This window comes from Netta rufina (assembly GCF_964035555.1).
Source record: "Netta rufina genome assembly, chromosome: 2".
Classification (NCBI taxonomy): domain Eukaryota; kingdom Metazoa; phylum Chordata; class Aves; order Anseriformes; family Anatidae; genus Netta; species Netta rufina.
The window spans coordinates 108,341,404-108,485,582 of record NC_140124.1 but is presented as its reverse complement, the minus strand read 5'-3'; the positions used below and the strand labels follow the sequence as shown (position 1 = coordinate 108,485,582).

The 144,179-nt window shown below is 38.2% G+C and overlaps 3 protein-coding genes across 3 annotated transcripts; 2 read left to right on the top strand and 1 right to left on the bottom strand.

Annotated features, from left to right (window-relative positions):
- Positions 1-18,503: 18,503 nt before the first annotated feature.
- METTL4 (methyltransferase 4, N6-adenosine) lies at positions 18,504-34,220 on the bottom strand. Its single transcript, XM_084281906.1, has 8 exons — positions 33,771-34,220; positions 32,772-32,834; positions 30,882-31,248; positions 28,199-28,268; positions 26,055-26,229; positions 25,733-25,839; positions 25,069-25,157; positions 18,504-18,687 (listed from the first exon to the last, which is right to left on the bottom strand). Exons 1-8 carry the CDS (start codon positions 34,188-34,190, stop codon positions 18,524-18,526), a joined length of 1,455 nt encoding a protein of 484 aa, XP_084138032.1. The 5' UTR covers positions 34,191-34,220; the 3' UTR covers positions 18,504-18,523.
- A 1,891-nt stretch (positions 34,221-36,111) lies between these two features.
- On the top strand, positions 36,112-50,723 carry NDC80 (NDC80 kinetochore complex component; the record flags this gene model as incomplete). The annotated part of the gene is made up of 16 exons (XM_084306620.1): positions 36,112-36,212; positions 36,862-36,948; positions 38,016-38,139; positions 38,273-38,445; positions 40,202-40,304; positions 41,117-41,206; positions 42,435-42,528; positions 43,400-43,506; positions 44,292-44,436; positions 44,721-44,926; positions 45,945-46,097; positions 46,366-46,455; positions 47,619-47,711; positions 48,990-49,120; positions 50,145-50,247; positions 50,601-50,723. The coding sequence occupies 16 exons, from the start codon at positions 36,112-36,114 to the stop codon at positions 50,721-50,723; spliced, it is 1,923 nt and encodes a 640-aa protein (XP_084162746.1).
- A 12,587-nt stretch (positions 50,724-63,310) lies between these two features.
- SMCHD1 (structural maintenance of chromosomes flexible hinge domain containing 1) lies at positions 63,311-142,101 on the top strand (the record flags this gene model as incomplete). The annotated part of the gene is made up of 48 exons (XM_084281659.1): positions 63,311-63,544; positions 76,408-76,483; positions 76,954-77,115; positions 81,953-82,035; positions 82,131-82,243; positions 84,093-84,207; positions 84,332-84,451; positions 85,765-85,931; positions 87,950-88,043; positions 88,260-88,470; positions 89,252-89,372; positions 89,478-89,661; positions 90,119-90,316; positions 90,454-90,567; positions 91,022-91,128; positions 91,409-91,491; positions 91,655-91,768; positions 93,480-93,557; positions 93,638-93,757; positions 96,721-96,865; positions 97,173-97,269; positions 98,692-98,764; positions 100,347-100,486; positions 101,551-101,685; positions 102,482-102,709; positions 103,400-103,548; positions 106,136-106,224; positions 107,467-107,585; positions 108,289-108,456; positions 109,672-109,797; positions 113,334-113,413; positions 116,121-116,278; positions 119,728-119,843; positions 120,352-120,413; positions 123,464-123,551; positions 123,955-124,086; positions 127,628-127,777; positions 131,386-131,512; positions 131,677-131,796; positions 132,785-132,870; positions 133,911-134,033; positions 134,301-134,491; positions 135,294-135,403; positions 136,703-136,773; positions 138,045-138,216; positions 139,949-140,107; positions 140,831-140,948; positions 141,702-142,101. 48 exons carry the CDS (start codon positions 63,311-63,313, stop codon positions 141,808-141,810), a joined length of 6,135 nt encoding a protein of 2,044 aa, XP_084137785.1. The 3' UTR covers positions 141,811-142,101.
- Between the last annotated feature and the right edge of the window lie 2,078 nt (positions 142,102-144,179).

The window sequence follows — 144,179 nt, the reverse complement described above, 5'->3', positions numbered from 1 at the left end:
AAGTGCTTCCTCCTCTAATGAACCAGATAATAAAGGAGTCCAGCTCCTGCTCCCATTAACTTGCCATCCTGGCTGCAGTGTTTCTGCCATCCTGACCTGTCTGCCCAAAACCCTTCCTAAAAAGTCTTACTTTCATCCTTCCATCTGCACAAAAGAGCCAAGCAACCAAGCGCTGCTACAGGTCTGGCAAGTATATTTGTTTTCAGCATCTCTGCAGTGACTCAGTGAGACAGATGTACTCTTCGGGGCTAGTGAAGTTGCATTACCTTTTTATGAATAGCTGAGGTATTCGAAACTGCAAAACAACTTCCCAGAGGAGACAAGTGAGCCTCAGCCTGAGATTGCTCAGACCCTTCTGGAAGACTCACTGCCTGGAAATGTTAGAAGGTAAGAAATGGCAACAGCCACTGTAAATGTCAAAGAAAACTTTCTAGTCACCGGTGATACATTAAAGATCCCCATCCAGGGGGAGAACTCCATGATATTAAGCTCTCCCCAGGCATCAAGCTGCATTAAGTTGAGCGAGAGTATTTCTAACTGAAGTAGATAAATGCTTCAGCTGCTTTTAGAAAGGATCCTGAAATATTTTGTGTTTTTCAATCTAAACAGATTTATATCACAACATGAACAAGTTAAATGAGGACGGGTAGATAAAAGGGAATGTCTGCTGGTAAAGGTGTTACTGTAAAAGACAGAGCATAGCTTCAACATGCTGCATGACTTAGATGCAAGCGTTGCTAGATACTTAGCTCAGTATTTCTAACCCAGTAGTTTGTGATGTTTGTAAGGGTCAATAAAAGATATAAAAGATGCTGAAAATGTTAAATAGAAACAGCAGCTATAGTTCATTTCTGCAGGAGGTGGTTTAGAAAAGCAAATTTTAAAGCCAGGCTACGACGTTCACAAGGCAAACACCCTTAACTGCCAGCAGCAGCTCAGCTCCTTTAAGGCAAAGGATTAAGCATAAACACATGCAGCCTGTAATTGTGGCTTGATTAGATGCCCCTGCCATACATGGTAGGAACTACTTCTGATGCAGAGAGCAAAAAGACTAGGGTCACATAACAAAAGATTTGAGTCAAAAAATAGTCATTGATGGTTTACTACGCCTGCCTTATAGGGATCTGCCTGTTTTCTACAGCCTGAACATGCTGAGAAATTCATAGAAGGGCTCAACGGTGATAGGAAAAGTGGACACCAGTAACTGCCAGGGAAAGGACTATGGTTTTCCTTATGTAAAGCAGCACAGCTTCACTAACTTCAGTGAAACTTCCAAAGTTCACACCAGACGTGGACTGTCACATGTACCTCCAGGACCCTCTATGCATAAAGGTGAGAAAGAATAAAGGTTTGGCAAAAATTAAGTCTTTATCTACAGTACCCATGGGGAGAAATAAAACTAAGTACCCAACACTTCAAACTTGTAACTCTTACTCATATACCCCCTTCTCTCACAAACATGAATACAGAAAGTATGCAAAAGGATGAACACCGTTTGCTAATCCCTGGATACTGCAAAGAAATATAAGTAATCCTCTGTAATCAGATCTGTATGAGGCTTCCATTTTTTCATAATAAAACATTCATGTTACAGATGCCCTGACAGATTTTACCATCTCACCATTTTATTGATTCTTAAATAGGAAAGCTATCATACTTCTGACTGCTTCTCATGAGGAGACTAATTAGATTATTTCATCATCTGGTTCATCAAAGCAGGAAATACTTAAGTGCCACAGCTGGTCTCAGACTAAATATCTAGTACCAAGATTTTAAATGAAAACTATTACATCTTCACTGGGTAGGCATTTCATAAATGGCTAGACAGTAAAAAATGATGAAGACAACAGGTATCATCTCACATCTCAAGGCTGCAAGGGGAGCCTTAAGTCTACTAGTGCATCTGGATTTATTTGCACTTGCTTTTGCTACTACTGTCATGAAAAAAGGCTTTGCATAATGATCAGATCTGGAAAACGGGGAGCTATTTAGATTTCCAGTGAAAATTTATGACTGAGAATTTAAAACTTAGAAGTAAGTTCATTTTAAGTGAATCCCTTGTTCTTGATGCAACCTTTCCAAACAGAATGCTCACCATTGCAGAGGGATCAACTGCGAGGAAGTGCATCCCCCCAGAGAGGACCAATCCCATTGTCTGGTCCACTCACTGCCCATCCTTTCCCTCTGGATTGCTGGGATATCTTGTTCTTTTGCACACACAGCTGTGCACAAAAAGCAAATCCTCCTGAAAGGAAACATATTTGCCAAAGGCAGACATATGCTCTTACTGTACTTCACCCTCTCATACTTGTGTGTAGGGGACAAGAACAGAGAAGCTGCTCCTTTAAAAGGAGAGTTTGTTCTCCATGGCAATTTGGAGTAAAAATGCTAACTATAACCAGCAGGCAGTTAGCAAAAAGCCTAGGCTTTTGAGGTCTACTTAGGACCACAAAAACAGCAGCGTGATAATGGATAAATCATTTCCTTTAAATAGCATTTTCATGAAAATTATATGTAAAAGCAGAGTCTTAGTATTAGTACAATGCCAATAGCTCGGTAACTTTGTTATGGAATAATATAATCCTGTTTCTCTTACAGACCTATAATGTTATTATGTAAATGGCTATACAAAGCCATGATTATATCAACAAAATGAAATTGTTGGGTAAGACAGTTCCCAGTCTCTGTAAACGTGGCTTTTCAGCACTATAAAAACAGAAAGTTTCCTCCTGTAATGGTAGGTCTTAATACCATTGATTCGTCCTGAATTTTTGACTTTGAGGAATATCACAATGAACCTTGAAGATCACCGGACCAAAAAAAATAATATGTGTGTAAGTTGCATCACAGAGTGAAAATTCTAACAATATTTACATTCCTCTTATGTTCTGCACTTTCTTGACCTTATTAGAAATTTAGAAATCATTGCAACTCTGGCTGCCCATTAGCTGGTCAAAAATTGTTCTTTGTAATGTAAAACCTTTTGTTGTTTTTTTTTTTTAATGAGTTAGGCTGCGGGCCTCATAAAATTTTTGATGTATACTTTGATGTGGGGAAACATAATTTTTATGTCAGAACTGTCTCTTTGAAGTTACATGAACCAATAGATGAACCATGAACCTTGGAAAAGGACACATGCTTTCTTTCTGAATTCAGCCTAACTTCTGGAGTGCACAAAGTAATGAAATACACAAAGGCCACATAGTTAAAAAGACACACTGAACAAGTTGAGGGCAGTAACAGTGTTGTAAAAATATTTTCAATAAGCTGTCTCCTGAATTAATAGTGTATAACTGTTATAAAACAATACCGTTAAGTAAAACACTAAAATATAGCTACAAACTTCAGTTAACGGTCCTGTAAAAATCATGACCTGCATTGCTGATTTTTAACATATTACTTTATTACCAATTCTTTCCGTTTCTAGTATGAGTATAATAATGTCTCCTTCCTTTAAGCATTTGAAAAAAAAAATGTAATTTTTCTCTGTATATATTTTTCTCTTGCAATCTGCATGAATAACACAACAGTCTATGTGGATCCTCCTTTAAAAAAAATAGGGTGGTGGCTTTTTTTGTTTTGTTTTGTTTTGTTCTGTTTTGTTAAAAAAAAAAAAAAAACATGATAGGGGAAAAAGGTCAGAAATCAAATTCAGATTTCTGTACATTCTGCAACTGACCTTTAACCAGCAGCATGCAACATCTAATGTGCTAACGATGCTGGCCACAGGAACTGCGCTCACACTTTCATGTTGAAAAACGATGCCATCTCCAAATAGGCTGAAAGCTGGATTTTTACAGCTTGTAAAGACTTGGGCTTCTTTATGAATTGGTCAACAACAGTGGCTTATAGAAACAGGCATTGCAGTGGTAGTAGCTGTGGATTAGAATATGAAATTATAAAATTAACTGTTTATTATTCCACTGCATTTTGGGCATCACTTTCCACTTTGTCTGTTATTACATTCCCTCATTTTCTTATGCATAAACTGGTAAAGAAATGCTCTTTCAGGAGGGAAAGAGAATGGAAAAGGAAGCAGGTCTAAGACAGGCCCAGGTGAGGAATATCCCAGCAGCCCTGGGTGCTTACCAGACTGTTAGCTCCACAAGGTTCAATCTGAAGCAAATAGAGGCAATGTTACTGGCACAATGAGAATGTCTGCCTTCCCTCTCCCTCAGCAGATGTTGTTTGTTTTTCACAAACAAGAAGGAAAACTGAATAAGGGTGACCAAGATTCCAGTTAGTGATAAGCAATGTTATTATTTTATTTTTACATAATTTACTTATTGGCAGGGGAAATAAGATGACATAGGACTGTATATTTAATGTAAGGAGGAAAAAAAAATCTTACTTAAATATTTGCTTTCAGAGCATTTTATTAGTAGTATGTTAAACATTTCTATCTCCCTGGCTGATCTGATATAAGTCACCTATATTCAGATGCACAGCTATCATTTCCTTCAGGGTCACTAAATGAGGCCTTACTCTTTTCTTCTGCCATCAAACACACAGTACAAAAAAAAAAAAAAAAAAAAAAAAAAAAAAAAAAAAGATAAATAAAATTCCAGTTATGGCAAATAATCTTTCTATGATACTATTATTGTGTTTATATCATTTGCTGCTAGTTATTTTCTGTCCTCATCCCTACAAATTAGGCAACAAAAGAATTAACAGAGAAGTCACAGCTTTCCCTCAAGTATCTGTCATATTTTGATGTCCTTGTGACAGCAGACAACTTCGCTATTACAACAATTTCAAGTCCTCAATTCAAAGTGTGGCCACATGGTACTTCAGATGCCCTAGGTAATTCAGATGCCTCAGACAGGCTGCCATTCGACATGCAGTGATGCTGTTGCTTGTGTTTACTAAGCAGATTCTCTTTCTTTCCTCGCCTCCAACTTGTTTCCAGCCACATACTACACTCTGGTACATAGAGTTGTTTGTGCAGACAGGTGTGAAATCAACTTAAAAAAAATGATTTGGCTGAAATATTACCTACTGAAAAGGTTTATTAGCAAGAGGCACAAGGCAGCTTCAGCTCACACAGCTGCTGAAAAGAAGTGTATGTAGAGCTACAGCTTAAGAGCCTGTGCCCAGAGGAATTCACACTATAAGGCACTAAGCCTGCAAATGCATGCACACGTTTAACTACACTGCCATGAATTATCACACGCGCAGGCTCAAATCTCTAACAACACTGGGTATTCTGGAAATAAGCTTTTGAGGGCCATGGACAATTCATCCTTTGAAATTCTGTACTTCAATAAATAAACTTCATAAAACTTTCCTAGGGTCTATGTATGCAGAGAAATATATAGATAAAAATACGCCTTTTTTTTCCTTTTTTTTTTTTTCCTAAAATGCATAACTTTATGGCCAAGCCTTCTCAACAGTTGCACAAAATCCAAGGTGTCGTGGTTTAACCCGACCGGCAGCTAAACACCACGCAGCCGTTCGCTCACCCTCCCCCCTCCCTCTCTGGGACGGGGGAGAGAAATGGAAAGTGAAGCCCGTGAGTTGAGATAAAGACAGTTTAATAAGACAGGAAAAAAAAAAAAATAACAAAAATAATAATAACAATAATAATAATGATGATACAATGGGGATAATACGAAAGTAATAATAGTATGTACAAACAAGTGATGCACAATGCAATTGCTCACCACCCGCTGACCGATGCCCAGCCTAACCCCGAGCAGTCCGGCCCCCTCCCCCCGGCTAGCCACCCCTATATATTGTTTAGCATGACGTCAGATGGTATGGAATACCCCTTTGGCTAGTTTGGGTCACCTGTCCTGGGTCTGTCCCCTCCCAGCTCTTACTGCACCCCCCAGCCTGCCCGTTGGCAGGACAGAGCAAAGGCTGAGATGTCCTTGGCTTAGTATAAGCACTGCTCTGCAACAATTAAAGCATCGGGGTGTTATCAGCACTCTTCTCATTCTAAGCCAAAACACAGCATTCCACCAGCTACTAGGAAGAAAATTAATTCTGTGCTAACTGAAACCAGGACATCTATCCACCCCTTATTCCATACCATTTATGTCATGCTCAGGTTACACTCTTTTCCATACATTCTAATTAGTCACCTATAGTAATCATGGTAGTGATAACATACAGTATAATATACTATTTAACATGGTGCAATTCAGTTCATGGGCTATTCTCACCCAGTATTAAATCTCCTTGAGGTACACACCGGACCTCTCCGTTCTTTTGCATCACCCACCAAGTATATCCAGGTCCCTGAGCGAAAACAATTCCACGAATAGGTTTGCCTTTTCCTGAGGCAGGAGTAGCCCAGACTGTTTTACCCAGCATATTTTTTACATGCACTACAGGAACTTTATCCCCATCTACAGTACGTAACAGGTTTGATTGGGCAGGTCCAGCTCGGTTGGTAGATCCCCTAGTATTGACTAACCAGGTGGCCTTTGCCAAATGCGTATCCCAGTTTTTGAACGTCCCAGCGCCCATTGCTTTCAAGGTAGTCTTTAACAGGCCATTGTATCGTTCAACTTTCCCGGAGGCTGGTGCATGATAGGGGATGTGATACACCCATTCAATACCATGTTCTTTGGCCCAAGTGTCTATAAGGTTGTTTCGGAAGTGAGTCCCATTATCTGATTCTATTCTTTCTGGGGTGCCATGTCGCCATAGGACTTGCTTTTCAAGGCCCAGGATGGTGTTCCGGGCGGTAGCATGAGGCACAGGATATGTTTCCAGCCATCCGGTGGTTGCTTCCACCATTGTAAGTACGTGGCGCTTGCCATTGCGAGTTTGAGGGAGTGTGATGTAATCAATCTGCCAGGCCTCTCCATATTTATATTTCAGCCATCGTCCTCCATACCAAAGAGGCTTTGACCGTTTGGCTTGCTTGATTGCAGCACATGTTTCACAGTCATGAATAACCTGTGCTATAGCGTCCATGGTCAAGTCCACCCCTCGATCACGAGCCCATCTGTATGTTGCATCTCTACCTTGATGGCCTGAGGTGTCATGGGCCCATCGGGCTATAAATAATTCACCTTTATGCTGCCAATCCAGGTCCACCTGAGCTACTTCAATCTTAGCAGCCTGATCCACCTGCTGGTTGTTTTGATGTTCTTCAGTAGCCCGATTCTTGGGCACATGAGCATCTACGTGGCGTACTTTCACAGCCAGGTTCTCTACCCGAGCAGCAATATCTTGCCACAATGCAGCAGCCCAGATAGGTTTGCCCCTACGCTGCCAGTTGTTTTGCTTCCATTGCTGTAACCATCCCCACAGGGCATTTGCTACCATCCATGAATCGGTGTAGAGATAGAGAACTGGCCATTTTTCTCGTTCAGCAATGTCTAAAGCCAGCTGAATGGCTTTCACTTCTGCAAACTGACTCGATTCACCTTCTCCCTCAGCAGCTTCTGCAACTCGTCGCGTAGGACTCCATACAGCAGCCTTCCATCTCCGATGCTTCCCCACAATACGACAGGACCCATCAGTGAACAGGGCATATTTCTTTTCATTCTCTGGCAACTGGTTGTACAGTGGGGCTTCTTCAGCACGACCCACCTCCTCCTCTGATGATATCCCAAAGTATTTGCCTTCTGGCCAGTCCATGATCACTTCCAATATTCCTGGGCGACTGGGGTTTCCTATTCGAGCCCGCTGAGTAATCAGTGCAACCCACTTGCTCCATGTAGCATCAGTTGCATGATGCGTAGAGGGGACCCTTCCCTTGAACATCCAGCCTAGTACCGGTAATCGGGGTGCTAGGAGGAGCTGCGCTTCAGTACCGACCACCTCCGAAGCAGATCGAACTCCTTCATATGCTGCCAATATCTCCTTTTCAGTTGGAGTATAGCGGGCCTCAGATCCTCTGTATCCCCGACTCCAAAACCCCAGAGGTCGACCTCGAGTTTCCCCAGGTTCTTTCTGCCAGAGGCTCCAGGTGGGGCCGTTCTCCCCGGCTGCAGTGTAGAGCACATTCTTTACATCTGGTCCTGTTCGAACTGGCCCAAGGGCTACTGCATGGACTATTTCCTGCTTGATTTGTTCAAAGGCTTGTCGTTGTTCAGGGCCCCATTCAAACTCATTCTTCTTGCGAGTTACTTGGTAGAGTGGGTTTACAATCAGACTGTAATTTGGGATGTGCATTCTCCAAAACCCCACAACACCTAGGAAAGTCTGTGTTTCTTTTTTGTTAGTTGGTGGAGACATAGCTGTTATTTTGTTGATCACATCCATTGGGATTTGACGACGTCCATCTTGCCATTTTATTCCTAAAAACTGGATCTCCCGTGCAGGTCCTTTGACTTTATTTTGTTTTATGGCAAAACCGGCTTTCAGAAGGATTTGGACTATTTTCTTCCCTTTCTCGAAAACTTCCTCTGCTGTGTCACCCCACACAATAATGTCATCGATGTACTGCAGGTGTTCAGGAGCTTCCCCCTGCTCTAGTGCAGACTGGATCAGCCCATGGCAAATGGTAGGGCTGTGTTTCCACCCCTGGGGCAGCCTATTCCAAGTATATTGGACTCCCCTCCAAGTGAAGGCAAATTGTGGCCTGCACTCTGCTGCTAGAGGGATGGAGAAAAATGCATTAGCGATATCAATTGTGGCGTACCACTTGGCTGCCTTCGATTCAAGTTCATACTGAAGTTCCAGCATGTCCGGCACTGCAGCACTCAGTGGTGGCGTGACTTCGTTCAAGCCGCGATAGTCCACTGTTAGTCTCCACTCGCCATTAGACTTTCGCACTGGCCATATGGGACTATTGAAAGGTGAATGAGTCTTGCTGATCACTCCTTGGCTCTCCAATTGACGAATTAGCTTATGGATGGGAATCAGGGAGTCTCGGTTGGTGCGATATTGCCGCCGGTGCACAGTTGTGGTAGCAATTGGCACTTGCTGTTCTTCGACCCTCAGCAACCCCACAACAGAGGGGTCCTCTGAGAGACCAGGCAAGGTAGATAATTGTTTAATGCCCTCTGTCTCTAAGGCAGCAATACCAAAAGCCCACCGGAACCCTTTTGGGTCCTTGCAGTATCCTCTTCTAAGATAGTCTATGCCAAGGATACATGGAGCATCCGGACCAGTCACAATGCGGTGCTTTTCCCACTCATTCCCAGTCAGACTCACTTCAGCCTCCAATACAGTCAACTGCTGAGATCCCCCTGTCACTCCACAAATATAGATGGGCTCTGGTCCTTTATAGCTCGATGGCATTATAGTACATTGTGCACCGGTGTCTACTAAAGCCTTATACTTCTGTGCGCGTGATGTGCCAGGCCATCGAATCCACACAGTCCAATAAACTCGATTGTCCCTTTCCTCCCCCTGGCTGGAGGCAGGGCCCCCCTAATCCTGGTCAGAATCTTCCTCGTTTCTGTGTTTGAAGGACTGTCTGCTGGAAGTTGGAGCAGCAAACTTTTCGGAGAATCCCTTTTTCCTGATTGTTTTCTTTTGCAACTCACGTACCCGTGCCTCTAGGGTCGCGGTAGATTTTCCATCCCACTTTCTCATGTCCTCTCCATGGTCTCGTAAGTAAAACCACAGGGTGGCACGGGGTGAGTACCCACCATATCGTCTTCCTTGTGTGGGTGAACGCCTACCCCTGACAGCTGAGACACTGCTTTGTACAGGTGCGAAGGAGAATAATCTCTCTTCAAGTTGGTGAACCTTTTCAGAAAGTTTCTCCCAAGTGTTCTCCTTTGGTCGGTGGGCACTGGTTGGTTCAGGTGGGGAGGACAATAGATTCTCTTCAAGTTGGTGAACCTTTTCAGAAAGTTTCTCCACAGCTGAGACGCAGGCCTGTAAGGAAGAGGAGAGACTTTCTTCGTACTGCCGGAGTTGTTTAGCCGCTTCACCCACTGTGGGTTCCTCATCCTCTTTCCAGGCCATTATTGCCAATGAGCTGGCATATGATGATGGTGCACTCCGTACAAACTTCCGCCACATGGGTCGTGTACACTTGACTTCATCTGGATCTGTGGATGTTTGATTGAGGTCTGGATCCTCATAAATCACTTCCCGTACGGCTAATTCCCTCAGGTACTGGATTCCCTTCTCCATAGTGGTCCACTTGCCTGGTAGACATAAAATATCTTCCTTGAAGGGATACCTTTCCCTCACAGCTGAGAGGAGACGCCTCCAGAGGCTGGTGGGTCGTGCTCCATCTGCAATTGCTTTGTCAATGCCGGCGTCTCGAGCAAGGGATCCCAGCCGCTTGGCTTCCCTGCCGTCTAATTCCACACAATTGGCTCCAGAGTCCCAGCACCGGAGCAGCCAGGTGACAAGCTGCTCACCTATACAGCGACCAAAATCTTTTCGCACATCTCGTAGCTCGCGCTCGTTTAGGCTTCGGGTAGTTACTGTTGCTCTTTCGGCATCCTCATCTTCCTCCTCCTGAATCCTTGACGGCCCAGCGTCGTCATCATCTTCGTCATCTCTATACTTAGTTTTGGCAGAAGCCTTACCTGGATTGGCAGAAGACTCTCTGCGTTCTAAACGACTTGAATTTCTGTACCATATTTTCACCTTCTCTACAGGGGCAGCTTGCACTGCTACTGCTCGTTTCTCTGACTTTGTTACAGGGTCTGCCACAGGGGTTGGAATGCCCTCTGCAGGGTCAACTTGCACTGCTACAGCTCGTTTCTCTGACACGGCCACAGGAGCTGGAGCGGCTACAGGAGCTGGAGCAGTTGCAGGAACCGGAGCTGTAGCGGCTACAGGAGCTGGAGCTGGAGCTGGAGCAGTTGCAGGAGCTGGGACTGGAGCAGCAGTAGGAGCTGGAGCTGGAGCGGCTTCAGGAGCTGGAGCTGGAGCGGCTTCAGAAGCTGGGACTGGAGCAGTTGCAGGAACTGGGACTGGAGTAGCGGCCGGAGCTGGAACTGGAGCGACTGCAGGAACTGGGACTGGAGCAGCTGCAGGAGCTGGAGCTGGAGCGGCTTCAGGAGCTGGAGCTGGAGCAGTTGCAGGAACTGGGACTGGAGTAGCGGCCGGAGCTGGAACTGGAGCGACTGCAGGAACTGGGACTGGAGCAGCTGCAGGAGCTGGGACTGGAGCGGCTGCAGGAGCTGGGACTGGAGCGGCTGCAGGAGCTGGAGCTGGAGCGGCTGCAGGAGCTGGGACTGGAGCGGCTGCAGGAGCTGGGACTGGAGCGGCTGCAGGAGCTGGGACTGGAGCGGCTGCAGGAGCTGGAACTGGAGCGGCTGCAGAATCCACCGTAGGGGTCACAGTGGCCGTTGGATCTGTCACAGGGTTTGGAGTGGCCGCAGGGTCTGTCACTAAGTTGACAGCAGTATCAATGGCAGCTCGATAGGCATGAGCCAGGCCCCAGCACGTTACAATGATTTGTGTTACTTTGGAACTGCCAGAATCATTACACCTTTTTTTCAAGCATTCTGCCAGTTTTTGAGGATTTTGCCATTGTTCAGGGGTGAATTTCCAACACACTGGGGGTGCCAACTGCTCTAGATGCCTGCCCATATCCACCCATACTCCCTGCCACCCACAACTATACTGCCTCCGGGCAGATCTCCGGATGAGCTTCATAAGTAGTTGTTTAACTTTAAGCAGAATCTGAAGTGCATTCATGAGGCAGAACAACAAGACTATGGTATTCTGAGTATTCCAGAAATATTCAATATCTTGGAGAGCTATTGTAACAAGCTCAGGGGATAAGAGGGTGGTGAAGGAGGAAGGCAGAGTGACCCAGGAGGATACAGGGGTGGTGAAGGAGAAAGGGAGAGTAAGCAAGTAAGGAAAAATATCCTCCCCTTTCCCCTCCACAGATTGACTCTCTAATGGAGAAAAACAATAGGTATAATTGCTAATAGTTCCCAAGATGCTGTTTCCAAAGTACAGAGTCCACGATGTTACTGAGTATAAATACCAAGTTAGAGTCATGACCAGATATCTTATCGTCTCATAAGCCATTGCTATAACACTTAGTACCATAATGGTCTGAAACCAGGGCCCGGAGAGGAGAAACAACACTACAGAGAGCAAATACGGAAAATAATGTACTATAATACTCAATTTGGAAAACAGGCGCAGCAGAGTTGTGATTAAAGCAATCAGCATCATGACAAGTGACTATTAAGCAGGTCTAATCCTTACACCAATTTTAGTTTAACACACTCTGATCAGATCTGCCGTTATCTCAACCTTTCGGGCCCCACGTTGGGCGCCAAAAAGACTGTCGTGGTTTAACCCGACCGGCAGCTAAACACCACGCAGCCGTTCGCTCACCCTCCCCCCTCCCTCTCTGGGACGGGGGAGAGAAATGGAAAGTGAAGCCCGTGAGTTGAGATAAAGACAGTTTAATAAGACAGGAAAAAAAAAAAAATAACAAAAATAATAATAACAATAATAATAATGATGATACAATGGGGATAATACGAAAGTAATAATAGTATGTACAAACAAGTGATGCACAATGCAATTGCTCACCACCCGCTGACCGATGCCCAGCCTAACCCCGAGCAGTCCGGCCCCCTCCCCCCGGCTAGCCACCCCTATATATTGTTTAGCATGACGTCAGATGGTATGGAATACCCCTTTGGCTAGTTTGGGTCACCTGTCCTGGGTCTGTCCCCTCCCAGCTCTTACTGCACCCCCCAGCCTGCCCGTTGGCAGGACAGAGCAAAGGCTGAGATGTCCTTGGCTTAGTATAAGCACTGCTCTGCAACAATTAAAGCATCGGGGTGTTATCAGCACTCTTCTCATTCTAAGCCAAAACACAGCATTCCACCAGCTACTAGGAAGAAAATTAATTCTGTGCTAACTGAAACCAGGACACAAGGACAGTCCAATAACACCAATGAAACATTGATGTAGCAAAACAAAGCTATTGATGTGAATACAGATGCTTGATCGAAGCCAATCGTTTGAGAAACAGAAAATGAAAAGGGAGAAAAGAAGAGTGAAACAATAATAACCAGAGCTTACAGAAAGTCCAGCTTATTTTTACTGAAGTTGATGGCAAACTACTAACCAAAATTTTTAAATGTTCTGAAATGAGTTATAGAAATTTCTAATTTTCTTATCACACAGAAAAGATAAAAAAATGCCATGTTTCTTAAAAAATAAACAACATTGGGATTCCCACGCTAAGGTCCCAGCATCAACCACTTAGATAACAAAGTGTTTCCATGTGAAAACTATTTTTTTTTAGAAAATTTCCAATTCTTCCCCCCCAAAAAACAGTCATGATGAGGTGACGACAGCCTTACCTCATTTATACCAGCAATGAAGATTCCCATGGTTAGGCCCAGCAAGGTGTCCCTTTCAGATCAGTGCCTAGTTAGGCAGCTGTTACAGCATTTTAGTGATGCTAAGGCAAATTAAAGCTGTCCGAGGACCGGTGATATCAACTGCCCAACTCTCTGTGTGCTTCCTGCACTGCGGGAATGTGGCCAGGGACGTGAGAACCCACTTTGGCAGCTGCACAGCTGTGTGCCTATCATAGTTTTAAATGTTTGGGCTTTGCAAAAATACCAAGTGAAAATATATTTCCTTCATACTGTTCACTGAGAAGCTCCTCTCCCTCCTTGGGGATAACCCGTCAAGCCCAATTTAGGAGGGCTGTCTTGCAGGATCATTGTCTCCCAAAGGTCTCTGGATAAACTGCTCCATGCAAGTTGCCTCTGACAACTGAGATCCCCACTCAACTCTCCCAGCATGGTCATTTTCAACTGTTTGTTTAACATCTGCAGGCTTGAGCTTTGTTAACACCACAAGGCAGATTTCTGTCCATATGCAAGACTCGTTATAGGTAGTGGTTAGAGAGCAGATCACTCATTTCACACTACATCACAGCACGCACCTCTTCTGCCTACATCAGCCCTGGCCTAAGTACCACAGGCTTCCTCCTGATCCCTGGCTTCCTTCCCATGGGCTCAGTGTGTCACCAGGGCACATGGCTAGACCAGAGAGCATGGAACAGCAATGTGGTGCTGCTGAGCTGGGACCATCCCAAACATACATGTCAAACATGTTACTGTGGCAAGGTGCCCAAGTCCAACAAGCTCCACCAGACCGTCAGACCGTGAACGAAACATCTGCCAAGTGGGATGTCGCAAGACTTCTTTCAGCACCTTAGGCAAACTTGATGCCTTGGAAATTCTCCAGCTACCTCCCATTCACCTAACCTGATCTTCAATACAAGACAAGTACAAGTAGGTCTTTAACATTATGTTGAGATTAATTAATATGACTCTTAAGGCCTAGTATCATTTTCCTCCTGTTACTTCATAATTGTCTACGTAGTTTAGAAATCAATTTTCAAAGTCAACTCTTTACTGCCACTGACACCTACCTGAGATGAATGTTATAAAGAAGAGAAACTCAGTTACTTACTTCACTTTTTAATAATGTTTGGTCTTGCAAAAGAAACTTTCCTGTTTCCACGGGACTTCACACCTAGCAATCACTATTCCAAAAACATACCTTACCCGTATAATTCTTTTTACTTCTTAGAAGTTTAAAAATACAAGTAAAGGTCATATGCTAATTTGGTATTTCAAAATCATACTCAGACCTGAAGCTTCATGAAAGTAAGTTTGATTATGACACTTGATGTACTCTACATATAGGACTAGCTTAAAATTACTTGTTATTGGTTTATGAACTAAGTGGGTTTTTTTTTGTTTTTGTTTTGCAGTAAGACATAATTTTAAGAAGCCCTGAGTAGTAGAAAACAAAGATTTTGCTTTGATTTTTGCCAAAGATTTTTTTTTTATCATTGTCTTGCTAAAATAACAGCAGATGTAACAAATAAAGTACTTTTTGAAAATTCTTGAGCAAACACAGTTCCCATTTCACCAAACTGCCATAACAAAAATAATGTAGAACTGCAATAAAATTTCTTTTTATCTATCTTCTGTTAGTCAAATGCATAATACTTCACCTATTTTTCCTTGGAATGTGTGAATTTTTCAATACCAATATGGAAAAGCAGATATTATTTAAAAAAAAAAAAAAGAAAAGAAAAAAAAAGAAAAAGGGGTGTCCTATAATTTCTGAGGAGCATTGAAGATGTGCATAATACTTAGACTGCTATTTCCCATATTCATTTCACCATTTTATCACTCTCCTGTATTCCTTCATCCTTATCTTCACTCTTGTTCTTGCATCATTTTTACCAAGTTTGTAACCTCTTCAGAGCAGGCTGATTTTTTATGCAATGCTTGACACAATAGAGAGCAGCTTTCCGCCACAAAGCAATATAAACCAATTTATATCTATAATAGTATTCTTTTATAAAAGAAAATCACTTAGGTCTTAAATTGTCCTTTTATATTAGCAAACTTTCCTCTTCACTGATTTGGCTCAGAGGAACAGCTAGAAAAAAGTGACTATTTAAGTTACGAATTAAGCATACCAGATCGATAGTTATGTTTAAAGGATGATCCTAAAACCATCAGCTGTTAATATACCATGATATTTCTGAGTTGGTGACAAACTGAGAAGATACACTGAACTCCTGAGAGTTCCTCCTGAGAAAATCCAAGTGTTTTAGGGTGGCTGCAGCTGTAGTAGATCATCACTTCTGTCATATTCACAAGATTTTCTTTATAGCCAGAGCTGCTATAGAAAAGTGGCAGAGCAAGGAGTTGTACAGTGCAGTGTTCTGTAACTACGTAAAACACAATTAGGTATTATTTAGATCTAATTCTTCAGCTTTGGATTTCCAGTCTGAGAAGCTTGCATGCTGCCCGCATGGGCCCTTCTGACTAGATAGCTTGTACATTTTAATCAAACCACATTCAAGCACCTGGATTCCCAGTAGCTGGAATTAGCTGCTCAGCTACTGTGTACTGCAGCTCAGGAGACGGCAAAAAGGGCTGGAAGCCTGCAACTTGCAAAGGGATTCCACGTCAAGGACAGGCTAAATAGGCCATCAATTCTTCAAGAGCTTGAAGGTCATTCCTTTAGAAGGGTTCTGCTGCTTAGTTCACAGGGGGAGAAAGGTAGCTTACTCATCTCTAAGACAGCTCATCCGGTGTCTTTATTTGCGATTAAAAGGTAATCTAGAGCCATTCATAAACGTGGCTGTAGAACAGACAATATTGTCATTTCTTGTGCTGTTTTAGAGAACAAATGGAAAACAAAATACGAACAAACAAGATTTGTTCCATATTTAAGGGTCACACATTCATTTAATTATGGATGGGATCAGCAATATTTAACATCTTTGTCAGTGACATGGACGGTTCAATTGAGTGCACCCTCAGCAAGTTTGCTGATGACACCAAGCTGTGTGGTGCAGTTGACACACGGGAGGGCAGGGATGCCATCCAGAGGGAGCTGGACAGGCTTGAGAGGTGGGCCTGTGTGAATTTCATGAGGTTCATCAAGGCCAAGTGCAAGGTCCTGCATCTGGGCCAGAGCAATTCCAAGTGCAAATACAGGCTGGGTGAAGAATGGATGGAGAGCAGCCCTGAGGAGAAGGACCTGGGGGTGGTGGCGGATGAGAAGCTCAACACGAGCCAGCAATGTGTTCTTACAGCCCAAAAGGCCAACCATATCCTGGGCTGCATCAAAAGAAGCATGGCCCATCAGGTTGAGGGAGGTGATTCTGCCCCTCTGCTCTCATGAGATCCCACCCAGAACACTGCTTGCAGCTCTGGGGTCCCCAGCACAAGAAGGACATGGAAGTATTAGAGTAAGTCCAGGGAAGGGCCACAAGGATGATCAAGGGGCTGGAGCACCTCTCCTATGAAGACAGGCTGAGGGAACTGGGGTTGTTCAGCCTGGAGAAGAGAATGTTCAGGGGAGACCTTATAGCAGCCTTCTAGCACTTAAAGAGGGCCTACAGGAAAGCTGGGTAGGGACACCGCCACGTAGTGTAGTGATAGGACAAGGGGTAGTGACTTCAAAATAAATAGGAGGTTTAGATTAGGTATAAGGAGGAAATTCTTCACTCAGAGGGTGGTGAGGCAGTGGCACAGGTTGCCCAGAGAAGCTGTGGATGCCCCATCCCTGGGCTGGATGTGGCTTTGGGCAACCTGGTCTAGTGGGCGATGTCCCTGCCCAAACCAGTCTATGATACTATGGATGAGACCTTCATGGTGTGGGAAGGAAATTATTCCTGCCTGAAGCTTCTGAGTTCCCATTGTAATGTCTGGTAAAACTGCAAGCAAATAAAGGAACTTCTTACCCCTTATAGTTGAAGGTGAGGTTACTTATATTACTGACAATTTAAAGCATAGGATCAATAAAATCATGCAGCAAGGAGCGCTTTGCCTGGTATGTTTACATTGTTATGTTGTTTACTTAAACATATGCTCAATTAGACATAACTACTGTAAAAAAAATAAAAAAGGTTATTTTCCTTGTTTTGTCAATTTTACTACTACAATAAGCTAAACATGAAACTAAATGGTAATGCAGAAACTGAGCCTGCAAATAAGACACTGACAAGTTTTTATTTTACTTTTTATTACAAAACCATAAAAAAGGTCAGTTAACATTAAAAGATTTAAATTAAAACTTCACCAGCACATCAGACTACCGAAAGCGAAATAAAAGTAAAAAGAAAATGCATGCAATGCATTTTGTTCCCCATTATGAGCAGTCAGAACACAGGAATTTGCCATCATGAAAAACACTGTCCAGCCATTCTGCCTCTACAGCTGCAAATGAGCAAGAGGCAGAGCTTCAATAAGTCTCTAATTTTTCCTTTTCAAAGCAAGTCTAAGTGCAGCAAAAGACACAAAATGCACTATTCTTATAAGACAATTTTTAGGTAAGCTGAAAAATACAGCTCACTGTGAGGGCTTTTTTCTGCTTCACGAATATAAGAGAAGAGAATGTATAAAATATCTAAAGTCTATTAAAATTTCAGTTAAATCAGTTAAGCTTTTAGATTTAACTGAAAAAATATGCAGATATTGTAAGGTGATTGAGACTTTGATGAATTATCATACACAGAAAGATGGAATTGATGACTTTTTAAAGTCTAATTTTTTCATAGAATACACTTGATCAACAATTCATTTGCCAATTAACACAAGCATTGCCCCCTGTATTTCTTCGGAGGTTGACAGACAGATACAAATATGCAGGAGAATACTTTGCCTTCGTAATTATTTTAGTTCAAAATCCACTGTTTTGCAAAGATCAATCTACTTTCAGGAAACATTTGTAATGCTGAACTATTTATGCTGATTGCCACTCTTTAAAAATTACACTCTAAAAGAACACATTATGTGTGTAATGCTGTAGCACTTATGATGCTTAGATTTATGATAGTTGGAAATAAAAATACTCAAAAATATCTTCCTTTTCCTGAGGTTAAAAAAAAAAGTAAATAAAAAAAAACAGGGATGGAGGTACACTAACATAAGTATTTAACTATTCCAGGACCCTCAAAATACGGGAACAGCTCGTACAAATCTTAAGATACTATTAACCAGATATTCTGTCACAGCAAGAATTAACTGAAGTGCAGTCAGTTTCATTTCTGTTACCTTCTGAGTGCACTACCTATAAGAAAAGCAAGTTCTTGAGGCTGCTAGGAAGGAGTGGAATTCCAGAATTAAGCTACAAGACCCAGTCGGTTTTCATTCTGCAAAACAGTGAAATAATCAATGTGCTGAAACTTCAGAACCTCATTTCCCCAGCTGGTCCAGCCAGGCTGCAGGTTGCGAGCAAACAACTCCAAGCACTCCACATCTGGTTTGACAAACTCTGCCAGAACTGCTGTGCAAGATAAGAAGAAAAAAAAAGTTGAGGATAACAATGACAAAGGTACAAACAGCAAGAGTAATCATAAATATAAAAATAAATAAAATCTCCCCTGTGCTGTTAGCAGATGAAAAACGGAATGTTTCATTAAAAAAGGGGAGAGACAGCAAATTAATTTTAGAGTTTTGATTAAACAGCTGGACTATTTGTAGTGAGAAAGTCATTTAAAATAAGTGCCCTTGAGATTCTGCACAATGTGGTCAAGGCCTTCAATAGTCTTGATTTATTGGTTTTCATTTAAAGAAAGGCAATGAGGATTTATTTCATCATCTACATGGGTGAGTTCTAAATTTCTCACAAATGTCAACAAAACACCTCCTAAAGGCTCAATTAGCTCCTATAACACAAGGGCAACATTTCTATAAATAGACAGGCTCCTTCCTTGATTAAGATTGCACTCTTTTCTGCTGCATCTTAAAAGGGGATAAAAACTTTTTTTTTTTTTGATGAAAAAATAGTTGAAAAGTAAAAAAAAAAAAAAAAAAAAAACACCAGTTTAAATAAACATTATTTAAATGTTTATTGTTTAAATGTTTATTTAAACAATAAGCATTAAAAGGATTATAAAAATGCAAGGGCTTTTTTTTCCCCCCACAATAGCAACTTGGCAACTAAAGAAGTATCTATGTAACTCTGTTCTTTCATTCGGTAACAAATCTCAAATTTCTTCTACAGTTGGACATTTTTATTGTTTAAAACTCAATAAATAGATGCCTATCACACATCAAGTGTGATTATGATTATTCTTGGAGTGATAGAAGAAGACCTTGGTTATAACATTTCACCCAAGAAGTACTACTGCAAACACCTTACTGTTAAATGTGTTACCTGCCACACAGAGACATTTATTTGGTGGCTGGGTCAAAGAAACTCTTAACCAGGTTTCAGGAAATAAGATACAAATTCATTACCTATAAAAACATCCATGGGAAAAGCAAAGGTTTAAGGAATATCCTTCAATACAAAGGGGGAAGAAAGACTGAAAAACATATTTATACTAAAAATTATGTCCTAAGCTTTTATTTTTGTGACTGAGGACAAAATAACAAAAGCTAAGAAATTATTTCCTTATTTAAAGTATATTTAAAGCATATCAGGTTCAGTTCTGTTCAAATTTCTCTGAAGTCTCTGAATTTCTGTAGCTTAAAAGTACAGTTCAGAAATCCTATAGTTTGACATATCTCTTCAGATATGATTATATCAGAAAGCAAAACCACATCTAATCAGCATATATTAAAGCATGAGAGGGAATGCTTTTTTGGGGTTCAATCCAAGTTCTGACTTTTTGCACCGAGTTTGCCAGACACAGACTGCCCATGTGAGACAGCTGCTCTTGTCATGGACTGCTCTTGCTGCAGAAAAATAAGCATCCACTTCACATGCTAATGAGTGTTAATGAACCCCAGATGCATTCCCCACCTAAATGATTGCTTCCTTCAAAACTTATTTAAATATTTTGTAATGGGCATTTTCCAACATTCCTCTATTTTGGTACAGCATATAAATCCATTTTCCTTCTCCCACTCTTTAACAAATGTCAAAAGAATGTCTCAGATGGGTTATCATCAAAAGACTGCTACCAGCAGGAGCCTTATTCTAAAAACCTGCTCCTTTCAGAGGCAAGCTAAAATATTTAAACAAATTTAACATTTGCAGAGGAGAGCTTTACAGGAGAGTGTACATCCTGACAGAAAACTTGCTCACCGAATATTGCTATTCAGTGTCAGTGAAGTTCATCTAAATTGATACCACTTCTGAGAAGCTGCTTTTGTACTATTTTGCAAACCCACCATATTCGAAGAAAAATAAGGCGGTAAAGTTTATTGTTCCTTTTCCAGGCTCTATTTAATTAAGGATTTCTTGTGCACTATTTGCTGCCAACATTTTAACAAAGGTCTTCCAAAACTCTACTCTCCTGATCATCTAAGAAAGCCCGTATTGCAGGAGGATGGACTTTTTCCACAGAAGAGAAGGGAGGCTGTGGAATGCAAAGCTCCAAAGCTTTTGGTAAGCTCCCTGAGAGCAGACCCTGACAGCTGTAGGACATTGCATGATCTTACACCCATTAGGGTCAAAACAGCGTACTGCGGAGTACAGGCATTACATGATTTTTTCCTCCTCAGTATCAAAATAAGACAGAACCATTTTAATACTTCAGCAGAAGAAGCAATTATTAGGTGACAACATTTCATTAGTAGCACATGAGGAGCATTGACATTTGTTCCTGAAACGTATAGATTACAAGTATCATCACAGCACTACGTCCAGCAATCAGAAGCAGCTACTACTATGCACCAAAAACTTCCATCCCTAAGAGAAAAAAAAGTTTGAAAACATACTTGGTTGATTTAACCACACACCTAATGGATTGGTTTGCCAAAAAGCAAAAGAAGGGATAGCCAAAAATGGTCAGCTCATCATTGTGCCAGAAGACTGGCCCAATCTTTCAATCAAATTGGTCATAAAATTAAAAAAGGAAGTCCCAAGAATCTTCCTCTCTCACACTCTTAGAGAAAAGGCCTTTCTATATAAAGCTATTCTGAAAAAAACAGAGACAGATTACATATAATTCAAGATCACATTATAGTCTGATTTTTCATTGCTTGGATATGGTATTTACATAATCACATCAGGCAGTAACCTTCGCTGCAAGGGAAATTAGCATATCAAGAGGGCAATAACGTGGCTCCATTTTGTTGGCATAAAATCTCATTACACTGGTTTCCTTGAACACCAACTTTTCCTATTTTAAGTTATAAACTACAGCCTCTTTGTTAGGCTTCTATGGCCTTTATATTACCAGAGGCTACCTTAAGAAACATGGATCTAACTTGCAGCCCTTAAAGAAATTCTGGAGTTTTTCCCCTGACAACAGGTTAGAGGATAGTAGAAATACCAAATATTCATTTTTCTACAATAGCAATAGATTTAAATATATATGTATGTATATTTCTATATGCTTACAGAGACCATTGACAATAAACAGCTTAAAAGAGACTAAAGAGATTCTTCTTCATCATTTGCAGGTGTCAAACACTACAGCAGCAACTCAGGCATCTGTACCTGGGAATCTAATGCCCACAAAGCTAGCAAAAATCTGGCTGGTAGATGTAATACCAGTCTTCTCAAAAATCCATCTCCTTGTAAAGCACAATCCTGAGGTCAGGCATGATACCTGTCAAACCTCCTTACTCTTGATCTCAAACAGGTTATCTAAGATGCATGCTGTTAAAAATGTTTAAATGAGCAAAAGGAGGAACCATTACTGAAACCAGCAGAAGTCTCCCCTTCTCTTTTAGGTAATGTTTCATTACCTGAACAATAAATTCTGCACAGCAAATTGGATATGTAATGTGTAAACAATTTTACTGTCTTTTTACTGTCTGATTTGTGAGCCATACAAAGCACAGCCCTCATGTGATTGAACTCATTTCATAGTAACCCTTCAGAAGATTTTGCAATATAGAGGCCCTTATTGCCTGGTTTGTCTAATCCTTGACCAGAACAGGACCAGAAAAAAACATGAGAAACTGAGAACAAAGATGGCCTTATACTTCTGTATCTTTCCTGAGCTTCAGGAAACCCAGATTTTAATGTACCTACCAATTAGTCTAACACAAGGGCTCACAAGGTACATAAGGAAATGAGAAGCATTTACTTCTTTTTACTTCCAAGATCACATTCATGACAGTCTAACAAGCCATAGACTGCTGCAGAAGTGACTTCCTAGGACTTTCCATTGCATACTTCTGCTGGAGATCTGCAGAGCAGCTAGAACATAGCCAAGAACTAATACCAATGTTTTTAGGCATAATCCTATATGGCAATATTGTTTTCTAGTAATAAGTGTATATGCTAGAATACTGAAGGAGAAACGCCTATAACAAGAAGAATCTATAAAAAAGAAAAAGGTGTTTGAAGTTCAACATTGCTTTACAATGTCTGTGTAGCAGAATACCTTCTATGTCTTCTAAGAGCAACAGCGAATTGAATTAGGAAGAAAACCTGCTGTTACTTGAATCAAAACCAGACGTGATAAAATTTCATTTTAATGCATTTGCATAAAGCAGTTTAAGTACATTTACAATGACATATTAGGGCTCTAAGCATTGAACACAGCACATGCATCACCAAAAACCCCTACAGTCGCAATTTCATAGTTAAATGCACTGCAGGAACCCAAACATCTCTTTTTGATGGCTTACTTTAATTTACATCTTCCTCTTCCCCCAGAGAGATAAACTGTTATAATAAGTCATTAAGTGGCTATGTATGTACCAACATACAGCCTTTACAGTAGCAACTAGAAATAAAGTGCCAGACAGCATCAGTAAATACTAATATTTTTGGCTTTGTTACTACTTAAACAAAGCATAAAGAATGTGTGTGACTCATCAAGTGTCCTTCTCCCCCATTGCCAAATCTCTGCTTCTGTTCACATTTCCTCTGAACCACTCTAGGATGTAGCTCAGCTGCTCTCTACTGGCCACTTGAGAATATTGTCCGATCGTGAAAGCAATCCCCTTTCATAATACCGAAATCAAATCATCAGCAATTAGTTTTTGTCTTACAGTCTACCTTTTCATTCCACAACCCTGTTCTGAATGAAGCTGCCAGTACTGTAGATGCATATGGATTTCTTATAAAAACTGTTAGCCACTGATACTGCTCGATAGCAAATTCATTCTTCAAGCAGAAACATAAATGCTGCACAGTGGTATCAAATCTCTCAAGTAAAGACTTGAAATGTCTAAGTAAAGACTTAAGAAATTATTACAGACAAGTTATTTCAAAACCCATTCAAGATCATTATTTTAAAAGTTTCATCGATACAGTTTCTAGATTCTGCCCCACAGAGAGGAAGTGTTCTGAGGACCATGCTGGCACTAGAGTTCTCTCTAATACGTACAAACTGCTGATTTGCACCCCTGGATACCTCACAGGTTTCCTGTTTGTGTACAAGTGTGCTGCTAAAGTATTGGTTTTCTGAAAAGGCCCTAGGTGGCTGCCTCACAAATCAGTGCTCTGCCACTCATCAGCTTAAATCAACACACATACGTCCTGCTGTAGCCATCATTCTTAAAGACGTAGCTTCAGAGCTGGAAACAGATCTTCCCAGAATAGCTCTTTTTTTTTTAACCTAACCAAAGCATGTGTCAACTACTAGTTTTTGAACAGATATATATATGCATGTTAATTTAATAACAAATAGAAGCCTCAAACACAAATTTGGAAGCCTCCCTGAAGAGTAACACCGGTTCAGATTAGCTCCTTAACTGAAGTCGTTCTGTTCCTTGGGCACAAAAAGAGGAAAGCATGTCAGCACAATGAAGGGAACATTGCCTGTGATGCCTCTCCTCTCCAATAGCAGCCTGCATTTCTTCTACCTGCCTTTTGTGATGCGATTACACAGCACCATGTGCACCAGGAATATTTATAGATCCATCATGAGTTCTCCCCTTGGGGGAGGATGACATCATTTTTGTGATAAACATATTTAATACCTCTTACCACATCACTATAAGGCACTCAGGTGCTACAGCGATGAAAGAAGGATGACTATGTATTGATAAAAGCAGTCAAGTTAGGCTTTCTCCAGAATAACACGCAAAAGGTAACACATCACACATAAGTCTTTAAATCCTTTGGACTAAACTCTGAAAAGTTGGAATTATTCATGCCCTTTCTACCTGATTAGTTGAATTTACTACACCAATTTCAGTAAATTAAATATTGCTCATAAGAAATAAACAGGATGTGGCTTCTTTGTTGCCTATTGTTAACAGTTTGTAAAGGATTAAGATTTTGGATTTAAAGGCAGAACTGTACTGCAGGCATACAAACAACTCACACAGAAATAAAAACATTTTTTTCAGGATGATATGTTAAAGAGGTTTCTGCTTCTATTAGCTAACTAGGAGATATTTCATTTTATATATTCCCAAAGCTCCCCACCACCACCAAAGGAACTTTACGTCCTTTGGAACAACTTAATATAAACAGTATTTGTAATCTGTTCCTGAAGGATTTTGAAATAAATGAAGAAAAGTCTTTTTAAATAGAAAATTTAAAAATAATTTAAAAAAAAATTCTACCCCAAATATTCACACAACAATGAAGTTTTACTCTTCATACTCATTTTTAGGGACTAAAACTTAGATGCCTTGAAAGAATTTTTTAGAAACATTGACTCAACAGGACCTATGATTCCTCAAATTATTTGGCATATGGGAAATTAAAATACATCACTTATAAAGATATCTAATTCTAGGTACACCACCTCCGATATCCGAGTCAAATGCTGTACAGAACCACCACAAATCAACAAAAACATACCAGTGAGAGGGGGTTTATGTGAATGCAGGCTGCAGGGTATGCTGACAATTAATTTATGTTCTGGAATTGGACGTATGTCTTCAGATTTCCTGTTGTATAAACCAGAAGAAGAAAAGAAGCATGAGAATGTATACCACCAAATGGGGTGCACATAGCTCTCACAGAGCTACCTCTGATAACAAACTGTGGTCATTCACCATCAAATTTCAGGTAGGTGTAAGGGCAGTTAAATGTTGCTCACTCATATTATGTAAAAGGAGTTTCTGAAATCCACAGAGGCTTTAGCCAAAACGTTGTTAACAATGGCCATGCAAAGCCATCAAGGAGAAGCACTACAGTCCTGTATGTTTTCATGTATAGAAAAACACCAGCAACCCAAAAATGGCTTCAGCTTGTGCTAAGGACTCATGCTCAAATGGAACTTGTCAGCAAAGCAAGCCCACACAACTTTTATTTGAGTCAGTTCCCCAGCAAAGACAGACGTAAGGAACAGGCAAAGCATTCTGTCCATTAATCTCACTAAAGAACTCCCTCACCCCAAAGCCATCCAAAAGATGACGTCAAAAGGAGATTTGGGGACATAATACTGTATTATGAACAAGTGACACACAAGTAGTGACATACAGCAGCCTCAAAAAGAGACGTGTACCATTGTCTGGCATACCTTTGGGCTTCCTTCACGCTTCCTTGAACTCTCCCCAGTATAAGAACTTCGTATGGCTTTTTGTGGAAAGAATCCAAGGGTAAAACAAATTCTCCAGATCTAGTAATCTGACACAAAGGAGTTAAAGATACACAGTGGAAAATTTTCATATCTGATTCTCCCAACAAGACACCTCTTTTAATAAAAAGGAAGACATTGACAACACCACACCTTTCAATAGAAAAGCACCTGGTAATAAATGGACAATTTATTAAACTATGAAGTATCACAGTGCAAGCCCTCTCAGTCTCCAAGAAAGAAAGAAAGCAAACTGAGAACTTACTTTTACCCAGTGCCACTCAGCAAGCATTTTCACGGACCAATGAGGATAAAGTTCATCCTTAACAAAACGCAAGTGCTTCTGTCTGTTAGTCACCCACGTGACGATAAGACAATCTGGCGCAGCCAGTGCTGCTACAGGAATCTGCTTGATTTGCCATGAAGACAAGTGGCTGTATCTATACACCAATACAGTGAGAAAGCAAGTTAGCACCCACCAAAAATAAAAATTGCAAAGCAACAAAAACGGATAAGGAAATTACACTGCCAAGATGCTTTAAGAAATATCTTCCGACAGCAGAGGAATTCATAAACAATAGGTCAAGAGTGACACCCAGTGGCCAAATCTGTTGGATTCTGATATAAAATCATTACTTAAAGTTTTACTGAGCAGAACCTATAACTACCTATTTCTTCTATTCCCCCAATTTAACTATTATGATATTAGCTCTTTGCTCTAGTCAACGTTACTCACTTTTCATACTAAGCTATCTATCCTCTGAATGAAAATGAGGAGTGAGTCATTTACAAGTGCAAGGGCAACACTTCTTTGACTGGCAAGTTAAATGGTCACAAAAGAGTAATCATTTGTTGGATATTAGGAAGAACTTCTTTACCGAAAGGGTTGTGAGGCATTGGAATGGGTGCCCAGGGAAGTGGCAGAGTCACCACCCCTGGAGGTCTTTAAAAGACGTTTAGATGTAGAGCTTAATGATATGGTTTAGTGGAGGACTTGTTAGTGTTAGGTCAAAGATTGGACTAAATGATCTTGAGGTCTCTTCCAACCTAGACAATTCTGTGATTCTGTGATTTCTCCAACTATGTAAAAGTTATCAATGATTTTAAGTTTCTGTGGGTTGTTATTCAGAGGAACAGTTCTGCATGTTTTTGAGTGAACTGTCTTCTACATTGGTGAATACAAGTATGTATTCCCAGATTCTGTCCTGTTCTACCATTTTTCTTGTAATGTTATTCTACATTTTTAGACAGTTGCAATTTGTGAAACCTACACATTACAGCATCACAAACATTGGCACACTGCTTACTGGAATCCATAGCCACTGTCTGGGCACCTGGGATCCCTATACAACACAACAGCAAGAACACGAGAACCAGGTAACAAGGATGAAATCCAAAATACCTTCTAGACTATATCACTCAGAGAAAACAGGATTCACAACCCAGATGTGAAACGCTTAAAGATTATCCATCAATAAGGTAACTAACAGCAGTGACAAAGCCACCTTCTGGCTTTATTTTGTAAGGGAGAGAGGGTCTAGATGGCTAATTCATCTCTGTGAATTTATAAAATTTTCCTTTGAGTAATTTGTATAGGTAAGAAATACACTTGAATGACTTTCACTAAGTTCCTAGAGGTTTCTGTAGGGCTTTTAATGTAAAACCTACTAGTCAATCTGTGCATTTGAAATTACATCTTCATAGCACGTTTAAAAAGTTACTGCAGGTATTATTCTGGAAAGTTACAAGGCTGTATTTTCCCCTTGTCCTTCTTTTTCACATGGATGCAGTTCTATGGTAATCAAGGGAGCTCCACTGGCATAAACTTGATGTTACTCAGTAGAAAAAGAGGCCCATAAAGTTCTAAGTTAATGACTTCATAAAGCACATTACTCTGAAAGTTCCTATTGCGCTTGAGGATTTTACTGCTGCATTATCACTTTCTCTTCTCCTCAGACTGAAGCTCAAATTAAAAAGAAATTAAAAAAATAAACAACTAGGACTTCTGAAGTGGACCTCAGTCCTAGAAATATTTGAAATATTTATCTAGCTTTATGTCCTCTAAAGTAACTCTAAGAATTTCAAATGAGTATCTGCATGACCTAGACCTTAAAAAACAGTAGACTCCAGGCCTTCCTTAGCAGTCTAGTGAGCTACTGTTCTTTCACCAGTTAGGTAGTTTAAGATTTACTCCTGAAAATATTTTGTAGGGGAAGTATTCAAGCCATTTCAGTAAAATCCCTGAGACGATTATTTGTCTTGAAGGTAGGTAAATGTCGAAATGCCTACTAGCAAAACTTTGCTAGTTTAAGCTACAATCTCACGGTTACATTTGTCTGCACTACATTAACATGTCAATTATCCATTATAAGCAGAAATGACAATGTCTGATTTTACAGTAAAACTTACCTGTTACTCCTTTTAACAGATTTGTTCTCCCATGGTGGATCAATCACTATTACATCATATTTTTTCTTGTCTGGGAAGCAAAATTACAAAAAAAAAAAAAAAAAATCAAAGAAACCAGTAAGTTAAGTTTTAAAATAAACATACTAGTTAAAATTGATAAAGGTTTATATACCAACATCCAAAATACCAACAACACTAGGCAACAAAGATGCAAACTTTCTTTTCTTTCATTATTTGGAATAAAAAAGTTTAAAGACTTCTAGCACGCTTGTTTTAATTCAGATAATCATATACTTCTCATAGTTCTAAGCTGAGGAAAGAAAGTTTGTGTGAGTTGGGTGAGATTCCTCCAAGAAATGCTGAACCTCATGGGGAATTTCAAATAAAAATCTGAAGTACAATTCCCCAAGACATGAAAGGTTTTGCAGATTTCCTGAAGAAGCGATGTAATAAGGCATCCAGCTGAGTAAAACGTTGCAGCACAGAACACAAGTTTCCTGTGCTGTCTGATCTTTCAGCAGGCCAATTTGGACATGCAGAGCTCCAAACCAGCCCTGAAAAACAGCATGTTTTATGCTACTTGAGGTTCAGAGACAGTGTGGGAAATTGAAGATAGTGGACAATAGAAAGAGAAATCTTGGGGAAAAAAAAAATCTGAAGTCAAAGCATTATATTAATACTCACTGTTGGTTACTTAAAAAGCATTTTCTAAAATTTCTTAGACTGCTGTCTGATCTTCAGGAGAAGCCAAACCTGCTACGTGCACAATTGTGACTCAGAAGACAGTTATTTCTTCCCCCAAAAAAGCCCACTGGCTAAAATTTGGACTTGAGACATAGAATTGTTACTCCAATAACAGGATACCACCTCCCACCTGCCTTATTAATTTAAAATATATATATGAAACAGTAATCATCTAAGTTTAGTATTAGACTGGAGGAAGCAAATATTGCTCACAAATCCAAAATTACTGGTTAGAGGATAGAGAGGTAATCCCTAGCTCCTACTCACAGGCAACATCTTTCCTAAAAGACTGCTTGATGAAGCTCAGCTGCAGGTAAAAATAATAATAATAATACATAATTTATCAGTAGTAGTAGTCAAACTGAAAGCAAATGAAATGATTAGCCCCCAGAGAAGGGCTATGAAGCTGGTGAAGGCCTGGAAGTCCTGTGAGGAGCAGATGAGGGAACTGGGAGTGTTTAGTCTGGAGAAGAGGAGGCTCAGGGGAAACCTTGTTGCTCTCTACAGCTACCTGAAAGGAAGGGGTGGGGAGCTGGGGGTCAGCCTCTTTAAGCAGATAACTAGCAATAGGACAAGAAGAAATGGCCTCAAGTTGTTCCAGGGTCAGTTCAGGTTGGAAATGAGGAGACATTTCTTCTCAGAGTGGTTAAGCATTGGAACGGGTTGCCCAGGCAGGTGGTGGCATCACCATCCCTGGGGGTGTTCAAGGAAAGGTTGGACGTGGTGCTTGGGGACATGGTTTAGTGGGTGATAATGGTAGTAGAGGGATGGTTGGATCAGATGATCTTGGAGGTCTTTTCCAACCTTAATGATTCTATGATTCAGTTTGGTGAAGACTGCTGCATGTTGTCAGGTTAAAGCTTTTTGCTTGACCCATCAAGTCTGGGGACCACTGGCTTGGATAGCTTTCAAATTACTTGTACAGAGGAGGTATTAATTCTAAAATCCCACCATTTCCCTGTCACTAGCTTAAGCCAATACTCTTGGCCGTGAAATATATCAGCTGAGAAGTCAGCTCATGTTTGGTACTCCTGTTCCTGCTACAGTGGTTTTCACCTCCAGTTGGGTGCAGCAGCCTTTGGAACTGTTGTCATCTCAGTGGGACACTGGACTTGGTTTCACAGTCGAGTTAATGCCAGTCTATATAAACACTGCCGCCGTACAGGAGGAAGCTGAAAGGGAATGCTTGCTTTAAACTGCATAATCCCAGGCCTGTCTCATGTCTAATCCATCTGAAGACCAAGACAGCAGGAACAGCCTTCCAGCAGCAGCATGCTTTTACCTATGTTAAAGCCCCATCCCAAGAGATAGGACTCATGAGCAGAGACATCAAAGTGTGTGGTGTTGTCAGAAGGCTGGAGGGCCGGGATGCCATCCAGAGGGAGCTGCACAGGCTGGAGAGGTGGGGCTGTGCAAACCTCGTGAGGATCAACAAGGCCAAGTGCAAGGTCCTGCACCTGGGCCAGGGCAATCCCAGCACAAACACAGGCTGGGTGGAGAATGGAGAGCAGCCCTGAGGAGAAGGACCTGGGGATGATGGTTGATGAGAAGCTCAATATGATCTGACAGTGTGTGCTTGCAGCCAAGAAAACCAACTGTATGCTGCGCTGCATCGAAAGAAACGTGGCCGAGGGAGGTGACTCACTGCCTCTACTCCACTCTGAGACTGCCACCTGGAGCACTGCGTTCAGCTCTGGGGCCCCCAGCACAAAAAGGATGTGGATCTGGTAGAGCAGGTCCAGAGGAGGGCCACAAAGATGATCAAGGGGCTGGAGCACCTCTCCTGTGAGGCCAGGCTGAAAGAGTTGGGGTCGTTCAGCATGGAGAAGAATAGGCTTGGGGGAAACCTTGGGGGAAACAGTTCCTTAGTTATCTTGACAATAACCCGCCTTCTCAGGCAGGGGACAAGCGATACATTCTAATGACTAAAGGTACTTACAGTTCAACAGGGGCTGTAAACGTGAAATATCAGATAAAAGGAAACTGCTTTTTGGTGGCACAAGGTACTTCTGCCCCATTAACACAACAATCTTTGCACAGTTTGAGTTGTTCTCTGTAACACACGAAAGCAGGTCCTGCTCTGGACTGGAGGTTTCATCGTCTAGCACATGCACAGCTGGATGGTCACTGTCATTTACAGCTGGAAACTGCTTTGCCATTTCACATAATTCAGCCAACCCACAGTCAATGTGCCCAGGAACAACATTCTTCCCGCAACTGAGTTCTGTAGTAGCATGGTGAAGAAAACCACTTTTGAGTCCTTCTTGGACTAAATGCAAAGTGCCTTCCCAAATGAGCTTCCTGATCTGTATGGTCATAGAGAAAAAAAAATCTTTTGAGTATGTGTGGTATCATCAGGGAAATGAAACAGAAATCAAAACATTTTCAATTTGCAAAACGGGAGAAGAATTCTTGCCAAAAACTTAGATCATTGACTGAAAAGCTATGTGTGCATGCTAATAGGGGCATGCTAACTTCTGTTTTTTGATTGTTTGTTTTGGCAAAGTGGCAATAGTTGGAAGTCTGAAGAAAGATACCGAGGCTGATGAATAAAACATTTTACAGACAGAGGTGGAATACTATTGTTCTAAACAAGCACGAATGCATAAATTAAAGTTCTAATCTAATTTCACGCTACTGTCCACAAACATAACTTCCATTGAAATGTGTACTTGGCTCTAAAACCAGTAATTTCCAGGTTTTAAATCACTTTGAAAAGCTTAGATGTCTAATTACCAACTTAGATGTCTTATTATAGAGACAAAGTATGTCTTCAAGTTTAGGCTTCGAACAAAAGACAAATAAGACAATAAGACAAAAACCTCCTAATTCCTTCCCTTATTCTTATTGTTAAAGGGCTTTGTCTTAACTTGAAGGTTTACAATCATAAACCTATGTTTGATGTTGAACTTCAAAATTCTCTCATTTAAGGCAATTCTTTACAACCATAGCTTATTCACAGCAATACTTACAGGACATCTGCATCATAACATAGCAAACTACACATTCACTACAAAATCATTGTCATGTAAAAGAAAAAAATTGTTTTTTAAATATAGTCTAGGAAGAATTGAACAAAAAGCCTAATATGATTACCACATTCAATAAAGAAAGGCAAGTAAGTGTAGGTCCCTGTTTAGATTCACATCACTACTTAGGAAAGCACAAGTAAACTTAATCTGTGGATAATGTTTGATGTATTCAAGATTTACTATGATGTTTGAGTGATAGTAGTTTCAGCAGTGCATCACTGACACAAGCCTCAATAGAGGTTTGAATTCCAATTCATTCACGATGCTTTAGTATGATTATGAAAATGTAAAATGTTTGAGAAAATAATTATTTTCTCATTAGCAGAAACAAGATGCCTTGGAGCACTTCTGGTCAGAGAAGCTTCAAATAACTTCAGCACTGTCCTGATACATTAAAAATGAGTCAATCTTCAGCACAGGTTATGCTGCTTATTTCAAATCAGTTACTCCCTGTTCAACCAATATTCAACTCACCGGTGCATAAAGTTCAGTAATCCATAAACAAAAATATTCTGTGAATACAGATTCCAGCCCTTTGAAATTTCTGAGCTACAGTTTGATGTCTAGTTTGTTTTTACATATATCTACCCAGCAGATATTCTCAGTATGCACTTAATGCATTTACGGACTGGAGAGATGACCTTTCTATTAATGGAGCAAGCTATAAAAATAGAATTTATTTGCAACAATGTCTTGCACTCCGTATATAGCCCAAAATCAAGTATCACATACTTGCAAAATATACTCATATTTTTATACAAGTACATATTTTTATATTTTTTATACTTCAAACTTACCTTTGTATGATATTCTAAGGCATCCAGTTCACCTTGGTTGAATACACATTTCCTTTTACGTTTCTGCAGAATGAGCAATGAAAAAGAAAAAACATATTACTTCATAATGAAAAAATAAATAATCAAACGTATATGAATAACAAATCAACTCTTTTAAACTGGAAGAAGCTTTCCATCTTTTGCCTATCACAAGTATAAATCCAGTAAGCAAAATTAACATCTCAAAATGCCTAGCCTACTGCAGGCATTCTCATGACAGAAAGGCTTAACAAAGCTATTGCATTATTTGTGGCATTAGTGCATGCCACAGGTCACGTTCAGGCCTCCTTTGGGCTCACACTAGAAGATATTTGTTCAGCTGCCAAGTTTACCAGTAACAGAACATTAAACAGGTCTTCCCAGTTACATTTGTTGGTTTAGACCTGTGACACTTTGGGGCTTTTTTGGTCCACAAAGAACAGTACTGAACAATCTACATCTTGAAAGTAAATTCGTACCGTCTTTCCCACCTTGTTAATCTGGACAATCATGACAACTACCACAGTTTAGCTTGAGTCCATGATCACAATAACCATCAGAAGATTTCATGAGCAATTGACAGCTTTTGAGTCACAAGTGGCACATCCAGAGGGTGGTTGGGCACTGGGCCAGGCTCCCCAGGGCAGTGGTCACGGCACTGAGCCTTCCGGAGTTCAAGAAGCGTTTGGACAATGCTCTCAGACATATGGTCTGATTTTCTGGGTAGTCCTCTGGGGAATGGAGGAGTTAGACTTGACGATCCACATGGGTCCCTTCCAACTCAGATATTCTATGATTACTGACACAAGGAACCCAAGAATACCCTTATGACTGCTAAGATTTTCCATGCATCTTGAAATCTATTGTGGAAAAGCTCTTGATCTCCTCTGTAACTTCAGGAAACAGAAATTTGCAAGACAATGTTAACATAGGTCAGTTACCTGGGGATTTGTGTAGGTTACTGTATTACGGAGAACATACCTTCCTAGCACCAGCAACAGAATCTTCACCACCACTCTTGGCTCCTTCTTGGGGTTCCTCTGCACTGCTGCTGGCCTTTATTTCTGCGAGACTCACCTCTGGATCTCCCTGCAACAGCTGTTGCTCAGGAGCTGCAGCTATGTGGGGCTTAGAAATGTCAAAGAATTCTTCTCGAAACACATATCTTGTTTTAGCTGTTTTACCTTCTGTTTCTTCTACAGCATCTCCAAGACCCGGACCATCTCTCGAGGAGGTGGCAGGAAACGTAGAAGTAGCATGATATTCGGAAGAAGTGACAGAAGGACGGAGGGTGACACCACCAGGGTTTGCAACAGAGTCACAGATCTCATAGCCACACTGGTTGATGAAAGACAGATGATCCAGGAGCCATCCCGCTCTCAGACGATGTACCACAGACATCACCACTCCCCCCTTCAGGGAGAAAAATCAATTTCCTGAAACCGTAGCAAGCGATCACACACAATTCCTGGCGAAAAGTCCTCCTGTGGAAATATTTTTTTATTTGTTTATTTTTAAAGAGTTCACTTTTCAGAATTATTATTGTTTAACAGAGTAACACCTACCTCGTGATGGACGTCTCCATGTGCCCCAAAGAAAATCTACAGAAACTTCTTCTGCTTTCCCTGTTAAAGCCTGTCTGATCCTTAGTGCACTCTTTTACAGTATGTTTGCGTTTTACTATATAATCTTCTATAAATTAGTGTGGTGTATAATTATTTACTTTAAGATCCTTCTTTTCACTAGTTCGAAAATGGCATTTTGCCATATAAAGTTAACACTTTATACCACAGCGCTCAGCCATAAGAACACACATATGCTTTACACCCTTGAAGAAAACCATCATATCTTGATGTATAGTTAAAAAAAAAAATAAGATATGGTTAAAAACACAAGTACGTTTTACACGCTCTTGAAGAAAACCGTCGTCTTTTATTGCATCTCTGGACCCTGCGCAAGTTTTCACAGAGAGAAAATGAGTTGATCAGTATGAGTTTTATGGAGTAAATGGAGCTGTGAGAGCCTTAAAGCCTTTTGATGACGTTTGACTTTTCATTTTTCTGCCCTATTACTTTAAAAAAAAAAAAGCTTTTTTTTTTCTTTTTTTTTTTTTTCTGTCTCTTATAAAACGGGATGGGTTGTAGTGCTTTGTTTTTATTTTTATTTTTTTTCCAAACAATCAGCCCATGGAGGACACGCGTCCCTCCTCCTACCCCCAGGCAGGAGGGGGTCACCCCCCCCCCCAACGCCGTACGGCACCAGCGCCGCGCCCCACCGCCTCACTCACCCTGCGCGCCGCCATCTTGTTGTACGGCAGCAGCGGCGGCGCTGGCCGGAACGGCGGCGAGCTTCGCCCTGCCTTTTCCTGTGTGACGTCACGCGGCGGGCGGATTTGAAAACGGGGAAGAAGGAGGCGGCGGCGCCGTTAGCGGTAACGGGCGGGCGGCGGCTGTGCCCGGGCCCTGCCCGGGGTGGGGGGCGCGGGGATGGGGGCCGCCATTTTCTCCGGTGGTAACGCGGCGGGGCCGGGTGCCAGCCGTTGGCCGGGCTCGCTGGGTGTGAGGGGGGAGGATGAGGCGGCCGCCCCCGGGAGATGAGGGCCGCGGCCCAACGTCTGCCCTGTTCGTGGCGTGTCGCGATTTATCGCGCCCTCGCGATCTCTTCTGGTGATATCTGAAGCGTAGGGGGCTGGGTAGGGGCTGCTCTGAGCCCCCTCTGTAAATAATATACGCCCTCTACGGAGGGCAGAAGGTAACGCCTTTCACTAGCTTACTTTATCTATATTTTCCATCTAACACCCCTGTGGAGACAGTTCAGGGCTTCCAGTTTGACCTTTATCAATCTTACATATGTAGCCTGAAGACCTGTAACATTGCGTGGCCTTTCCAGTTACTGCACTCTCCGACAGATCATTTGCAGGACGCTGCTGCAGCTTTCCTTCTAGCTGACTGCACTGAGGAACTTGTGCAGCTCTTCTGCTTTTGGAGCTTGCAGCTGAAAATGGCCAGATATAAATAAAGGCAAAATAGCGGGTTTGGAACAAAATAGCGGGTTTTGTCGCTAAAATAATCATAAAAGGCTGTGGCTGCTGCTACGTGGCATCAGGTGTGCCTCGCTGCTTTTAATTCTTTAACTGTATTTTTAAAAGAAGCTAATGTGTCTAGAAATGGTTTTCCTGTTGCAAGTTTGTTGGTCCAACATACAGTTCCACTTGCATATTCTGACCCCCTTAAAAAGTCATTGTGGTGTCTGCAAAAACGCAAGTATTCTCAGAGCCGAGACTCTCCACTACTGACAGATTGTGATTTACAGCTCATTCACAATGAGACGGAGCTCAAGTATTGCGGGGAGTAGTAGTCGGCAATCTACGATGGTACTGAGAGTGCAGGACAACAACAAGATGGGTCTTCAAACACCTCAGATGTAAGTGTTGATCATGTTGCTAAGAATGTGTATGTGAAGCCTAAGTCCCTGAAGATTTGCTGCTGTTTGAGTGTGTGAGTAGACACTGGAAGATTGAAGCAGGGAGAAGAAAGCTACCTGCAGCCAAGGATATCTGCAGAAGTACTCTGGTTGTTCAAAAAACCTCTTGCTTAACTCCATACATATGCCTCCTACTGCTGGAGTGATTATGAGTTTAAAACTCTCTAGTTCTGAAAAACACTTTTCTTGTTTTGTTTTGTTTTATCTTTGGTTGGGGTTTTGTTTTCTTTGTTTTAAAGATCTACAGACATAGAACTAGTGTCATATGTGCATATGTGGTATGGTCAGCATATAACTTAAGATAAAACTTTGATCTACCTGTATGTCTGTGGTATGTTTCATGTTATAATGCTTTTCCTTGCATACTTGTTAGAAGGTGCTTGGGTGTATGTATAAAATGTGTGCTTATAAACTTCTTGCAAAAGTAGCTTTAATAACGGACAAATAATGCATTAAAATCAGTTGATGTTTCTAAGGCACTGCTACACGATGAGTGTCCTTAGACTTAAATGAATGTACTTGCAGTTTTGTGTGAGCAAAAGATGAAATGGTAGAAATAGTCACTTTGATTCTTCTCCTTATCCCTCAGGAAAGACAGAGGAACGTTTGGGAAGCTAAGCATGAGCAAACCGATGTCTGGAGCTTCGGAAAGAAAAGTTAGCTTTTTTGGGAAGAGGTATTGACAGCTTTAGTTCTTTGTGCTGTAAATTAAAACAATAACAATCCCTCGGCATCTTTTCTTCCTTGTCAGATTTTCACTACAGGCAATAGTGGATCTGAGACCTTTCTGCACTCTGATCACTAAATAACAATATTGTGGAGGAGGAACTGATTTGAAATTTCTTCTTTCTCTTGGTATTTTGAGGGGAGAAGTATGCAATCCAGAACTTAAAAGCTGCTCGAGACATTAGCCTGTTTAAGGAAGAACAATCTACCTCAAAGCAGCCCTGGGACATGTTTTTATTAGCAGATTTTGGTTCACAGAATCATATAGGTTGGAAAAGACCTCCAAGATCACCTAGTCCAACCTCTGACCTAACACTAACAAGTCTGCCACTAAACCATATCACTAAACTCTACATCTAAACATGGTTTTAAAGACCTCCAAGGATGGTGACTCAACCACTTCCCTGGGCAGCCCACTCTGATCAGTCTTACAGTAGCATTCTGACTATCTAGCTTTATTCTGTCTCTTCAGTTCAGGAAAACAATGTCTTCTGCAGAAGGATTTAAAAAAAAAAAACAAAAATGCTAAGCCAAGATTAAGTGAGGTACTCATCTTGCAAAATGAGAATCATATCAGTCTTAGTTTCTTTACTCTGAGAGACAAACCTTCCAAAATCCTATCGCCTTTCATCTTAGTTCATGGCTTTCTGTGTTCTGATGTCAATGAGTATTCCCTTTCACTGGATCCCACTGTTCCAGGGAACCTTTTAAATACTCCTTGAATATTTTAGTTTTTATTTTCAGCCACCTACATTTTGTTTCTTCACCTTCTAGTTTATTTTTCTGCTTTGTAAAACACTTCTGTTTAATAAACTGAAGAAAATATTAATCTAGGAAGTAGTAATCCTTCTGTATGTGGGCAGCGTGGCTTCCAGGTTGATGTTTTGTCATCTTAGTTGTATTCCTTTGTACAACAAATGTAAAAGAAACATTAAAATATGTATATATAGTAATGACTTACTGAAGAACTGTTTCTGTTTATTGTCACAAGAAGTGTAAATATTTTTTTGTTCTTAGGACTAGTGGGGCTGGAGGTTCACGCAACAGTCAGTATGGTGTGTTTGGAACAGAAAAGATCAAGGATCCCAGGCCAGTTAATGACAAGGCATTCATCCAACAATCTATCAAACAGCTTTGTGAGGTAACTTGTTTAATTATTTTAAAAATTTGTTATTAGGCATAAAAAATAACTAATAAAGATATATTGTTTTCATGGTTTTGACTTCAGATTTTATTTTTGACTAATATGTTACTTTACATATCTTTTTTCTCAGTTTCTTGTTGACAATGGTTATGCTCATAACATCTCCATGAAAACCCTACAGTCTCCATCTGCAAAGGACTTCTTAAAAATCTTCACTTTTATCTATGGATTTCTCTGCCCTTCTTATGAGCTGCCTGACTCGAAATTTGAAGAGGAAATTCCTAGAGTTTTTAAAGAGCTTGGGTAAGATTCTTATTGTTACTGTGCTAAACAGATATGGCAATGCTAGAAGTTAATCCCAAGGATTCTGAACTACACCTGTAAAGAATGGATAGGCTTCTTTATTCAGATTCAACTATGAAACTACAATGTTGTGATTATTTTGCTTCACTTTTTTTGTATAGCTCTAAGTTTACTCACTCGTTTCAAGATTGTACATTTTCTATTTGAAGTTGCAAAGCTACTTCTGCTCTTGGAAGCTTGCTTTGTAAATTAAAATGTAATTCATGACCTTTATTAGTATTGGATTTTGAAAGACCACTTTCTTGAATGAAAACTGCAGGCTTCGTCTTAATTGGTAGCTTATGACAGACTTTTCAGACACATTCTGATCAAATCCAAGCACTGAAAACAATTTCAGATTGTTGGCTCCTTTTCATTTAGTTAAGTCATTTTTTCCTGTAAGTTCTTTCATTGTGCATTTCAAGCAGGGGACAGAATTAATAAAAATGCTGCTGAGGTTAAAACACCACCAAATAGCTGGGTATTTTATTTTGAATATGATTTGATACAGTAAGTGTTTGGTATCATGAATGCACCAACACTTTCCAAGAAGAAAAATCCACTGCACATAGTTAATGTTTAATTTTCAGTCTCAGAAAAGTCAACTGCTTTCAGCTTCTGTAGACTTGAATCCATGATGGTGTGCCAGGATTCCGTAGGTGTATTCATGTCTGTTCTGTTTACTTCTCAGTATTTTAATAAAGCTTTGTTTTAATCTGTAACATATGAAATTGCTGCCCTAGCTGAAATATTGAAAAGGAAGTGCTCTCAAGAGGCCTTATTCTGCTGCACCAGGAGCATAATCCCTGATTAAAAGTTATTATGAAAACTCACTTTAAAAAGTCTTTTGAGAGCTAGAAAATTGATGTAAATAATTCATTTTTAAAAGGTCTTCAAGTTGAGAGGTTCACGAGCATTTATTTGGAACTGTCACTATATCAGTGGCTTCTTGTCCTATGCCCTTACAATGACTTGCATCAGAATCCTTGATTCATGATGTTGGTTGAAAGATGGAATGACATTGGTACTTCTACAAATCAATGAACAGAAGACTTTGAGAGGATGCCTGTAGTTAGTAGTATTGCCTTTGTGTGTCCCGTATTTATGGGTAATATTCATACTTTGATATTAAGCCGTCCTGAAATTGTTTTTTCTGTTATTGTGTGGCCCAAAGCTCATTGTCAGGTGCTCTTCTGTTTTCAAAGTGCATTTGACCCAAGAGGTAAGGATCTTGCTTTATAAGAATAGGACTCATGCATCTCAGTTCTTGTTCTCATGTGCTAGGAACTCCAGGCTTGAACATCCAGTGGACTAAGCATCCACCAAACTATTATTCCCTCTTTTGTGCTTGTTGTCTTCCATTTCGAGGTCTTTGAGAAACACAATCTGATCTAAGGCACTTGCTACCAAGACCCAAGGCAACATAGTAAACTCTGTAGGAAAAGACTAAGAAGCTAATAGTGCACGCTTCTTTGTATGAGGCCCTAATTGTTCCTTTTCTCTGCCTATGAAAAAGAAAAAGCATTTAATTCCATTACAGAATGAGAAACCCATGATAATGGAATAACATACTGTGATATAAGACCTCTTGATGTACAGTATAAAGTACAATTGAGTTTGTTCTTCCTTGTGTGGCTTGATCTAAATGTAGAAACGTGCTGGTTTTAGTTACTTGTTTTCAACAGCTATTAAAAATGTTTTTTTTTTTCCCCTGTAGGTACCCTTTTGCTTTGTCAAAGAGCTCCATGTACACAGTGGGAGCTCCACACACATGGCCTCAGATCATGATAGCTTTGGTTTGGTTAACCGACTGTGTCAAGGTAGCACCTGAGTTCTTAAGCAAAATATTTCCACTTTTCAGGCTGGAATGTTGGTTTCAATCCTGATGTCTTAATGGTGTTCTAAAAACTTTCTTTTTTTTATATATGTGAAAAAAAAAAATAGGTATTCTTACTTGCCATTCAGTCCTTATTTTTAGTAAACTGAAGAAACTGAAGTTTTTAATATAATATTATGATTTAAAATTTTGTTTTTGTGACTTTGTGCACTGGATATATTTGTGTGAGGAAAAATAGCTTTTTACATTTCTATATATTTACATATATAGAAATGTGATAAGTTTATAAGTATAATCAAGCGTCTTTTGTGCTGAACTTAATATGATAGCTACCATCTTCTGCTAAATTTGAAGTTTAAGGATGGAATTTTCAATAGCAATTATTCCAGTGTCATGTGATTGTTTGCACAGAGTGTTCTTGTATGCTTATGTTTTTTAATAGTGGCAATGCACTGTTGTTTCCAGCTCAGGTCTGAACCAAGTTTGGAGTCTTTGACAGAGTTTCAACACTGCTAAATTGTATACACTTGAAAATCCCATCAATTATTTGCTGAAAGTATACATTTAGCTTACCAAGGCAATTTGGCAGTGTTGATAGTCCAGTTAATGCCTTTTCACTGGTGCTTTCAGCTAACAAAACATAGGGCATGTTACTCTGGTGTGATTGGCAGCACCCTTACACATTGCTTGCTGAAATCCTAAGCTGATGTTACTATGACTTTTATGAATATAAACCTAATATGACAACTAATGGAGATATTCAAAATTCTTTGTATCTCAACATGTGCCTTTCAGTTATATTCTGCCATGAGGGAAAATTCATCGTCATTTGATGATGGACAGAACTGGGGAGGAGAGACAGATGACGGAATTGTACATAACAAGGTACTGTGAAAAATGTAAATGATTAGCAGAATTGTTCAACTGAATTTTGCCATATGCTGTAACACAACAATTCAAGTATGATAGAATAGTCTGAACTGAACTGTATTTGTATGTTCTTTTCCATTTTATATTCAGAGCTCTCTAGGAAGTGTAATAGCATTATATAAAAAGCCTGTTCAACTTGCTTCCTGAGCAGGCATCCTGGCCAGTCAAGACTGGGTATTAAACTGAAATGTCTTATGCTGAGTTGCTATGAATCTGTTTCCCTTGTGGAGAAAGGGAGTCAATATGCTGTTTGTTGTCTTAATTGGATCTCAGGTATATCTCTCTTTAGCACTCAGGTCTTCTGTGGTTAACAGCAGTATGGTGTGAGGATAGTTACTTAACTGTAAATGTGGCTCCTGTTGATATCTATTCAGATTACCGTTTAAAAACTTGTAGTAATGTTTAGCTACAAAATAAGTGGCAATGTAACTCAGGCACTTAAATCCAGCAGCTTGCAAGCTTTGTTTTATCACATTTTACTGGTACTATTCAGTTTTAACTCTGTCAACTCACAGCTGAAGTTTTGGAAAGGGATGTTATGATGTGTCAGATTTAATTAAGAAAATTGAAAGAAGGGGGGGGGTCAGAATTTGGGATTTTGGATCAAGGTTACAAACCTGACAGTAGACATGGAAAAATGCTGTTAAACTGAATGCATTTATGCACTCATACATATGCACATAAAACACATATTAAAACAAAATTTAGAGTACCAGTATAGTTGCTGAAAGAAAGTCTCCAGCAAATTATTGTTGGGTAACCTTCCTCTAATTCTAGGAGTAATTCTCTACCATCTGCACATCTAAAGTATAATTTATAAAGTATAAAGTATACTTTATAAAGTATATTTACCTACAAGGTGCGTTAAACAGAGCTACAGTTTCTATTACCTAGCTTCAGAGAATGATATACTCCAAGATCATGAATTACTTACCTACTACTCTTGTTAAGTATCCCTGAGAAATGTGTGAAGTGTTTCCAAATACCTTCTGTCTAGATGTAGTCTTACGATTTTATGATTAAAGGGGGAAAAAAGGTATTTTTCTACAGAAAGAAGTGCAGTCAACCATTGGAAGATATTTTTATCATCAGCTGTTTAATTCCACTAGTCGAATAGATTGAGACTACCTAGCTATTTTACAATCCTTTGAATCTTCATGAAAACTTTTAAAATTGTTCTCAGCTTTTCATGGAGTACGTTGTGAAGTGTTATGATCACTTCATGAAAGGAGGAGATACGTTTGAAGAATTGGATGCAGAAGTGCAGTCAAAATTAAGTAAGTTTTCATGTTTTAATAAAGTATTTTATTTTGTTGTTTTTCTCCTAACGTGAGCTTTGCTTAGTTTACAAGTAAAAATGATCTGATGTGAAGGAATGTAGAATTCCCAAGTACCTCAGTTGCACCGCCTTGATTTTCTTCTTTTCATGCGTTGTTATCAGTAAAGATATACAGGATGTGTTCTGCTCTCAGATGTACACATGTAACCCTAATGTTTTCAATGGCTTTCTAATAGAAAAGCCATATGCTGTTCCTCAGATGCAAATCCCATCTGTGCAAATACTCTGGTTTCTATCTGACAGAATTTTTATTTAAAGAAAAAGCCATAGACTGCACATTTGATGAGAAAGAAAGTTCAGCTTCTTCTAAAAGCTCTGAAAACAATGAGTTCTAAACTGTTGCAAAGATTCCCATATATGATTCATGTATGATATCTGGTAACATATCAGTAGGAAAAATTAATCAAGTCATTTTTTGGCAAAGACTGAGGGGAGTAAAGGAAGTCTCAAGATGCAAGGAAGCACGTGGATGAGAAAGGAGTATACAAATATGCTTAACTTGTAAAACTGGAACAGAGGAAACTTGTCTAACCACCACTGTCCTATCACGTGGGTTTTATGGGAGTTTGGAAACTGACATCCCAGGAGTGATTTGTAATCTTATAAGCGCAAAAAACTGTTTGGCTTGTTCTGTTGCCTGTTTGTAGTAAAATCTTTTTTATAGTTTTTCTTATTTTTCTATTTAAAATAGTTGTTCAGGTAACATATTCACTGTGCTGAGGCAAAGACAATTGCTCAGATATTCTGAATAGATGGTGATATTCAGTGAGACTAATTTATAACCCCACTTTCTTCTCACCCCACTGCAGAGGATTTATTTAATATAGATGAATTCCAGATAGAAGGCTTAGCAGCAGAAAACAAAAGACTTCATGAAGAAATTGCAAGACTAGAAAAAGAAAGAGAAAGTGAGCCGGTTAGTAAACTGTCTGTCCTTGTGTACGTGGGGGGCTTGACTTTTCAATTACTGAACCTTTTTGTCATTATTCTGTAGAAAGAGTCTGGTTATACATCATAAAAATGGAAAATTATTTTCAATGCTTTATAAGATACCAATTAGACTTGGTTATTATGTATTCTATACTATTCTAGTAGAACAGAATCTAGTGTCTTTGCCAAAAATGTTGGTATGAGAACTTTAGTGGATGAAAGCACAAGATTCAGCGGTAGCAATTAGTAAAAATATATTCTAGGGGAAATACTTTGTTAGAAAAAGTGGCTTCTGGTCTTAATACATCCTGAGACTAAAAATAGTTTAGCAGCTGTGCAGCTGGCAAACAGACTCCTGTCTTCCTGTCTGCTGTGCAAAATTTACATGTCTTCCCACTTTCCTTGCCCTTTTATCTGCCTTTTGTGTATTATTTTATACCTAAGTTGTGAATTTCCTGCAGTAAGAACTTTCTTTATGCGACTTTCTTAATGCCTAATGCAATTTTTAGTGCCTAATGCAAATCAAAGCTTTAAATGCTGAAATAAAAGATTTAAGGTACTTAGGCTTTTCAGCCTCTCTTGCTATTATTCTTATATAGTCTATAAGACTGTAACTTGAGTCAGCTGTCACAAATAAAAAAAATAATAATAAAAGTTCTTCAATTTCATACTATTAAAATTGATTGTAATTGTTCTACCATCTTGACTGGAAAGTAAGATGATTATTTTAGGCTAATTTTAGTCTTTGTTCTTTCCATCTGTTTTTACTAGGACCGGTTAGTATCACTACGAAAGCTGAGATCTTCTTTTCAAGCAGATGTTCAGAAATACCAGGCTTATCTGGCTAATCTGGAATCTCATACAAACATCCTTGATCAGAAAATGAAAGGTGTTAATGAGGAAGTTGAGGCAGCAGGTAAGTTGACTGTGGTCATAAATGATTAGTGAAGCAACAAATAAGTTTAAAAAAATAGTTTCAAAACAGCTTCAGGCAAGAGTGTGATATTTATTGTGTATGCCAATGCTACAAATAAACTTTGCAAAATTTATTGTTAATTAAAGAGAATTTGGGCTTACGGTTGTTGGCAAGCTAGAGAAATGAAATACAGGTAGTATTTACTCATAAAAATACAGGGATAAGGCTTAACTATATAGTCTAATATTTTTACACTGATGTAAACAAATGGTTTATGAACTTAGAAATGGAAGTAGAAGCAATGAAGCAGGAGAATGCCCGGCTCCAGCACATCTTTGATAACCAGAAGTACTCAGTTGCGGATATCGAGAGAATAAATCATGAGAGAAATGAGTTACAGCAAACCATTAACAAGCTGACTAAGGAGCTGGAAGAAGAACAACATCAACTGTGGAATGAAGAGCTAAAATATGCTAGAAGTAAAGAGGCGGTATGTGAAACCCCTGCCGTAATGGGAGATGACTATCAGTATTCATGATGTGAGCTTAAGCCTGGGACTTGAGCTATTGCTAACTTTGCTAAATGATTTTAGAACAGAATAGATATGTCTTAACTGAAGAGCTTTGGTAACATTAGCCTGAAATAGATTCTGTTAAGACTTCACAACAAGGACTGCAAAACTAGTGCTTTGAATCAGTATCTGCGTGTGTCTACGGACAGACTGGCACCTTATGTGGAAATTCTAATAGAAGGACTTTAAGGGCTGAATTTATTCCCTTTTACCCAGAATGAAGAGAGGCAGCCCTGTAAGTGGCGAGAGTTTAAAACTGCTGCTTCGCTACGTAGAAAAATAAGATAAAATAAAACCCACATTTGTTTCAAATATCTTTTGCATTTGGCAGGTTGTGCTTTCTCAAGCACTTGGTATTAAACTCCTCATATTGTACAACTATGAAACACATAAAACTGGAAAAAATACTTGTGTTACTTAACACTTGATATAAATGGCAGAAAATCAGAAATGTAAGCATTTAATAACCTTGTCTGTAGATACGCTGAAGTTAAAGTATGTTAGGTTATATGGCTATGTAACATCCTGGCAAAACCAACGAGAGAAAGCATATCAACATGATGACTGATAATTGGTTTAGCAATTTGTATTATTTCTAAGCACTTTTCTCCTTTCCTATCAACTAATCCTCAAAAGGTTGAAGCAGAAAAAATACGGAAGTAGGGAAAACCATAGGTGAAACCATACAGTCTTGCCCATACACACTGAGAAATCTTGTAGGATAAGTTCAGAAAGAATCCTAAAGCAGCTCTTACTCCAAAGAGTGTGAACTGCTGGAATGCTAATACATACAGCTCTTTTGTACTGTGGCATGCCTTGGAATTCTATTAGTGTAGAGCAACTTAGAAACCTGTTTAAAATACCATGCAAATACTTTTTGCAAAGCTTTTCTATTTGTCTTTCTTCTATGATTTTTTCACTTTTCACTTCTGAACAGATTGAAACACAGCTGGCAGAGTATCATAAACTGGCTCGAAAGCTGAAATTAATTCCAAGAAGTGCTGAGAATTCCGAAGGCCATGACTTCAAGATTCACTTTAATCCTGAGGCAGGATCAAGTTGCCTAGACACTTATAGAACTCAGATTAAGGTAAGTAGAGGCAACACTGAATACCTCTGTTACCGCTCACGAGGAAATGCTAGTGTTTCTTTGGAAAAGTAGGGAAAGTCTCTCTTAAACTCCCCATGAAATTGCAGTGAAAAGCTTCTGTGATGAATTGTCATAGCTACCTTCTGGTATAGGAAGAAAATTTAGTATTGGAGGGTACAGCAGCCTAAGTTTAAAAACTGGAGAAAGAAATAACTTAGTTTAAACTAGCAAATTGCATTAGCTAGATTTTCTTGTGTGTGTATTACAGGCTCCCCTTCTGAAGATCATAAGACAGACTGAAGAAGAAATTAAGAAAGCTACTGATAAGAAAATGAGTTTGGAGGATGCTTTGGTACAGGTATATATTGATTAATGAAAAGTAGTACCAAGATACCATAATGTTGTCTGCTGGTCCCTTTTGACCTCTTGCATGGGTGAACTGTGTGATTTTTGGGAAGCTGTGAGAAAACTGCTTTAGCTATGTTAATTGTTTTTTGTTATTGAAAGCTTTTATGAGAATTAGGGTCTCCCTATGTTGGTTGAAATAGTTGCGCTCCCTATGCTGAAAGTAATGCAGCTACACATTTGATCATAAAAATTTTGAAAGAGCTGTTCTTAGTAAAGTATCAATTCTATTCTATTGTGTGGCTTATCACTGGCATGTTGTAAATAGGAAGATTTTTAGCAATACTGGATTCAGTATGGATTGGAAGGAGGATAATTTCTGGTCATCTAGTGTGCTGTCACATGAAAAACTTCATGCACCAATTGTTTGACAATGCCAAGCAAACCAAACAAAACCCCCTGTTACTAGCACAAAAATTAGATCATTAAATATTTGCTAAACATTGTATAGAGATTTCCAAAAACCTTTGTTAATGTTCAAGATTATGGGTTACTCTTTCAGAACATATGAAGCCCCAATTTTATTTACTTTTCTTTTTTTTTGCTCAGAGTCAGTAAGGTTTTGTTGAAATCAACTGAAGTATTAAAAGTATATTAGTATTTTTCTAAACCATACATAGCTGACATTGAAAACTTGCAGCTATGTATTCAAAACCTACTCTTCTAGAAGAACTTTCATTTCTAGCCCAACATATTTTCAGATGTAATGCAAATAAACTTTTATTAGCATTGTATGCACCAAAGATAGTGTGTTTATTTTTTCATCCCCCTCTCTCTGTGAAATTAGTATTCTGTGGCAAAAGATATGATTGTATAGATACCAAATGTCACTTACAGTTCTTTGCATTAGCACTTGGGGTGTGGGTTGACCCTTGGCAATAGCCAAGTTGCGCAAGTGGTGCTGAGCAATATCAAATACATCAGTGTTACCAATGCCACTTTAGCCATTTATCCAAAACAAAACACCATACAGCCTGCTATCATGAAAGTTATTTCTGTTTTGACCAGACCTAATTTAACAGTGTTTTCATGGCTAATGTGTTGTCTACAACAGCATAGAGATATAGGTAGGAATTCATTTTGCATTATATTTTCTTAGTTGCATTTTCATTCTAGATGAATGCAATGGTAGTGGAAAAGAAAAGTAGTGTGAAAGCACTGAAAGAAGAAGCAGAAAAGCTGGATGATCTTTACCATCAGAAGCTAAAGGTAAAACTTTTCTGTATATTGATAACAATTTATGACTAATGATATTTTTATCCTTAATCCTTGTATTTATATGTAAGATTTTGTTTTGCTTTCCTGTTTGTTTTGAACTTCTGACCACACCTCTTGCAGATGATACAATGTTCTCTTATTCTTTTCAGAACTAATGTGGGATTATCTGAAGAGTTAGTTTCCACTTTCTCCTAAGATCATGGCATACTTTGGCAAAGCCAAAATAAATCATAAGCTACTACAACCAGTAATAAAACAGCTATGTCCATCCCCTGACCTTAAGATGTCTCAAAACTTGCTTTAAACTCACTTTAGAGTTAATAGGATCTACCTTTTTTAAGCTTTGTATATAGCAAATAAGCTTATAGTTTGTAGTAAACCTGTAACCACATTAAATATTGAAGAAAACATATGCTTAATGTTCTTTTAGCCAAATATTAAATGATAAAATATTTTTTTTTGTATTTGTTCTTCCCGCCAGCAGTTACGCTGCTTAGGTGGGTGGAAGCAATTGGTTTAGTTTATAGCTTTCAAAAACTCCTGAAATTTAGCTTTTGAACCATGTCACTACATGCACCTTTCTTTTAAGACAAACTCATAAAATACTCAATAACATCTGGATGGCTATAATAGAACATAGTCATGTAATTTCTCTTGTAATTTTTAATATACTATCCATAAAACTTCAGTATTAGTGTTTTTGAAGTATTATGTTTCAGTAATTTACCAGAATTAAATGTTTTAATGATGGGGGAATTGGGTTTGGTTTTGTGCATTTGATTGTACTAATATATGGTCAAAAGTGTCAGTCTCCTTGGATAGATGATTACTTATGTTTCCTACATACCTTTTGGAGGCAAAAGGGAAAAGTCTTTTTTGTAGTCAAAACCTAAAAACAGTTGTCTGCAAGTTCTATTTCTAAGCTATTTAGGGAGAAAATACATATCTTTTCGAAATGATTTTTGAAGGGAAGACAGCAGCAACACACGTTGAAATTTTGTTAGAAAAATAAGGGGAAGGTTAAGTTGGCTTTGAATGGCAGAAGATACAGAAAATACCTGAAACATTAGGGTTGAGTAGGGGGTGAGAGGGAGTTGTTCTTGGGTTGTTTTTTTGGTTTGTGATTGCTTTTGGGTTTTTTTGAGTTCTGAGTGTGAAGTTCCAAGTGTCATGAATTCCTAATTCAACTATCAGGATGAATAATATACAGTGGAAAAAAAATCCTAATTTTTCCTAAAATATGTGATTTTTTTTTATTAATACTTACAGGAGGCAGAAGAAGAGGAGCGAAAATGTGCAAATGAACTGGAATTATTAGAGAAGCATAAACAACTACTTGAAAGTGGTATCAATGAAGGTCTCAGTGAAGCCACAAATGAACTGCATGATATTCAACGACAGTAAGGCCTTTGACTTCTAGTTATTTGTGTGGATTATGTGGGGGAGTGGATAAAGACATTCTCTCAAGTCCTAATGAAGAATTCTTTGAGTGGATATCCATCTTGGTATATTAGTTTGACAAATTCACAGTTAAAATACCTTTCTTCTCGACACTTATTTTTGCAAGCATATTTTCATCAGCACTCCTGATTTCCATGTGCTTTTTCCATATGATGCAGCCAGGTTCTTTTCAATGGTGCCCAGTGACAGGGCACGAGGCAATGGGCACAAACTGGAACTCAAGTCTCCCTCTGAACACCAGGCAGCACCTCTGTGCTGTGTGGGTGGCAGAGTACTGGCACAGGCTTCCCAGACAGGTTGTGGAGTCTCCTTCTTGAACATCTTGAAAAGATGCCTGGATGTGGTACTGGGCAACCTACCCTGTATGGTCCTGCTTGAGCAGGGAGATTGGACAAAACGACCTCCAGAGGTCGCTTCCAACCTCTGTGACTCGTGGTTGTAGTAAAGATAAGAGTTAGTTTACCAATATATTACACTAATATATTTACCAATATCACAGAATCACAGAATTTTCTAGGTTGGAAGAGACCTCAAGATCATCGAGTCCAACCTCTGACCCAACGCCAACATTCCCCACTAAACCATCTCCCCAAGCTCTACAACTATATATATAGTTGTATATATACAACTATATATATATAGTTGTATATATACAACTATATATACAACTATATATATATATATATATATATATAGTTGTATATATACAACTATATTTTACAGTCTAAATTCTGTAAAGATTATTTTGGCTCTGTGATGCTCTACAGTACTTCTGTTTCTTACCGGTTAGCACAACACAGTCCTTTTTCTCCTGGGTTGCATGTTAATAAATCTAACCTGACTTAATACTAATAGGGAAAATTATGACTAAGCATGACGATATATCTACCGTGGTAAAGAATTTGTTGATGTCAGGAACTTTAGAATTACAGTCACGATTTTCTGAATGTCTTTACTTTTCAGATATCAAATTGTTATGCAAACAACAACAGAAGAGAGCAGGAAAGCAGGCGATAATTTGAATCGTCTTTTAGAAGTGATTGCTACTCATGTAGTATCTATAGAGGTAAGCTGAAATTCAATATTCAAAATTAAATCTTTTTAGAGATAACGGCAACTGCAATTGAACACATGGACATTAGAACTTGCTCTATCCAGTAAAGTATCAGTTAGTTACGCTGCACTGAGTCTATGGTTTCTAGTAAGTTTATTGACGAAACATTGGTAAAAGTAATCAGAACTGCTCACTATATTTCGCTAGTAACATCTTGTCAGGTTGAATCTGCATCTGTTCCATGCCTCTGTATTAGCGTTTAACTGAAGTCACTTAACCCCTGTAATGACTGCCCAGAATGCTTTAGCAGAACCAGTACAATAGAGACCACAATAGATCTAATAAACTTTCTGTAACTTTTCTAGAAATATCTTGATGAACAGAATGCAAAGATTGACAGAGACTACGAAGAATTCATGTCTGAAGATCTACTGTCCATCTTGACTGGAATTCTAGACAGCTATAAAAAGAAGGCTGAAAGCGTGTAACTCACCAAAAAGGTGAAGATGAAAATTTTGTGCTTCTGAAGCCGTTGTGGTGTGTCCTAAATGCAGGAAGCAACCATCCTTTTAACAACTAAATTGTTTTTAAGTTTAAGGAAATGTTCATAAACCTCCTCTGCTTTATTAATAGAAATACAGTAAAGGATTAAAAAACAATTTGCGATTAAAAGAAGTTTGCTTATACTTCCTCCTTATGATGTATTTATACAAAATTACAAATGTCTATAACAGGGCAACTATGGAACAATTTAATTTCACATTTTTCCTGTGTAAATAAATCACATGTGCTCTTCTTGTAACATTCAGTAAGGTGAGTACTGTCAGCCTGTTAAAAATAACCAGCTGCAATGAACTTACAGATAAGACTGCAAGTGACAGCACAAATGCAGGGGATAGTGACAAAAATAAAATAACTAGTGGCTTTTCTACACTTGGAAGATCGCTAACTGAGAAGAGAGTCATGCTTTCCTTTTTGGAGTATAGTTTGCGCGTTTGCTGGTATAAGTATGTATTTAGTGTGCACATATGATGGTGCACATCCTTCCTCAAGCCTCCAATTTACCATCAAGACCAAATGTAAATGTCTTCCGGTCTCCTGTCTGTTCTGTTATCTATCAAATGCTCAGAGACATCCTCCCTTACATATGTAAGATTTTTATTATTTTTCTTTTAGCAAAAACCTCTCTGGAAAGATCAATAGTAGTTACATGGCAGTCCTGTAAATCATCTAGAGAATGAAAGATTTTGAAAACAAAACTGAGTGCTTATAACACCAGATGAAAACTTACTGTATTTCTTGAGTATGAGTATTAGAGAGAACTCTAAGTAGGGCAACATGAATTCTAGCAATCTAGCTTATCAGTTGAAGATGTACCTAGACTTGTATACATGAAAACAATCTAAAATAAGTCTGCATTCATTGCCTAGACCAGCAGGGCAGACTATACTGGATTTTTTTTCTTCCTCAGGAAAGTAGCAGTAAAGTTAGTGTATGGGGAGGTCCAGTCCAAATGCATTGAAGAAAATGTATCCCCATCTCTTGAGCATGTACTTTTTTCTTGTTCAACACCATGTAGAAAGCAGAAGTATCTGCTTATCTGCTCTGTTATATATTTCTGTGTTCTTTTTTGTTGTTTTTTTCTTTTTTAAAAGTATTGCATGGTGTAATTTATGATGGTATTCCCTATTGAAGTGTTTGAGGTTTTTGAATAGAGTTCAGTGATAAATCACTGATTCAAATCAACAACAAAAACTCTGCAGTCTATTCAGAAGTTTCTGGTGGCTCATAGCTAAATAAAGTTGCTCCTTAACTCTCTAGACTATTCTAAGTATTCACGTGAAACACAGATCTTTCAGATACCCATCAAAGCTTAAGTTAAACCCTCCAAACACAGACTGAAAGTTAAAAGCTGAATTGTTTAATTCTAGGCTATTCTTTTGCATGGAATTCAGTTGTCCTCATTAACATAGTATGTGAATTTTCTGGCTCTGGTCTTAGTATTTTGTTTTAGGTACTTTAATTATGGCAGTATTTAAATTTCAAGATCCCTGATCTTTTGTTCTATTCTGGAATTTTAATTAGATGGCTATAAAGGCTTTCTGACAAGCAGGTAATGCTTCTGCTTTCTTCTGTTTTCCTCTTTTGTCTTACCTTTACAGACTCTTGCTTTTTCCTCAAATCTCAATTCTTTCTTTTTAGAAGCTTATTTCTGTGACCTTTCTAATATATTTATCTAAAAAATATTCTCCTAATTAAGCAAAACTGTTAGAAATACAGAACAATCATGTTCTTTTAAAATGTGTTTCTTTACGGATTGCACTCTTTCCTGGCTTCCTGATTTTTCTCTGCTTCTGTAACTGATTGTTCCTGTTTCTTAGTATCTGCAGCCTCTTTGCCACAGGGAGTAGTCAGCTGACTGAATAAATGTAATTTTGAAGGCCAATTTGTAACCCAATGGTAAGGGTTAAGGAATCAAGGTCAGAATGACCTTTCTTCGTGTGCTTGCAAAGCTAATATTCTGAAGTTAAATTAGTCCAAGTAAAGAAGTCCACACAGGTAGTGTTGGCAACATGTTTTCATTATTGGGCTGTATTGTTGGTCTGTATGTCAAACGGAATTGACTTTAGAATTAGCTCAGGGTTTGACCTAGGTTCTGTAAAATACTATGGTGATTTTTGTGTCATGATACAATATAGTAGGCATCAACCAATGTTAGTCTCATATGTCTTCACACTTTAAAATGCAGGGAACTCTTCAATGTTTCTTGAACATAAGGCCCCTGTGGGATATTTTAGGTCAGTTACTTCAGTTATTTTTTAATTTATATTCTGGGATGTGGCTTTCAGATTTATGCAACAGACACTAGGACATAATTACTGCTCTTGAGTTTTTTTAAACCAGAATTTGAAGTCTTAAAGTGTACCACTGGCACCTGCATATTGTAATAGTATCAATAGTTTGGGGTTTTTTTGGCTTTTGTATGGGTACAGTTCTCTCACTGCTAATGTAAGCTGTACAAAAGATACTTAATATGCCTTAAGTTTATATAATTTCAAACTCAATAAAATTTCTTAAACATGTTTCTTTGAAGGATGAATTCTTGCTGGAGGGATAGAAACATGACAAGGACAATGAAGAAGTTTCGTATAAATTGCATAAGCAAAGGAATACAAACTAGTTTGTTTTAACCTTTTAAAAACAGGCAATTTAAAAACGTGAAAAAAAAAACAGAAGTTACTTTGACAATTTATGAACCTAGAAATCCCTCTGGTGTTGGTCTTCCCATCCAGCCTTTTGGTACCTCAAGCATTAAAGGACTATTTCCCTTACATGACCACTTTTTGTGTGTTTTTTTTTTTTTTAACATAGTTATTGAAATTTTAAAAAATAGATACTGTAGAAATGTGGTAGAGCTTTGTGTATAGCTTTGCTTTCTTCCCTGAGCTGTGCTATTTTTACAAGTTTGTCATCAAGATACATCACTGTCAAGGACAGGGTGGTTGCTTGAAATGCTTCTTGAGTGCATTGTATGTGCTTTTCTTATTTTTTATTCTTAAATAAAATTAAAAAAAAATAATAATTGCTCTATTTGTTTGGCTTGTATGTATGAGACTTCTCAGGTCCTTCTTAGGTGCAGTGCGCTGTCCATGCAAAGCTGGATAATATATTTGTCTGTGTTGGATCCCTAATAATTGTAATATTCTGTATTTCAGTCTTTAATGGGAATTCTCATCCCAGCTCCACTTTGTGCAATAGAATTTAAATGTTAAATATCTATTTTTTTCTATTTCTGATAAGAGCAGGAAAGGCCAAAGCTGAAAGCATTCCTTTGAGAACAAGATAAATTCCCTGCAGTGGTGTTGTAAAACAAAAAAAAATCAGAGTCCATGTCAAGTAACTATGCAGAGGAATAGAGATTTCTGTGGACAACAGTAACAATGGTACTGACTACTTCTGTTTACTCCAGATTGTTTCATACGTAAATATTTTGAGCACTACAAAGGACTCAGACTAAACTTCATAGAATTTAGTAGCTTTTTACCCTGCTCTGGGGCACACTCTTTTGTTATAATAGTGGAAACCTCAATGTCTCCTTCTGAGTCACTCCTTGCTCGTTTGACAATGGTATGGAACAGAGAATCAACCTCTTCTCTCAGTACTTACTCCAGATTTTTGGCTGTGGAAGGGTGGCTTCATTATGAAGAAATACACTGAGAGGTTTTTTCATAGAAAGGTCTCCAGCGCATACAACTATTACATCTTTATCGGAGCTTTACATTTTATGTGCTTCTTGAAAGTTTTTCATAGCATTCATTCCTTTTTAAGCAACAGCAGTGCAGAAGACTCATGCAGTCCTCAGCATCCTCGCATGCCAGTGATGCCCAAGACAACGTCACACCTGAGACGAGTGCACCTATATCTTCAGTACTGTATGAGGAGACTAGTAGAGACTGTTCAGTCAGTCTGAGGAAAACCCAAATAATTTTGCAGGCTTCTTCTGTACAACTTGCTCTGATATTTTATGTTGTTTCTTTTTTTGTTCCTGGTAGATGTCAGTTTCCACCAGTACAACAATAGGATCTGGCGGAAGAGTATGCCTATGCCACTCTGCGCTCTGTTTTTCAGCTTTGCACATTACAAATTTGCTAAAGGAATAAAAGGCATTTGTTATCCATCACTGGTCAGGCACTGGCAACAACTGCAGTTAGAGAAAATGCACAAGGTTATGGCTTGATATTCCATGGTAATGTCAGGACAATGCAGTTACTGCTGGCATCTGATGTCTGAGAAAACCTGACTAACCTGCTGGTTGGATGTTTTGTTAACATTTCCTATTTTAAGAGCTTCGTATGCTGGCACAAAAGAACGATAAACCCTGTGTCACCTACATGGAAACCATCTCCATAAAATTCTGCTGCAAGAGATTCTTAAATCGGCTTAGGAAAAGAAAGGACGATCTCATCATCGACGCTGTTCTTTGGCAAATTCATTGGAATTTGTAGACTAATCATCTTCTCCCACCCTAAACAGTATTATTTTGCATAATCTGTGACACTGAAAATCTGTTTCTGTCCAGTATTTTGTGCCAGTTCAAAAACTCATCTCTGGAGTAAGTTGTTTATTGCTTCACTGGGGGATTTGCAGAGGTTGCTTTGTTGCAGATGGAAAAAGTTAATCTTTGTGTGCAATGGTTTCCTTACATTTTTGACCCTTGGAAAAGTTCAGCGCCTGCCAGCAAACGCAACAAGATGACTTAAAAACAGTAGCACCACTTCTCCACCAAAAGGGACAGGCTTCAGCCCATCCAAGGTACTGGCCTTTGGGCACTACATAAAATCCAGCAGAAGCCAGGGCTGTTGTGCTCTGCTCCCCTTTGAAGACCCAGCCCTTTGGCAATCTCAAACCATTAGCAAGGGCCTATCTGTCCAGGTGTTTGCCTAAAGCAGGAGACAGGACTGCGTGTCTGCCTGCAGGATGCTTGCTCCTGTTTGTCCCTCCACTCTACAAGTTCTCAGCAACATCTTTGTGATAAGACTCCAAAGCAGAAGGGAGATGTATGAATATTTTGAAATAACCAAGATGATGTACTGAATTTTGTTTCACTTTTCATACCAGGATTCACAGTAGCAAGTGCCTTTGCATCAGTAGGATTTGCACAGCCCTTGTGAGAACACTGGACACCAGGAGAGCCACGCACAACTACTGGTGCACCCAGCTGAAAGGAAAGGCTCTCACTTGTGTCTATGCTGCCTAGAAAACAGCACCCAGAGTTACCATTTCTAATTATCCAGCGCATCTTAACTAGTGAGCAGCTCTACATTACATCTGAAGCGCAGAGAGGACACCAAGGTAAAGAGCTCTGTTTGACTAATAGTGTACAGCAATTTACTGTCCTCTCCCGCTTCTAAGGGTTTGGCCATCAGCTATAAGAAAATCACAAAGAAAGCCATACAAGATAAGAAAGAGAAAACTACACACAGAGGTTGTACTGTTTCAGACAAGTGTAGGTTTTGAGGAAGAAAAACACCAACTCAGAAGATAGAAGATGGTAAAGGAATAAACAAGGAGTCAGAGAACGGTAATTCAGCAACACTGAGGATCCATTCCAGCAATCAGCAGAGATCAACCTTCAGTATCTGGCTGACTACTCAGAAGACCTTTCTTCAGTGTTTTATTGCGGGTGCTGAACATCATAGAATGGCTTGGGTTGGAAGGGTCCTTCAAGAGCATCTGTTCTTTGGGGAACATGCAAGTGCTCTTCCTAGAAGCTCTTTAAATGCTGGGTTATCTTCTGTGTGGGCTACAGCAAAAACTGTCATAGAATCAGAGAGTGGCTTGGGTTGGAAAGGACCTCAAAGATCACCCAGTTCCAGCTCCTGTGCCATAGGCAGGGACACCTCCCACCAGACCAGGCTGCCCAAAGCCCCATCCAGCCTCGCCTTGAGCACCTCCAGGGATGGGGCATCCACAGCTTCTCTGGGCAGCCTGTGCCAGCGCCTCACCAACCTCTGAGTGAAGAATTTCCTCCTAACATCTAATCTAAATCTCCCCTCTTTAGTTTTAAACCATTCCCCTTTGTCCTATCGTTATCTGCTCAAGTAAAAAGTTGCTCTCCATCTTTTTTGCAAGCCCCCTTAAGGACTGAAAGACTGTAATGTCATCTTCCCAGAGCTTTCTCTTCTGCATGCTGAACACCCCCAGCCCTTCTTCATAAGAGAGGTGCTACAGCCCTCTGACCATCCTTGTGGCCCTCCTCTGGACCCACTCTAACAGCCCCACATCCCTCTTGTGCTGGGGGCCCCAGACCTGGACACAGCACTCCAGGTGGGGCCTCACAAGGGCAGAGCAGAGGGGTACAATCACCTCCCTCCCCTGCTGGCCACCCCTCTGGTGATGCAGCCTACGATGCAGTTGGCCTTTGGGGCTGCAAGCACACACTGCTGGCTCTTGTTGAGCCTTTCATCTACCAGAGCCCCCAAGTCCTTCTCTGCAGGGCTGCTCTGTGTGAGTCCTTCTCCCGGTCTGTGCTCATGTCTGGGATTGCCACAACCCAGGTGCAGCACCTTGCACTTGTTGAACCTCCTGAGGTTCACGTGGCCCCACTTCTCAGCTTGTCCATGTCATACATGCTTCCAGGATCACTGCATGGTGAAAGATGTCCGAAGCAACAAAGGAGGGGCAATGGTTCCTGTGTCACCACCCCATGTAGCAGCCGTATCATCTTGAAATGAAAAGCACCATGTATGTGACAATGTATGTATGAAGTTTTCCTATTTGTTACACATCTCAGAGAGTATGATGGACTCGATCCCAGTCTTTATGACCTATAAGGGTTTGGCTGGAAGGACTTCTTCAAATATGGTCTAGAAAAAAATCTTTGCTAACCTAACCGCAACAGCATTTTTTAGAAATTCTTAAAATGTTAATGCTCAATGATAATTTGTCTCACACTCCAAGTCTTTCCACAAATTAAACTGTTTTCTTCCAGTGAGTAGGTCACATTTTCTCAGACTTTTTCAACAGTCATTTGTATTTCTTTGCCTCATAGAGCAAGCAAGTTTTTAAGGTTTGGTCCATGCAATCATTTCCCATGTGAGAGGTGACTTTGGTACTCACAGGATGCAACGGATTGCTGTCAAACCCATTTCATGACCACTGCATTTCTGACTGTAGTCATCTGTCTCTGGCGGGTGAATGGCAAGAGCTTACTGCAGTTCACTTTACACAGAGGTTACCCAGTATTGCCACCTCTTCCACAAAGTTCCACAACAGTCCCAGCATCCGAGCCTTCAAGTATTCATCTAGTTTGGTGTCCTTCAAATTTTGGCTTCAGGAAATAATAAAAAAACTTGCAATGCTCACATATGGGATCTTAAGTCTTCCAACTTAAACAACTACTCAGGAATATTTGGGTCTTCTGTTCTAAGACCAAAGGAGATTATTTTTTTTTTTGTCTCCCAACGATCATTTCACTTTTAATTTTTTTTCTAGCTCTTGATCTCCTTTTGTATGCAGATAAATTAAAAAAAAAAAAAAAGAATCTCACCAAGTTATTGATTCTAATTCTGTGACGACATATTCCACAGTTAATTAAATGTGAAAAGTATATCCTTGTATCAGTTCCACATGTTTTTCCATGCAACTCCATGTCCCTTTTTCTTGCTTTATATGAGTGACTGGAAGTCCCTGATTATCTTTTCTATTTTTATACTTCCAATTATTTCTTGGTTCTGAAATGAACAATCCCAGTCTTATCAGACACAATTTCCACAACTAATTATACCTTATCTGTAGTCACCAAAGACACTCTGTTGGATTTTTAAATGAGCATGTTGCATAAAGCCCAGATGGTAGAGTTATTCTGGATCACAAAAGGGTGAACAAACGGTTCACTGTCATTCTCCACCATCTCCCCCTGTGTTGTATCCAGTTTTTTAACATATAATTTCATCTGTAACCACATTGGTCAGATCTGTAAAGAGGCATGGGCTGCCTTTACAGTCTTCTTGGCCAACAAACGGATTGTGTTTCACAAATTTTGACACTTCAGTTGCTCACCTCTCTTTTTCAGGTTACTCAGAAGTAAATAAAAAATACCAGCTAGCATACTTCATAATCCACTTCTTCACATTCACCTTCACTCACGTGCTATGATCACAGAATCACAGAATCACAGAATTTCTAGGTTGGAAGAGACCTCAAGATCATCGAGTCCAACCTCTGACCTAACGCTAACAGTCCCCACTAAACCATATCCCTAATGACAACTCACTGTTTACTGCTGTTCTTTGATTTCTGTCTCTCAGACTGTTTTCTCTTTAATGACACTGTTGCCTTTTCAACACCTCAGGGATTCTCCCTAAGGTACTTTCTGCAGTGGACCTTGTAAAAAGGTCAATGGAGTTCTAAATGCAAGATGCCAGGTTCCTCCTGTTAAATATAAAATCTTGTTACCTTAACAAAGCCTTTGGTTTGTTAGATAATTTGGAATTTGCAGTTTTGTGCTCATAAAGCATACATAGGCGGTAACATCCAATATCACTCAATACACAGTGCACAGCAATGGACTGCTGGAGGAGCCATGCACTTTATTCTAGACAAGATCAAGCAATTCCCATTACATTTACAAAATACATTATCTAAAAATATGTAGTGCTAGAACTTAGTTAATGTTCTCCCTTAATACAAAGAAATCAACAACTACTTAATTTATTCCTTGAATGAAAAATGTAGATTCTGGGTACAGGCAAGACACAATGATAAACTCTCACACGCACACACAAAAAAAGCATTCTTGGGCATCACATGAAATATTGAAGAGCAACATGAAGAATAATTGGTTACTCCAGTGATACTATTAATTCTGAAAATTAACATCTCACTTTATAATCCAGTAGATCAATCACTGTAAGCAATAACCCTTTTTCGAGCAGAGAAAGTTCTTTTCCATGAGAATTGAACATGATTACTTAACAGTTAAAAAAAAAAAAAAAATACTTCACATTGCAAAATTAAAAGACTTGTAACTGTGGGTACTTCTTAATCCAGCTTGCAAATAGGCTAAATAACAAGGACCTTGTTTTTATCCAAGTGAAGTGCTTGCACTTCAGGTAGAACCATTCTTCCCCTTTGGCATACTTATTTTGAAGCTAGATGAAAGAGTTCACCAGTTTGATTGCTGTTTTTTTTCCTCTCTGCCCAAAGTAATTAACATTCTGAAATGGAAGCGCTGTCTTTAAGTCTGGAAATACTCTACAAATCTTTTGAAAAACAAAATTTTGTTTGAGGAACTTGAAAAGTAATAAAGTTTTATACATTCTTCCAAACTTCATCAAGTCATGATTTAGATGGGCTCTGAGTCACAGGTTATACCTCTACTTTAAAACAAACAAAACAAAACAAAAACAAACAGAAAAGCACCTGTAGAGACCCTTTCCCCCTTAACTGGGTGGTAGGTATGCTCTTTTTATCTCACAGAACTCTGCAGTGCCAAGTTCTGCTATGCAATCACGCATGGAAAAAAAAAAATCTTTATTTTAAATCTTCTTCCTCATGGTGTAACTGCATGAACCTCAATCCTGGCATGACATGTTTTCTTTTACTTGTTATTAAATTTCACAGCCTTATAGGTCCTCCCCATATTCCTTCACAAACATTTCCTTTTCAAGCTGAGTGCCATAATTTACTTAGCAGATGCACTGGGCTGAGCATTGCTCTTTGTACCTTTTCTAGACAAGCAGAGGCAAAGCCCAGAGAAGGTTTGCGTTCCTTTAGACTGTTTTCTCTTTCATGTCTTATTCCAACCCCAAGAACAATACATGCCCTACGTACTCCCTTCACTACTAGTGAACATACGCTTTTGTACCAAGAAAGTCTGAAAGTAATTTATTTATAATTAGGGAAAGGGAAAATAAACACTCTTTAGAGGACCTGAAGTAGCTATGCCAATACACCATGTATACCTATTGTACATTTTTAAAAAAATGGTCACAATACCTGTGACCTTAGGTCATAGATCAAAGTGTCCAGCCACATATGTCTTCCAGTTTCTGAATCAGTACAGGCAGTTGACCCAGACAATGAAAATGTCACCCTCAAATTAAAGAGCAACTACGCGTAAATATGGTTTATATATATATATATATTCCTTGACCAGATTTCTCTCAGAAATGACAGCAAATGAGGAAACTCTTTAAAATGTTATACTCAACTGACAGTACTGAAAGGCTACGCATAAAGCCAAAATACATGAACAACATCCAGCATGAAAGAACAAACTGTATGTATGGCATGAACACACAAAGCTCAGAAGACATTCAGTTTGTCTGGGTTAACCACATCAGAAGCAGAAGCTGCACCTTCTGGAAATTCGGATGCCAACACTGTGATTACTGAATTTCTTTCTCTAAGCCAGTTTATCAAGTGTGTCCCAACAATGTCCCTATTGTTACTGATGGGAGGAAAAGCTATTAACCTAACCTAGAATGAATCACAAATCTAAACACTGTGATTTTCTTCGCAAGCATGTTTCTCTGGTTCCTTAAAGACCACAAGGACTTTATTTCTTTCTTTAACTGTTGTACCTCAACTGCTGTTTTGCACTTACTACAGTCCTACCACTCTTCAAAAATGGCGCACGTGCAAAATCGTTAGTTTTGCATATACAAGAACGTTATTAACTTTAAATTTCACTTAAATTAAATTTTACTTGAAATTTGATTCTAAGACTGGAGGGAATACACCAACACTTTCCTTCAGAAAATGGAGGTGTTACAAGTCCATAGCATTAACCATTAAAAAGATTTATAACCAGTTTATAGATCTTAATTAAGGATTTCACCACCACTTCTCTTTCATTTATATCAATCCTTCTGTGTAAGCCATTCAGTAGGAACTTGTAACCAAATATATATATATATATACATATATAAAATTACTCTTCTCCCTTAGAAAAATATTATTTTCTGAATTTTCTTATTTAAAGCAAGTCTGAAGAGTTGCTTGCCAAGAGGAAATCATCATCAGAAAGCCTGTTTGCAAAAGGGATTCTCCGGGTATTGCAGTGTAGCCCTGACACCTACCATCACTGCTAACGAAGCGCAGAGAACCAAGAGGGGAGAGTTGGTTGGGATTGCAGTTGGCAGTTGGTCACCAGTTGGCAGCTGGTGACTGGTCACCCGTGGTGTTCCCCAGAGGTCAGTGCTGGGGATGATTTTAATATCTTTATTATCTTTATTGATATCTTTAATATCTTTATTGATGATTTGGATGAAGGAATTGAGTGCACCCTCAGTGAGTTTGCAGGCGACACCAAGCTGAGGGAAAGCGTTGATCTGCCAGAAGGTAGGAAGGCTGGGCAGAGGGAGCTGGACAGGATGGGTCGATGGGCAGAGGGCAGTAGGATGAGGTTCAACATGGCCAAATGCCGGGTCCTGCACGTGGGTCACAACAACCCCGTGCAGTGCTACAGGTGTGGGGCAGAGTGGATGGAAAGTTGTGCAGAGGGAATGGATTTAGGGTTATTGGGTGATGCTCGCCTGAACATGAGCCAGCAGTGTGCCCAGGTGGCCAAGAAGGCCAACAGCACCCTGGCTTCTATCAGGAGTAGTGCAGCCAGCAGGAGCAGGGAGGTGATTGTCCCCCTGTACTCAGCTCTGGTGAGGCCGTGACTCAAGTGCTGTGTTCAGCTTTGGGCCCCTCACTGCAAGAAGGACATCGAGGTGTTGGAACTTGTCCAGAGAAGGGATATGGAGCTGGTGAGGGGCCTGGAGAACACGTCCTGTGAGGAGCGGCTGAGAGAGCTGGGGGTGTTTGGTCTGGGGAAGAGGAGGCTCAGGGGAGATCTCACTGCTCTCTGCAGCTACATGGAAGGAAGGTGTGGGGAGCCGGGGCTTGGTCTCTTCTCTCAGATAACTGGTGGTAGGGCTAGAGGTAATGGCCTCAAGTTGTGCCAGAGGAGGTTCAGGTTGGAAATGAAGCAACATTTCTCCTCAGAAAGAGCAGTCAGGCACTGGGACGGGTTGCCCAGGGAGGTGGTGGAGTCCCTGTCTCTGGGGGTGTTCAAGGAGAGGTTGGGCGTGGTGCTTGGGGACATGGTTCCGTGGGCGACATTGGTGGTAGGGGGGTGGTTGGAGTAGGTATCTTGGAGGTCTCTTCCAATTTTAACGATTCAGATTGTGTGCAACAATGACAAGCACGGACACTCTGAAACAACACCACCACCAACACGCCGCTCGACGTGCGCAGCCGCTCGAGTTGTGCCTCAACGCCCTCTGCGCGCGCGGCCAGCACGCGGCGGCGGCGCCCACCGCGCCTGCGCACACGGCCGGGCGGGCGGCGGAAGCCTCGGCTCTGCCCCCGCCCCGCTGCCGCCGTGCCGGAAGCCGGGCTCGCTGCGAGGCCGCGGGGCGCTTTCGCTTCCCGGCGGCAGCGCGGCGCCAGGCGGGGGAGCTCGCGGGCCAGCACCCCCCCCACGCACCCCACACACCCCCCACACTCCCCTCCGGGCGGCGCTGCTGCAGCTGCCGCCGCCATCGTCGCGGGCCGCTTTCCGCCTCTCGGCCTTCCCAACATGGCAGCGGCGGCGGGGGGCGGCCGCGGCTCCCGCAAGCCGGCTCCGTCCCGCAGCGGCAGCAACAGCAGCAGCCATAGCGGAGGAGGAGGAGGAGGAGGAGGAGGAGGAGGAGGCGGCGGGGAGCGCAGCGTCTTCCTCTTCGACCGGCGGCGGGAGCAGGCGGACCCGGAGGAGAAGGTGCTGAGCTGCGGCAGGGACAGCTACCGCGCCTTCCGCGCCGCCGTCTGCCAGGTGCGGGCACGGGCAAGGGGGTGGGGGGGATGTGTGTGTGTGGTGGGGGAGCCCCAACGGCCGCCAACGGCCCCTAACGGTCGCCAACGGTCGCGCCTCGCGGGCTGCGGCGGGTTGAGGGGAGATGAGGGGCGTCGGGTGCAGCTCCCCCCTCCCCCCCCCCCCTCCCCTCACGGGCCCCCTGGCGGGGCGCTGAGGGAGGGCGGCGGCGGCGGCGGCCCCGCAGCTCCCCCGTGTGGGGAGGGAGCGGCCGGCCCTGTGCTGTCCAAGGTGTTTGCCGGGAGGTGGAGCCGGGCCTCCGGAGCCCTGCTCTGCCCCCTCGGCGCCTCTCGCTTTCGGTGGCGGCCCGCCGAGGCTTCCGGGCGCTCTCAGGTGGAAGTTTCGTGCCGCTTAGTTTGCTACTTTAAAACAGCGACCCCTTCTTCTCCGTCACTTGCTGTCTGCTCGCTTGTGGAGAGCACGAACTCATCAACCGCCTTTATCTCTTTATCTTATATCCTTTAACTCGTGGTGCGCATCGTAAGCTTTGCACGAATTCATTCTCACCAAACGTTCGCTTTTGGTTCCTTTGCCCAGTTGAATTTCCACGCCGTTCTCCAGGCTGTGTGTTTTTGCAGAGCGTTGCTTGCTTTGCCCTCCATCTGGACAGTGTTCACGGTGATACTTTCGTTCTGGGATGGGTGTTTTGAGTTACCAGGGTGGGCAGGAGTGCCTCTCACACGCCTGCCTGTCCCTTGCACAGATCTCTCCTGTTAGTGTTCAGGATGGCACATTACCGAGCTGCCTTGCTTTGCTGCTTCTCATCTCTGCAGCGTGCTCCAGCAACTTCTGTTTCCATGCCTCTTCTGTGTACAGTGGTTCACAGGTTTGGGCCTATTTAAAGGTTTATTTAGCAATAAACCATCAACATGTGCCATCCTGGGTTTTCTGATCTCAAAACCGTGTTGATATCAGGGCTTTCCTGCCACAAGGCAGACCACTCGAACACAGCACTTGAGAAGTTCGGCTCTGCAAAGCAGAACTTGATGTTTTTGGATTTGGTGGCACTTAAAGTGGAATTTTCAAGTAGAAGTTCTTAGCATGTCAACACCCAAAACATTCTCACCACTCCTGGTAGAGTTAAGTCGTGTTTTGAGGTGTTAAGTCTTGTTTTGAGGTGTTAAGTCTTGTTTTGAGGTGTGAAGTCTTTAGGATAATAGAGTCCATGCTGTTAAAAACCTGTGCAGCAAAAACCTTGAATGATCATTCCCTCAGGGAAAGGGCATCTGTAATAATGTGTTGTCTGCAAATTCAGCCAGAGATGCCTCCATCACAGCTAATTTCAGCAAGGTCACACTTTACAGCTCAGAGCTTTCATTATCTTGTGGAACGTCTGATTCTGAATGCATGTCAGTTTCTCAAGGTAGATTGTTTGACATGTCCAGTAAATACTGGTACAGCAAAAACTGTCGGGCTTGGTGGGTTTGGGAAGTTTGGCGTCTGGTGTGTGGCACGTTGACATTGTAGAGGTTTTCTTGTTGGGTTTTTGGAAGAGCGTTATGGCATCTCAGTGCCTCTGGCAGTTTTGTACACGGCAGTTCGCCAAGCATTTTCTGCAAAAGGCAGAATTGCTGGCATCCTGAAAGTTGGAACTAACTACTTTCAGGAGAAAGATGATGAATGGATTCACGGGATCGAGACAGACTTTCCCCACTTTATAGTGCTGAAAACCTTTCAGGGAAGTGATGAAAGTTCAGGGGGAAAAAAAATAATCTTTTTGATAAGCAAGCTTTGAATTGTTTAGATAGGATGAAGCGGAATGTCATCTTCACTTTTCTCCAATTAAAGCTATTAGAGACCATCTGAGTGAAAGATGAGGCAAACACAGTGTATCTAACAGCGTTTATTTCCACGGTTATCCTGTCTGGTGGCTCAGCCTCACTACATGCTTGGCTTTCGATCTACTTTCGTTGGCAGTTTGTCACACGACTGAGTTATTCTGCTGTCACAGCTGGGGTGGGCATGCATTTTTCTATATGCCAGCTGGCTGTAAGGATGGCAGTGTCTGGCAAAGGTGCTGGGTATGTGTTCAGCTGTTGGAACTGTTTTTGCTCTGAGCATCATCTTATGGCAGGAGAGTTACTTTAGATATTCCTGAACACATAAGAGTTAAAGGAGGATGTGTATCTTGGAAAATAATGTTTAAAGCTGATTGCAAGCTGAGAATATCTGAGTACTTGAAGGCATGGTCTTAGGCTGCTGCTTCTTGAGACTTATACTTTAATCTTTTTACAGCAGAGCTAGGGAAGTGACTGTCCCTCTGTACTGAGCTCTGGTGAGGCCGCACCTCAAGTACTGTGTTCAGTTTTGGGCCCCTCACTATGAGGTGCTGGAGTGTGTCCAAAGACTGCCAATGAAGTTGGTGAGGGGTCTAGAGAATAAGTCTTAGAAGGAGTGGCAGAGGGAGCTGGGGCTGCTTAGCCTGGAGGAAGAGAGGCTCAGGGGTAACAATATCCTCCTCAACAATTACTTCAAAGGAGGTGAGGATTGGGCTCTTCTCCCAAGCACCAAGTGATAAGATAAGGAAATGGCCTTAAGTTGCACAAGGGCAGGTTTAGGTTGGGTATTAGGAGGGATTTCTTCACTGAAAAGGTTGCAGAGTATTGGAACAGGCTACCAAGAGAAGTGGGTGAGTCACCATCCCTGAAAGGTCTTCAGAAAACGTGTAGATGTGGAGCTTAGTGTCGTGGTTTAATGGGGGGCTTGGTGGTGCTAGGTTGAAGGTTGGACCAGATGATGTTAGAGGACTTTTCCAACCAAAATGGTTCTATGATTCCTTATGCTGACATAAGGTAAGTGCATTCCTGTTGGTGTAAAAAATTGAGAGAGTTGAGACAGGTGGTTTAGCAAGTGAGACTTGGGTTTAGGAGCTGATTCATTTCCTCTGTTCTCTTTTTTTATTATTATTAAGATATTTGTATTTCTGTTTTGAAACTTCTGTTTGTTTTGGTTTTGAAGTAGATACTTGTCACCTAAGGACTTTTGAAACTGTCCCCTAACAGCATGGGTGACAGCGTGGTTAGATGTGGCATTATATGGTTATAAATTAGCCTTTCCTTTCTGGGGAGGAGAGGAGAGAGATCATAAAACTATATATAAAAGAGGTTGGAGCGTATCTAGTCTTCATTATTCTTGCTTGCAGTGATCCTAAAGCAGTATCCTCTTAACTGAAAATGATCCTGTTAGTTTGATTCTTCCATTTATGCACTGTAGAGCGTAGGTGGAGCATTCATGTAACTTCAGTCCCCAGAACCATGAAGTTTTGAGATGAATAAGTGAAATAAATAGGGATTTTTATCTCTTTGTGGGAGTGAAATTGCTTGCACACCTTTCAATCTTTTATCAGGTCTATGGCACTGTTTGCTCTGATGTTTAGAGTTTAATTGGAAGGTGATTGCTTGCAGTGAGGGGAATGGAGATAAGCAGCTAATCCCAAATTCCATCCGTGGCTTAAGTTGCCAAGTACGCAGTGAAGTTGGGACACCTCAGTTTGATGCTGAACTAGTAGGAATCCTTCCAGGTGCTTGTAGAGGGCACGCTGCTTTTTAAGCAGAAAGATCCCTGTGTTGAAAACTGCAGAGAAGTGTTGTAACATGTAAAGGGGTATTCGAAATGAGTCTGAAGGGTGCCTTTGATACTGAATTCAGTGTTACTACATAATTATAAAATGGACTCATTTAATTTTGACGTCATCATTGTGGCCACATGGTTTGAAGAAAAGTATGTGTGTACAAAGAGTAAAGATTTGTAATTTAAGTATATGCTTGAAATTTCAAACATACTTAGAAGCCAAAAATATTTTACTTTAAATGTTTTGTTGAGCTTTCCGTTGTATCTTTCCCATTGAGTCCTTTCATTCTACCAACTGCTTAAAAAGATTCTTTTTCCAGTCCTCCATAATAAATTCCAGTGCATTGCTATGCTGAGGGAAAAAAAGGTGTTCATTGAAAGGGAGTAATGAGAGAAAAACACAGCTGTAGTAGGAACTCAAGAAATAAGTGTAATATTTTTTTTTTTGTATTTGCTTGCCAATGCCTAATAAGTAACGTTTAATGACATTACTTGTGATCAATGAACAAGTATTAGCACCTTAAGCTGTTTATCACCAGAGGGTAATTCTTAAATCCTTTTAAGAGCTGTTTTAATACCTCGCTAAGCTACTGTCCCAGTAATTTGCTCAATGCAAGTACTTCCATTCTGAATAATGAAATCAATCCATCTTGCAATGATTATATTTTTGTATTAGAAAACCTATATTCGGTCACTCACTTTTCAAGATTACGTGATCAGGAACTAAAATAGATAATGTTAAAACATGCCATACATACACAAAATGTAGGGCACATGTAAGACCCAACAATATTGAGATTTTTTTTCCCAAACCTGCCATACTGTGTTTCAGGCTTCACTGAAATGCTTGTGTGTAGCACCTTTGCTTTTGTTACTGACATTTCAGAAGGAAGAGGATACAGTTTGCATACCTCTGTGCGCTTGCAGTGCTATTTAATAATGTAATACCAATTATTACATGTATTTGTAAGGCTACATGGTTTTTAAGTTCACGCTCAAATTTGAACAGTGGTGATACTCAGATGCATGGTGTCTGCATTCCTTGAGCATGAGCTATCCAGGGGCAACTTCCTGGATGTCACAAAGTATTTTGCTTCTGAAGAGTGGCTTCTGAATCCTTGTTACTTTTATCAAGTGATGCCATGCAATACAGTTTCATGGTGGAAGCTGCATGGAGTTGATGTTAACTTTGGCAGATAACTTTGTTATTTGTGCTTGTGAATTTTTGGTGAGAGTTACTATAAATGCGCAGGCTTTGAACAAGTCTGCTAATGGCAGCATGTTTCTTGTATAAGTTATAGGGTCCTCATCTTTCAGCGTAAGCCTTGCAAGACTGTGTAGGTTAACTCGCTGTTCTGGAAAAGATTTTTTAGATCTCCATATGTAGCTTCTTTAGAGAGCTTCTGTCATGCAGCTACCTTCTGTTTTTTTTTTTTGTTTGTTTGTTTTTGTTTGTTTGTTTGTTTTTTTTTGTCTTTTTCTGCTATAGTTGTGATACTGTTTTCATGTGGTATCTTCAAGTAAAGCATCTTTTATTATTGATTTTTGTTCTACGTAGTGATGTTCTTAATGTTTCTGTTGAAGTATCTTTTTGTAAATACTTACATCAGTAGCCTCTGAAAGTAGCGAAACCCACAAGCACTACAGAGAGGGCAAGGCACTTCATGTTCTGCTCTTTTATCTTGTGCAATTTGCTCTTTAGGCTGAAGTGTTTGTCAATAAAGAATGTTTCAGAACGCTAATGCTCAGTGCTCTGTTTTGTAAGTAGGCTGTCTGTAGTGACCATCTGCCCAGGGGCTACTGAGTAATCCTATATTTCTGTCATGTACAACTCTGAGCTCTGAGAAATGCTTACAGATAACTTCTGTTTTGAATGCAAGTCCTTTTCTAGAGACCTTTGGAACCTTTTTCTGTTGATATACAAAGATGTTTTATGTTTCTGTGATAACATTAATTACATCCAAATGAGCTTGCTCTGCTCATTTGCTCTGCTACCATGACTGCTTGGTATTAGGTCCTTGCTACCAGATCCTCAGCAGTTCATCATCATCTTTAGAGACCGACTGGGTGACCCAACAGCAGACTGGAAAAGTTTATCTGATTAATGCACTTAGTAGCTGTTGTATGCAGTTGTTCTCAGTTACTTCCAGCAAGACATTAGTCTCCATTTAATATGTTTAATCTTATTTATTTGCTATCTTGTATGAATGACCTTAATATTATTCAGGTACATGAATAATGGAGAGATGTGATATAAAGATCCAGTAAGCGCAACTGAAAAACAGTTCTTGGTTTGAAAATCTGTGATTTTAGAATACATTTTTTCCCTTAAATGTGTTTTGTAGTTTCTTTCCTTTGCTGATCTAACAGATTTCTTTCCATTTGGACTGATAAGTCTTCTTAATGGTGCATAAAGCAGGATAGCTGACTGCTAAGTGTCCATCTTTCAGGTGATAAGTTGGCAGGTAGCACCGAACATTCAGCCAATTCAGTCAACCTGCAACTTTGCATGCAATTACAAGCTCACAGAGCTTGGATGTGGCGTTTAGGCTTTTGTTTTATTTTAAAAATTCCTGAACAAGTTGCAGCAAAAAAACTCCTGCATCAATGTGAAATACTCAAAGTAAAGCCGTGTTTACTTATATTATGTAGCTGAGGTACGTAGGTATATTCTGAGAAAATTAGTAGCTATAAAGGACAGCACTGAAAATGCCCATGCTGAGTTTTGGTACAATTAACTGAAGCAGTTCAGGTTCCCATTAAGAGGTTTGCACCTCCAGTCTGATCCTGGTAGCCAGAAAATTATTTCTGGGCTAGTTGCCATTTTATGGAAGATGACTGCATGGCTGGTAAGTCTGTGTTATCTCTGGCTACATCGCTAAGCTGCGAGGCCATCGTTCCCCAGGAAGTTGCAGAGAGCCACGGGGCCATGCTGTGTTTAATGCTCCCCAAAATGCACTTTGCTCTCTGGGCTGCCAGGGCACGCTGCTGGCTCATGCTGAGCTGCTGCCACCAGCACCCCCAGGCCCCTTTTTGCAGAGCTGCTCTCTAGTGAGTCAGTGAGAATGTTCCCTTCCTTCAGTTTGCAAAGTTGACCCCGTCAATGATTATTTTATACTTTGCAGTGTTAGGTAAAATACCAGAGGACCACTAGAAGCAGACCGGTGATTCTTAACCTACAGTGTGTTATTTCTTCTTCATTTAACACTTAAGTCCATCCGTGTTGTTCCAAGCCATGGTGATATGCACACAAAGTTGGACATTTGGTTGTTGAACATCTTTTCCAAAGCAAATGGTAAATCTAGAGGCAAAATCTGTTGACTTCATGTTAAGTGTTGCCGTTGGCTTAGCAGCCAGGTAAGACTCACAGTGCATGTTCAGATCAAACAGGAAAATTTGCTTTGGGTGCCTGTGTGATGATATACAAGGGAATAAAAATGAAAGTGAAACCTGATTAAAGGAGTTTTAGCTGCTGATAAGGTGTCTGCAATCTGTGAGCTTCTGTTTTTTGTTAGCTTCTGGGTTTTTTTTTGAGTGTGTTTTTAGTATATAAAGAAAGTCATCAATCACAGGTTAAATTGAACCTTGATTCTTGATTGAGATTTAAGAGTTAGGAAGATCACAGTTCATTGACACTTGAGATATATACACACACGCATACATATACTCATTTTAGCTATAAATTGCTCTGCTGAAAGCTTCTCGGATGTCTGGCATTCTTCATCTGGCTGTTTCAAACTCTTACCTTCTAGCCTGATACTCATCTCATGTTGTACACGTCCACCAACAAACTGAGAGCCATTAACTCTATTTACCATGAAACACAGGCAGCGCTTCAGGCTGAGCCTTCAGTTTATAAAGAATATGTTTCTTTTGTTAGAGTAAAGACAGTTTTTTTGCTTATGTACCATTTCATAGGTGCAGTACCTGGCTTCTTGAGCTAGGCAAAACAGGCTCAGCGCAGGAAATTTTTCTTAGTTTAACTTATTTCCAATTAACAGAAACCTTTGATTGTTCTTTGCTGAAGGGCAATCAAACAAACATGTAGGGAAACACCTTTCCTCCCCTTCGCCAAGCTCACTTTCTGCCCTCTATTTCCCTTCCCTGATTCCCAGCATAAACTTTGCTTGTCAGCTCCTTTCGTGAGGCATGAGATAGAGCCTTGTGCTTAAGGGTTTCTCTGTGCCACTCCTCCGGGCTCCTTACTGGTTTTCTTCTGCTCTGGCACAAGCCACAGACCTGTGGGGGTGGGAGGGTAGACGGGAAACTCCCTGCTCTGACATAGCTCCTCCACAGGCCACTGCGCTTTTCAGGTTATTGCTGCTCTGGCTTGGTGCACCTCCTTTCAACGTTGTCTGTAGCACCCACTGGTGATGTCTCCTGCTCTATGTCTCCTCTGTTGCTTCTCATGTGTCTTCTCCATGTCTTCCCCATTAAGTTTGAGCAGAAGCATCATATGTTCCTCCAAGTGGTTGAAATTTTGGTGTGCGGTGGGTTGTCCTCATTGGTTTCATTTGGCAGTCACTTAGGGCAGTTCATGGCCTTCTCCCTCACTGGTCACTCCCCGTGGCCCTCTGGGAACAAAACCCTGCAAAACACAGGCAGTGCTCCTCTAAGTGTAATTATCATCTGTGACTCAGCAAACAATGTAAATGGCTCTTAAGAGTACAAAGAAAACAAGCTGTAGTTGTTTTCCTAGCCTATTCAGAGTCTGGTTCATTGCCATCTTCTGTGCTTTTTATTTTTCTGGTGTCTCTTTTTTATGGATGTGGCTGTGCATCTCTGTAACACTGCCATTTTTACATTTGCATGTAGTGATCCTACCTAACCAATCATGTAGGAGCCCTTGTCTTTTCACAATGCATCCGTTTTCTTAGAGAACATACATTCTTTTTTTTTTCTCTTAGATTGTTAATTTGCAGTTTGTCTCGGTCTTTCCCAAATTATTTATTTTTTCTTTGTATCAAAAAAAAACCACAACATTTTCCATACCTCTTTTGACATAGCATCCAAGCACATTTTTGCTGTGAATGCACAGGGACGCTTCTGAGTGTAGTGATGCTGTTGTACTCTTCAAGATGTTGTTGATGGAATCACAGAATAGTTGAGGTTGGCTGGGACCTCTGGAGGTCACCCGGTCCAGCCCCTGCTCAAGCAGGGCCACCCAAAGCGGGTTGTGTGGGATGTGTCCAGGTGGTGTTTAGATATCTCCAAGGAGGGAAATGTGAACCACACCTGGGCAAGCTGCACCAGTGCTTAGTCACCCTCGCAGTGGGAAATGTGTTGCCTGATGTTCAGAAGAAGCCTAAAGTGCTTCAGTTTGTGCCCATTGCCTCTTGTACTGATGCTGTGCACCACTGAAAATAGCCGGGCTCTGTCCTCTTCACTCCCTCCTGACCCAGTGAAAACTCAGTAACCAAAGTTAGTAAGCAGCTCTTATTTATTACGGTGCTGGGTGTGTGTGGGATAGCTCTGCCTAACACACACACCAAGGATGACAGGCAGTGCGCTTATATTAGCGGGATAAATACGTATTCATTTCATTTCCATCTCTTGCATATTCATCAAGTCTCCAAAGACTCATTAACATAGGTTCCCTTCCCTATTCGCATGCATACTGGAGTCCTTGGGTGGTCATTGGGCATACTCTGGTGGTCTTTTGATGAAGGCCAGAAGTCTTCCTCACTGCTAAGCTTCTGATATTTCCTTTCTTTGACAGACTTCAGCAGTCAAGCCAGTTCTTGCTGGTTCCATTATTCATATACTCCTTTACTCCCTTGTCTTTGGGGTAGTTAACGTACAATTGTGCTAGCTAAGACCTACAGAATCAACATCCTTTATCTTGTTCCCTGTCTCACTCCCTCCAGGTATTTATAGATGTTGATAAGAACCCCCCAGGCATCCTCTTTTCCAGTCTCAGCTCTCTCAGCCTCTACCCACAGGAGGAATGCTCCAGCCCCTTCATCATTGTCACAGTCTTTCACTGGTCTCTCTCCAGTGTGTCCATGTCTCTTCTGTACTGGGCAGCCCAGAAATGGACCCAGCACTCCACGTGTGGCCTCACCAGCAGATAGCAGAGGGGAAGGATCACCTCACTCAGCCTGTTGGCAGTGCTCTGCCTGATGCAGCCCAGGGCACTGTTAACTACCTTAGCTGTGAGGGCACAGTGCTGGCTCGTGTTAAATGTGGTGTACAACAACATAAATACTTTAGACAAAAAGCTAGATTATGGTTGTGCATCTGGAAAATTTGTAGAAGAATAATCAAATGTATAATCTGAACGTGCGTTAGGTTGTCATATGAATCTTCTGAAGTCAAGAATTAGGTGCATTATTTGTGCTTATTTGAAAAAAGACATAATGCCAGGCTGAAAAGGGCTTAGCAGTGAAATCTGAACTTGATAGCAAGTCATCAAAAGATAAAATCTCTCTTACATGCTGGAGTTGTACTGAAAGATGAAACATGACAGAACACCAGCTGACAGAATCAACTGTTGAAGTAAATTACCCAGAAAGTTAATCTTTTTTCCAGGAATGACCAGCTCATCCTGCTGGAGGCTGCATCCACATAATGGGACACCAATTGAGCTCCCTCACTGCTACCAGAACCCTGGGCAGAGATAGGGAGAACTGAGATTATCAGGTGGAGGGAAGGAGGAAGCAAGTGAAGCTGTCAAACGGAACTTTGATAAGTTGGCCACAGTTTACAAAGCCTCTTACATTGCTATGTGGGTAACAACAACAGGTTGTCTGCAGTTAAGACCACTGAACTTGATCTGTGAACCTGCCTAGTAATTTATCTCCAAAGGACAACCAGAGTTACGCAGAAAGGAGCTGCCTCCAGTACATGGAGTAATGCTGGGCTCCCCCAGGAAATGCAGGTGTGGAGCTGCCTATGAGCCTGCAGTTACATCAGCTTCATTGAGATCCAGTCGTACAGTGAGTGAGAGCACAGAAAGGAGAAGGCTGCCCCTACTCAGACAGCAGGCTCATGTCTTGTGCAAGGACTACCTCATCCTGCTTTCTTACACTTCAAATAAATCTTGGACTCTTCACAAGGTTTTGAAAGTAGAAGAAAATTTGGGGGGGAGGGGGTGTAGAGAAAACAGGGAAGCTGTTTTTATATCTGGAAGGAAAATATGCTAATCTGTGCTCTCAGATTCAAAACTCTCCAGTCCAGTTATTCACTGTTAACCTCCAAGAGCATGGTAGGATGTTAGTATTTTTAATTGCTTATTTCATAGAATCATTAAGATTAAAAGAAAAAAGCCCTCCAAGATCATCTGGTCCAACCATCCCCCTACCACCAATGTCACCCACTAAACCATGTCCCTAAGCCAACCTTTCCTTGACTACCCCCAGGGACGGTGACTCCACCACCTCCCTGGGCAACCCATCCGAACGCCTGACTGCTCTTTTTGAGGAGAAATGCCTCCTCATGTCCAACCTGAACCTCCCCTGGCACAACGGGAGACCATTCTCTCTAGACCTACCACTGGTTATCTGTGAGAAGAGGCCGACCCCCAGCTCCCCACAGGAGAGGGGGTCTCCGTTCAGGTATCTGTAGAGAGCAATGAGGTCTCCTGAGCCTCTTCTTCCCCAGACTGAACATCCCCAGTTCCCTTAACCACTCCTCACAGGACTTGTGTTCCAGGCCCTTCACCAGCTTCGTAGCCCTTCTCTGGACACACTCCGGCACCTCCATGTCCTTCTTGCAGTGAGGGGCCCAAAGCTGAAACCAGCACTCGAGGTTTGGCCTCACCAGAGCTGAGTACAGGGGGACGATCACCTCCCTGCTCCTGCTGGCTGCACTGTTCCTGATAAAAGCCAGGATGCCATTGGCCTTCTTGGCCACCTGGGCACACTGCTGGCAAGCATCACCCTACACCCCCAGATCCTTTCCCTTTGCACAGCTTTCCAGCCATTCTGCCCCACGCCTGTAGTGCTGCATGGGGTTGCTGTGGCCAAAGTGCAGGACCAGCACTTGGCCATGTTGAACCTCACTCCATTGGCCTCTGCCCATCTTTTCCTTGTTCTGAGTGTTACTTTCCTACACAGCTTTGCCATATGGAAATCGGTGCAGTGTGAGAGGTTAAGTTGAAGTGACTTTTACATAACAGTTAAAAGTCTAGAGTAATTATTATATTTTTGAGTCTGAACATCAATCACTTCATGTCATGTCCATTTGTTTCATTTGTACCAAGTGCTATGAGAAATCTAATAATTTGTTGTTGAGGTATTTTGCTAATGGATGCCAGCTGTATCTTTAACGTGGTAGCAACCAAGGTGAAAGTAATTGGAAGATAAGAAGCAGACTTCTCTGACAAAACCTTAAATGGTGGTTTAAAAATATTTTTGAGAGTTTTAGCACTAGGTATAGAAAGAAAGAGATATGGGAAATGATCAGAGCAGGTTGCTACATGTAGTGCAAGAGCTTCAGGGAGAGGTCTGGCTAAGACTGGACCTGTTGGAATCGTGACCACAGGCTTAAAAGGGTTGATGGAGTTAAACATGACCAGAGTTGGCTTTCACCAGACCTGGAGTCTCAAAGATTTGGAGAGGCAGTAAAAAAAAAAAATACAGATACCTGATACGTTATTTTCAGAAAGAGATATTAATGTTGGTTGCCAGGGTGCAGAGATCGGGGTGTGTAGAGACATATACGTAGAGGCATGTAGAAAGCAGGATAGAAAGTCCAGAGCTGCAGAAGCATTCAGAAGTTGGAAAGAGCAGGGGGCAAATGATTTAGGTTTCGAAGAATATACTCGAGTGTTTTAATGATAAAGAATTTTCTAAAAGCAACCTTAATATTCCATGTATGATACATGTATAATTGGAAAACAAGTATTTCAGTATGTTTGGTTTAATGCCTTCAAGCATAATTAAATATGGGTCACCTAGTTCATTACTGTTCAAGTTGTGCAGTCTGAGGTAGAACTGTTAGTCTCGTTATTCAGCCTCCGAGGTGATTACCTGTAAGACAGTTCCTCCTTCTTAAATTCCTGTTCCCTACAATGTTATTTTAAGAAGGCAAATCACTTCAGCTAAGTTGAGAAAGCAAACAAAGTTAAGTCCTGGAATTAGTTTTTTCTACTTCTGGGGGAAATACCTAGTTGCTTTTTAGTAATTTGTGGCAAAGTGAATAGAAAGAGCACTGTGTTGTTTTTTTGTTTTTTTGTTTTTTTTTTCCTCCATTTATCAGAACACTTGATGGAGTAGTTTCTTATCGTAACTAAATGACCTCTAATTTTGTAGGCGTTTGGCATAGCTTCTGATGAAAACTTTGTTATCACCACAACAAACAGGAAAGAAATTACAGAAGACAACTTCAGTAAGTATCTTAGAAGGCAAAATAAATACAGCTGTCTCTTATATTGACTGTAAAGATCACATGATACTTTTTTTTTTTTAACACTATTACATGCAGCAATTAACTGGAAATAAAAATTCTGTAAGTTTGTCAAGATTTGTGACAACATTGAGTTTCACAAAATTGAAAAGTTTTTAACAACTGATAGTATGTTTACAACTATAAAAGATATTTTTTTGTACTTCCATCACAAATCTGTAAATAATAGGAAAAATGGCTCATAAATAGCTCCTACCAGAGAATTATTATTATCACATTATTAAACTTGGGAATGTGGAAAGATTTTAAATTAGGTGTTGTGCCAGGAGGCTGAGTAGTCAGAGCCTAAGCAAATACAGAGAATACTTGAGACTAAACATGTATTGTTTCTTAGAAGCTGATGAGTGCAGTGAACGTTCTTCAGTATACTTTATATTTCATCTTTATTGCAGGTGATCTTGTTCAGGATGGAGTTACTTTATATCTACTACAGTCAGTTGATCAAATGCTACTTACAGCAACAAAGGAGCGAATTGACTTCCTGCCCCACTATGATACACTTGTCAAAAGTGGAATGTATGAATATTATGCCAGTGAAGGGCAAAATCCTTTGCGTAAGTATTTGACAAAATAATCTTACATAAATTGTTTATATGAATGTAATGGTTATGAATAATGTAACTTGTAGTTGCAGCTGGCAGAAAATATAGTTTCAGTAGCTGTAAAAGGAAACTTAATTATGGTGTTTAAACAAATGGTTCTTTGAAACATGACTTTGTCTGGATTCTTTCATGGCCATTTTTACAGAAATACCTTCCCAAATATATGTGTAAGAAGTTTGAGTATTTTAGACATGAGTCTTGATGATGATCTTGCACATGCCATTAGGACAGATCATCATTTTTATTATCAGTATTTTGTCTGTTGTACTTAAAATAGATTTGTGTTTGAATCTGATGACCATTTTTAATATGAGCTACCACAGTCTTTTGCCTGGTGTTCTGTCTGTAGTTCTACAAAACTTAATGCTTGCTCTCATTGGTAAAATTTACTTCAAATTTGGGGGGAGGAGTGGGAGAGAGAGATGCTTTAGTTTTTATCTAACTCATATTTTAAACGCATAACTAGCATTTTGTATTATTTTATTGAAAAAAAATATTCATGGTTTCTCTGAAAAAGATATCTGGAGTTACGACTGCTTTTTAAGTATGTATGTTTTAGGTACAACACTCTAAAAACTGTCTGGAAAAATGCAAACATCAAGACGCAAACATTAAACCATTCCCACAGATTTTTGTTTCCAAAAAAAAAACTCATCAGTGTCTGTAAATAGCAATTGCATTGTTTAAAGTAACATTCTCTTTTTGCCCCCTCACTCTTTTCCTGTTCTTCATTCACTGGTCCCCTTCCCTGCTCACGAAAAGACACTGTTTTGGTTCAGTGCCTTCCTAGTTCTTGGTTTTGTTCCCACCAGCAGCTATTATCAGAGATCTGAGAAGTAATATGAGAATAGAAAGGCAGAGATGCAAAAAATGTAATTCGGGCACTTTTGAGTTCATGCCTGTAAACTTTTATTTTCCATAAATACGTCCAGTTACCTTTTGAACCATGTACATTTTTAGCATTTGTAATAGTTTGTAGTTTTGAGCCCCCAGCTTAATTGCATGTGATGTGAAGTGTTAACTACTTCAATCTATACAAAGAGATGTGACTTTTTTTCATTGTTAAACTCTACTTTGTCTGCCAGGGGAGAGACCATAAAGCATCAATTCTTGTTCACATTTTCTATACCAATTATGGATCACAGGAGCTCTTTTTTCTAGGCATGCACGTTCTGTTCTACTTAATTAAGGTTCTTGTTTGTACTTTTTTAAACAAAATAAAACCCAGGTACAACAGTACAAAGTAGCCTGAGCATTTCTTGTCTGTGTATAATTTCTCAAACTGAACTTGATGCTTCTGCCCTTAAGGTTAAGCTCAAGGCTTTTGTAAAAGTAGACTGCTACTTCATTTCTTCATGACACCAAATTGATGGTTGAAACTGATGATGTTGAAAATTACAGTCTGTATATGGTAATCATTACCTGCAGTAGCCATCCAAGGGTTTTTCAAGGAAACGTTGGGAAGTCTTGGAGATGTGTAACTGTTTCGTGGTATCCTAGAGTAATTTAAGTCAGAAAGGTTCTCTAGGGGTCGTATCATCACCCCTGCTCAAAGCAGAGTTAATTAGATGAGGTGTCTGGACAAGCCCACTGAAGATTTGAATGTTTCTATGAGAGACATTCACAACCTGTTCAGGCAGCATGTTCTAATACATTCCCATTGCCATGATTATATTATATATATATATATATAATATATATGTGTGTGTGTGTGTCCACGTCTAGTGAATTTTCCATGTTCCAGCTTTTGTCCATTGTTTCCTGTTCTGTCACTGTACAGCTCCGAGAAGAGTTTGGCTTCATCTCTGTACCCTCCTAACACAAAAAGAACAATAAGGTTTCCCTTACCCTTCTTCTAAGTCTGAATGATCTCAGTTCCCTCAGCCTCTACTTGTATGTCCTGTGCTCAAGTCGTCTTATCATCTGGAGGTCTCTTCTGGACTCAATTCAGTATTTTAGTGTCTTTCAGAGAAGACCTGAAATTCAGTCTGACAAGTACTGAACAGAGAGGAAGCATCACTTCCCTTAATGGGCTGGCTTACAGTGGTTGATATAGCTCTGCGTGCTGTCGGCATTCTTTTAGCCACAGGAGCACACTGTTGACTTATATTCAACGTGATGCCAATCCGGATACTTTCCTGTAAAGCTGCTTTAGAGCAAGTGTGCTTCCCAGTGTGTACTGCTGCATGGGCTTAACGTATCCCTAGTGCAGGACTTCGGATTTGCCTTTGTTGAACTTCTTGAGATTTCCGTCAAGGTCCTTCTGCATTGTAGCCCTGCCTTCCATTATATTCACCACTTCCCCAGATTTGGTTTTGGCCGTGAACTAACTTACTGAGAGCACAGAGACTGTGTTACTGACCCTATTTTTGTTTCCTGTGGGACAGCACTAGTAACTGGCTGCTGGTTGGAACTTTGTGCTGCTAATTGCAACCTTTTGAGTTTGTTGGCCCAGCCAATTTTTTAACTCACCTATTATGTTCATCTGTCTAGCAATTTGTCTATAAGATTAGTGTGAGACACCACATCAGAGACCATGCTAAAGTCAAGCTATATATAACATCACTGCTTTTCCCTTGTCCACAGAGCCAGTCATCTCATAGCAGACAATCAGGTTGGTTGGGCATGATTCATCTTTGGTAAAGCTACTCCGGGTGTTTCTGTGTCACTTTTCACGTGCCTGGAAATGTCTTCTGCAAGGACCTGTGATATTCTTGTAGTGACAGGTCAGGGATGTAGCTCCCTACATCCTTCCTGCCTTTCATGAAGAAGATATATGCTTTTCTGCTGTCACCACTAAACAGTCACCAAAGATGGTAGAGAGTGGCCTTGCAATGGCATCAGACAGCTTCCATAGTGTCCTTTGCATGCATGGGCTTATGTGAGCTCCCCGTGTCTTCGTGTATTAGGGGAGATGATTTTTTCCCCACACATTCTGCTAGTAACTTTTAGCATCTGGTAGAGCTCGGGGTAAACCTTGCAAGTGAAGATCAAGGGATGAGGGTGGGGCAGGAAAGCATATTAAGTACCTCAGCCCTTTCAGTGCCTGTTGTCCTTGGTTCTCCTGCCACATAGATCCGCAGATCGATGCTTACTGTAGCTTTCCTTTTGCTAGCAATGTACCTGCAGAAGCCCTTCTCATTGCTTTTCATGTCCCTCACTAGTTCCAACTCTGAGTTTTGGGTTGTCAAAGTGTTGTCAACAGTGGGACTGTTCCTTTGGAGAATAAGAAGAAGCAGATACAAGCTAGCAGATGATGCTAGCTTGTATGAAGCTAGCAGATACCATGTGTTTGTGTCAGGGTGATAGATCTTAATGCTGAACAGGACTTGATTGTTCTTCAGAAAATGAAACATTGCAACATCATACTGCTACCTCGTGTCATATTTCAGTGACATGCGCTGTGGTGTATTGGGAGGTTCCTGTTACGGATACTGAAGCCGCCCAGAGGTAGATGGTTAGCATCTTATCTTAGGTTATCTGACTTTACTGCTAATTTCACTCATCAGAATTCTTTCTGTTACTGGCAATGTTCTCTGTTTCTTTTTCCAGTCTCATCTTTGGATTCTGAAGTCGTTTGTTGTTTTAAGCTGTGTGTTTTGCATATATGAATAGATTACAAGAGAAATAACAAAATCAGTAGGATGAGATTTCTTCGTCATGATTTTCATCAGTGTTGAATTATTGCTTGCTTACATACATTAATGCAGGCTGATAGAAAAAAATGTGACAAAAATACTTTTAGATAAATGTGTTAATTCCAAAAAACACGGAAGTATTGTCCTCACTGCTAGAGTTGGGTTAACTAGAAGCATTTCCATTCTCCACAGTCACAGAATTTAACAAGACTCAAATGAACAAACAATCCAACTCTCATTCTATTTTCACTTTAACAGCGCTGCAATCAAACAAACAGTTTGATAGAAGGAACTGTTAAATCTCATAAGTTCTTGATGAATATGAAATCGTTCAGTACTGCACTTCATATAAGTGGTCATGTATTTTGCAGCTACTGCTCCTCTCCTATGAAATGCTGATCATTCCCTTGGTAGAAAAACCTCTTTTCCTTCTTTCAGCAGGCCTCAGAATGTTACTATGAAATGAAACGATAATGTTCTATTTTCCTTTATTTACTGGCACAGGTGATTTCTTTGCTGTTCCCTTTCTGTTCTTCATAAGACATTTTTCACTTTCATCACTTAACATTATGCTCACTTCCATGCTGTACTGATTGCATCAATGCCTGCATCATTTAGTACACTTTTTCATAAAAGTGTATGAAGTATGTGCAAAAATCATGTCCACTGCCATCTGCTTCAAAAGGACAGTATTAAAGTGCATTACCATATAGCTAACAAAGTACATAACTCCAGTGATAGAAAACCTCTGGATAACAGAAGATGTTATCAACATCAAATCTTCTATTGGCATATAAAAACATTACATTTTACAGCGTGGCTTGAAGGTAGAATATAGTAGTTCTTTGACAGATCTTTTTTTTTAAAGTATGTTATCACGGAGATGCAATCAGTTTCAGTCACTGGCTCAGCTCTGGCCAGCAGCGGGTCCTTTTTGGAGCCGCTCTGATCTGACATGGGGCAGCTGCAGGGCTCTGCTCACAGAGGCCACCCCTGCAGCCCTTCCCCCCACTACCAACACCTTGCCACATAAACCCAGGATGGGAATGTATTATCCTGATGGCTTAGAAGAAACTCTTGCAAATGTGCGTCTAAGTGTTGTCTTTTAAGAACAGGATTTTAATATGTTGATTTTTCTCTAATTTCTTTAGCATTTGCCCTTGCCGAGTTGATTGACAATTCTCTATCAGCTACATCCCGAAATGCTGGTATTCGAAGCATACAGATCAAATTGGTAAGATAGAAACATTCTGCTTTTCTCAGGTGTGGGTTTCCTTTTCTTTTTTTTTGTGCTCCTTAATTTTTATTTTTATTTTTTTCCCCAAACAGTTATTTGATGATTCCAATGGAAAACCAGCTGTTGCTGTGATTGATAATGGAAGAGGAATGACTTCCAAAGAGCTTAACAACTGGGCGGTGTACAGATTGTCAAAGTTTACAAGGCAAGGTGACTTTGAGAGGTTAGAATGTTTTAATCGTTTTTGCAATTGGCAAATTGTACAAACACTTGTACAATTTGTCATTTGAAGGCACAGCTCTTCAGCAGTGCTTACCTGAAACCTGCCATTCTATGATTGCACATCAGGTACGTATATTCTGTGAGGAGAAAATAAAGAAGTTTCATAACACAGAAATACTCTCCTGATGCTATGGTACTGCGAGAACATTTTTTTTATTTTATTCTCGTGGCCTTTTCTAAGCTGTCTTCAACTCATCTGCATACAGTTAAGAGCATTCTGTGTTCTGCAGAGCTCTTAAGCCATGTTCATCTATTACCTGAAAGCTTTTCAGTAGTGCAGTAAACAATGCATTCAGTGACAGGTTCCCCAAGGGTATAGTGAATACAGGGTTTTGGTTAGGGTTTTCTTTTGATGTAATTGTGTACAACGTAATGCAAAATTGTAACTGAAGATGTCTGTATCTGTTGAAGAAGGCTAGGCAAAATAAAAGTGTTGCCTTTAAAGAAGAAAGTAGTAGTTTATGGTGTTTCTTGATGCTTGCAATAATACATTTTATGGTTTTCAGTCCATTCCATTTCAACATGTACAGTGACAGTTAACCCTACTGTAGAAAAATTCCAGACAAGTAATTACATACAATTCTTGAGCTTTAGTCATTTTTCATTTAAGAATACCTTAAAAATACCTTAGGCCAAGGACAGGATTCTTTGAAGATCGTGATCATAGCCTTAATCATAAATAACTTCTATGAAAAACTAACGTAAAGAGTACTGGAGCAGCAGGAAGTGATAATAGAGATGATAAGGTTTGGGGTTTTGATAACTAGGTTATCTTGTCCAGTCATTAGTAAAGAAACACTGTTTTTGAGATTGCTCTAGGTGAATTGAATAACAATAGAAATGTGTAGTATTTTTAAACTATAAGTTTAAATGGTGGGTTGATACTGATAAGAGCGTAGCTGTAAATTACACTAGGATACTTGTCTGCACCTTTTCATTCGTTATTGTGGTAATTTGAGAAATAGGTGTTTTTGCTGTTGTTAGCTTAAACTAGGTAAGACTTAATCCATCCAAGCTGACTCAAAAGACATGGAATTGAGTTATTGATGGCGTTTGTCATCTCCTCAAGACTGTTTAAGAGATGGCTGGCATTTCCAATTTTGACTCAAAAGTGTTTTCATTGAGGTGTTATGTCATAAGGAAGAAGGCTCACTTAATGATCTATTTTCATTAGCATAAGCAGAACAGCTAACATTTTGCTGTAGTCAAAGGAGAGCACTGAGAGATTTGCCCCTTATCTTGTACCATTTAAACCTGTAGATAATTGCTGGTACCACAGTACCTATGATGCAGACCTATTGGCAATGTCACTGTTTCAGTTAGCAGGGGAGAGAATTTTTAAGTACAGTAGCATATTTCTTTTTCTGTAAGATTTTCACTGCCAAATCCCTTTCTGTCTTTCAGTGTTTAAAAAAAAAAAAAAAAAAAAAGTACATAAGCGAAAGAATAATTAGGTGAAAAGGTCAGGTGTGTTTCACTGAATGCAGTTTGGTTTGCTAGAAGGGACAGAAGACATAAGATAACTTAAAGAGAAAGAAGTTACTCTATCGACATCCTTTTTAAAAAAAAAGTACATCAGGAATTTTAGGCACATTGCTTTTAATTGGAATTATAATTATGAAATAAAAGATTTGAAGAGAGGGACTGCAGGGAAGAGTTTAATACAAGCTGGTTAGATCAGAAGAATCTTTTTTCTTTCTTTTTTTTTTTTTTTTTTTCCTTTAAATGATAATCGGCTTGAGAAAACTTATTAAAGCTATTTTTATTCGCAGTGATCATTCAGGATATGTTCGCCCTTTGCCAGTACCTCGTAGTTTAAATAGTGATATCTCATATTTTGGAGTTGGCGGCAAACAAGCAGTATTCTTCGTTGGACAATCTGCCAGGGTAAGTAGATACCAATCCTTGGGTTCATTTTAAAACATTAGAGATGTCACATCATGTCACTAAATTATTTTATTGTATTCATTTTAACTCTCATTTTGATTTTTAAATACTAAAATATAAACAGATGATAAGCAAACCTGCGGATTCTCAGGATGTTCATGAACTTGTCCTTTCCAAAGAGGATTTTGAAAAGAAGGAGAAGAACAAAGAAGCAATATATAGTGGATATATTCGAAATAGGAAAGTAAGTAGGCTTGATGCTTTCTCATTTTTAATTGAAAGTGTTCCCAGGCTAACATGATTTCCTGTAGTATTTCTTGTAACATAATTCCTGTGTAATGTTTTTGTAATATTTGTTTGGGGATTTCTTTACTTCTGCATCACTTGCAATGTGTAGTGTTAAAGGAAGAAATGAGAAACTGATAGATACTGAAGCACTCAGTGATAGAAGAGTAACTCAACAGTGTGGAGTTGATGGATAGACAACTTGAGACTAAAGAAGTTGATATAAATGGCTGAAGTAGCCAGGCAATTTTGGAATACTGACGTGAAATTAAATGTCAGAATTTGTCCCATGCATGTCCTGAAAAAGTGCACGTAGGTGACCAAGTGAATGCTATGGCAGAAATAGAAATTGTAATGGATTACTGCAGTTTGAGTTTGATAAAAGGCACCAAAACTGGTTTAATTATCTTTTTGGTTAAGGAGAGCTCTTTGGTTCCCTGGGGAAAGTAAGCCTTAATAGGACACTGGTGACTAACATATTTCACTACCTACAGTTAGCTCAGAGGTGCATCCTTTAATTTAGTAACATTTAGAAACATTTAGTAATTTAGTAACATTTCCTTTTTGCCTGCTTTCTTGCAAAATGAGGCGTGAAGCTGTATCAGGCATTTGTGATTTCTAGAAAGATCTCAATCTTTGTGTTCAAAATACCTTCTTTTCTGGATGGAGCATATGCAAAAACTATCCACTGGTCCAGCATGAAGCATTACAGTAACCACTGTGTTTTTATGCAGCTTAGGAACCTGTCATATAAAAGCAAGGTGCATTCATCCAGGAAAAGACGATCACAACTTCATTTTTTCTGTGAGACTGGTAGATATTTCAGCTGGAACCGAGGATTCATGTTTTCTGTTTCACAACCAAAGCATGTTTCTTCTCTATGAGTTCTATTCTAGAAAGCAGACTATCCATTTAAAAACAAAAATGTTTTTTTTTCTGGCGTGATTTACTGTATAAATTCTTACATCTTGGACACACGATCGTTCATTTGATAGATGAGGACATAGGTACTACGCAGTGCTACGTTAAGCATGATTAAATGCATTTCTCAACATTTAAAATACTGTGATGAGTGAGTTGAAAATGAACTGGATCATGGATTCTCAGTTCATTTGTTTTGAATACGGAAGCTTTCGTTTTGAGCATTTGTCCTTTGTGATACATAGTGTTGTGTGTTTGCGTTCCTGTTCTGATTTTTAGTCCTTTCAAAGCTGATGGGAGTTCAGCAATTCAGTTTACATTCCTGCTCTTATTATTTTACTCTTTTTGTAGCCAACTGACTCTACACATATCACAAGTGATGATGAAAGATTTCTTCATAATCTAATATTAGAAGAAAGGGATAAAGAGAGTTTCACGGCAGTTGTCATTACAGGTGTTCAACTAGATCATATGCAGTACTTGAAAAACTACTTTCATCTTTGGACAAGGCAGCTGGCGTAAGTTGGTGCTTTATGGTTGATTTAAAATTAGGCTTACTAACAAAATCAGAGAATTACAAGTTGCTTCCTATTAGTACATCATCAATGGCTTTGTTCCTGTTAAGACTGTTGATGATGCATATTTTGTTGATGTATTCTTGGCTGTTTTTCCTAAAATCAGCACAACTGAAAAAGTCCCCAATCCAAAGAAAGATATTTACAAACATCAGCATCAGTGTGACTTTATAATTATTATATAATTATCAATTCTAATTATTAACCTATTCAATTTTGTTGTTACATTATTAATCATTAATCTAATTATGAGTAACTTAATATGTTGTTACTTTGACAGCTGTACTCCTAACCTTAGTATCTAACTTTGTGTTCGTAGTGTTTTTAAATATATATATATATATAAAAATGCTGCTTCATCCCAGCCTTAGAGGGAGAACTCTGTATGATACTGTCCACTCATTGCTAGTGTTGTGTAGTCCAATTTTGAAAAACTGGTGAACTAGAATTTGGTTTCTAATCTATAATTTATTTATTTTTGTTACTGTAGTGTAATAGTAATGGGTCATACATAATATGATGATTAGATTAGATAATATATTAAATGCTGTTCACATAACTTGTGACTGAAACCTTTTATAACTGTATGGAAATTTTGGGGTACATCTACATTGATAAATAACTTAGGTACCCCATTAGCTTCTAGGGTCTATTCTGATGATTAGCTGCATTTACACGTCTTCATTCCAGAGGTCTCCCAAAGTGAAAAAACTGTTCCCACTTGAGAGGGAAGCCAAGCACCATTTACTCAATTACACCCTTGCAGCTGTTACAGCAAATCTAATAAGATTTTTGCTTCACAGTGTTATACAATTCATTACCAGTATTTCAGCTGGCCTTATTCCCTCAAACATCTCTGAATATCCTCCTGCCATGCCTTTTGCTACACAGGATGATACCAGTTTCATTCTGCTCTATTGGACTACAGAACAGCCCTCGTTATTTCAGATGCTTTGAACTGGAGGGAGGGAAGATCAATCCCAATACAATTCTGCTTTAAGGCCACAAGAGCACTTCTTGAGGTCTAGAGGAGGTGCAAGCAAAATGCTCTGCAGTGAGGACATACCAGTCTGCTCTAAAGTCAAGAGCAATGAGAGCATGAGGAATTTTGACCTGGGATCTCTCCTTGAGATGAATTTAGTGTGGTAGATGTCAGAAGCAAAGAGGTTATAAACATTTGCAGGTTGATTTAGGTTCCTTGTACATTCAGTCTCATTGGCTTGTATAAACTCATTTTTCTGCAAACCACTACCATGAGGTTTAAGGACTCAGACTTTGGAAGCTGGAAGAATTAGCTAGCTTGTTGAAAAGTTGAATTAAATAGAATTTAAGCTCCTAAATTTTCTCAAACTTCATATCTCTACGTAAAGAATTAACCTATCTGACAGTATAGATCTTTGCAGTTCTGAAATGGATGCGGGTGCTATTAGTGCATAATGTTTACAGATTTTAAAAGATGTATTTCTAATATGCAGGTCATATCCATAGCTTTGTCTATATTGAAATAGGGTAACTTTTTTTTTTTTGAATAATGTAAGGCTGGTGATTGTTAAATACTTCTATTACTATTCAAATGATCAATATAAAAAATTGGAAACAATGTGGGAGGTTTTTTGGCTCTAGTTCATTTTAATCTCTAGAGTGCAAAACAGCCTACAGTTTTACTAGCTTGTGGTTTGATGTTGGATCTGTAGCTATGTAACAACAATATTTTTTTCACGTGTATTGTTTTCCAATTTGTAATATTCTTGATTATTTTTTATCAAAAAGTTGATCGTATGAATGACTATGTGTGAAGGAGATAAGAGTTCAAAGAAGTGAAAAAGAACAACTCGCAGTCTTTAGTAAATATTCTGTATCAGGTATACTTGTTGTTTGCAGAGTTTAACTGAAAATTATAATGTTCATTTTTTCTAATTTCAATTTTTGGAGATGTATTTTTCATTTAAAAAATATTACAGACATATCTATCACTATTATATCCATGGACCAAAAGGGAATGAAACTAATGCTGTAACAAAAGACATAAGCCCTTTCAACTACATTGACATTGAGGTAAGAAATTTTATATCTATGGGTAAAAATTATGTATTTTGAACTACAGCAGCATTTTAAGATACAAAAGTAATTTAGTTTTTGAGAAGTAACATTATTTATCATTGCAGCATAGAAGCTAATGCATTTTGCTAATAGTTAACACAAATGCCAGAAATGCTAATTACTCTAGGTTTTTTGGTCTAAGGAGGATCAACTTTTTTTGTTGTTTTTCAGATTTCATTGTTTGAAAAAGGAAAAGTACCAAAGATTGTCAATCTTAGAGAGATCAAAGATGACATGCAGACATTGTATATAAATACTACAGCAGATAGTTTTGAGTTTAAGGCGCTTGTTGAAGGAGAAGGTATAGTGGAAGGCATCATCCGATATCATCCTTTCCTGTATGATAAAGAAACATACCCCGATGATCCATGTTATCCATCAAGTGAGTGAAATGTTATGCTGCTAATCGGTGGTAAAGTCATATTATAAACAATCCTACTACTACAAATCTTTTAAAGTTAGAAAAAGAAATTTAAATTGAAGCATAAATTATCATCTAAATGGGATTGTGGCAAAACAGAGAACTTCACCTCTTGACATTGGTTATTTTGGTAACTTGTCCATGTAAACTTGTTCTTTGACATAACTCCCTCTGCTATCAAACTATAAGCTCTTACAAAAATGTCTGACTGAAACATTTTCGGTTTCCTGACTGTTAGATTTTTGAGAAAATAATGAGCAGAAGTTTGATTCAAGACATTATAACACCAGAATACTGCAGTAGACAACATGCAGACTAAGCCCTAAATGTAAAATTTGCTTTATGCAGTCTTGATGGGTTTTCAGATTTAAATGCTAGGGTTTAAAAAAAAAATCATCACCCCTTGAAATTCCTTTAACACAATAAATGAAGTTTAATAATGACAAGATTTTTGACATTAGAAGAATGTCATATGGCATTAAGGGGGGGGGGAAATAAGTATTATTTATTCAAATTATACTTAATGTTTGGAAATATTCAATCTCTGTTTAAAATTTTCCTTACACTTTTTGTTTGGTATTTCTTAAACAAAAAAATGCTAATAAATACCCAACTTGGTATCATGTGTAATGCTACTGGGCATAACCTATTATGCACAGATAATCATTAAATGCTGTGTTGTGTGATATTACACTGGTTTTTAAGAATTTTATTCATAGAGACTGTCTTCTTTTTAATCAAGAATTAAATGATGATGATGAAGATTACGACTGCTTTATAGTAGAAAAGGGTGCCAGAGGAAAAAGACCTATTTTTGAATGTTTTTGGAATGGAAGATTAATCCCATACACAACTGTGGAAGAGTAAGTAATAATCAGTTTCTACAATGTAGATCAATCTTTTTCTACAACGTAAGCACCTTCCTTTGTACAGAAGATGATTTTAATGTCTGTCTTCTTTTGTTTAAGTTTTGACTGGTGTGCTCCTCCAAAGAAGAGAGGATTGGCACCAATTGAATGCTACAACAGAATTTCTGGTGCATTGTTTACCAATGATAAGTTTCAGGTCAGCACAAACAAACTCACTTTCATGGATCTAGAACTGAAGTTAAAAGACAAGAATACTCTGTTCACAAGAATCTTCAATGGACAGGTGATTATTTTAATCTATTACATCTTGCTTTCTGGCATAAATGAAATGTGTGCTTCCGGGTCATTTGTTCGTGCCACTGGTTATTTCTCTGCTTCTGAAGAACTTTCACCCTGGACACTTTTGCAGTCTTTGTAGCAGACGCTTCTCTCAGTTTCAGTGAGTATTAAAGCTGACTCTTTAAATCTGAAAAAAATAAATTTGTCTTTCCTTTTATTTTCTTTAACAATTTTTGTGGAAAGACTATCCTCATAACAGAATATGAGTACAGAGGGAAACTCTTTCTCTGGCTGGAAGTGTAACTGTTGTGGAATACTGTACTGTTTCCAAGCTGAAGATACCATTTTTTTAGACTACAATATCTCTTTTCTCCTATAATCGTTCATATTTCACAAATTGTCAGGTTTGCATTCTGTGCAATGCATTGATAATACGCATTTATTTTGTTATCTCCTTATAGGAGCAGCGAATGAAAATTGACAGAGAATTTGCTTTGTGGCTCAAAGACTGTCATGAGAAATATGACAAACAGATTAAATTCACTGTCTTTAAAGGAATAACGACACGTACTGATTTGCCATCCAAAAGAATGCAGAGCCCTTGGACAGTATATTCTGCAATAGAGTGGGATGGGAAAACGTACAAAACTGGGCAGCTGGTAAGTTAGGTCCTCACTGATGTTGGGATTTTTTTTTTGTTTATTTCGTAACAGCATTCGAACTGTATAAAAGGCAAATACGATACACTTAATGCAGATTTAATGTATTGAAATTACCTGTTGTCTTCAACTAACAGGTGAAAACCACTAAGACTCTTCCAATATTCTATGGAAGCATTGAGAATTTTTTTTTGTATGGAGACCATGATGGAGATATATTTGCCACTGGAGGAGAGGTTCAAATTGCTTTGGTAAGACAAATACTAAAAAGAGTTCTCATACCTCATATGCTTATGGAATCTGTAAACTGAATTGTAGTAGACTTCAAAAATTCTTTTGTTTTTTTCAACAACTGTTCAATTCTGGATTTAGCAAAGAAATCAAATTGCTTAGAAAGAATCAAATTGCTTATTTACATCAGTTTTAATGTAAATCGCATATTAAACATAATTAGTCATGATCAATGAATTTAAATTAATTAAATTTCCATACGACATTAGCATCACAGTTGGGCTCGCTAGTATATTGCAATCCCATTTTTAACCCTTGTGATTTCAGCAAATTCTATCACAGTGCTCAAAGAGTCACCATTTGTTAGCATATTGCATTATGTTTGTGTCTACCTATCGGTCCCTCGATAGAGAAGTTTTTCTCTCAAAGGTACTATAATCTGGCTGTTTTTAACTTGACTTATTTTTTTTCCAGGAACCTAAGGCATTGTATGCTGAAACGAAAACTATTCCAATCTCAAAACTTGACAGAACAGTGTCTGACAAAGCTGTTAAAAAATACATAGAGGATGAAATGGCAAGGTAAGCTCTGAATTGTGGTGATTTACTTGTGCAGTTCCTACTAAGAGTTTTAGTATTTTTTCAGGAAGCACAAACATATGGTTAGTTTTATTCCCAATGGAAGGGCAGTCAACCGTTTGAGCAGAAACAAAAAAACCCTCTTAAACAAGAACAAATGGGTTTGAACCTTTTTTTTTTTTTTTTTCCAGAAAAGGAGCTTCATATATGTTCTACTAAAGATAAATTACTTTTTTCTTTTTTTAACTCACAGAAAAACTGTTCTTTCTCTCATTTTCACTAGACTTCCTGACAAATTGTCTGTAACATGGCCTGAAGGAGATGAGCTATTACCAAATGAAACAAGATTTGCTGGTACACCAATAGGTACAGTTTCGTTTTCTGAATACTCAAAGGGAAAATGGTAGTTTAAAGTGATAGTGTTCACCTCTGTTAAAAACAAACAAACAAAAAAAAAATAATACAGAAATCTCCAGTCACTTAAAGACAGCATACTTTAAAAGTCCTTCATTTTTCTGTTTAAATATAGGGGCATTAAGAATAGAAATTTTGAATAAAAAAGGAGAAGCAATGCAAAAACTTCCTGGTACCAGTCATGGAGGTTCAAAGAAACTTCTGGTTGAACTCAAGGTTATTTTACATTGTAAGTACTTTAGTATCTTTAATTTTAAAGACTATTTTCTAAATAGTCTTTATTATTTAAAAATGCATGAAATGTAAAATATTTGCTTGTGTATCATTTCTTGTGCATATATTAGAATTTGGTAGACTTGTAAAGCTTTTAATTTCAAGGACAGTATTCCATCAGAGTTTCACGTATGCATCCAAAGCCACATTTCATGAAATGACAGTTGCCTTAAGGCCAAATATTTAACGTCTCAATGCTATATTACTATTAACTCTTCTGACACATAAAAGGAGAGCGTATCAATTTCAGATTCTCTTCATAATATGCATAGTTTCTGGTTTAAAGGAATTTGCAATTAACACAGCAATTCATTCAAGTTACGTAAAGCTAGAGACCGGACTAGTTTGGTACCTAAAAATATTACCTTTAAAGTTGCTTGCAAATTTTAAACGTAAATAACTTAGGGTTGTATCCTCTTTCAGAACAGTAGAACAGGAGAATGTAATAGTGCCCTCCCTTTAAAGCTCAGGTATTCCCACTGGTTCTCTTCTAAGAACCCATTAGTTTTATTGTCACTTTTGCGTATCAGTATGCACAGAAGTGTTACACTTCCTTCACTTCTCATAGAAGTGAAGAAATTTCTCCTATGGATAAATTTGCCCCTTGCACGATCAATCTATAAAGGGGCAATACAAGAAATGTGAGCATCTTCAAGGTGTTCATCTTGCATAATATATAGAGGCTTTCAGTTTAGGTTGCTGGCAGTTGACAGTGCAATAGGAAAACTACTTACTTGAGAAGTTCTGTTTTTTCAGTGTTGATAACTGCTAAAGCTGAAAATATGTAGTATATATATTAAACTATGTGCATATATTAAATTATGTTAGAAATTATTTCTCTAAATTATATGTTACAGTAAAAAACATCATAACTTACTATAATAACCCAATATTTCCAAAATTAAATGTTCAAAGAAATACACCGAAAAATGTTGGCAAATGTTGCTTTATATATGTCATTTGGTGAAAAAGCAGGATGTGAAACAATTGTTTATATTAACCAATAGATCAAGTTGTGTCTTCTCATGCATTTCTTTCTATTCTATGTAATCTTGTTGCAGTCGCATTCTGTGTTTACTTAAATTACACTAAAATCTATTTTGAATATATTATTGCCAGAGTTTTTAACTGTATTGTTCCTGTACTATCTGATGTTATAGCACCAGTCACTAAAAATTACCTCAGTTTCATTATACGTTCTTTCAGGCTGTGGTTTCATGCAGCAGAAGTGTTTATAAAGACAAACAAAACAATTTGAAGCAAAAAAAAGAACGTTATTATTTTGCTCAGATATACTTGCAGTTGACCTCATGTTTTTTACCATTGCTCCAATTTAAGCTAATTTGTTTTATCATTTGTCAAGTTGATCAGTTGACAGTATGAATTGCACAGCCTGCAAGTGCTCAGACTTGACAGGGAACATATAATGAAAGAGCTGATAAAACACAGCTTCATAAACGTGCTGCTTACATTTTAACGTGTCTGGGGCTAGCAATTTTTAATTAAAATGGGATTAGATGCGGAAATAAATATTTTATTAAGCCGTAATCAATGTGATAAACTGAAACTGAATTTCTGTTTCTCAGATTTAAAAGTGACATGTTTTTATATAATAGAGAATTACGTTATAAATCCTAAATACATGTAGGTTATTGTTTATTTTTCAGCACCTACAGGAAATAAAGAGATAATTTCCCATATAAGTCAGCATGGAGGCAAATGGCCATACTGGTTTAAAAAAATGGGTGAGTTCCTAGGTGAAATATTTTCAGTTTATTTATCATTTTCACTTTATCTTTATAAATTTATTTGTATTTCTCTTTAGAAAATCTTCAGAAACTTGGGAACTACACCTTGAAGCTGCAAGTCGTATTAAATGAAAGTAGTGCAGACACATATGCAGGAAGAACTCTGCCATCTAAAACATTTAAATTTACTATTATAGGTAAGAACTCCAGCCATGCCAGTTTTCTTTTACTTTTTGTGTTTTGTTTTGATTCATTTTGTATCAAAATTATTCATGTTTTAGTTGGGAGAGGTAATTTTCAGCCTTGAAAAGTAATACTCGCATGTAAAATATGATGTAGATCCAAGATACAATCTGTTGGGTTGTTTTGTTTTGTTTTTTGTCTAATAGATGTAAAAAAAAAAAAAAAAAAAAGTGATGATGGAATCAAAAGCTTTTCCATGATGTGAAATTTCTTAACATACTTTACAAAAATAAATTTTTACTTAATTAGAATCGCTCTTTTTCTTCTTGGCGTTATTATGAATAGGTGGGTCAGCTTCACTTTGATCCCCAGCAAAGTGATAGAGCACAGGAAGAGTAAGAAAGTCAGTAGCAGTAGTCAGCATGGAATTCACCAAGTGGAAGTCGTGCTTGACCAACTTGATAACCTTTCATAATGAATTGACTGGTCTGGTAGATGAGATGAGAGCAGCGGACGTTGTTTGTCTAAACTTCAGTGAGGTTTTCAGCACCATCTCCCACAATATGCAAACAGACAAGCTGATAAGCATGGACTGGATAAGCAGACTGGTGTATTGACAGCTTTCTGAACAGCTGGGCTGAGAGGGTGATGACCAGCACAGTGAAGTCTAATTGGAGCCAATTCATGGTGTATCACAGAGGTTTATAATGGGTCTGATCCTATCTAACATGCTCGTTAATGATCTGGATTATAAGGCAGAGTGTCCCCTCAGCAAGTTGGACAAAACTGGGAGAAGTGGCTGGTAAGATACACTTGTGCTGCCTTTCAGAGGGATTTCAACAGGCTGGAGAAATGGGCTGGCAGGAGCTTCATACACCTCAGTAAAAGAGAACTGCAAAGTCCTGCTCCTGGGTAGGAACAACCCCGTAAACCAGTACATGCTGGGGTTCTCCCAGCTTGACAGCTTTATGCAAAGGCATCAAGCAGCTTCGCAGAAAAGAACCTGGGGCGTTGAATGTGCATCAGCAATGTGCCTTTTCAGAAAGGAAGATTGATGGTATGCACTGGGGTGTTTAAGGAGGAATGTTGCCAGTAGCGCATGAGGGGTAATGCTTGCCCTCTGTCGACTGTTGTTGAGGTCCTACAGGGAATACTGTGTCTAGTTCTGCACTCCTCAGTACAAGAGAGGCACCAAGCTACTGGAAAGAGTCCAACAAAGGGCTATAAAGATGATGAAGGGACTGGAGCACTTGTGCTATGAGGAGAGGCTGAGAGAGCCGGGACTCGTCAGTCTAGAAAAGAGAAGGCTCGGGGGGATCTTACCAATGTATATAAATACCTGAAGGGTATGGAGGTTGGAAGTGCTTTGGTCATCCACATGGTAAAAAAACAAAACAAAACCACAAGTGTTTCTTAATGCTTGGAGGGAGCTTATTGCCCAGAGAGATTGTGGAGTCTCCCTCCTTGGAGATATACTCAGAAGCCATCCGGATGCGGTCCCAGGCAACCTGCTCTAGGTGTCCCCGCTTGAGCAGGGGAGTTGGAAAAGATGATATCCAGAGGTCTCTTTCCCCATCAACCCTTCTATGATTCTGTGAACTTTAGAAGGCTTGGGGAGGCAACAAAAAACAGTACTTCCTTTTTATTTCATATTAAAATGGATATTTTCAGCACAAGTTCAGGAGGTAAAGCTATTATCTGTTTCTAGAAGATCAAGAAAGAGTAGATGCTTTCAGTACCCTCCTATTATTTCTGTAAACTGGAGGTTTTGAATGCAAACCCTTTAGGCAGAACAGAGTTCTTTGTAGTGTATTCTTCTAAAAGCTTCTGAAGTACTTTTGGTGGCGTACATTAAGATATTTTTTGTGTGATGATACAGCAGAAATGTTTGGCATCATTTCCAAAGAGCAATTATTTAAACATATGTCTGAAAACCTGGCATTGAAATCTCAAGATATTTCTATGAAGTTCCAAGAGAAGAAAGGGGAAAAAAATCTTTAAATGAATACATAAAGATACATAAAGAGAATCCTAAAATTTGTAGAACTTCATTCTGTGTTTAAAAAAATCTTTTTCAACAGTATTACAGCTTCACCCAGCATGGCAGCCTGCAATTAATGTTTCCTTTGAACATTAAAAAAAAAAAATTAAATCTCATTGGAAACAAATTATTACTTACCATTACCATTGGAGTAACTGGCCAATACAAGGTAATATTTTCTGTTCCCCTGTATCCCCTGTAGTTTTCACATATCTTGTGAAAAGAAAATCCTTGGTAGTAACACCCTGAAGGTACCCTGAATGCAGTTGTTAATTTCATAGGATATTTATCTAGCTCTGTGCTATATTGATTGCATCTTTTTTCAAAGGCCACTTAGCCAAGAAAGTTTGATTGCACAAAACTTTGATTCACGGGCTCCTATTTTCATTGCTCTGTGCAAGTGATGCCAAAGACTTCACAACTATTAAATGTCCATGTTTTGTCTTAATGTGGAGTGCCTAATTGGAGGCCATCTAACAGGGCAAGATGTCACAGGAAAGACACACTCAGCTATCTTGTTCAAATACTGTTTATTCATATTAATCTCCCAAACTTGGGATAATTGTAAAACAAAAATGCTGCATGCATAATTTTAACAGAATTAGAGGAATTAAATGTTTAGTTAAAAGCTGTCCAGAAGAAATTTGCCCATTATCAGGTGCTGTGTTGATATCAGAAGTATAAACTTTTGGCTGTTCTGTTATGTTTTTTTATACCTTAGAGTGTGGCAGTAGGTTTTAACTATTGTTTCTAATGTTAGTATGTTTGTTTGGACTTTTGTTTTTGTTGTTGTTGTTTTTTAAAATCAATCAACCAATTGTTTTTTGTTTACAATGCTTTAAAGTTGAAAACCACCTCTTAACTGCAGCTTTCATTAAGAAAAAGCCAATGAACATACATAACTGCTTCTAAAAATGTATTGTTGTTTTCTCTTAGAGGGCAAACCAGAGAAATTTTCGGTGGGTCTTTTGGAGCTTCCTTTTCAAGTTGGAGTGCCCTTCAATATTCCTTTGGAATTGCAAGATGAATTTGGTCACACGACACAGTTGAGAGATGACATTAAACCAATTCTTGAAGCTAGGTAATTCAGCCATCCAATCATATTTTTGTTTGTTGGTTTCTTGTTGTTGGGTTGGGGTGTTGTGGAGGTGATTTTTGTTAGTTCTTGTTGTTGTTCTTGTAGCAATATGGTAATTCTTTTCAGGATTTTGTTTGAGTGATGTAATGGATACTTTTAACATGAGATAACTTGCACTTTTGCTGTTATTTCCATAGGAATATCTGAATGTGTGTGTGTGTGTATATATATATATATCTTTTTGGAGAATTAGAATGATCTCTGTTGTATTTATTTATTTTTTTAATCTATTCTTTTTTTTTTCTTTTAGTGGATTGACATTGCAATATGAAAAACTGAGTGCAGGAACAAATTGCGTCATTAAGGGTGTCACTGCTAGAGGCTGTGTAAATAGTTACCAGGGCAAGGTATGCTAATGAACTTAAACTTGAAATAATTGATTTTTAAGAAAAAAAAAACATCTATGGCTATTTCTTGGGATGTTTTTAAATTACTTCTTACGGCTCTACTTAGTGCAATTCGTCTTTCCCACAGCTTCAGTCTGTTAGCTTGTGGCAGCGGTGAGGGCACAGTGTAATTTTTGGTGATTAAAATAAGCAGAGAAGAACATAGACATTTTCAGCATCTTAAAAACAGATAGTAATAGGGATTCTGGAAATAATTTAGCAGAAAGTGAGAGAACAAGATGGAGAAGGAAGGAAGGGGAAAAATGTAGGAGTAGTAATGCAGAATGGACAGAGAAATTTGATGGAACTACAAAATATTGAAGATCACAGTCATCAGTGAGGGAAGCACTGATAGACAAGAAAGAGAAGTAGATTTCATCATGTTCTGTAGATTTAATTTCACCCAGTCGAGTCAGAGAAAAGTGTGTTCTGGTGTTATGTGTAGAGTCAATGAGAAAACTGGAAAAGTGTGTAAGCAATTGTAAGACAACTGCTCCCCTGTAGGATTTTGAATACAGTCAGGAGCAGGGTGAGAAACAAAGTTTAAAGAGGAAAATACATGTAGTTCTTTACTAGAGTGTGTATAGAACCATGCTTGAAAGCAGAAGGGAAGTAGATAAATGAATGGACCATGAAGATACAAGAGAAGAGGACACAACTGTTGAAAGATTAAAATGAATGAAGTCAAAGACGTAAACTGATGAATAAGAGTTAGAAAATAGTACAGTGTCAAGATGCCAAGTCAAAAAGATTAAGTCAAAAATGAACATTGAAGAAAAAGGTTTAAAGATAAGAGATGCTGGGAACATAGAAGGGGTAGTGTCTAGTGCGTGAATGCAGAGCTTGATTGAATGAAGTAATGAATAGTTCAACTTACTAACATTAGACTGCTTCTTTCTCTGGCTTTCATGTGAAGATCAGTTTTAGTGATGGAATTGTACAGCACGTGTTGTTTTTCATATGGTTTTATTCCAAGATGAGATGGATAGCAAGTCTGTCACCTTCCTTCTGGCAGTCAGCTGATACAGTGAACACAGAACTTGCAGGTCCTTTCTTTGAAGCTATGCTGTTCACAAAATCACTGTTGTGATTTTGTCCCCAGTAAAACAAGCCTCTAAGCAGGAAAACACAATTTATGATAGCTGCTTTTGGTGGTTTCAGAACCTAGTTTAACGTGCAAATCCTAGACTGAATATCGCTGGGAGTAATAACATGAAAAAATAGATTTTAGTGCAGTGAAAAAATCTTGATTTATGTAGCAGTGCAAGAAAATTTGGTTGTACTTTTGAAATTTACATATATATGGATTGACATGACTGAGAGATAATTTTTCTATGATCTGGTTTTGTTTAAAGTTAATATTTAAAATATTCTTTTCATTAGAACTTTAATCTGAAGGTTACTCTTCCTGGTTTGAAAGAAGACACACAAATTTTTAAAATAAGATTGCAGCCTGGTAAGTATCGTTTGAATACTTGGTGAATTTCTGTTGAACTTTATTCTGATCCTATTAATATGTTTCTTCTCCCAAGGAGATAAAACATGTAGTGAAGCATTTCCTGAAGATATTCTAACTCGTCCAAGTGATGACTGAAATTAGACAAAGCTAACAGCATGTCAGTCTTGGTAATAATAACATAAAAGTCACAGCTCAGTGTTGTTTGTTATTCTAGCAGCTGGAATTTGCTTACTTGAGATTTTCTTCATCATTTTTAATTTTTTTTAGTGTTTTTCTAACCTAGGACCATTAATTGAATCTTTTTATCTCATCAGTTTTCTTCAATATTAAGCACATTAACCTGTACTAACCGTCATTAATTTGCTGTCCCTGTAGAAGACAGCTTGTGAATAAGTTCTCATTCAATTTATTACCCCAGTATAGTAGGGGGGGATGCTGTGGCAAGGCAAGATGGGATTTTGTATGAGAATTTTAGTGTTATATATTGACTTCATCATAACACAAGAAATGTAAGTTTGTAGGTCCACCACCTTTACCAGAATTTTATGTTTTGTGGATGTCTTGATACTGAGCATTTCCTTACATGATTGCTATTATCCATTTTTACTTGTTTTTGTGGTGGTTGATTTTCTTGCTGTTTTGTTTTTTAATTTGGGAGATAGATCAAAAATCATCCTTCAACCTATCAGATGGCTTTCCTGTCTCATTTTGCAGAGAATTCATGTACCTCAGGCTTCTCTAGGCCAACAAGGAATGGTTTATTCCCTTTTTTGTTACCATATGGGGAGTTAAAGCTTCATGTAGAAAACAGGGTGGAACAATCTGACTTGAGGCAGATTGTATTTTGCACTGCTTAGTTATTTACCTTGGACTGAAGGCAGTTGCATCCCCTTTTAGAAACTTCTGCTTCTGGCAATTTAGACCTTCTGAAGTACCTATCTTTCTTATTGATTACCCTTGGCTATTGAAGCTGTTTTCTGAAGAAGGAGCGAATAGAAGCTATTTCAGTCCTTTCTGTTCCTCTATCACTGAGTTTCAAATGGAAGCTTTAATGGTTTTATATAAAAGATGTTTGAAGGTATAAGATACGGTCCTTTTTCAGAAACATCTTATAGTAATCTATGATTTCCTTCTCTTATTTTAAAATTGATGAAACTAATTATACATTCAGGGGATAGATTTATTTTAATAGCTTCACTTTACTAAGTAATACCATCAAAATTTGTTGTGTTTTTCTTTGCACGCAAATTGTAGCTGTGGTGGTTTTCATTATTAAACTGCTGCATGTTATGATTGATCAGGTATCTCAACATTAATATTTTGGGGTTCACCATGTTTGTCTAACTATTCCTTACTGAATTCATTCAAAAGAGTGGCAGGTGATATGTATTGAAAGACAGAAAGTGTCAAGAAACTTATTGTCATAAATCAGTATACCTGAATTGAACTAAGTGTTTGTTACCACATATACCTTGATAATGTGGCTTTAAAACACTTTTCAAGATAGCAAAAACTGAAATCTAGGGTCTTGAAGGTTACCTAAATATAATTGCTGTTCTGCAATTGTGCATTTTTACAGGCCCACCACGTCAGTTGAAAGTAAAACCCGATTCTGAAATTCTTAAGATTGAAAATGGTACGGCTTTCCCCTTTCAGGTTGAAGTATTGGATGAATCAGGCAATGTAACAGCACAGCCAAAGCTGATCGTTCATTGTAAGGTAAACTGCATTTTATAACGTTTCATTTTCATAGCTTTAAAAGGGCTGCGAAAAGAGACATCTTTTGGCATCTAGTAGTACTTTTTGGGAACAAGCTGTCCAGGGAGGTTGTGGAGTATCCTTCTCTGGAGATACTGAAGGCCCATCTGGATGCCTACCTGGGCAGCCTGATCTAAGGAACCTGCTTTGGCAGGAGGGTTGGACCGATGATCTCTCAAGGTCCCTTCCAACCCGTTCAATTCTGTGATTCTGTGAACTGATTCTGTGATTCTGTGGAGAGACACACTATGACTCTTTTGTCTCATTCATTGATTCATTAAGTTTCAGAATCATAGGAACCTGCAATTAGAAATGGAAAAAAACATGATGTGAGAATATTTAACTAAGATTTTAAGACATTCTAAGTCATATTGTCCACATATGATACTTTACTTACATGTATTTTCCACATATGATACTAAAATTTGTTTAGGAAAAGAATTAGACAACATACTTTTAATTTGCTTAAAGATGAAAATACAGGTCTAGTGCCTAAAAATTAGTAATAGACGAGACTATTGTACACACTTGAATAAATCCATAAAGGAATGCTGGTGTTACTGTGGCTGTTGAAAGTAGAAGGGTTTTGCCTGTTTGGACAGAGAGGTTTTTTATTGTTTGTTTTGTTTTCTAACTCAAGAAAGTGACTTTTACAATTATAGTGAAATCAGTCTCTCAGCAGGGACAGATAAATAAAAATGGTTTGCACAGGGTAAAATAGTCTGCTTTTCCATTCATGTGCATACATTCTATTCTTGTAGCATGGAAGTATGTGGGTCTGCAGTGGCATGGTGACGCACAAACCGAGTTTAAGCGTCACATTTCATATGTGGATCACCTGGGGGGAAAAAAAAACTTCATTTGATTTTGTGAAATCTAAAAAAAATTATCTGTAAATAATTGTGTGTATCTTTGGAGTTGCACATTTCTGGAATAATCCTAGAAGTTATGCAAAAAACAAACAAACAAAAAAACAAACAAATAAAAAAACACAACACTGAAGTTTAATGTTACATTTTAAACAGTTTTTAGGTGCTGCAAACTTACCCGTGTATTCTGTGGACTGCAGTAATGCAGGAACAAACATCTTAACTGGTCCGGTTATACATGTACAGAATATAAAGAAAGACCAGATGCTCAAAGCAAAGATTGAAATTCCTGTAAGTATTGATTGAAATGTTTGAGTGAACAAAAGATTGGAAGCTGTTTATTGTATTATCTTGCTATTAAACCAAAGTTTTATGAATCAACTTTGCCCTTTTCATCTCTGGGAAGCCATAAAAAGGCAAAAATTCAATTTTTTCTACACCTCTCAAGTTTACTTCTGAAATCTCTGAAGTGTTTCAGAAATAAGCACTATTTCTGGGACTTTATGTTCCCTTTTACTCCCTGGATCCTTCCAACCTTTGTTGCATAAACATTTAGAGACAGAACGGGTATCATAAATTGTTCCCCAAAACCTTAGTAAAGAAGGAAGTTGAGATTTTTTTTTCCAAAGGTTAGGAATTAAGTTTTTTGAGTAACATTTCAGTCTTAAAACTCTTAATTTTTATTAACTATGTTGTACATCTCAGTTCACTGACAGTCAGGAGAGCCACACAACTGGAGAAGATGAGACCCTTGTTTTATCCTGACAAAGATATAAACATATTAATGGGGCAAGATAACCTATATGAAACATTACTTCTGATTACTCTTAAGAAGTATTTGGAAATTGTAGGTTTTTAAATACTATACACAAAATATTTCCTAAGTATCTATCATCAGTTCCAGTGTCCATTATAACCATTGTAAGCATTCTGACATACCCTTTAACTTTACTTTTGATAAGTCAAGCTAATTTCATGTTTGGGCAGCTGTTCACACCTAACAGTCCAGAGTAGTGCCATGGAGCAATATTTATGTGTTTATGTGTATATCTGATGTCTTAATTATGTCTTTTTTCCCCCCACACAGAGTTGTAAAGATGTGCCACCAGTGGAAAAGATTATTAAACTTCTTCCTAGCAGTCGTGTTGCAAGACTGCAGATCTTAAGTATGGATGGACAAAAAGCTATTCAAATTAAACATCAGGATGAAATTAATTGGATTGCTGGTGATACCATGCGGAACCTTATATTTCAGATGTATGATGAAGGAGAAAGGGAAATACACATAACTTCATCCATGGCAGAAAAAATTAAGGCAAGTATATTTGAACAGCAGTATAGTGTGGGGAAATGATACTATGCTGCATCTCTAAAATCCGTAGACATCAAACTATGATTCTAAATAATATTCCTCAAGACTGTATTGTTAGGAACTTCACTCTCTGCTTAAAAAATTAAAATTATATGTTAAAATCGTGTCCTTAATGAGCTGAAGACATTTAATGAAGTATTAAATAATGCTTCAGGGTAGTAATACGAAAAGTAAGGTAGTAATTTCCAGCTCTTCTCTTAAACACAATAATATAATTTCAGCATTCTTCATATCTGGGGTTTTCCCAACATTTAGGAATGCTGTATGGACATGTTCCTTCTTGAAGACTTTTCAGAAGTCTTAGCTCTCTACCTGTGTTCGTACCATAGAATAATGTGGAGCCGAATACGAAGGTAGAGCTTCATTATATATGTGACGTTTTTTCTGGATCAGATCTTTCTTAAGAAAATATAGTAAGAGAAACTGTGTTTGTTTGTTTTGTGTATTATTATTTTTTTTTTTGGAATAACTTCCATATTTGGATAGATAGCATTAACCACTGTTGGAAAAAACTCCGGCTTTCCACTGAGAGCTTCTGTTACCTGTATTTTACTTCAGCAAGACCTCATATGTATTATGTTGCTAGTGATTAATAATTTAACTTGTGATTAATCTGATAAATTTTAATTTTAGGTTAACTGGACGCCCAGAATTAATAGAGAAATGTTGATGCAGGGAATATTACCTGATGTAAAAGTACCTACATCAGTAAAAGATGTACGCTACTGTCTCATCACTTACCTTGATGACCATGTGTCTTTGGAGAGTGCGTTTACAGTCAGGTTTGTCCATTTGCAATATGTTTTTTGAACATTGATGATGGCAAAGGATTGTAGATCTGTACTTCTGTTTTAAAAAAATAACAAAAATAAAAATCATTCTACAGAAGTTGAAATAAGGAAGTTGGTTAACAGGGGGAGTGTAGGCTTGGGTGGGTGGGCATTTTTTCCGCATGTAAATATGTTTAAAGATGAGAGCATCGCCTGTGTGAAAGATTCCACTACAATCTGATTATATTTAGCCCTGTGATCACTTTTGTAAGTGTAAGTGTGTATATATATACACACATATACATGCACATTGAAGGAGTTTGCAGACAACACCAAGTTTGGTGCGTGTGTCGATTGCTCGAGGGTAGGAAGGCTCTGCAGGAGGATCTGGATAGGCTGCACCAATGGGCTGAGGCCAACTGTATGAGGTTCCACAAGGCCAAGTGCTGGGTCCTGCACCTGGGGCGTTGTAACCCCAAGCAGAGCTACAGGCTGGGAGATGAGTGGTTGGAAAGCTGCCAGGTGGAGAAGGACCTGGGAGTGATGGTTGATAGTCGGCTGAATATGAGCCAGCAGTGTGCTCAGGTGGCCAAGAAGGCCAACAGCATCCTGGCTTGCATAAGAAGTAGTGTGGCCAGCAGGGCTAGGGAAGGAGGCTGTAGTGAGGTGGGGGTTGGTCTGTTCTCCTACGTGTCTGGTGACAGAACAGGGGGGGAACGGGTTAAATTTGTGCCAGGGGAGGTTTAGGTTGGATGTTAGGAAGAACTTCTTTACCGAAAGGGTTTTGATGGAGTCACCACCCCTGGAAGTCTTTAAAAGACGTTTAGATGTAGAGCTTAGGGATGTGGTTTAGTGGGGACTGTTGGTGTTAGGTCAGAGGTTGGACTCAGTGATCTTGTAGGTCTCTTCCAACCTAGATGATTCTGTGATTCTGTGAATCGTTGATAACTTTATTCAAGTGTTAGCTTATAGGATTGCTGTTGGCTTTGGAGTCATCTTACTGGTTACCATAGAGAAAAATCAATGGAGTGAATTGTTAGCCTTGCAAGATATCTTACTTTGTAGCTAAAGATTAATCTAACCAGATACAGGACGCCTGTCTGTATATGGTGTCCTGGTCAAAAGTGACAAACTGTTAATCAAACTTTAAAACTGCATGTTTATCAGTCTTAGTAAATCTAAGCAACTAGCTTTGGCTGCTGTGTCTTTATAAAGTTTGTTGAGATTAATCTAATTCTAAATGACTGCAATTACTTTAGTGTATTTCTTGCATTCTTAGTAGGTTAAAATTCAGTAATTAGCTTACAACATGTTAATGCCAGGGGTAAGTTTGCAGCAATTAGACATTAAATATATATATATATATATATATATATATATATGACCAATCTAAAGAATTAAGATTCTTTAAAATACTCAGAGTTTAATGCTTGTAAACTACCTACGATGCAGCATTGTTAAAGACAGGAAAGGTTTTGGCCAAGTACTATTTTCTGTTTTCTTTTATGAAGAGCAGAAAAGCAGACTGAATTAGTACTTCTCTTCTTGAAAGGAAATAGAAGAGTGGATTATTTAATTTTGTTGCACTTTTTTGCTTGTTATGGTGGGAAAGCGGTCTCAGACCAGGAAAATTTTATTGAGAGGTTATTCTGTTGTAAAAATTAACTGGAGGTCATTCTGATATGATTTTTGGAGATCTCGATGTATTTTTTAGCTTTAAACACACAAAAGGAGTCAAAACCAATGTGTTGGATAACTGAAGTCTCAAATAACTTACAAGTTGTCAGATAACAAATTCTGGGGGACCCAACACATAATGCATGTGAAATACTTCATCAAGTAAACCAAAGGAAATTCTAGGGCTGTTTTAAAGTATTTTGAGGAGACTTTTGAGGCATAGTTTAGGCATGACTTCTCTTTTAACATAACAAAAGAGGAAAATAGAAATCTATTTGTTGTGGTTTTGTGTTGTTGTTTTTTTTTTTTTTAAGGTTGTTTATCTTTTCCATAATTTTTGTAAATGTATTTTTTCTCTGATTTATTTTGCTTTAAAGAAAAACTGTCTAAAAATTTAAACTACATTAGTTGTAATCAAGTCCTTAAGAAATCAACAAATATTTTCATAGTGAGACAGATATTTTTACATGTATACATGTATACATTCATCAGGATGAATGTTAATATTACTATGGGTCTTACAGTAATATTAATATATATAGACAATTGTATGTTACTTTGGGGATGTTTTTTCAAGATATAAAATAAATCAGAATTCAGGGTTGGACTATCTGGTTATGGATCTGATCTGTGGTAAAATACTGGTAGACATGTTAATATGAATAAAGTAAAATTCTGTAGCAGCGTTGTCTTGTTATGCAGGCACTGTCTGATAAGCTGCATCTGATAAATTTGAGGAAAGCTACAATGTAAAGTTTGTGCACACTGGATTTGATCCTCTAAATGTATGCAAGGACAAAATTAAAAAACAAAAAATCCAATTACAAATGGATGATTACTGATGCATCCTTTGTCACGTGTGCTAGTGTTGTAAGTCATTACCTTCATGAAAATGATTATAAATAAATTTTCCTCTGTTTAGACCACTTCCTGATGAACCCAGACACATTAAATGCAAATTAAAAGGATCAAATACATTGCAATTGGGCGAAGAACTACAAAGTGACATTGGTGAGTATTTGCATATTCTTCACTTTGTTGTAAAATATGTTTCTGTCTCTTTGCAGTTTATTATGTATATGATATATCTGTTATGTATACAGACGTGTATGGTATATTTTATCTGTTATGTAGACAGATGAGTGAATTGTCTTCTACTATTAAAACATAAAACATATTTACATTCTCATTCGTGCATGGATGATCAGACTTATGTAACAGCCATTCTGGAGTTACTCTCCGGTAAAATTTGCCACCACACTTGCACATTAGGACATTCATCACACTGAGTTTGAGTAGTTCATATATTTTTCTTTAGGTTGTATATTCTAAAATCCTAAAGGCAAAAACAGTAGTCAGATTATTTGAAGGGCATGGTCTTCAAAATATAATATTTTTAAGTTAAAAACTTATCCTTAAAAAACTACCATGTTAGGGATTAGTCTTCTGATTTGCCTTCAGTTTCTACACGTGGTTGCTCCAGGACTTGAGAGAATAAAAATACTTAAATGCTTTCTTTCCTCAAACAAAATCTTTTAATGGCTTTAGAGCCATTAAAAGATTTTGTTTGAGGAAAGAAAAGCACACAGTGCAAACTGTTTTACAGGTTAAAAATCAGCTTCTATCTTAAGATTTTTTTCTTCTAACCTTATATCAAGAAGTAATCTCAAAAAGAAAGTGGGAAACACAAATACTTGGTTAATATGACTAGATAAGTACATTTTTGATACCCTATTAAGATGCATGGGGGAGGGGATGTTACCAAGGTATATAAGTACCTGAAAGGAGAGGATGTAAAGAAAATGGAACCAGGCTCTTTTCAGTGGTTCCCAGTGACAGGACAAGAAGCAGGGAGTACAGACTGAAATACTAGAGACTCCCTCTGAACAGAAAGGCTTTTTTAAAAATAAAAAAATAAATATATATAATACTGTGCAGGTGATGGAGCACTGACAAAAGACGTCCAGAGAGTTGTGGAGTTTCCCTGTGTGGACGTCTTCACCAGCTGCCTGGATGTGGTCTTGGGCAATCTGCTCTGTATAGCCCTATTTAAGCAGGCTGTTAGACCAGATGACCTGCAGAGGTCACTTCCCACCTCAACCATTCTGTGATTCTGTGATACTTACGCAAATTTTCTCTATTTTGTGTGCATGTTGTATATATTTATATTCTATATATTCTATAATGTTTCATTAAAGCAGCTGCTGGTGTAATGATCTTAATAATCATCTTAATAAATTATCTTTTTAATAGATGTAATGATTACAGATCAATATGGAAATCAGGTTCAGACAGTGACATCTGCGTGTGTAAGTTCCCTAGGAGTTTCTGGGCCTGGACTTGATAAATCGAATTTACAAATAACTTGGCAGGTATTTATAAGATGTCATACAGTTTATTTCTCTGTGGCCTACATGTGGTAATTTGTCTTATGCAGTCTCACAGAATTGAGCCAAAACTGTAGAAAAGTAATCAAATTAAACTGTAGATGGTAAGCTACGAGAAGATAGCATTAAAATAATATGATCCCATTCTAAGGAATATAGCAGCATCTGTTAAAAACCTTATCACTGCTGCAGCTCTATGCCATGGCAGTGAGGTCACTTTATGTTTGGTTTGGGTCTGGTGTGCTTTCTTTCTTGTCTGTTCTTCTGTATCTCTTCTTCTAACTTCTTTTTAGGCTTTTTTCCTGTTTTTTGTTTGTTTGTTTGTTTTTTATAGTGGTGTAGTTGATTTTATGATCTTTAGAAGAACCACATAGAACTAATGATATTGTCTGCTGTAGTTTAAAATGTATTCTACGGCTTTTGAAATGATGGATATAACTAAGTTACACATAACTCATTTACATTGAAAAGGCTTTTGGGAAATTCTCAAGTTTGAAATTGATCATTTCTTACACAAGTAGTCTATTTAAATTTGGCAAAAAGAGTAGAGCTTATATTTAACTGTTTGTTTACTGTCTCACAGTAAAAATAGCAAGCAGTGTCTAGTAGGTCCAAATATTAAAATACCGTATTGAAAAAAATTAAAATATAATTCCCTTGATACAATTTTATTTTTATTTCTCAATAGGAAAGTACCCTAACAATGAGAGTCAAAGGAATTAGATTTAAACCCTGTTTACTTGGAAGCAAAGAACTGTGCTTTGCTTGGCGTGAGTTTTCTGACTTTCTCAGAGTAAATTTAATTGCAGGATCCCCTGCTAAATTACAAATTGTGGATTGGCCAGAGCTCGAAAAGGTAAGTCAAATGGTTTTTGTTTGGGGAAAAAAACAAGAAGGTGACTGGTTAGCAGGTCCTTTATTTCCTGAGCTTTTGGAGCACAGGATGCAAAGATGAAATAAAACACTGACTACTTATGATGATGATTCTGAAAATTGCCAGATTGACATCTCTAGAGACACTTTTTGTGTTGTTCAGGACAACTTAACACAAGCAAAATCAAGTAAGTATTTTGCAGCCTGATTATATAGACATGCTTCAAATGGGGCAGTAAATGTGAAGGATTTTTCATACAATAACTACATTAGCTTTAAAAGTAAATTTATTTTAGAATGAACTAACTCATATATGTCTGTTCAGAATACTGTATTTTCCTTGACTATCTCCTTAATTGTTTTTCCTGTCCCATTTGCCTTTCTATACTTCATTCATTTTTCTTTTCCTTGGTGCAGTAGTTTTACTGTGGGCTGCATCTTCCACTACCGTTTGCCAAAGATTCTGTCTTTAATGGTAAAAATGGTTGGCAGCTCATCTCTTCTGTACCTGTTATTTTTGATGTTTAGGATATAGGAAGACAACCACAAATTTACTTACCATTTTAAGATTATTTACAGTCAGAAAGTGGGGATGAGTGTATGATACTTTATCAAATGGAAAGGATAGAGAAATTTGGAACCATCCCACTTGTCTGTGTTGTTTTTTTTTGACCTTTCAATGTCTATGTTGGCTGTTCAAGTGAAAATGCTAAGTTGCAACAGAAAGCAAAATAGGAGAGTGGAAGAAGGTAAAAAGATTACAGTGTTGGGAAAATGGTGAAGGACATTACTGATGAGAATGGGGAAAGAAAAGGTTCATGGAATATAATTATTTTTACTCTCTGGAAAAGGTATCACGATTTATGAGAAGACAAAAAGTTTCAGTCCTTACGCAACATGGAAACCGTGTTTGATGAGGCTCTTCAGAAGCATGTCCTTACTGTACCTAATTTGAAGTGCATCAATATGAGTAACACATATGATTGAATCAAATAGTGCGTTTTATAATTACAAGAATGTACATGGGAGAACTCTGGAAATACCTTCCAGGAGTCCTACAATTCTGACATAGCCTAGCTGTTACAGGAGGCAAATAGCATGGAAAAAGCAGATGCTATCACTTTGAGTATTCCTGATCTGCTATGAATGTCTAATATACCTACAACTGAATAGAATAATGCATTTGTTTATTTTCCAGCCTGTTGCAGTGATTAATGGCAGAGAGTTGCAAAAACCCCTTGTCCTTCAACTGTGTGATCAGTGGGGAAATCCGTCTTCTGAACCTAATGTCAAAATCAGCCTTTCAAAGAGTAGCAACCTAAAGGTACGCATAGGCCTTACTATATGAAATTTTGTCCACGTAACACAGATTTATGTTGTCACGTCTACATCTTCTTCCTAATTACCAAGACATTTTTGGAGAAGTGAATATGGTGTTGTTAGAGTACAAAAGAATAATTAATCTCACATAATACTAATTTCAATTAATAACGTAAAGAGTTCCCAGGACAGATTTCTCAGCTCCCTTTTATTATAGCAATCATAAATATAACAGAATTCCTATAGTGCAGTATGCAAGTGTAATTATTATACATTCTTGATCTTCTACTCAACCCTTCTGCAAATTCTGTGTGTATCCCCCAATTTATCATTATTATTATTCAGTAAATTACCTTAGATATGTTCTAAAGGGGCAACCAAATCATTTTTATTTTGTTGGTTTTTGTTTGTGATTAATGAATGTATGGCTACTGGCCATTCACCTGTATAGCCACTGAGGCACACCACCTAATTATCAGTTAGGCACCCCCCAACTAAATACCTCTGAGAAGAGCATAGGCTCTATAAACTGAATTAAAACAATGAGGATGCAATATCTAACCCAGAGTTAAGCAGTTAGTATGCTTTTTGTGAGTGACGTAGGAGTGTCAGAGGGCCCACGCATTGGTCTATACAGAGAAAGAAGTTTGACAGAATACTTAAGTCATTAACATTTTATTTCAAATTATTGGGGGAAAAAATGCCAAACTGTCAAATTTTCCTAACCGTTGATGCAGCAACTGTTATATTCAATTTGTATGTTATCAATACAGATATATTCATGCGTCTCTGGACATGACCTTTTTCATACAGGGCTGGCCTTGGTCTGTTTTTATTCATGCTTGCCATAAATTTGTCTCAAAATATTATTTCTTTAAAAATACACAACAGCCATGAACTTTCTTTTATTTACCCCTCAAGAACTATTTCACAGCCTCAACCTTCTCCCCAATTTAGTTATACTACTATTACTTATTTTCTTTGTTGTTTTTTATTATATATTTTTATTATTATCTAGGAAATTTCTTCACATCTTGAAAGTTTTTCTTCTGGCTCTTCTAAATGTAAATTCTATAAAAGCTTGCCTCATAGTTTGCGACTTTTTTTTTTTTTGTTTGACCTTTCTGCTGCTGCATTTATGATGGCAGCCACAGCTCCGTGGGACTTCCAGCTAGGTTTTTCTTGAGAAAACATACTTTGACAGTAACGCTGTGTCTAACCGGAGACATTGTGATGGTGTGCTCAGACATTCAGACATTATGCCTTTCTCCAGAGAGGACCAGCAACATGTCTTAGAAATGGTCTTCATCCAGCTGAATATGCTGAGGAGAAAATACTCTGAAAGCCAAGGTCAATTGTTGTTCTCGTGTCTGTTACCATGCACTCTCCTGGAGTGTAGCAACAGCAGCACCGTAAGAGTGATACTCTTATACATTAGTAGAGCAACTAGCTGCATATTTGCTAAACAGACATCAGATCCGTTTCATGATTATCTTTGAGAACCTCTTTAGAGAACTGTCTTGCCTTGGCATTTCAAATAGTTTGTATGTGTGGTCTCCCAAAGGAAATGAAAAGTTTCTAGGAACAGAAATTCTCAAATAAGCTGTATTTCACATCCCATCCTCTAAGACTCCTAGACCTGCTATTCTGTGGTTGTAGCATGCGTTTTCTGTACTCCATTATGTGGAGTCCAGAACTGAATGAGCATGGCTGAACAGAAACTCTCCAAACTCATATGGGCAACCCAACAGTGAAAATGCACAAATCACCAGTTTCTGTGAAAATTAAAATTTCTATTCTGTGATGTACAGTGATTTCAAATGTGAATCATTCTGTTAAGCTGAATATAATCTTCAGAAAAGTATAATACATATCTGGCAATTTTCTTAGCCTTTCTAGAAAATCAAAATATCTTTACAGTGCTGCCTGCCTCTTAAACCATTGAGCACACATTTTTTTGCCATTGCCTTTCTGTGGTGAAATGGTTGGATAAATTCATGCTTCCATAGCTGACCCATTATTAGTCAACTTTCACTGTGTTTTTTTTGTTTTGTTTTGTTTTGCTAAAGTAGTTTCATTCATGTAAATTATTGACATGAGATTTGAAAAAAGAAAATAATTTTGGAAGAAGATTGCCCACTTCACATATTCTAAAAATACTGTTTTTGTGTAAGTGGGTAAGTAGACATGTAGTCTTCTGAAATTTGTGCTGAAATAGCAAAGGGAAAGCAATTTAATGCCAAATACTGTTCAGATAAGGACAATCTTTTGCATGATATTGTTGTATTACATCATTGATGTAAAAAGTTGATTTCCCTCTTTAGAGAGGAATTCATTATACGAGAACTCAGAATATATCCATCGCTTCCTTTGCTGTCCTCTAAACTTTAAAGCTCCTATCTGAGGTTCTTCTGATACACTGACAAGGTATTTCTTAGGTAAGGCTAAGACAGTGTATACACATGTGTGCGCATGCACATTTTCAAAAAAAAATAGCTTCTACTTAAAGAATGTGTTAGTATTCACCTGTTTTTCTCAGAGGACAGGCATTCTGCATCTCCTATCCTGGCATCCATAATTTCAAAAGTTTCTGACTCACGGGGAAAGTGAAAGTGGTAGCTTCTCTGCCATTTAATGTGCAAGGACAAGTGTAACTTAATGATACTGCCAATCGTAAGATTTCACTTTCAGTGCTGGGAGAGTAAGTGTGGCAAAGACAGAGAGCATACAGAAAAATGCACTTTTTGAAGAACACCAGTGAGTTAAAGGGGAGTTTTCTAACAGGGAGATTCAGCCAGAATTTCTCAAAAGCAGAAGTCCCATTGACATCAAAGGACTTTTAGTGAAACCTATTTAATGTACAAGGTAAACAAGAGATGCGTAAAGCAGTTGTGTTGTTTTTCTAAAACAATGCTGACAAGAAGGTACCTATCATTAGTGTTTGGTTAAATGCTGTTTCTTTCAGTATAGAGGTTAGTTTTTGTTTGTTGTTAAGTTCTGATTAATGAGGTAGTTGTCATAACATTTTTTTCTAGGTTGTCTAGCGATGTTTTTGGCAGTTTGACCAGGATGGGGAAAACGAAAGATAGACACAGATGTTTTAGTTTTCTATACTCAAGTTGTGTCATTCTTTAATTTCTGCTACCCAGGAATCTCTGTGCAGGCTGGAAAAACACTGAGAGGGATCAAACAGTTTGTAGAAGGTTTTAGAATCTGAAAATAGATTAGCAGGTATTATGGGTGACGTTATCAGTACCAGTTAAAGAAATAACATTTATAAAACATTTAAATATGTTAATGAACAAAAATATTCTAGTTTAGATAAAGTGATTGTCTTCAAAAACTGGCAGAGAAAAATCTGAAACCTTAATATCATATTCATAAGAATGTATCTTTCCCTAATTTAGAGTGCAAAAATTCAAAGCAAATATTGCTCAAATGGAAAGCCAGTATGTAGGCAAATGAGGTATATGTTTTATTTTAAGACTTGATACTACTTTTGTGTCACTGAAAGAATAAAAAAAATATTTTTTTTGACAGATTTTTTCTTCAAACCAGCAACATAAAACAGATGAAAATGGTAGGGTTAACCTGGGAGTTATTAGTATTCATGCACCTAGGTAAGTAGTGAAAGCTATGTGGAAAAACTGAATTCTGAAATGTTGCTTGCTAGATGTGTTTAAGCTGCGCATTTCATAAAGTACCTACGAGGAATTCGTCTAGAGCTGAGGTCAAACGTTTATTATTTAGATGCTGGTGAAAGGCCAGTTAGTGAGCTTTAAGACATTAAGCGCGTAACTGAATAAAATTGAATAGCTTTTTCTTTGGTCTTCTGAGAAGCTGCTGCTCTCATTTCCTGAATTCTAGGTTTTCTGGTCATGGTAAAACACAGCTTAAAATTGCCAACCTGTACCTAGTGTACATGGTATCATTTAAAATGTTTGAAATATATAGCTTTTGGGTGATAAGAACTGGGCGTAGTGCTTTTAAAATAGGAACATGTTTTATAGGAGTGTTGAAATCCTACTTCCTCTGGGTGCTAACCAGTGTAGATAAATTGTCCTAAAGAATTTGAGGAAAAAAAATAATCCAAAACCAAAAATATTTTCTTACTTGCAACAGAGCTAATGAAGCTTCATTTCCTGCAGCTTTGTGTCCTGCACCTCCTGCTTCTTCATGTCAGTCTCCCCTTTACGCTTGCATGTCCCATCTGTCTTTCCAAATTCATTATTTCTCTTTCAGTTCACAGTTCTGCTACCCAGTTCCTGTATCCCTAAGGCCCACCTGATAACACTGGAGTGTTTTCCTGCATCTTACTGTTTTGTCTTGCTGGTTAGGCATGATTCAGAATAGGCTATATCTAGTTTGGGGTTTATATGTGATGGTTTTTGAAGTGGATAGTACACCTGTGTTACTGATCAGAAGAGATGCTTTTCCTTCAGAGGAGAAGATGGCTACAAAGATGGTGAAGGGTGTAGAGGGGAAGACGTATGAGGAGCAGCTGAGGTCCCTCGGTGTGCTCAGCCCCAAGCAGAGCAGGCTGAGGGGAGGCCTCATGGCGGCCTGCAGGTCCCTCACGAGGGGAGCGGAGGGGCAGGCGCTGAGCTCTGCTCTCTGGGGACAGCGACAGGACCCGAGGGAACGGCATGGAGCTGGGACAGGGGAGGGTCAGGCTGGGCATTAGGGAAAGGGTCTGCACCCAGAGGGTGGTCGGGCACTGGGACAGGCTCCCAGGGCAGTGGTCACTGCACCAAACCTGATGGAGTTCAAGAAGTGCTCGGACAGTGCTCTCAGATACCTAGGGTGATTTTTGGGGTAGCCCTGTGTGGAGCCAGGAGTTGGACTCAGTGATCCTTGTGGGTCCCTTCCAATTCAGGATATTCTGTGGTTCTTTGCCTGCAGGCTCTTTCTTCTAGCCACCTAGCATTTTCTTGAAAGCTGCAGTGGTACGATTTCTGTTCTGCATTTCCATTTCCTCAGTTGTAATTGCAGCTTCTCCACACATTCTTTCTGGCCTTTTAGAACTTCAGTCCCTCTGTCCTTTCAGTTAACTTTTGAATCAACTGGCTAATTTCAGCTGGAAATATATTGAGATAGAATAGCCTAAACCTTGTTTTCTTATGGAAATGAGCTGAAGGCTACATTTTTGGTTTTCATTTTTGTAGTAACCTCTCAAGAATGGGAATCCGTAAGCATGCTTTTATAAAGCAAAAATTGAAATAGTTTTGTATAATTATAGATAATATTTCCTCCAAAAATCTAAAATATCTCTGGTACCAATTAAATCTAGCACTTTCTTGTGTGATTCCTTACTGACTGACAGGAAACAAGAAGTGGAGGTTAATCTGCCTGCTGTAGAGAGGTCTTATGTATATCATGAGAAAAGTGTATTGAGTGTTTTGTTACAAGTAATTTTATTTTTTTAAATTACTAACCCAGAAGATAAATACTGATTAAAAATTAGTAATGTTTAGCTCATAGGAGCTTTTGTTAGAAGACTAGGTTGGCTTTAGGTAGCTTAGAAGCTAGCACTAAGTACTTGTTCTTAAATTTTTGAAATACTTTATGCCAGTTAATATTTTTGCATTCATATCTACAGGATTTTGTCTATAACATTGTTATACATTTGGAAGAAAATATTTAAAATGTTATTGGTGGTGCTCAGTGTGTTTGGAATGCTCACATCTTGGTAGATGGTAAATATTAATTATCAGTATATTACTGGAGGTTAGACACAGGTGTGTTCAGTGGTAACACCCTACTTTTTATAGCATGATCAAAACTGGCTGGAGAGTACAGTCACTGTGCAGTTAAACGTGTTAATCCTAGTTCTGTTTAAAAACTTAAATTTCTAGTCCTTAAAACTTTAAAAAAAAAAAAATGGGTTATTATATAACAGTGCAGCAGAGTTGTTATGTACTTGCAATGCACTTTTCTAGATGTGAGTTGTACACAGATTCGCTCTTTGAAAACTGTCAGAGCAGAATGCTCCTCAGACAGCATATTAATTAGTTATGTTTGCTTTCCACCTTACTGTCTTCTGCAACTCAAAGCTGCTGTTGCTAGCATTTTACAGATAAGCAATGAAATAATCAAACTAATTAAATATTTAAAATTAAATGTAATAAACTAATATCTTAAGATATTAGAACTATTATTATACTTCATTCAAGTGTTTCTAGCTTCGCATTAGCAGTTTGAATTAGTTCTTTTCAGATTTTGTTTTATAATGCTTTCATGTTCATGATTCAGATTTCATGTATGCTGAAAATCGCTTGTTCAGAAGAGGTATTTTATAATGGTTTTTATGATTTCTGTATGTTTCAGGGGAGAGCACATTTTACAGGTTAAAGCCGCATACAACAAGATCACATTAGATTGTCCAATAATTACATTAAATGTCCTGCCTGATCCTGAGAAACCTGTTCGCTTGAATGTGAAATATGACAAAAATGCTTCCTTTCCAGCAGGAGGTACCTTCCCTGGTAAGTATTGGGGTTCTTTAATGGAAACAAGTCACTCAAAAGTTTTGTAAACCCATGAGAACTATTTTGGTGATTCTCCTGGTTTTGTTTCTTATTTTGTGTCTGTCTGTTTGTCTGCATGTCTCAGTTTTTTGTAAAAGCCATATCTAAGATGCCTCTATAACATTTGGAGAGAAAAGGCTTGCACATTTTCTATGAAAGTGCTTTAAAAAACCTCTTATCTGTCTGTAAATAGTAAAAGTAGATAACCTCTTCTTTATTGACAGTGAAATGCCATATTTCAGGTTTTGATTCCCAAAGATGATCTGAGCTTGGTCTTGCATTTTTTCGCTCATCTTATTTTGAGGTTAAAGGAGGTAGCTTTGAAATTGTATGCTATCTGTAAGGCAAGAGGAACCGAGAATGAACCGAAATGAGTACACCAGAGACAGTCCAAAAGAGTTTGAAACTCAGGCCTTTTTTCCATAAGGAAACTGGCATGAATAAGAAAACTATATTAACTAATTCCACTATTTCAGGTGAGAGGTCTTCTCTAAGAAAACTATGGAACTATGGGAGATATTGTTCTTGATTTTGCCAGTTAATTTATATGAATTTATTAGCCCATCTTCAAAAAAAAAAAAAATCCTTTCTAGTTTGCAATATGAAAGACAAAGATGTTATTCAGAAAGCTGAAGACCTTTCTGAAGCTAAAAAGAAAGTAGATTCTGTTGTTTAAAATATAATACCATATTAAGGAAGGCAAAAAAAAATTTTTTTTACAGTTTACTGGAATTATAAGAACAAAAAACACTTTATATTTGGGAAGCCTGCTATAGGCTTCTGAGCCAAGGGATGAAGCCTCAAATTTTGCAGTGAGAAGTTAAATTAAATATTTGTCAGTGTTCTGAAAATTAGGGTAAAGTAGTTTTCAAACTAATAATTTTCCATTTGGCCCCATCCTTGGGAAAGTGTGCGTGTGTATCACATCAGAATCTTCATTAGATGAGTTTTATACCTATTTGAAGAAGTAAACACTAACAAATTTCCTACACTGAATGGTATTCATTCGTCTTCTTAAAAATGGAGGTGCAAAACCAAAAAATCAATTGATGCAAAAGCTATAATTGACAGCAGGCATAAAAATAAGCTTTAGATTGTTTCATTTTATGAGTTCAGAAACTAAAACTCATTCTACACATCTTTTATACCATTGTAACCACCTGTCTTTCAGAACAGTGATGTTTTTAGTGTTATTATTTAAACTATGTCTGTGCTGCTGGTATGACTAACGAAAGTGCGTAATCAAGGGTAATAATTATGATGTCATAACTTGATCAGCTGGTGTTTTTTACGGAACAAGATTTTTATTCTTTAAAATACTCTTTATGCAGAAATTATCTTGACTAAATTCACAAAGTGTTTTAGAACTCTGGCTGTTCTTTTCCCTATACTACAGGACAAAAAAAAATATATTTTCCATTCTTAATGAATAACATTAATCTTAAGCACCACATTCGTGTACATTTAATACTTTTCTCCTGAGTGTATAATAATGAGTGGTGAATAGATTACTGTAGTTTATTCTATATAACTATAAAATGGTAGTATTATATAGATAGCATTGCCCTGATTCTGTTGAATCAAGTCAGGAAGCTTAGCTTTACTTCTGAGTGTGAATTTGAGGCATTTTTGTTTTTACTTTTCAGCATATCCATCTCCTTGAATTGAAGTGTTCTGAAGTGACCTACTATACTAGGTTTAAAGCTTTAGTTTGCAGTGTAGAACAAGACAGCTAGAGGACAAATTTTATGGTCCCTTATCTGCCTCTTTCCCAAAGTCCTGTGACTTTCTCTGCTTGTACTAATAGTTCTTAATTCTTTCAAGTTTATTTTTTATTATTTTATCATTTTATTATTTATATATATATAGTGAATTTTATGTCTGTATATATGTATGTGTGTTGTGTTATTTCCTGGGCACATGCGGACTTGTAACCTCTATTTCCCACTCTTTTCTTCTCTCCAAGGAGATCAAGTCTCTTGCTACTAATATATTTCTACATCTAAAACTTTAACTGTAAGCAGAGTTTAGTGTACTTGGAAGTTGGCTACTTTCATGAGACAATAAAAAAAGAGAAGCGTGTGAATAAAGATAACTGTCATGCTTGCTCCTTGACATCTTTCATTGTTATAAGGGAAATTGAAGCTACCTTGAAAGAGACTTCCACTGGAAGAGTGTGCTTTTCAAACTTCCCTGTATCTACAGCACTTGAAGTTTTAAGTAAAATAGAGAAGTTACCATTAATACTAAAAATATTTTTCAAATGTGGTGTATGCTGTATAAATAAGCCAGGCTTTGAGAGAAGAGGAGAAAAAGATAATTTTAGGAGACAAAATTATACAATGTGATACTAAATTCTGATTATAAAATTAGACAGTAAAATCCTTGTTAACAGTCTGACATTTAATTAGCACCCTAAATATTAGATTTAGTGATGAATTCAGGTACGCCAGGGAGCAGGCATTGTAATCTTGGAGGAAATAATGCATGATTTTTTTATGCACATCAAAGCACAATCCTTCCTTAAAGTGCAAATTTCATTTCTGCTTGAACAATGCAGCTTCAATTATATGCCTGAAAGCTCCCCATAGCCATAGTGCCAAAGTGTTCAGCTCACATTTTCAACTAGAGGAAGAGTAGCCTTTTTTTTTCCAAATCTTGTTTGGATTTCGTTTCCTTCAGACCACTAAATTTTCCGTGGAATGTATAGGGAAAGCTCAATTTTTCAGATTAGGATTTAAAACTGCCAGTATTTTGAGCACAGAAACAGTCAATAGCAAATGGAGGAATGAAACATCCATATAGTTCTAACAGACTTAAAGTCTGTGGTACTAGGCAGTAAGAAGTAGCAAAACTAAGATTAAGGTTCATAGTTTTTTTATTACAATGTGGCTAATTGATGTAGAAAATTATAGTTATCTTGGTACAGTCTCTTACCAACTACCGTGCCTTTTTATCCATCAGTTCAATGGCTAAAGCACTTGTGAAGGAAGAGGGAGATATGGATTTCCTGTCCTTGGAGGAAAAAAATGATTACTTATCTAGCCTAGCAATTGTTCTTTCCTGAGAACAAGAAACAATCTGGTTTGCTTTTGTTAAGGACAATAACCTGGGAAAGGCAGACTTGAATTTTGATGTTGTTTTTTTTTTTTTTTTAAGCAGTCATTGGATAAAGTATGTGGGTATTTTTTCTGTGTAAGGATTGTTACCTGATCTAGTTACAGGTCTAGGGAGAGATGGATTTCTATGCCTGGTTTCATATTTTTTGTTGTTTGGATTCTGTTTGAAACGTGGGTTTTGTGTGTTTTTCCTTCTGGTAGGAAAGAGAATGGGAAATTCATCAAGGTTTGTCATCTTAATTTTGAATAAAAAATAATCCTGAAAAATTGTTTTCTTTCATTCTGCAGATTTTATGGTTAGTGTTCTTTCTGAAGATGACAATATTATCAAAAATATTAATCCAGCACGTATTTCTATGAACATGTGGGAAGGACAGGGCAGCGGAACTAGGATACCAATTGATGTAAGTCATCAAAACATGTTTTCAATGTGAATATCAAAATGTTGGCATACAACAAACATTTTTGTAGTGGGGGTCTTTCCTGTATTTGACTTAAATCAATATCCTGTTCTAGATTTTAAATAACTAGCAATACATATCAATCATATTTATTTTTTTTTAACAATCTGTCCTATTACAACTTGTTGGACTATTCAAATGTCAATACTGTAATAAGATACTGTCAATACTGTAATATTCAAATGTCAATACTGTATTCAAATGTCAATACTGTAATAAGTACAGAAATGCTGCTGCTTTGCAGAAGCAAAGTGATAGCAGGGATACTTGACGCGCTTTATTGCAAAGAGTCCCAGGATTAAAAATATGAAATTAGCATCTAAATTGTAGGTGATCTCATCGAATTTCTATATGCTATCAGTATTACAAATTATTAAAACTTGACAGCATATTACGAGTAAGATACTTTAACTTTCAAGTATGTTATATTTAACTTTTTTCATCTTTTCAGGTTACAACGTTTAGCTGTAGTAAAGTGAAGGATGATAAAGAAGAAGGCTTCTCTTATTTCAGGTACAGCAGCATTTATTTTATAATTACTGATGCAGGTTATTGTACAAAATACAGTTTTATTTTTTATAACAATCTGTTAAAGAATTAGTACAATGCAATGCTATGAAATGTTAAAAGATACTAGCATGTTGTGATAAGTGTGGGGATTGTGTTCTTCCCAAGATGTATGTGACACTTGTTTAATCTGAGAAAATAAAAGAATCTAAGGTAATATATTAAAATACATGATGAGAAATGCTAGCAATGCAAGGACAGTATATTCCACTCAGGCTTCTTAGTTGTCTATTAACATTCCTTAGTTATCTTCAGCATAATGTTCAACTGCTGTAAAATTGCTAGCTGGAAAAAGTAGACTTAACTCTGATTGAGCACCTTCTGTAACTGTTAGTCTTGAATCGTGAGTTTGGCCTTGGTGGTTTAGTGGTCTTTCCTTCGGTCACTTAGTCTAGGTAGTGTCTTAGATAACAGGCAGGAGAATTAGACATCACGATAAGCTGGTGCCTGATTGCCACATTCTGTCTACATCTACTCTTATAAGGCATTCTAGAGGATCAGTCGAATAGTTGTGGTATTGGCTGTTGCTTCAAGCTCTTGCCTCCTGTTTTTAGACTTGCCTCCTGTTTTTAGAAAACAGACTTTAAGATCACCTGCATGCAGCATGTAGCACTGTTGCACAGCTGACCTGGCTCCTGCATCAGAGGAACAGAGACTGCTTCAGCTCAGCTAAGTCAAGATTCCAGGACCACTGCCAGAGATGATAGGGGAGTTTCCTAAACTGCCTCTCAACTGTGGCTCTCCTCCCTTTCAAAAGGCACATAATAGAGATCAGGAGGCCACATGTCAATTTTGTAATCCTTGGGAATCTGTGTTTTCAAGACCTTGGCTGTATCTTACCATTAGGTCTTTAACACTTTGATTTCCTGGGGAGCAGGTTAGCTGAGGCTTAAATTCAAGGTTCTGACACACAATGCAAATGTACCTCCATCTGTAAATCCCTGTGTCATATTCATCCAAGAACCTGTCCCACCTGGGAAAGCAGTTGATGCAACCTTCATTGACTAAGTCTTTTTAGCTTCTCAGATAGGGTACAGCAATGTAATGTACGTGCATATGAAGACTTCCATCTAAGAGATTACAGCTATTTCAAAAAACTGCAGTACATCTCAACAGGAATTGTAGTTATTTAGACAAGGCATTTTGAATCTTTACTAAAATCTCAGCCTTTACCTTAAAGGCACTCGAGACCCCAAAGCCTTCTAATGCTGAGTTTGACAGTTGTAGCAAAAAAAACCCTGTCCAATAAGGATACAGTTTTTGCTATTAACAGAGCAGAGCTTTCTCAGCAGCTAGTCCAAGGTTACAAAATTAACTTCTCCAGAAACAGGATTACTGAAAAATTTGTACCAAGCATAAGGTACGTTTCTGACCTTGCTCATTCTGATAAATGCTTAGTAATGGATGTAGTTCAAACACAAGAAACCCCTGAAACATTATCAAAATAAGACACTTTATGTTGCATGTTTGTACGTCCAGAAAAGAAGTACTTACCACATTTACCTGCATAGGGCTTCTCACAGAAGAAGCACATAGTAGATGGATGTGATATAAATTAACCCACACAGAGCTGAATATTGAATTTAAAAAATCTTGACATTGCTCCCTTAGATTAATAGTTAGCTGCAAATGTCCAGAATAAAAACTCCCTACCTTTCTGAAAGATTTGAGAAAACTAGCAGTAGATAGACACTTCTCATTAGCAGCACTTTTAGGAAAGTGCATATTGTTCACTGCTACCAGTGCCTGTGGCATCACTGTCTACCACCTGGTTTCTCTCTAGTTTTTACATCCTTGGCATAGTCACTGATGGGTTATCATCTACTGGATCCTAGCACCCTTTCAACTTGGGTGCAGTCTTGCAACTTTCATAACAACAGTGCAATTTATTCTTCTAAAGCTTATGCCTGGTTAGATGGTGTTCAGCCACACCAAGATCTTTAGCAGATTGTTTACAACTCAGTAATACTGTTAAGTCTTAACCCAGATAAAATGTAGAAAAGAAGGTAGAATTGTTTCTGTTCTATATGGAAGACAAAAAGTCAGGCCCCTTTCCAGAGATAGGTAAAGTTTTGATATTTTACTTTTTACAAATTAAGCATTCCAGGGAATCTTGCATCTTACTCTTTTCCAAACGAATTAAGAGGAAACGTATTCTTTACTCTTACTGTCAAAACAGCTAAAATGTATGTTGAAAGCAATAATCTCATTAGCCAATTCAAGAGTGTCATAAGTCATCCTCCTAGAACAATGCCTGAATCTAGAGGCTGTGGTTGTATCTCCTCAAAGGTCTCTTAAGTATTTTTAAGTCACTGCTATCCATCGTATCCATTGGAAGACTTCAGTATTCTTCCACATACTGTGTTGCCTTCCTTGCTAGGTGAAGTTCTGCTTCTATCAGCAGAAGTGCAGGTGTCTGTCTTCTCTTCGTATTTTGATGGTAGGGATTCTGTGCCAGTTGTTGGCACTCCAAAACACTCTAAGGTAGAATGAAAACTCTTCTCTGTCTCGATGTGCTCAACCTTGGCCGCTGGTGATGACCTAATTTTGTATGGTTTCTAAGTATCAGAAGGAATCAGCTATTCAGATATTACAGAATCTAAAGCCCAACGATTGAATTTGGAAAGAAGTCGTTGTAGATACAAACATCTTTGTGCTCTTTTTAAGTAGCTTTATGAGAATTCCTTGGATGGAAAGTAAAAACAGGGTAGACTGGCAGACTTCTGAATAATAGGGCCATAACAAACTTCCTGTCAACTTGTAGAGAAAAAACTCCTGGAGGCAAGTTTCCAAAAATCTTATTCTAGAAGAGAAGAGTTCTTTTGTGGCATTCTTGCTGAAGGTCATTATGGAGGAGTATTAAAATCTGTCATACGTTAATAGAACTCTTATCTAGTTAGGAGGACTACTCAGAATTTCAATTGCTTGCATACTTACATACTTGTCACTTCAATATTTACTTGGTTTTGATTGTGTTTTGTTTTTGATTACTTTAGGGATAAAGTGATTCCAGAGAGAGTGGGCACTTACAGTATACAGTTTACTTTTGCAATGGATAAGACAAACATGCTCAGCAGTGACCAGGTATGAAAGTATAATTAATTACACATAGCCAAGAACACGTAATACAGATCTGGGAGAAATACTGTGATACTTTGTAGATTCAGAATGCAAATGCTTTCAGTTGTGAGTTATAAATAAATAAATAAATAAACTTTTAATTTGAAATAGTGATTGATATTAAACTGATTATCAAAACAAAATTTCAATAGCTTTTTATAAGTAATCAGAAATAACAAAACTCCATAACTTTTAACCTAGTACTGCTGCTTTATGGCCATCCTAAATTTATTTCTGCCAGTCAATTTCACGTGCATTTGCATCAGTATATTTTTAGCATCTAATGTGTGCAGGTGAATTGTGAATTACATCAGACTTCTGTTTCTTTTGTTTTGTTTTATGTTATTCTTTTTCCCTTTTCTGCTAGATTGTAGTTGAAGTTGTACCTAATGACCCAGTACGCTTGTTACCTGATTCTTTACCAGCTACTCCAGCCGTTTCCAATGTTCGAACTGTTACTAGCCGTACACTGGTGAAGGATTTACACCTCCATGTAATGGTAACTATACTTTAATACAAAATCATACTTAGAGAAATGTGACTACTAAAAATGTGTTAAATTTTGCTGTAAGACATTGCTACTATCTTATGTTTTAATATATAAATGAATATGGTTAAAGCCGTTAAATATATATTGTATTTTGAACTGTTGAAGACAAATCTAAAAATAGTTTTCATAGATTTAAATAAAAATATTTTTAAAATTTCTTAATGTGGTGACAACAGACATGGAGAAGGCTGAGGTACTCAAAATTTCCTTTTGCCTCGGTCTTCACTGGCTTCACTCCTCCCACATCTCTCAAGTCCCTCAGGTACCTGAACCTCAAGGCAGGGACTCAAGTAGTTAAGTCCCTTCCTCTGTGAGTGACGATCAGGTTTGAAACTACCTCATGAACCTGAATATGCAGAAGTCTATGGGACTTCATGAAATGCTTCCAAGGCACTGAGGGAACTGGCTGATGTAGTTGCCAAAGCACTCTCCATCATATTTGAAAGGTCATGGCAGTCGGTTGAAGTCCCCAGTAACTGAAAAAAGGAAAGCATAACATACATTTTTAGAAAGGATTGAAAGGAAAACCCTGGGAGCTACAGATCAGTCAGTCTCCCCTCTATGTCCATGAAGATCGTGGAACAGATCCTCACTGAAGCTATGTTAAGGCATATGGAAGACATGGAGGTGATTTGAGACAGCCAGCATGGCTTCACAAAGAGCAAATTGTGCCTGACCAATCTAGTGGCCTTCTGATGGAGTGACTGCATCAGTGGATAAAGGAAAAGCAACTGTCGTCGTCTACCTGGACTTCTGTAAGACCTTTAAAACAGTCCCACATAACATCCTTGTCTCAAAATTGGAGACAGATGGATTTGAAGAGTGGACTATTCAGTGGATAAGAAATCATCTGGATTGCTGCATCCAAAGCATTGTGGTCAAGTATCTTAGTGTCCAGGTGGAGATCAGTGATGAGTGGTGTCTTTCAGGGGTCTGTTTGGGACTGATACTCTTTAATATATTTATCAATGACACAGACAGTGTACCCTCAGTAGGCTTGCAGGCAATGCTAAGCTGAAGTTGACATTTCAGAGGGAAGGGATGCCATCCAGAGGGACCTTTACAGGCTTGAGAGCTAGGCACATGCAAGCTTCATGAAGTTCACCAAGGTCAAGTGCAAGGTGTTCTGTACCTGGTTTGGGGCAATCCTAAATATCAGTATGGACTGGGGGTTGAGAATGGGTTGAGAGCAGGCTTGCAGAAGAAGACTTGAGGGGTCCTGGTGGATGAAAAATTTTAATTGAGTTGGCAGTGTGTGCTTGCAGCCCAGAAGGTGAGTCATATCCTGGGCTGCATCAAAAGATGTATGGCCAGCAGGTTGAAGGAAGTGATTCTGCCCCTCTGCTCTTATGAGAACCACGCCTGGAAGAGTCCTGCATCCAGGTCTGGGGCCCCCAGCACAAGAAGGATACCTGACTTGCTGTCAGGTATCTCAATTGAAGCCCATTTCTTGCTGCAGGAAAAAAAAATATTACAAGAATAAATTCTAGTGGGAAAACCCTGAAAAGGAATTTCTACTATGTATATTATTTTTGTTCCAGGAGACAGTTCCTCATGGAATCTTCCATTACAAAAAAACAGGTTTCCTGAACTTCAAACATTCACACATAAATCTGGAGATTGCTTACCAGTTACTGTCATTGGCAAAAGCAGGGTCAACCTGGGGAAAATTAATTCGTTGCCAGTTAGGATAGGTTTGGGTAGTGAGAAACAAAGACAAAACAAGACACCTTCTTATCTGCCCTTTCTCAGGCTTAGCTTCCCTCCTGACTCCTCTGTCTGCCTTCCCAGAGGGGCTCAGGGTTGGGGAATGGGGGTTACAGTCAGTCCACCACAGCTCCTCCCTGTTGCTCCTTCCTTCTCACTCTGTTCTGCTGCTCCAGTGTGTGTTCTCCAGAGGCTGCAGCCCTTCAGGAAAAATTGCTCCTGTGTGCCTCTCCAAGGGCCGCTCCTCCACATAAACATCTGCTCTGGTGTAGTGTCCTCCACTGGCTGCTGTGTGGATACCTGCTCTACCGTGGTCCTGTTCACAGGCTTCAGGGAAATACCTCCTCCTGTGTGGTGTCTCCACAGGCTGTGGGGGAATTTCAGCTCTAGCACTGGGAGCACTTCCTTCCCTTCCTTCTCTGGCCTGCAGTGGGGCCATTGGAGATGGTTGGAACCGATTAAGTCTAGTACGGGGCAGCCCTGGCCTCATTTCATGGGACCCACGCCGCAGCCTCTCCACTGTCAGAACCTTGCCGTGTACACCCAAAAGTGGAAGTTTTAATTAAGTCTCATGGCTATGATAGCATTGGCCTCAGTGAGACATGGTGGCACAGCTCGCATGCCTGGAGTGCTCTGATAAAGTGTTACGGGCTCTACAGGAGAGAGAGGCAGGGAAGGAGGGAAGGCAAGGAAGTCCTGTACACTAGGGAATGCCTTGACCGCATTGAGCTAGGACAGTTGTTCTCAGGGCACCCAGCCCCCTGAGTTCGGAAGATGGTGACAGGGAGCAAGATGAAGCCACTATAATCCAACAGGAATCTCTAAGTGGCCTCCTCACTGTTCTGAATAGTCATAAATTTATGGAGCTGAACGGATTTCATCCAAGGGTCCTGAAGAAGCTGGCAGAAGCACTCACCAAGTCACTTTTAATAATCTGTCAGTAGTCCTGGCTAGCCAGGGAGGTCACATTTGCCTAGAGGTTAGCGAATGTAACTCCAATATACAAGAAGGACAGGACGGTGGATACAAGGAATTACAGGCCTGTCAGTCTGACCTTGGTCCTGGGGAGGGTTATGGGGCACCTTCAGTGCCATCACGCACAATATACGGGACAGTCAACTGATCAATAGTAGCCAGTACGGGTTTATGAAGGGCAGGCCCTGCCTGACTAACCTGATCAACTTTATTACAAGATGATCCACTTAGTAGACGAGGGAAAGGCTGTGAATGTCATTTACCTCAATTTTAGTAAAGCACTTGACATGGTCTCCCATGGTATTTGCCTGGAGAAACTGGCTGCTCGTGGCTTGGACAGGTGTACAGTTCACTGAGTAAAGAGATGGCTGGCAGGGTTCAACGACTTAAGAGCAGCTGAGAGAACTGGGGTTGTTTAGCGTGGAGAAGAGGAGCCTCATTGCTCTTGACAGCTATGTGAAAGGAGATTGCAGCAAGGAGGATGTAGGTCTCTTAGGATAAAGGGAAGCAGTCTCACGTTGTCAAGGGGAGGTTTGGATTGGACATTAGGAAGAATTTCTTCAAGGGGAAGTTGGTTAAATATTGGAACAAGCTGCCCAGGGAGGTGATGGAGTCCCCATCCTTAGAGGTATTTGAGAGGTGTGGACATGGCACTAATGGAAACGGTTCAATGATGGGACTCTGTAGATCAGGTTAGTGCTTGGACTTGATGATCTTGAAGGTCTTTTCAACCTAGATGATTCTATAAATGACTTATTTTGGTTCCTGTAATTCTCCAAACTAACTTCTTTATCTGTTTCACTTACAGGATGAATATAACAACCGCACTGGATTTGACTTAGTTGGCAGAATAATAGCAAAAATTAAGAGCCCCAATGAAGATGATACAGAGATTCCACAGTTTCAAGGGAAAGTCAGTGCAGTTGAGTTCCCATTTGACAGGGGATCAGCTGAAATTGTAAGTGTGACCAAAATACTCAGTTACATGAGTAACAGATCTCATAAAGCACGTTTTTCTATGGTTTCAGAGTTGATCTTACACCTAGCCATGGTCTGTGGAGGTTTAGCATATATTGTAGCATACCTTAATGATATGTAGATAAATTTTTTCTTCTCTGTTTGGTTGCTGATGTAGAGGAGTCATACTTTAAAGTGATTATTCTTGCAAATGGAGGGACGTTCACATTCAAAAACTTGATCAGGGTTTATGATATGCAGGATGATCCAGGTTAATTCTTCATTTAAATTTCATATGTAAATAACATTTCACTAATTTGGAATTCAATATTTGCTGGTTTTAACATCTTATGATCGTTTAATCTGACCTCCCTGTGTATATGTAATTAAATTTTACCTAATTCTCTTTATATTTTGTCAAGCTAACTGGTCTTCCAATTACTTTGCAGAAAGGCATCCTATTCTCTTTTGAAGAAAGAAAGCTAAAACTTTACCATTTCATTTTAGTAATTAGTGACCTTGACTGTTAAAAATGCATTATTTCAGTTTGAATCTTTGTAGTGTCTGTTTTATTGCATACTTTGTGCTAGATTAAAGAGCTTTTTTGTACACTGTAGTGTCACTTTATTCAACAAATACAGATTGATTTTTTGAAAACCTCTGAATTGTAACAGTTGTTACAAAGTGTAATATAAAAGACACAAGCTAAAACATGCGTGTGCACAAAATCAGAAACATCAAAACAGATCAGAAACTGTTTAAAATGTATCAGAACAAATTTAGTATAGAGCCACACATTTGCTCTGAGTACAGTGCTCACAGCTTACAGAGCATGTTGGTCAATAGGACTATTCACATGGTAAAACTGGTACATATAGGTTTGCCTTTTTTGTTGTTGTTGGCTGAAGCATCATGTAAGAATTTTAGAGCAAAAATGTACCCCTACTTTATTTGGCTCCTCTGATTGTTACATGTTTTACCAGCCTGTAGTCGTATGAAATCTTAAAATGGTTTGAAGGCATACTGAAGGAAAATCCAACTTTTTAAAGAAACTTTCTCAATCACTTTTTCTACCTTGTTCATTGGGAGCAACTTCCCAGCAGATTGGCATCAAAGCAGACTGCTTTAGCAACAAATACAAAACCTCACATTGTGTCTTGGAAATCAACACTATAAAACCCCAGTAGAGCCTCTAAAATCTATAGATCCTACATACAAATTTCTTCATCTTGTATTATATTCAATACATCAATTGCTTTTGTGAAACTGTGTAGATGAAGCTTAATGACACAGCATAATTAAATTGTCTGTTGATAGCAATCAAGGACAGAAACATCTAGTTAATGTGGGTAAACACTTTTCACTGATCCAGGACAGAACATGTAGTTAGTATGGGAAACACTTTTGTCTGAACAAGTTGATCAAACAGGTCTACTTTGATAAAGTGACAAAATATATATGGAAAAAAGGCTAGTAAAAAAAAAAAAAAAAAAAAACATGGACCGAATGGAGGTATCAAATAAAAATAATGTATTAATTGATTTATGGGGCATTCTGAGTTATTCTTGTATCTCAAGTGTGTTTCAAGAGTAATAAATTATTTGCTTGTCCCTCCTACTCCCTGCTTCCCCAGGGTTCTTCTATTTCTCTGATGAAAGCCTCCATGTCCTCAACCATGTGCCAGTACCTTTTTCTCTAAGCAATCCTCAAAGCAATTCCATTCTTCCTGTATATATTCTTAAGGATTGCTGTGTAGTTTCAGAGACAGAGAAAAATTTTTCTGTGAACACATTTTTCTGGGACAGGTGGGGTGGGAAAAAACACACAAGTATAGGTAGCAGGACTGCTGTAACTACTGATCTACCAAAATAATGTTTTTCTCCTCAAATCTTGTATTTATTATATCTATGGCAGAAATTTAAACTTTTTTTTATAACTTCATACTGGTGAGGGGAATGACAACCTCATACAGTGGGCTCTGCCAGTTCAGATAAATTTACTGGTATTTTTTCAGACTCCTTGTTGATGCAGAAATCAGCATTTTCTTACCTCCATATACAAGTAACCTGCTGCTGTTGAGCTATTGTGGCATAAATACACCAGTCTTGCTTCAGTGTCTAATCTAACAACCTGTGTAATGGGGAACAGGGTGGTGTTCATTTTGTTGTTTGTTGGTTAAGGTTTTTTTTTATAAGGAGATGCTTTTTCTTTCTACTCAGATATTCCTGGGTTGTTTTTTTTTTGTTTGGTGTTCTGCTGCCTCGTTACTGTGATCTGGTGAGATCCTACTGTTTTAGTAGTAGCTTCTGTTTGCTGCTCTTCCCTTGGCAGTAATTCCACTTCAGTGAATCCTATCTCCTCCTCTTCAGGCAGTTTTCAGTTGTCTACTTTGCACTGAGTTTTTTGACTGCAGGCAGCTCACAAAGCTCATGCAGAAAGGATTTTTTGGTTCTGATTTAATGTACATTTCAAATGACTAGTAAATGGAGGGGGGTGGGAAAAAATAGTGTTTTTTTCAAATACCTTGAAATTGTTACATCTTGTTTAGGACTATAATCATGTGCAATTAGCATCAACGTAATAACAGTGATGATCTGACATGCTTACCCCTAAGTTGAGGATCATGAATGCTGAACTTGTTCAATGAAGGAAAATGTTTAGCATATATTTATATAGGTATAATAGATTTATAATAGGTTTCTATTAGCATAAATTTTCAAAGGAAAAGGTATTTCTGCTGCAGACTTATCCTGACTAAATATGTAGCTGCAATATTTTTTGAAAGCCATGAAGACTATCTTTGAAGGTTATATATCTATCTCTTCTTTTAGGCTGCAGCCACCTCTCTTGATTTGGCCAGTTGAGTAGCAATTTCTACACGTTAAAGGTGGAAACATGAGTTTTATTATAAACATTATTCATTTTATGCATGATACCTTTCCCAAAGTAACAGTACATTTAGATATTACCTGCACTAATTTTATTTCTGTTTACCATTCTTTATGGTTTTATAATATTTTCTGTTTGTAAAGAAAGGAGGGTTTTATTTCTTGCTTTATCTACATATATGTAAAAGAAACTTCTGAGAAATGGGATGTTCTTGTCAGTTTCTAGATACATATTTTTCATTCATTTGGGACGTGCTGTCTACTTCCATGAACAACAGTAACTTTAACTCAGCACTGGGAATAGATTGGGTTTTGTTCCCTGTGCTTATGCATTTGGTCTTTCTTTTTAATGTTTGCATTTGTTCACATGCTGGAGTGCATCTGAGAGAATCTTGCCTGTGGGATGGTGCAGAAAATATTTTTTTCTGAGCATGTCTCTCAAAATATATAGCTAAAAATAATAGGACTTTTTAAACAGGTAAAATAATCTTAATTCTTAACAGAATGCTTAGTGGTAAACCTTCAAATTTTACTTCCTTTTATTAGGTAGAAAAGGACATTTCCAAACTGATATTTAAGACTAGTAGTAGTATCATACATATGTTACATGTTAAGTAATTTTATAAGACTTAGTATTTGAGCATTGTTTTACTTTATTTTGTGTGTTACCTCGGGTGTGAACATAAACTTATGTTTGCTTGTTTGTTTCTTTTTAAATTAGAATCTAGTGCTGGCTGAAAACAGTCCTGGAAGAGATAGCACTGAATATATTCTTGTATTTGAGCCAGATCTGCCGGCTTTGAGAAAGCCTTTGGAGCCATACCGTCTGTCGTTTATGTTTTACAATGGTATGTTTCAATTACTTTAAAATGCTTTCTTGTCTTTAGAAGCAGCTATGCTTGGGTCCATAATGCTACTTTGAAAGTGTGTAATGGCCTAACAGATTTTTGCTGATGTTTAAATAAACTGTGTTAGTGTATTTTTTTCTAAAAATACGTGTTTCTTTGTGTAGATTACAAGAAGCAGCAACAGATGGCAACACTTACAAGGGAAAGAGACCAATTATCTCAGTCCATAGGTGTTTACAGAAATTGGTTTGATACTACTAATCAGCTTGTAGCTGAAATGAGATGTAAGTTCAATCAAATATATACATCTATTTCCTGGGAATTTTTCTTTTCCGTTTAACAATTTTGTCAATATAGGGAGGGGGAGAAAGATCAGCATTAAAGTCAGGAGATACATTAATTAGAGGGAAGTGGAATGGTTGTATTTTTGCATTAGCAGAGAAGCCTCTAGTTATCTGCACGTACCCCACCTATAAAGGGTCCTGATTTGAGGTAGTATTTTTTTTTGTCAGAATTGTCAAAGGAGGAATAAAACGTTTAAGATGGTAGTCCAATCCCGTTTTTTCCATAACTGCCTTGCACTTCCATCTTTACAATGGATGCGTGAAAGTCTGTTAAATGGTAGAGCAGTGTGAAGGAAGCAGTTGTTTATGGAAATGGGAGTGAAGAAGGAGAATGGAAATGTTTATTTTCTTTGCACTATATTTTGTTTCATCATATTGATCAGAAGGTTTGTTTTAATAGATGTATTTTGATTTTTTTGTTGTAAAACTAAATGCACGCTGGAGTTGGAAGCTGTGTCTGTTTCTTTTAATTTTACTACAGACCTACATTTCTCTAACTTGCCCACTGCATGTTCCCATTATGGATGTAAATTCCTGAATTTCAGTATAAGAGGCAAAAAGTTTTGCTTCATGTTTTCAGAATTATGTGTATCTCAAAATAGTAAATTAGAGAACAATTATATGTTTTATGCTTAAAAATATTTTCAAATACAGATAAAACTAATTGAATAGAGACAGCAAGAAACAATTCGCTTGATGAATTATTTGTTTGCAAAGCTGAAGGAGATATTAGCTTCTGAAATTGCGTATGAGATGGACAAATCACAAAATTTCTGTGGACAAATCCTGATATTTTATGCTAATATTTTGAGGAGTAGATACCATCAGCTGTGGGTGACATGATTCTGAAAAGTTGAAGAAATTCTGCAATAAATGTTCCCCTGCTTTCTGATATATCCTTATTCTGTGTTGATTTTATTGATTTCAGGTCAGGTTAAAGAAGCTGAAACAAGAGAAACCCACCTGAAGAATGAACTGAAAAAACAGCAGATTGAATTACCACAGACAAACACAGTATGGCTCATTTCTTACTAAACTCCATAACATCTTAAAATAAATGTAAATCTTAATATGAAGTTGGCATCATTAGATAAGATTATCGAATCACACTAGTATATACACAAGCACCTATTAACAAAACCCTGAAAATTTAAACCACGAGGAAAATATATGGATCAGTTCACTGATTTCAGTTCACTTCATTTTTATTTTTATTTTTAGTAGTGTACGTATCTCTTAAAGTAACTGCTCTGTCATTTTATGTCCTGATTTTGTTTTTGCCTTTCTGTTAAGGTTAGTGGCTTACTGATAGCACTAGTTTTAATAATGTTTTTTTTTAAAGGCTGATCAATTTATTGGATATATTCTGTTACAAATAGCTCAAAAGAAAACACTTCTTTTTCAGTGAAGAGGGCATTTCATATGCTACTGCAAAAGCTCATATAAAAGTAAGTTTGTAAGATTCAAGGCAATATATTCCATTACTGATTTCCCATAAAGATCCAATTACATTTTAAAGAAAACTTATAAGTAAGTTTTCAAACTACTCATGTTTTGGGGAGAAAAAAAAAAAAAAGGTAAATTATCCCTTACCTTATCTTCAGATCAAATAAAAATATGCTACAGACATTAATCACAAATTAGAAAAATTTAAATTATACAACATTTGCAGTCACAGTACCTAAGTTCCTCCTGCTGGCTAAATTTTTCAGGCATAGTCACCTCCTAAAATGGTTTCTTCTTGTACATTCACTCTTCCTGCTGGTTACAACTTTCTTCAGTTTTGGCTCTATTGAAGCTCCAGTAGCTCTTTGTGAGAAGAGCTTTTCTTCAATAAATAAATACATACATACATACATAAGCTTATAGTCATAATTGCAGTATCTCCTTTTACTCTCCCCTGAGATTATATGCAGTGTCCCCATATATATTTACAGTCTGTTTTAGATTACTGAATGCTTTTGTTCAGAACTTGATTGACATCAAGTAAAGTAATTGTTTCTGCAACTTGGCCCATTGATAAATGCTTTCTAACTTCAAATTTCAATTCTCAGCTTCAGTATGTGGATTCTCTTATAAAACAAAAGATGTTGGATCAAGAAGGAGTAATGAAACAGCCAAGGCGAACTTGTACCCTCCCAAACTATCCAAAAGGCAACCAAGATGTTTTAGGGAAGGTGAGTTTTCTCCCATAGAGCCTTCAAGTGAGTTTTTTTAATTCTAGGAAGTGGTAGTGATGAAAAATTAGCCAACTGAATATCCTAGTAATTCCTGAGAAGGAGTGTTAAGAAAATGATAATTCTCATCCCATCCATGGCTCTTCTAACAGAGCCGTCAACAGAGGAATTAAATGTCTCACTGACTTTGCAGTAGGAGTGTGATTAGTCTGCAAAGGGGATGTGGTCTTGGCTTCTGTTTTGACTATTCTAACTTCTATGGCACAGATTGCACATTTAGCGCAAATTGAGGATAATGAAGCAGCAAAAGTTATCTCCTGGCATTTGGCCAGCGACATGGACTGTGTAGTCACATTGACTACTGAAGCAGCTCGCAGTATTTTTGATGAAACTCAAGGTCGACAACAAGTGCTACCCCTTGATTCTATTTACAAGAAGACGCTCCCTGATTGGAACAGGTAGAGAAAAAAAACGATGAAACTTCGGCATTTGTATAACATACTTTTAATAAGTATATAATATTTTTTCCCTAGCTTCTTTTTAAATTGCACTCTTATTAAAGATTCAAAGTCTAAAAATTTCTAACTTCGTAATATTAAGAATTGTGATGTCACTTGAAATGTTAGCTGAAATCCTAGCTTTATATATTTAATTAACTAAACACTCTTCTTTATTGAATACAGTATTTCCCTTGAGAAGACAATTTGCCATCTGTTTTCTTCACCTCTACATGTTTTGTAGAGCAGGAACTTTGCTTTATTTAATAATTCTAGTGTTTCAAATCATTTCCTATCTTGTTAAGAAATCTAACTCTTGAGTAGATTGCCTAAAATTATCTGTGGTAATAGAATTAATTGTACTGCTTTGGTTTCCTGGAAGATAAAGGAAAATATCACAATTCTGTACCTGAAAATAATTTGCTTATGCAGATGCCTATTCACATTATACAGAGTGCCTTTTAGAAAAGACCTGATGTGCAGATGTATTTACAAGGTCCAAATTCTCAATTGTATTTTTAAAAAACTTGCCCATAAAATTAGTCACATGAAATTGTTGGATACATGTGTCATTAAAAATCCGTGTTCCACCCAAACATCCTTAATTTAAATGGTATCTTAATGTTGGGATCATCTGTCCCCTAATGTGGAAGTGTTAAGATGCATTCAGTTCAGTTTTAGATCTCTGACTAGATTGTCAGAAGCAATAATGAAATAAGGACAATTTATTTATTTATGTTCACCTCCATCACTCTTTAACTAGGCCTTTACCTCACTTAAGAAATGGAAAAATCTGCTTCAAACCTGTTGGAAATCCTGTATTTGCCAGAGATCTGTTAACGTTTCCAGATAATGTAGAGCACTGTCAAACAGGTAAATGATATTAAAGAAACTGTTGGTAATTGTTTTCTTCTTTAATAGATGAGATAGAGAAAAATCACAAATCAAAACTCACTCAGTAATTTTCATTAAGACATTTGCAAATACCAGCAGTGACCACTGTATAATTACTGCAGCCCTTTCTAATTCCCAAGTGCGTGCAAGCAGAAACTGACCACCATATTAGTTTTATGGAAAAAACACTTATTACGGAAATGACCTTTTTTTTAGACTTTTTTTTTTTTCCGGTCTTACTCCTCTCAAGAATGTGTAATGCATAGATTTGTAATATACGCTCAGACCAAACTGTAACTGACTTTTTGTTGTGCTTAAATATTTAGAGTGAGAATAAGCTTTCAGATTTTATGTAGATTTCAGTTTCCCTCTGCTCTTTCTAACAACATAGCAGTACCTACCCTACACTCCTTTGCTTATATTAAGTAGGTCTACCCCTTTATATCAAGAGTTGTAATCCGTAATTAGTTCAGTAAGTTTTCTGTTTTACGTCACAGCTTCCCAGTATGAAAATATTCCTGTCTATTGTTAATTTAAAATATGTATATCAAAAAAAAAGTTAATTTTCAGGACATTAGATGCTGCCAGAAAGTTTACTTATAAATTCTTCTGTGTCCCCCATTAGCAGATAAGCTATTACTTTTCTGGAGAAATTTAGAAACCATGTAGCTTGACATATCTCACCCAAGGCTATATCAAATTAAATTTTGCATAGAACAGTCTTTTATTAGCAGAAGATCTTAAGATCAGATCAGTTGGATCAACATGTTAATGTTTTTTTCTTAATAATCCAGTGAATATTAAGAAACCAAGAACTCCATTTAAGGAGGACTAAAAATGTTATCATTTATGTCATTTCCTAAAACTTGGGATTTTATTATCTATGTCCTTATAAATGTAAATAATAGATATCAAGAGAGTGTTGTGGTGGAAAATACAGTCAATTATGCCATAAGGCAATTAAACATACTAAGTTATTTTATGAATTATTTACTGAAAACAAAAGGTTGCATATTTATATTATCTCAGAATAAAATTTCATTGAAAAAGTTAATGCATATGCTACTTTTCTTGCACTTACCTGAAAAGCTATAATAATCACAGAATGGTTTGGGTTGGAAGAGACCTTAAAGGTCATCTAATTCCAACTCCTCTGCCATGAGCAGGTATAACCTACCACTAGACCAGGTTGCTCAAATGAAGCCGCAGAATTAATTTTTCAAAACTTAAGTTATTTTGTTTTAGAGAAATTTCACATCTCAAAAAACTGTTTTCCAGTGTTTGGGATGCTCTTGGGTGACACCATCATTATAGATAACTTGGATGCTGCAAACCATTACAGAAAAGAGGTATGCTTCAGTTATTCTTGATACTTTTTTTTTAAACAAACATATTACATGGCTACATATTCAATACACAATAAACACTGAGTGGTTACTTGCTAAGTTTAATGTCACTTCAGTTATAAGTGTGCTTATTATCCATAAGTCAATTATGATGCCCAACAGTGAATGGAATCTTTCTCTATTGGCACTGACAAAATTACTTCCATTTAAAAATTTCCATTTTGTGAATGCTGACATGAAGCATGGAACCATGTTTTTAGAGACAAACATTTGGAGTTTTGCTCTTAGTGTTAAATGTAAGTTTTCCTGGACTTTCCCAGTCCCTGAATGTGTAATGAAACACGTCTGTGCATTATGATGGCTGTGAGATCGTGACTTACAAAGTTTCAAACCCACTAAAATGACCAAGATCTTGATGTGAAACTTAGTAGACCTTTTTCTGAGCCATTTTATTTCGGTTTAATGGGACAAATTTCACCGGACAAGAATGTCTGAGGTAGTCCTGACATTGGGCTTTTCTGTTACAGCTCATAAGGTTGTCACAACTGAATTCTGATTGAGCATAAGGATTTAGAACTGTACTGATCAAACCAGTAAGCTTTTGGGGATGGATAATCTTTCTTTTTTCCCTTCTTCAGAAGTGTAAGAAATTACACTGTGAGAACAGTGATTTAAACCTTTTGTAATAAGAAAAGGAGTTTGTATATGCAGTCATTTCTCAAAATGAGGTCTGGGTCATTTAATTTGGTCTTGTTGTCACCCCATTTGTTTCAGTCACCCTCACCCATCGCAGATAATATATATAAACTTTTATTGAACATGCTATCAGAAGTAAATCCCTTAAATTTCAGATGCTTTGAATGTCACGCATTTAAAAAAAAAAAAAAGTGCTGACTTTTTTTTTTTTTTTACCAACACTAATATGTATTGCCATTACTTTACAGTATATGATGATAATCAGCTTTCTTCCAGTACAGAACTAAATTTTGCTCTTGAGTTCTCGTAAAATCTGAGGGTACAACAAAAAAGGCAAAAAACAAAATAGTTTTCCTCATTTTCATCATTTTTTCATTCATTTTTCATCATTTGCAGTGGCACAAATATATTTATTGTATTACTTGAAAGCAAAAGTTAAGAAATAGGATTTCATAAAATGGCCTTATTAAGAACTAACTGCTTTGTAGTTGTAAGATGCAAAGCATCACAATAGCATTCCCAAAAACTTAATTTTCCATTAATTTACTAATTTAGTATCACTTTTTGTACCTGTGTAGGTTGTAAAAATTACACATTGCCCTACTTTGCTGACCAGGGAAGGAGACAGAATTCGCAGCAATGGAAAATTTGGAGGCCTTCAGAATAAAGCCCCTCCAATGGATAAACTCAGAGGAATGGTATTTGGAGCACCCATGCCAAAACTTTACTCTACATTCTCCGGACAGATAGGTGGGTTAATGAAATCATGTAAATAAAGAACTTCTGAAATTATATTGCTTGACTATGTTTGTTATTCCTTTATGTAACATAAAAAGGAAAACTTTAACATAACGTTATTTTGGGAAGTATGACTTTTACAGTGTCCTATTTATGAATTTCCCTTTTCTTAAAAGCTAGAGCTATTACATTTCCTGAAAGTAAAAGCAGTATTTTTAAAAAGTCATAAATCAAAAAATCAAAAGTCAAAAGTTACAAATGAAGTTAAAAGACAGCAGCTTCTGACAGCAACTTGACTCATTTATAAAACATTGAGAAGTCTTATTCACAAATTAGGATTGTCCTAAATAATTAATTTTCAAAAGGAAGGACACGAAAGCTTTCCACGACAGTATTCCTAGAAACGTGCGATATAGAGTGAAGGGGTGGGTGAAAGGTAGAGAGGACATGTGTTCCTATTGGGTTAGTCTTATATATGAGCAAACTACTTAACATTGACCATTTAAGGGAGAAAAAAAAGGCTTAAAAGATCCTTCCTTGCCCTTTCAGTAAAAATATATTGCATCTAGGAATAACATATTAAGCATTTCAGCTACAGATTAAAGCATGCTGATTTTAGCACATTTCGTATTTCCCTGGGAACACATTTTCAGTTGTCAAACTCAGTTATTACCAAATGTGAATTAAACTGGATTTTTTTATAGTTTAGTACAGGAACAGTTATGGTAGAAGTAAAGGTTATGTTTTAATTTCACTTGGATAGTTACGAGGCATTTAAATGAAAATAATGGTGAATAAAGGAAAGAAATCTATATGAAGGAATTCTATATTATTATATTATATAATATTTACTTTGAGCTGGATTGCAGCCTTGACATAAGTTGTGAATTGCCCTCCTATGTTTGTAGCATAAAAGGAAAGTAGTTACTTAAACTGTGATGGCACTGACAGGGTACTTCTGAAATAAACTGTACTAAAATTTACAGTGCCCATTGTCATTCTGCAGTAACTGTGAATGCTTTCATCCCGTGGCAAATAAAAATAACTTACTGTTCAGTTAAGCTTTCTGCAAGCTACCTCATACTCACAACAAAGTAAAATGAATGAGTCTATGCTAACATGCTTGAAATGTTTCCTTATTACTTGGCATACTTCAGTGTCTGGACAAAGAAAAAGTCTTTGTCAGTTACCTTAACAAGAGTAACAAAGTTTGTCAGCAAAGTACACTTGTTTACATGAGTCTCCTGCTGTTGCCTTGTTTAAATGACTGTAGGTGTGACAAATGAAACTCAGAAAACTATTTTCTCTTGTTCCACAAGGTGGACTACAATTCAAGTCAGTAATACAAGCTTCAGCTTTGTAGCGCTCAAAGCAGAGCAAGCACACTTAATGGCATCAAAAGTAGAGAGTTCAGTTTGGAGCACACAAGCAACGTGCTGTGTAAAGAAGTGTTTTTCAGAGTTCGCTGGTACATTACTGGGATCTAAATGCCTGTTCAGAATGAAAAGAAAAAATGATAATACTGTCTGATTTTTTTCAGCCTCCCTTTACAGTCATTTTAAGAACAGACACTGGTCTACTATAAGTTTTGGTGGTATTTTAAATAGTGCTTTTGGAAGATTTTTTGTTGTGAATTTTATACTGAATCTTATACTTTGTCTAGATCATACTTGGTGTAGCCTTCTACCTCTAAAGGACCACATACTTACTGTTTTGTGTTTTATTGTTTTTATTATTCCATTAGATCTTCTTCAGCAATACCGTGCAGCTGTGGTGAAACTTGATAGTGTGAATAAGGACCTTGATTTACACTTACGGTCACTTAACACTCCAGAAATGCAAAAGAAAAAACAGGAACTTGCCGAACAAGAAAAGAATCTCATGCTTATAGAACAAAAATTGGGTATGTTAATGTAGTACATTGTGCTAAGACCAATTGGTGTCCTAAAGGAGGAGAACTGTTAACTACATCCAGATGTATTCCATACTTGCAAGCTAACAACTTCAACCTATGAAGGAAAATCATTAAAATTACCTAAAAGCTTAGAGAGATCTCATTTTCAGTAAAGAATATAAAAACTCTTTTTGTTTTGTTACAGCACTGCCCTGTAATGTGCTCAAAGAATAAAAATATGATCAGTTAGTCTCATGTTCACAAGACACTATGATCTCACCAATGTGAGATTATATAACTGTATTGGTCCGGCTTGCCCAGTGGTAGAGAACATTGAAATTTTTTTTGAAGTGACTGCGTAGGCAAAGAGATGAATTGCTTTTGCTAAGGAAACACAATCAAAACATTGCACTATAAAAAGAAACACCCCTAATTCTGCAAAGATAGTATTTCATAGTTAGAAATGTTTTTTATGTCAATACTAAGTAATCTGTGATGCTTCAAAATACATTTCAAAAATCAACATTTACCCAGTGATAACTTTATTTAAAGCAAAAAGATTTTTTTCCTTTTCATCTTTGAACTCAGTTTCAAGTATAAGGTAACTATAAAATGTATGACGTGTCTAAAGCATTATTTGGAAAGTTTAACACTACTGTTACGGGTCCCATTTATAACCAATAGGATTATTTTTTTTTTTTAATTTGTTCTTACCTGCAATTTTTTTAATAGGTATGACTCCATCAGATAAAGTCACTGAATCGTTACTTCAGTCTATAATGCTAGACGCATCTGACACCCCCATCCCTCCCAAAAGAATGCGAAGAGAAACGGTAAAAAAATTGTATAGGTAAGTCTATTTCAAATGTAGTCATTACTTTCCCATAGTCAGAATTCAAAGGAAAAATGTTTGGTTTTGTTGGTGGTGGGAGTTTTTTGTTGTTTTTTTTTTTTGCATGGAAGTTTTGTTTGTTTGTTTGTTTGTTTGTTTGTTTGTTTTAATATTTGTGTGCAATAACCAACAGTGATTAGAGTTTGCCCGTCTGACTTCCAGAGGAATTTTTATTTCCTGTAAAGGTTTCTTTTGTTGTTTCTGCTCGTTTTAAAGATTTGCACACTAATTCTAATTGCTTCCCTTTATGAAGTGATTGATTAGCATCTTTATGCATTCACATGTTCCCACAATTTTCTGGTATTTTCAGCTCTTATACCCTAGAAATATTCAAGATGGCTAGGTCTTTAAACTCTTTCAAGATTCCATGTCAAATACTGGGCAGATGAACAGAAAGATTGTTCTTATGTAGCTTTTTCTAGCTAACTGTCTGGGATAACTGGTAAGGTATGTAACATAATTATCCTTTTACTTGTATATCTGTTGTTTTTTTACCCGCATACAGAACTTAAGTGATTATGTATTTGAATTATCTGATATTTAACCTGATGCTATTCCTATTTTAACTAAACAATTATGAGAATAAGAAGCTGTACATAAAAATAAGGTTTATGATATTAATACTGGCTGGAGCTCTGTGTATTTGCATTCAGTTATAGGAGATAAATACTTAAAATCAAACGTTTATAAGCTTTTGTGACTTTTTTTAAGCTCAGAAGAATGGATTTCTTCTCCCACAAAGAAGCAGCAGCAGCAGCAACAACTTCTGCAACTATCCTCTTCAGAACTTAATGGAACTCCACGAAAGAGAAAGGCATAGACTGATGAAATTTGCTGGAAATAAATGTATTGAAAATGTGAATAACTTCAGTTAAAGGAAATAACTCATGTTGCATTACCCGTTATGAAGATTTTTATACTGATAGAAGATATAAATGTATTTCAGTTAGTAGGAACAAAAATTTAAGTATTTAACATTGATAGCCTAATTTTTGTATAGTTAATTTTCATTTCTAAAAGCTTTCAGAGTTTTTATGTTCATGTGTGAGAAAAAAAAGTTTAAATATATCCTTTTTTATTTATGAAAAAAAATCAAACTTTTCAATAAAACTGCTGCAATACGAAACACTGCCAGTATAACCGATTGCATTAATTAAGCCAATAGACTGTTTAAAAAATGAGAATTTCAGGTGTCTTGGGGAAGAGAAGTTTCTGGGTTACTCTTTTTAACTGGTGAACTGTCAAGGCATTGTAGTATCAATAAAGAGAGGGCTAAAGAAGTATTGAAATTTAACCAGAGCTATTTGTGGAGGTTTCAGACAGTTAACAAGAAGTCAATATCTAAGGCTATGTCCAAAGTGTTGGCATGGGAATTTGTTTCCTTCAGAAGTTTCTCCTTAATGCAGAAAACAAAGTAGTGAGTATGAAAAGTGTAACAGGTTTACTAGGAGGCTATTCTGTGGAGTGGGAGAGTGGCAAAGGAAGACATTGCATGGGTACAAATGAAATGTATTATTGTCCAGTGCTAAACTCTTCTTAACATCTGCATTCCAACAACCCTCATAAAATAGCCTTCCTGCTAAGCAGATAAAAATTTATCCATAATTATACTGTGATTGTAACTATGGCATCAGGATTTAAGTAGGGAATATCAAAAGGGGAAAAAAATTACAGCTGAACTGTGCATATATTTTAAGAGTTGGAAATAGGCTGAAACAGGAGGTAAAATAATTATGTTGGGGAAACTGTAGGTATCTGGACAGAATTTTACTTTGTAAGGATGTCTCCAGGTTTAAAAAAAATAAATGATGATTTTGTTTGGCTTTCTTAAATGCCTAAAGGAAATTTAAATATTTCATGGTTTAAGAAATAGTTTTAAAATGCTAGACAAAGTATTCAACAGGTAAATGAGACCACAAAAAAGAGGGAGTCAAAGGTTACCTCTAGTTTTCAAATTGCATCATGAGGGTGTTAGTAATGTACATGGTAGAAAAGGACCAGACATGTTCAAAGATACAATTTCAGTCAAGCTCAGACTGAGTAGCTGAAAATAGGCTCCATTGGTTGAAAAACTTGGAAAGCTAAACTTGAGATAGCTTCAAGTAGTAGTTTTATACTATGTAAATGACTGTACTGTTTAAGGATGTGGAAGTGTTGATTCACACCAGCCTCGAAGAATTTCTGCGTTGGAGTGTAAGTTAATATCCTCTCTACCGATTTCACCCAGCAATAAGCACTTAGTATACATTTTTTCTGAAAAGGGGCATTAAATTTAAAGACCTCATGACATTCTGCAGGTCATAAGTTTCATAATGCTGGTCACGGACGCACATCTTGATGACATTTCTAATAAAACTCCTCAAATTATGGGTGCAATGCATTCTAGGTTAGGAGGGGTTCTCCAAAGCCTCATATCTTAATAGTCTAAATTATTTTAGACATCAAATTGTGCTGTTCTTAAAGAAAACAGATTTATAGCATTAAAATAGATAGCATATAACATCAGACAGAGATTCTGTTATCCCTGCCTCAGTCCTTTTTCTTGTTTTTCAGCTCTACAGACTTGAAACAGGCAATCATAATGGAGTGTTAGCCATATAAGAAAATGTCCTACTGTACTCCATAACTATAATAATAGTACCTTTTTTTAAATAGTACTTTTTTTAAATGCATTTATTTTCCTTCTGGCATCTACTTCACCTCAACCTTCAACCTCTGGATGATCCTGAATTTGATTAGATTAAATACCTATTCCATCAGAAATGCTTCCTCTTGAAATTCATCTCTTGGCTTCAATGGTCAGAACAGTATGTACACTACTGGTGTAGTTTGGTGCATCTCCCTGGTGGAAGAAGCCAACAGGAAATTAAGGATGGTTTCCGGAGTTGTGTAACGGTTGTCAAAGATTTCTGTGAATTTCACCAGGGGAATTTTCGGGGTTTTTCAGCAGAATGATTGAAAGTTAATTACAGCACACATTACTGCTTCGCGTAGCTGTTTAGGACAAGCGATCTGGTCTTGACAGAGCCTTCAAGCTCTGAAGGTAAGTGTCACTTCAATCCTTACTCATTCTTTACTCTGTAGCAGACCTAACCAGGGAGTAAAAGCTACTGGGGTGCCTATGTTGTGCTACTTGATTTCATGTGAGACTGGTGGAGAGCTGTGCAAGAAACAAGAGGAAGTGGCTGA

What these genes read in the sequence shown, in the direction of transcription:
- METTL4 (XM_084281906.1), bottom strand. Translation starts at nt 34,190, where the DNA reads ATGTCTGTGGTACATCGTCTGAGAGCGGGATGGCTCCTGGATCATCTG. An exon ending in TTTACAGCCCCTGTTGAACT is followed by an intron (nt 28,269 to 30,881) that starts GTAAGTACCTTT and finishes TTTGCTTCCCAG; the next exon opens with ACAAGAAAAAATATGATGTA. An exon ending in TCTGTTAAAAGGAGTAACAG is followed by an intron (nt 26,230 to 28,198) that starts GTAAGTTTTACT and finishes ATTGGTGTATAG; the next exon opens with ATACAGCCACTTGTCTTCAT.